This window comes from Elaeis guineensis, chromosome 1 (assembly GCF_000442705.2).
Source record: "Elaeis guineensis isolate ETL-2024a chromosome 1, EG11, whole genome shotgun sequence".
NCBI classification, from domain to species: Eukaryota; Viridiplantae; Streptophyta; class Magnoliopsida; order Arecales; family Arecaceae; genus Elaeis; species Elaeis guineensis.
Window position 1 is genome coordinate 108,409,073 of NC_025993.2, and position 144,179 is coordinate 108,553,251.

At 38.6% G+C, this 144,179-nt stretch overlaps 8 protein-coding genes, 1 long non-coding RNA gene and 1 other non-coding gene across 13 annotated transcripts in view; 7 read left to right on the plus strand and 3 right to left on the minus strand.

The window, feature by feature from the left end:
* The first annotated feature begins 11,461 nt into the window (after positions 1–11,461).
* On the plus strand, positions 11,462–11,567 carry LOC140855141 (small nucleolar RNA R71). The gene has a single exon (XR_012138172.1). It is a non-coding gene; the product is annotated as a small nucleolar RNA R71 (small nucleolar RNA).
* Positions 11,568–30,525: 18,958 nt separating this feature from the next.
* LOC105038460 (citrate-binding protein-like) lies at positions 30,526–31,321 on the minus strand. Its single transcript, XM_010914268.2, has 2 exons — positions 31,052–31,321; positions 30,526–30,909 (listed from the first exon to the last, which is right to left on the minus strand). Exons 1-2 carry the CDS (start codon positions 31,319–31,321, stop codon positions 30,526–30,528), a joined length of 654 nt encoding a protein of 217 aa, XP_010912570.2.
* Positions 31,322–43,641: 12,320 nt separating this feature from the next.
* Positions 43,642–52,673, plus strand: LOC105038412 (transmembrane 9 superfamily member 1). Its single transcript, XM_010914220.4, has 12 exons — positions 43,642–43,892; positions 48,842–49,034; positions 49,170–49,274; positions 49,446–49,463; positions 49,565–49,653; positions 49,746–49,898; positions 50,108–50,242; positions 50,408–50,574; positions 50,939–51,033; positions 51,164–51,537; positions 51,864–52,137; positions 52,234–52,673. Exons 1-12 carry the CDS (start codon positions 43,800–43,802, stop codon positions 52,299–52,301), a joined length of 1,764 nt encoding a protein of 587 aa, XP_010912522.1. The 5' UTR covers positions 43,642–43,799; the 3' UTR covers positions 52,302–52,673.
* Positions 52,674–54,321: 1,648 nt separating this feature from the next.
* Positions 54,322–60,673, minus strand: LOC105038413 (uncharacterized). The gene is made up of 11 exons (XM_010914223.4): positions 60,378–60,673; positions 60,258–60,296; positions 59,164–59,255; positions 58,428–58,677; positions 58,116–58,235; positions 57,934–58,009; positions 56,902–57,110; positions 56,605–56,713; positions 56,217–56,309; positions 55,261–55,421; positions 54,322–55,010 (listed from the first exon to the last, which is right to left on the minus strand). The coding sequence occupies exons 1-11, from the start codon at positions 60,522–60,524 to the stop codon at positions 54,453–54,455; spliced, it is 1,854 nt and encodes a 617-aa protein (XP_010912525.1). The 5' UTR covers positions 60,525–60,673; the 3' UTR covers positions 54,322–54,452.
* Positions 60,674–67,951: 7,278 nt separating this feature from the next.
* LOC105038414 (patellin-3) lies at positions 67,952–70,600 on the plus strand. The gene is made up of 4 exons (XM_010914224.4): positions 67,952–69,169; positions 69,543–69,667; positions 69,767–69,908; positions 70,037–70,600. Exons 1-4 carry the CDS (start codon positions 68,021–68,023, stop codon positions 70,295–70,297), a joined length of 1,677 nt encoding a protein of 558 aa, XP_010912526.1. The 5' UTR covers positions 67,952–68,020; the 3' UTR covers positions 70,298–70,600.
* A 6,060-nt stretch (positions 70,601–76,660) lies between these two features.
* LOC105038415 (uncharacterized) lies at positions 76,661–78,309 on the plus strand. The gene is made up of 2 exons (XM_010914225.3): positions 76,661–77,757; positions 77,848–78,309. Exons 1-2 carry the CDS (start codon positions 76,747–76,749, stop codon positions 78,160–78,162), a joined length of 1,326 nt encoding a protein of 441 aa, XP_010912527.1. The 5' UTR covers positions 76,661–76,746; the 3' UTR covers positions 78,163–78,309.
* Positions 78,310–80,603: 2,294 nt separating this feature from the next.
* LOC105038416 (nifU-like protein 2, chloroplastic) lies at positions 80,604–87,278 on the plus strand. Its single transcript, XM_010914226.4, has 4 exons — positions 80,604–80,989; positions 81,079–81,172; positions 84,948–85,258; positions 86,844–87,278. Exons 1-4 carry the CDS (start codon positions 80,849–80,851, stop codon positions 87,030–87,032), a joined length of 735 nt encoding a protein of 244 aa, XP_010912528.1. The 5' UTR covers positions 80,604–80,848; the 3' UTR covers positions 87,033–87,278.
* A 1,208-nt stretch (positions 87,279–88,486) lies between these two features.
* LOC105038417 (uncharacterized) lies at positions 88,487–93,582 on the plus strand. 4 transcript variants are annotated; one of them, XM_010914229.4, is made up of 3 exons: positions 88,487–88,673; positions 92,674–92,828; positions 93,075–93,582. In XM_010914229.4, exons 2-3 carry the CDS (start codon positions 92,681–92,683, stop codon positions 93,329–93,331), a joined length of 405 nt encoding a protein of 134 aa, XP_010912531.1. In that variant the 5' UTR covers positions 88,487–88,673; positions 92,674–92,680; the 3' UTR covers positions 93,332–93,582. The 4 variants fall into 4 exon arrangements, with proteins under 4 accessions (XP_010912531.1, XP_010912529.1, XP_010912530.1 ...); XM_010914227.3 differs by having other exon boundaries at positions 88,532–88,764; XM_010914228.3 differs by having other exon boundaries at positions 88,532–88,764; positions 92,677–92,828.
* Positions 93,583–97,017: 3,435 nt separating this feature from the next.
* On the minus strand, positions 97,018–97,693 carry LOC105038418 (uncharacterized). Its single transcript, XR_830727.4, has 2 exons — positions 97,322–97,693; positions 97,018–97,238 (listed from the first exon to the last, which is right to left on the minus strand). It is a non-coding gene; the product is annotated as an uncharacterized lncRNA (long non-coding RNA).
* Positions 97,694–139,140: 41,447 nt separating this feature from the next.
* LOC105038419 (serine hydroxymethyltransferase 7) overlaps positions 139,141–144,179 on the plus strand; it is a 7,991-nt gene continuing 2,952 nt past the window's right edge. The window contains exons 1-2 of the mRNA XM_010914231.4: positions 139,141–140,423; positions 142,159–142,573. Coding sequence (XP_010912533.1) covers positions 139,377–140,423; positions 142,159–142,573 — 1,462 coding nt within the window. The 5' untranslated portion in view covers positions 139,141–139,376. The remainder of the gene's footprint in view (positions 140,424–142,158; positions 142,574–144,179) is intronic.

The window sequence follows — 144,179 nt, forward strand, 5'->3', positions numbered from 1 at the left end:
TTTTTGTTTCACTAACACAATGCATATTGCTGTTATTTATTATAATTTAATTATTTTATATACTATTTTGTATATTTTTATTTATTATAATTAAATATAAAAAGTATTTTTATTTTAGAGAAAACTCTATTGAATTTTTTGATGAAAAAATTTTAATGCAGAGTTACTCTTTTTTGATAAATTAAAAATCCATCTTCAAATGTATATTTAGAGATGGTAGTTAAATTGTATTAAGCCGTAGATTTTTGTTCAAGAATCGATCTTCATCGAGATCGACTCTTGGATGTCCTGTATTCGGACTTTTTAGAAAAGTAATAATCTTATTGTTGTTAATAGTTGATATTTTATTTCATTATGTGGTATTCAGTAGTTATCTATCCACTATTCTCTCGGTATATGGTGGATAGGGTGCGTAGGCATCATATTCACATCATATACTTGGAGAACCATGAAGAGATGCTACCGAAATTTTCATAATAATGAGATAAAATAATGAGGTCCGGCTCCCGTAGGAGTCCGGGCAGAGTCTTCCTGCAACCAGAGTTGGGGATGAGGTCCGGCTCCCGTAGGAGTCCGGATAGAGTCTACCTGCAATTGGAGTCGTGGACGGAGTCCGGCTCCCGTAGGAGTCCGGACGAAGTCTGCCTGCAGCCGGAGTCGGGGATGAGGTTCGGCTCTCGTAGGAGTCCGGGCAGAGTCTTCCTGCAACCAAAGTTGGGGACGAGGTCCGGCTCCCGTAGGAGTCAGGGCAAAGTCTTCCTGCAATCAGAGTTGGGAACGAGGTCCGGCTCCCGTAGGAGTCCGGACAGAGTCTACCTGCAATTGGTGTTGGGGGCGAAGTCCGGCTCCCGTAGGAGTCCGGACGAAGTCTACCTGCAATTGGAGTCGTGGGCAGAGTCTGGCTCCCGTAGGAGTCCAGACGAAGTCTGCCTGCAACCGGAGTCGGGGACGAGGTCCGGCTCCCGTAGGAGTCCGGGCAGAGTCTTCCTGCAACCAGAGTTGGGGATGAGGTTCGGCTCCCGTAGGAGTCCGGGCAGAGTCTACCTGTAATTGGAGTTGGGGGCAAAGTCCAGCTCCCATAGGAGTTCGGACGAAGTCTACCTGCAATTGGAGTCATGGGTGGAGTCCGGCTCCCGTAGGAGTCCGGACGAAGTCTGCCTGCAGCCGGAGTCGGAGACGAGGTCCAGCTCCCGTAGGAGTCCGGGCAGAGTCTTCCTGCAACCAGAGTTGGGGACGAGGTCCGGCTCCCGTAGGAGTCCGGGCAGAGTCTTCCTGCAACCAGAGTTGGGGATGAGGTCCGGCTCCCGTAGGAGTCCGGACGAAGTCTAGAAGATGGTCGATCATCATGGAAATTTGGGTGGAGTCCATCCGTCATGAAAAATTCGATCGACGCTGGTGGGGGCTTATCCGTCAGCAAAACTTGGGAGTGTTGCGGGGGCTCGGCCGCCCGGGAGGTTTGAAGAGACGTCGTCGGAGGTTGGAAGTCGGTTGGATCCCCAGAGGGTCACTCCTGTCACGAACTTCGGCTGGGGGATATTTTATACCCAACACCAGTCTCCCTACTTTCGAGTTTGAATTTTGAATGAAGGAAGTACAGAGAAATTTTTGCAGCTGAAGTTGTCCCCTTGAATCCTGTGCACGATCGCCCCTAGATATTTAGGCATTAAATGCGTGCGTGCTGGAGTCTTTTCGAATCGGGGCGATTCGAAAGGACCTTTCGGAATTCTCGCTGGTACGTTGGCCCAGGTACGGTGCAGTAATGGCTCTGTCAGCTGTCAGCCGCTTTTAGTCGCCTGCCGTGGTGAGTGGGACACATGGCGAGCGTGGGTCGGCCTGGGGGGATTCGCGATCATTATGGCGTCGGATCCCAGGGTCTATTTAAACCCGCCCTTCTACCTTTAGAGGCCCTATTCCGTCTGAAAGTTCTATCGGTGTCCACCTTTTCTTCGAGAGCCCTGACCCTCCTTGGCGTCTTCCTTGGCCCTAGGCGTCCTTCGAGTCATCCCTGTCCTCGCCCCTCTGCATCCTTCAGAGCGATCTAGGTTAGTCCCGGAACCTTCATTTTTTTTCTTGCCATTTAGGGACCTTTTCTTCTCCATTTTCTTCTGTCGCATTCCTCTGGTTTGGTCTCCCGCAATCCCTCGTCCCTTGTCCCGCCTGATTTCTCCGGGATCTTTAGGGTCTTCGCTTGAAATGTCTTCCGGCACTTCCGCCTCTAGTGGTTCCAGGAGTTCGTCCGCGTCAGCCCCCCAGAACCCCCACACTGTAGTCGAACCCACATCTGGGGCTGGGCCTCATCCGATTTTTGCGCCGAATGTCATTCCCTGTTCTCTGACTCCGGATGAACTCCTACTGATAAGGGTTCAGTATGGAGTTCCTCCGAAGTACGATCTGAAGCTTCCTGGTCCCGCTGACCGGGCTAGCACCCCTCCTCCTGGCCGCTTCTGCCTGTATCAGGAGGCCTTCCGTGCCGGACTCTGGCTTCCACTTCTGCCTTTTGTTGTCGCCCTCTTCCGTTTCTTAGATATTTCTTTAGCTTCAGTGGCGTCAAATTCCTTTAGATTTTTTATAGGGTTTCTCTCCCTTTGCCACGTAGTCGAAGTTCAGCCATCCCTCTCTTTGTTTAGGCATTTCTACACTTTCAACCGTCATCCCTCGACAAAGGACTGGTGGTATTTCTCCCCCCAGTTTGGCAAGAAGGGGTTGCTGAAAGGTGCTCCCTCTTCAATCCACAACTGAAAGGGGAAGTACCTCTTCGTCCACTGCCCGACTTTGAGGCTGGGCTTGCCCCCTTGGGGCTCTCTGAGGGACTCTGTCCGTCGGGCTCCCAGCCTGGGGGAGGACAACCTTCAAGCCGCCCGGAAGCTTCTTGGCTATTCCACTCCTTCCCTTCCCAACCTTCTGAAGGAGCAGCTTTTGTTCAACATCGGCTTGAGTCCCCAAGATCCTGCGTGTATTCCATCTTTTCTTTCCTCTTCTTTTCTCCCGTCCTTCTTCTTTTTCTCTTCTTTTCTTCTCTTTTTTTTTTTTTTTGCGTGTCACTTCTTCCTTTTTCACCCCATCACCGATTTTTGATTGATTTTTTTTTTTTGGAATGGACGCCGAAGCAGCATGGATGCTCGCCAGGTGCCTCAAGGCCCACAAAAGAAAAGGCGCCGCGGCCTCCGGATCAGCAAAGAAGGCCAGAACAGAGGAGACGAGCTCGGCCGCGCCTGCCCAAGCAGCTCCCACGGTCGAGGTTCCCTCGAACGCTGAACCCCCGGCTCCCCAGGCCTCTTCAAGGAGTCCCCTCACTGAGGCTCCTATTTCGGGGGTCCGTCCCGCGGAGGCGCCCGGGGTCGAGAGGGGGAGGAGAAGGAAGTCGGTGGCCCGCAGGATAAGTGGCTGTCGGGTCGCCATCGAAGAATCCCACGGTTCTGAAGAAGAGCCAGAGAATCCCTTCAATGATAGGGACTTGATCAAGCGGTTGATCGACGGCTGCATTCTGTCCGAAGTCATCGAGAGGATTGATCGCACCGATCCTGAGCAGCAGGTTTGAGACTCCCTAGGGTCCTTTCTCGAGGTAAACAAATCTTCATTTAATTGGCTTTTCGACCCTTGTTCTGATCCCCTAGCCGCCCTTGCAGATTGGGCACCAGCTCCTTGCCAATATCGAGGCGACGAACCGGGCGAGGAGGGATGCCATCCAAGCGGAGGAGCATCGCCGGGCCGAAGTCGCTCACCTCAAAGAAAGGGCAGCCGAAGTAGTTACCCTCCAAGAGGCCTTGGAAAAAGAAAAGCAGGCCCGGGAGGAAGAGAAGCAGACCTCGGAGGAGACGGTGAGGAAGGCAGAGGCCGAGGTCGTAAATTTGGTGGAGTAGATCCCGATCCTGGTCTCGGAGGCCAAGGTTCTTACGGTGGAGGAGTTCAAGGCCTCTGCGGAGATGAGGGACCTGAACGTCAGGTTCGGCCAAGAAGCATTCATCAAGGGATTCGAGCTCTGCCGGGAGAAGGTGGCCAGAAAATTTCTCGAGCTTGATCTCAGCTTCTTGGGCGAGGAGTCTGAAGATGAGGCTGGTCCCCCTCCTGCTGCTATTGCTGCCGCAGCCCCCCTTTCAGGGACATCGAGCTCCCCAGCTCCTACTGCAGAGGTCTGAGACCTCCGACTTTGTATTTTTCTTTTACTATAATTTTTCATTTCCTTTTTTTCTTTAAGAAATATTCAATCAATAAAGTTGGGTTTCTCCTTGTGGACGGCTTTTCCACTCTTCTCCACTCTTCCTTCCTCCTCCTTTTTGTTTTTCTTTCTGCAATGAGACGCGTCTTGATGCTTTTATCTCCCGATGGCAGTGTCCTGCCGAAGCGCTTCCCCTGCCCCAGGGTATTTCGCTGAAGTCCACGATCCAGCGCCTGAAGAAGGAAGTTCTTCATTTGACGAAAAGGTCGAAGAAGATGGAAGGCGAGCTTCACAGATTGAGGGAGGGTTACTCTGAAGCCACCGCGGAGGCCATCCGCTTCCGAAACCTCCACGTGAAGGGGATCATGGAGTACAGTCGGAGAAAATCGAACTTCGAGAAGGAGCTCGAGGAACACAGGAAGTGCGCCAGCAATCGATCTTGGGCTCAAGCTGCCAAGATCAGTTCTCTCAGAGTGGAGCTGTCGGCTGCACAGGAGAGGATCGGTCAGTAGGAAGGAAGCTCATCCTGACTTTTGACTCGGGCCGACAGCGATCGAAAATGGTCGAAGAAGGTCTCCGACCTTCAGCGGCAGCTCCAGGATGCCGAGGCGAGCCATGACGCACACCGAGTCGGCTGGCGCAGGCAGGTGGACGAATACAAGGGGAGGCTCAGGATGGCGACCGACGAGGTTGCCCGCCTTCAAAGGCAGCTAGCTGAGGGGGCCCAGTCTGCTTCCGCTCGAGATTCTGACGAACTCCAATCCCTGAGAAGGACCGTAGAAGAACTATCTGTCGCTTTTGAGGAGGGGAGGATCGAGCTGCAGCAATTGAAGATCCAGCTGATGTACGAGCAGCGGGCGGTCAAGGACGCGGAGGCAGAATCCGAGGTCCTGAGAAAGAGGCATCGAGAGGTGGAGAATGAAAGACTGCGACTTCATCGAATGTTCCAGGACATGCTGCTGAAAAAGAGAGAGCTAGAAGAAGAAGTTGAAAATCTGAGGCAGTCCTTGATAAGGAGTGAAGCCGATAATTCGAGGTCGGAAGGAGCAGAGCTTCCCTAGGACTCTTTTTGCCTTCCGTCTTTCCATGTATATATTTTTTCTTTTGTTGTTTTGTTTTGTTCTTGTTGTTTTGCTTTTCTTCCTTTGGCCTTCTGGGCTTTGTAGTGTATATTTCGTGAATGAAATGAAAAGGAGATTTTGTGTTACCTCGTCCACGCATTGTATTAAATTGTCGTCCGTCGAACTTTTTTTGCCTTTTGACTTTTTCAACGTCGACATAGTTTGGAGGTGCCCAGTCGTTATCGTGTTGTTTTACTTTTCTTATCGCTTTTCATTCTTTTTCTTTTTTTCTCTTTTTTGAGTGAGGGTCCTCCCCTTGCTTTTTGCAGGGTCGCGTAGAAGTGTGGAGGTGCCATTGAGGAGATTTTTTCCTTTATCCGATCTTGTTGGTCGATCGGGTTTTTATCATTGTCCGGATGAGATTCTCTTTCTGTTCTTGACGTAGTCGATCTCAGCTCAGGTTAGGACGAGGTTCTCCTCCTGTTCCCAACGGAGCTGTGGGGGCACATAAAGGCCGTTGCAAGGGCCTCTCCTCCCATCCGATCTAAAAGAATCGGGCCTTTGACTTTGCTCATGTCAGGATGAGGTTCTCCTCCTGTTCCCAACATGGCTGTGGGGGCACATAAGGGCGTTGTAAGGCCTCTCCCCCCATCTGGTCTAAAAGAATCGGGCCTTTGACTTTGCTCATGTCAGGACAAGGTTCTCCTCCTATTCTCAACATGACTGTGGGGGCACATAATGGCATTGTAAGGCCTCTCCCCCCATCCGGTCTAAAAGAATCGGGCCTTTCACTTTGCTCATGTCAGAACGAGGTTCTCCTCCTGTTCCCAACATGACTGTGGGGGCACATAAGGACATTGTAAGGCCTCTCCCCCCATCCGGTCTAAAAGAATCGGGCCTTTGACTTTGCTCATGTCAGGACGAGGTTCTCCTCCTGTTCCCAACATGGCTGTGGGAGCACATAAGGGCGTTGTAAGGCCTCTCCCCCCATCCGGTCTAAAAGAATCGGACCTTTGACTTTGCTCATGTTAGGACGAGTTTCTCCTCCTGTTCCTAACATGGCCATGGAGGCACCTAAGGGCCGTTATATGGGCCTTTCCCCCGATCCGATCTTAAAATAATCGGACTTTCATTTTGCTCATGTTAGGACGAGGTTCTCCTCCCGTTCCTAATATGGCCATGGGGGCACCTAAGGGCCGTTATATAGGTCTCTCCCTCAATTCGATCTTAAAATAATTGGACTTTCATTTTGCTCATGTTAGGATGAGGTTCTCCTCCTGTTCCTAACATGACCTTGTTTTGATTGTTTGAAGGGGTTATCCCCAGTCGTAACAAGTCCATGCCAAAAGGGAAAGACATGCAAAGTCGAAAGGAATTTTGATTCAAAGCAAAGTCGTTAGTAATACATTTACAGGTTTTGCAAATCCCATGGTCGTGGAAGGTCTGCTCCTCCTTGAGGTCCTCCGGTGACGGAGTTGATGATCCCGATTGGAGGCCGATCTCCGGGTTGCTCTTCCCTCCTTGGCGGTTCAGGTTGCGGCAGGGCCCTTGGCCGATCCTCTCTGCCCTCAGGTCGGCATCGAATGAACCTGTCGAGCCGACCTCGTCTGTTGAGCTCCTCGATCTCATCTCGAAGCTGAATGCACCCTTTTGTATCGTGGTCGTGGTCACGATGGTAGAGGCAGAACTTGTTGGGGTTGCACTTCCCGGAGTGCGTGCGTATCCTCTCTGGCCTTGGGAGCTGCTCTCTGACCTCCATCAGCACCTGGGTTTTCGATGCGTTGAGGGGGGCATAGTTGCGAAATCTTCCTGGAGGAGAATCCCGCCGAGCCCGGCGATCCGGGCTTCCCAGCCTGCATGCTCGAGGAGGAGTCTGGGCGCGCTTGTGCCCGGGAGGAGTTCAAGAACGTGGCCGAGCTTCTCTTGGCCCTTTTTCGACTGCGGGCTTACTCGAGTCTCCCGTCTGCCGCTCTCTCGCGGTTTTCTAGTCCTTCATTTTGAAGGCTTCTTTCGCTCGGGCGTACTGATGCGTAGTCGTTGATAGCACTAAAAATAACTCTACTCACTACGTAGGTAGGATGAGTCGAGATCGTATCCTCAGGGACCTTGGGCTAAGTTGAGATTGCAAGATAAAAGAAAGAAACGTTGTTTTTGATTTAGAAAATAAATTATCTTAAAATTAAGATAATTAGAAAATAAAGAACTTGGGAGTTTTGAATCACTTTGCACTAGCAGAGTTGTATCTCTTTTTTTTTTTTTAATTAAATAGATGCGATTAATCTTAGAAAAAATATCTATCTTTCCTCGGCACGCTCCGTACCCGTAGATCACGACGCGTCTCCGAAAAGTATTGGGTAAATAACTCTTCTTTCCTCGGCACGCCCCGTATCCATAGATCACGGCGCGTCTCCGGAAAGTAAAAGCTATTCCTAATATTAATCTAACAAGAAAGCATAAATAAAAATATATAAATGAGAGCAATTAAAGAACTCATGACAATTTAAATAAAAAATATAATCTTTATTGCATATAAAGAAATACAGGAAAGTTTAGAACAATAAACCATTTTTGTGTCGTTACAAAATTTCTTCTCCACTCTCGAGACTGCTAGCCTAGCTGCTCATGAAGTAGTCCCTTTCTATTCCTCTATGCAAGGCTCTAGAAGAATTTCTAGGCTCTCCCTCCAATGAGAGTACAAAAGTCTTTTTATAGGTGTTAGGAGGGAGGAGTTTTACATGATTTTTCGATGTGGGACTAAAAAAAATATAAATCTTTCAAAATATTTCTAAATATTATTTTTTTCTTTATTTTGAACTCGTCTGTCGTGCGCCCACACCCGCGCGATGCTGCACCCGTGCCCGCGCGTCCACACGTCCACGCCGCGTCCCGCGTGTTCACGCGCGCCCACGAGCTCATGCTGCCCACATTCACGCGCGCCCAAGGAAATTTAACATGAACCAATCTTTTCACATACCAAAAAGAAACTTTTGTTTCTTTACAATGACATTTATATCCTTTTGGATTCCTTGCATAGTATCTTCATTTTCTATAATACCGGATGCGTCTTTCTTTTATTTTAATTTTATTTTAAGTCCAAATTTTTTCAAACTTGAGTCTTTTTTATCTATGAATCGGACTCTTTGTATCGACGATCATCTTTCCTGTAAAACATAAAAAGAAGCATAAAATTCTTAATAAATAAAATAAATTAAATATGATTTTCTGCTTTAAATGACTTAAATTAAGTGTTTATCACACCCACCAACTTGAATTTTACTCGTCCTCGAGTAAAATAGATATATCAGCATTGTGTACCGACTCGGTTTTGAATCAAAAATTAAGTTAGTCATCCCAAAAGGTAGATGATACTTGGTCAGACCATTAAAGAGATATTTCATTGGATTATCAATTTGACCCAATTAGTGGTTGAGTATTAACTAAAGAAATTTCAGAGCTTTTCTTTCACCAACTCCCCACTTTACTCTTTAAATCCTCTAACTTAATGGGAAAGAGGTTTATTATCTTCTTGCAATTTAGTCTCCTTAATATATATATTATTATTATTATTACTTTTTTTTTTATTATATAACATTGCCTACCTTTTTACGCGAACCACAACGCTTACTTAGGCGAAAGGGCCCGGTTACTCAGTAGGAAATCAATATATTTTTTTTTTTAAGGAGAATTTTTTTTTTTTTTTTTGCATACCTCGATCTTTCCACCCAATTTCTCATGAAGCAGATTCTTTATTGAGATCAGTAAGAAGAGGGTTTGTAGAATCACTCCTAAAATTTGATCTAGTTTAAACCCTATCATTCATTGGGTTTTCTTAATAATTTATTCCTCAGTATCTCTAAAATTATCTTGACCGTTAATCATTCATTTATTAGGATGCCTAATAAAATTTGAATCCACAAAACTAATTATTTCTGACCATACTCGAGGATTTGATTAATTTCCTCCCCCTCCAACTTAATCTACATTGTCCTCAATGAAGTAAGAAAGCAAAGAAAATAAAAGGAGAGAGTGCACCTGGGATAATTTTGCTTCGGAAGTTGAAAATAGCTTCATTGATTAATAGGCTCTTGTTCTAAATTCCTGCAGCTACGGTAAAGTAAAAAAAATATGAAATCATTGGGTTGCCTCCCAACAAGCGCTAAGTTTTATGTCTTCAGCCAGACGTCAAGTTTATTAACAGACTCTTCCATACAGAGTGGTCCTTTATTCTTTAAAAAAAATGATGATCAGTTAAAACAAGATAGAAGAAATTTGGGTTGCCTCCCAAAAAGTGCTAAGTTTTACGTCTTCAGCCAGACGTCATATGCAATAAAACCAACAAAAGATGGGCAATGGCTCATACTTGATTGTCCATGGAGGAGTGATTTTATCATGTGGTGTATCCAATAATATGTTAACTTCTTTCATATATCCCTTAAAGTCATAGACTCCAAAGTGAGCCAAGCAAGTATCTAAGGGGTCTGGTGCTAGAATTATGGGTGTTGCATCTTCTATAATATCTTCTAGTGTATCTACTTCGAAGCAACTATCCATTGATGGTCCTTGGGAAGCACCAAACACATTCAGTCTTAGTTTCTTATTCCCAAACGATACGTCCATGACTCCTGTCCTACAATTAATGCATGCATTTGCCGTAGCTAGGAAGGGTCATCCTAAGATAATGAGAATTTGTCTGGGGTAGCCACTTAATTCCATATCGAGAACCAAAAAATCAACTAGAAAGTAAAACTCATCTACCTTGACCAAGACATCCTCAAGTATTCCACGTGGTTCCTTAATTGATCTGTCGGCTAACTGCAGTGTGACTGATGTGGGTTTCAGTTCTCCAAATCCAAAAAGTTCATACACCGAACTAGGTAAAAGATTCACACTTGCCCCTAAATCCAGAAGAGCTTTTTCAATGTGATAATCTCCTATAACACAGAAAATGATGGGGGCTCCTGGGTCCTTAAGCTTCGGAGGAGTGGCATGCTGGAAGACAGAACTAGCCTGTTCAGTGAGACGTATTTTCTTTGGGATTTGTGATCTAGATTTACGTTTTTGGATGCACAAATCCTTCAAAAATTTGGCATAAGCAGGGACCTGTTTGATTGCGTCTAGAAGGGAAAGATTAATTTGGACTTGCTTAAACAATTTCAACATCTCATCAAGTTTTCCTCCCTTCTTATCTGCAGGAATAGAGACTTTCAGGGCATCCGAAAATGGGGCTTTAGGCAAGTAAGATGTCTCCGGTGCAGTTGGTTCCTTCTCTATTTTCAGGTCCTCCTTGTTCTTGGATGATTTGGATTCGGTTAGAGGTTTAGGGTCGGTCTCATTGGTTTTACTAGTGTGTTCAATGACCTTCCCACTTCTCAGAGTCATGATTGATTTGGCATGTTCAGAAAAAGCTTCTGGGGTATTATAACTCTCAATCACAAATTGTCCTCTTGGGTTGCTCTCGGGTTGGCTAGATAATTTTTCTTCTTCCCTCCTACTGAATGCAGTCGCTAGTTGACCTATTTGGGTCTCTAGCTTAGCAATGGATTGTGTGTGGGAGTTAAGGATCTGAGTGTTGACTTCTAATCATTCTAGTGCTTTCAGAACTTTTTCCTCAAAAGCTGAGCTGTGACCAGTAGTAGATGATTGAGGAGTATTTTGAAATTGATGGTATGATCCATGCCTATATGTTGGATCCTGATATTGAGGTCGAGGTGTGGCAGGACCAACCACTGGTTGTGGTCTCCAAAAAAAATTTGGATGGTTTCTCCAGTCGGGATTATAATTGTTCGAATATGGATCGTTTCCTGGTCTGCGAGCTTGTTGGACTTGAGCTTGCTGAACCTGCTCGTGCACAAACTCAGAAAATTGAGGTGCGGCTGGGCATTCATTAACAAAATGGTTCGGACTTGCACACAATGCACAAACTTCTTGGATTGGATTAGGTGGAATCGGAGATTGTCCAGTATTTAGAAGACGATCTAATTTTTGGGACAGTTCATCTACCTTTTGATGGATATCTATGGCATTTCCTACTTCATATATTCCACCTCTTTTTGGGTTTAACATGGGTTTATCTCTAATAGAGGCAGACATATGATGTAATGAATTTTCACTTAAAATTTCAAACAGTTGCCATGCCTCATCCTCACTTTTCAGCATGAATGTCCCACCGCATGATGCATCGACCATTTGTCGATGTCTTTCAAAGAGCCCATCATAAAAATATTAGATTAACTGCCACTTGGGTATAGCATGGTGGGGACATTTTCTAATAAGGTCTTTTAATCTCTCCCATGTTTCATGAAACATTTCTCCATCTAATTGGGAAAAACTAGTTATGGCTTTCCTTATTTGATTAGTTTTTCCTATGAAAAAATATTTCTTGAGAAACTCTCCTTGCAGCTGGTCCCAGGTTGATATAGTCATAGAATCCAAAGTATGTAGCCAGTATTTGGCTTTGTCCTTAAGTGAAAAAGGGAATAATTTCAACCTAAGAGCATCATCGGAGAAGTTGTGAATTTTGACAGTTGAGCATATTTCAAGAAATTCTTCAAGATGTTTATAAGGGTCCTCATTACTAAGTCCATAAAATGAAGGTAACATTTGGATTATACTGGACTTAATTCCATATTGAGTGGCCTCCACAGGGGGCACTTGAATACAAGGAGAGTAGGTATATGTGGAAGGAGTAAAGTACTCCTTCAATTGCTTGGGTGGATCATTCTCCTGATTTCGGTCCATGTTTTTACGTCTGTTGGCTCTAAAGGTTCTTTCTATTTCTGGATCAAAAGGTTGGATTTCTGGTCGTAACGATCTACGGCCAAGCATACACCTTACAATTATACTGTAGAGCACACACAGAAATTTTTTTTTTTTTATAATATATATTTTTATAATAAAGTGAGAAAAGAATGAAGAAAATCTAAAGAGAAGAACCTAAGAATCTTAAATCTATGAAAAGGGAGAAATTAATTAATGTTTAGATGTTAATTGCAATCAACTTAAACAATCATAGACTCTCTATCCTAAGGTTAACTTAGATCTAGACAGCTCCTAACTTTCAAGACCGCCTTTGAGCACTCCAAGCTCAAGACTGACTAACTGACTCGGTCAGGTAAGCGTAAGATGTGGGAGGTTCCCTGCTCGTTGCTTTCTTTAGACACCAACTGAGTTGGCCAGGTCAGTCAACGGAACCAATTGAAAACCACTTTCTTTAACCACTTGCCTTAGACACCGAGCAATTAACCAATCCGCACTCGGTTCAACTCTAGAGCTTTCTTATCCTATTGAGCTCAAAATTCCTAGGGCTGACGTCTAGTTGATTTTAAATTAAGGTCTAGGTTATGCAAATGCAAGGGAGTGATTTGTGGGCCAAGGAAGGGTGATCAAATCTCCACCTTATCTGGTTAATGGGTTATTGCCCTTAAGATTAATTATGGAGATGCAATGCAAAGAAACAAGGTGTCCAATCAAGTTAGAAATTTTTATATTTGAGGTTACGCTGTTTTAGTTAAGTGTTATGAAATGTCAGTGGCTTCTTTTTTTTTTTAGTTTATAGTTTTATCTTTTTATATATTTTTTATTTTTATTTTTATTTTTTTTATTTTTTTTTATTTTTTAAGAAAATAAATTTAAGTGATTAAGTCTAAAAAATAATAAATCACTAGGCTATAAAAAGTAGCAAATTATTCTAAGCAGAAAAATTTCTAAGATTAAAAAGTAATAAATTATTTATGCAAGGTAATTATGTAATTATGCAAATAAGATTATCTAGCTAGAAAGCACTGAAAAAAAAATTAGAGCGAGAAATAGAAACTGAAAAGCATTTTTTTTTTTTAAAAAAAATTTCAATTTTTTTTTAATTCAACCATACCAAGATCTCCGGCAACGGCGCCAAAATTTGATGCGTAGTCGTTGATAGCACCAAAAATAACTCTATTCACTACGTAGGTAGGATGAGTCGAGATCGTATCCTCAGAGACCTTGGGCTAAGTTGAGATTGCAAGATAAAAGAAAAAAACATTGTTTTTGATTTAGAAAATAAATTATCTTAAAATTAAGATAATTAGAAAATAAAGAACTTGGGAGTTTTGAATCACTTTGCACTAGCAGAGTTGTATCTCTTTTTTTTTTTTAATTAAATGGATGCGATTAATCTTAGAAAAAATACCTATCTTTCCTCGGCACGCTCCGTACCCGTAGATCACGGTGCGTCTCTGAAAAGTATTGGGTAAATAACTCTTCTTTCCTCGGCACGCTCCGTATCCGTAGATCACGGCGCGTCTCCGGAAAGTAAAAGCTATTCCTAATATTAATCTAACAAGAAAGCATAAATAAAAACATATAAATGAGAGCAATTAAAGAACTCATGATAATTTAAATAAAAAATATAATCTTTATTGCATATAAAGAAATACAGGAAAGTTTAGAACAATAAACCATTTCTGTGTCATTACAAAATTTCTTCTCTACTCCCGAGACTGCTAGCCTAGCTGCTCATGAAGTAGTCCCTTTCTATTCCTCTATGCAAGGCTCTAGAAGAATTTCTAGGCTCCCCCTCCAATGAGAGTACAAAAGTCTTTTTATAGGTGTTATGAGGGAGGAGTTTTACATGATTTTTTGATGTGGGACTAAAAAAAATATAAATCTTCCAAAATATTTCTAAATATTATTTTTTCCTTATTTTGAACTCGTCTGCCGTGCGTCCACACCCGCGCGATGCTGCACCCGTGCCCGCATCAGCGCCCGTCCCCGCGTCCACGCCGCGTCCCGCGTCCACACGTCCACGCCGCATCCCGCGTCCACACGTCCACACGCATCTCGCGTGTTCACGCGCGCCCACGAGCTCATGCTGCCCACATTCACGCGTGCCCAGGGAAATTTAATGTGAACCAATCTTTTCACATACCAAAAAGAAACTTTTGTTTCTTTACAATGGCATTTATATCCTTTTGGATTCCTTGCATAGTATCTTCATTTTCTATAATACCAGATGCGTCTTTCTTTTATTTTAAGTCCAAATTTTTTTAAACTTGAGTCTTTTTGATCTATGAATCGGACTCTTTGTATCGACGATCATCTTTCCTGTAAAACATAAAAAGAAGCATAAAATTCTTAATAAATAAAATAAATTAAATATGATTTTTTGCTTTAAATGACTTAAATTAAGTGTTTATCACGTACCCTTCGGCCCGAGCCAACAGGTCTGCAAAATCTCTGGGGTACTTCTTTTTCAGGGAGAATAAAAGGTCATTCTTCTGAAGGCCGCCTTTCAGAGCGGCCATCGCTACCGACTGGTCCAAGTTTCGGACCTCCAGCGCGGCGACATTGAAGCGGTTGATGTAGGCCCGAATGGACTCCCCCTCCCTCTGCTTGATGTTGATGAGGGACTCTGAACCCTTCCGGGGGCGCCAGCTGCTGACAAAATGAGCCACAAATTGATGGCTCATCTGATCGAAGAAAAAGATGGTACCCAGCTTCAGCACCGAGTACCAGTTTCTCGTCGCTCCCTTCAAAGTGGATGGGAAGGCTCGGCATAGAATGGCGTCGGGTGCGCCATGAAGCAGCATCATTATCCGGAAGGCCTCCAGGTGGTCAACCGGGTCCGAAGTCCCGTCGTAGCTTTTGAATTGAGGGAGCTTGAAGTTTGACGGGATCGGTTCCTGCATGATCATTTGAGAAAAGGGAGGGTCAGTACAAATATTCTCACCATAAGCGGGGGGAGCGTGGCGGAGTTCCTCGATCCACCGGTTCATCTCCTGAAGCCTCCGGTCCAGAAAATCCTCTCGACTACGGGTCTCGAGGGTCTTCTGGCAGGATGGAGGTAGAGATCTTCCGGGGGTGGAATCATGGTCTGATTGGGGGCTTTCCACCCTTGGATTCGTCTTTCCGGGAAAGACTGGGCGGCTGGCCTAAGTGGCCCATCCCATTGCTGGATTTTGGAGTTCTGGCAACGCTCTTTCCGGTCGCACTGATGCCTGCGGCTGCTGCTGCTGTTGCATGGCCTGCACAGCTTCAGTGAGGCCTCTGACCTGCTGCACCAGTAGGTCGAATTGCTCCATGCCAACCGCCATTGCCGGAGGAGGGGGTAGAGGCTGGGAGACTGGAGGTGAGGCCGGAGCCTGAGATCTGGCCGCGGAGGCTATGGATCGCCATGTGGATGCTTTGCGGGGAGACATCGGGCGAAGACCTAGTGGGGGAAGGAGGAGTGGATGTCGGAGAAAATGATCAGAGGCGGTCCCGTTGAGCGCTCCTTTAAGAACAAGGGTACTGCGAAGACACAGGCTCCTTCCTCTAGCGCCAATCCTGTTAGTACAAAAATCCGCCTGCGTCGGAGAAGCTGGAGTCGAGGGAGTCACGATCGCCGTCGGGACCTGCAAAAGAAGTCTAAACTGGAGTTGGGGTTGCTCCGGCAAGACTCTCCGACACTCAAGTCAGTTCTCTGCCTCAACAAGAATGGAGTGCTCGAACGAAAATTTTAGTAGAGTTTTGGGATAGAAAGTAGAGCTTAGAGAATAATGTATCTGGGGTTCTCCTTTTATAGGCGGAGGGAGTAACAGACTGATAGCGATGTTTGTAACCGTCTGGCAGTGGACTGTCCATGGTCAGGAAGAGTTTGTTGCAAAGAGTAGTGGAGTGGAATCGTGGCTATCACCAGGACATGCCACGTGGAGTCTGTCGTGGGGAGTAGAGCGGCGTCCGTTGTCGCGACTTACCAGAGAATGGAGGAATCGTGCGGTATCCGTCCCAGGAAGTGGAGCAAGATCGTGGTCATTATTGTGGTCTGTCAGGAAGTGATGGAGCCGCGCGAAATCCATCGCAGGAAGTGGAGCAGAGTCGTGGCCGTTACTGCGGTCTGTCAGGGAGTGATGGAGCCGTGCGGAATCTGTCGCAGGAAGTGGAGCAGAGTCGTGGCCGTTACTGCGGCCCGCCAGAGAGTGATGGAGCCGCACGGGATCCGTCACAAAAAATAGAGCAGAGTCGTGGCCGTTGCTGTGGCCTGCTAGAGGGTCCAGGCCTGTCGGTCGAAGTCCGGTTGGAGTACGATCTCCGTAGAAATGTCGTGGCCTACTAGAGGGTCCAGGCCTGTCGGTCGAAGTCTGGCTGGAGTGTCCGACGGAGAGAGGTGGCTAGTTATCCATCTAAGAGGAGCTCGGAGTCTGGCTCTCGTAGGAGTCCGGACGAAGTCTTCCTTCAGTCGAAGTCGGGGATGAGGTCCGGCTCCCGTGGGAGTCCGGACGGAGTCTTCCCGCAGCTGGAGTCGGAGTTGAGATCTAGCTCCCGTAGGAGCCCGAGCGAAGTCTACCTGCAATCAAAGTCAGGGGCGAAGTCCGGCTCCCTTAGGAGTCCGGACGAAGTTTACCAGCAGTTGAGGCCGAGGACGGAGCCCGGCTCCCGTAGGAGTCCGGGCGACGCCTTCCAGCAGTTGAGGTCGGGAACGAAGTCCGGATGGAGTCTTCCTGCGGTGGGAGTCGGAGACGAGATCTGGCTCCCGTAGGAGTCCGGGCGAAGTCTACTTACAATTAAAGTTGGGGGCGAAGTCCGGCTCCCGTAGGAGTCCGGACGAAATCTACCTGCAATTGGAGTCGTGGATGGAGTCCGGCTCCCGTAAGAGTCCGGACGAAGTCAGCCTGCAGCCAGAGTCGGGGATGAGGTCCGGCTCCCGTAGGAGTCCGGGCAGAGTCTTCCTGTAACCAGAGTTGGGGATGAGGTCCGGCTCCCGTAGGAGTCCGGGCAGAGTCTACCTGCAATTGGAGTCGTGGGCAGAGTCCGGCTCTCGTAGGAGTCCGGACGAAGTCTGCCTGCAGCCGGAGTCGGGGATGAGGTCCGGCACCCATAGGAGTTTGGGCAGAGTCTTCCTGCAACCAAAGTTGGGGACAAAGTCCAGCTCCCGTAGGAGTCAGGGCAGAGTCTTCCTGCAACTAGAGTTGGGGACGAGGTCTGGCTCCCGTAGGAGTCCGGACAGAGTCTACCTGCAATTGGTGTTGGGGGCGAAGTCCGGCTCCCGTAGGAGTCCGGACGAAGTCTACCTGCAATTGGAGTCGTGGGCGGAGTCCGACTCCCATAGGAGTCCAGACGAAGTCTGCCTGCAGCCGGAGTCGGGGATGAGGTCCGGCTCCCGTAGGAGTCCGGGCAGAGTCTTCCTGCAACCAGAGTTGGGGACGAGGTCCGGCTCCCATAGGAGTCCGGGCAAAGTCTACCTGCAATTGGAGTCGTGGGCGGAGTCCGGCTCCCGTAGGAGTCTGGACGAAGTCTGCCTGCAACCGGAGTCGGGGACGAGGTCTGGCTCCCGTAGGAGTCCGGGCAGTCTTCCTGCAACCAGAGTTGGGGACGAGGTCCGGCTCCCGTAGGAGTCAGGGCAGAGTCTTCCTGCAACCAGAGTTGGGGATGAGGTCCGGCTCCCGTAGGAGTCCGGACAGAGTCTACCTGCAATTGGTGTTGGGGGCGAAGTCTGACTCCCGTAGGAGTCCGGACGAAGTCTACCTGCAATTGGAGTTGTGGGCGGAGTCCGGCTCCCGTAGGAGTCCGAACGAAGTCTGCCTGCAGCCGGAGTTGGGGACGAGGTTCGGCTCCCGTAGGAGTCCGTGCAGAGTCTTCCTACAACCAGAGTTGGGGATGAGGTCCGGCTCCCGTAGGAGTCCGGGCAGAGTCTACCTGCAATTGGAGTTGGGGGCGAAGTCCGGCTCCTATAGGAGTCCGGACGAAGTCTACCTGCAATTGGAGTCGTGGGCGGAGTCCGACTCCCGTAGGAGTCTGGACGAAGTCTGGCTGCAGCCGGAGTCGGGGATGAGGTCCGACTCCCGTAGGAGTCCGGGCAGAGTCTTCCTGCAACCAGAGTTGGGGACGAGGTCCGGCTCCCGTAGGAGTCCGGGCAGAGTCTTCCTGCAACCAGAGTTGGGGACGAGGTCTGGTTCCCGTAGGAGTCCGGACGAAGTCTAGAAGATGGTCGATCATCATGAAAATTTGGGTGGAGTCCGTCCGTCACGAAGAATCCGGTCGATGCTGGTGGGGGCTTATCCGTCAGCAAAACTTGGGAGTGTTGCAGAGGCTCGGCCGCCCGGGAGGTTTGAAGAGATGTCGTCGGAGATCGGAAGTCGGTTGATCCCCGGAGGGTCACTCCTGTCACGAAGGTATATTTTTACATTCTAAATAATTATGAAGAAATTAAAAATATTATTGAGTAAGTACCATCTTAGCATATTGTTTCATGTTCTAAGTAATTTTTTCATATCGATGTATAATTAAAAATCATAACTTGTTGCAGTGAGCACAAGAGTATACTATGTAGAGAGAATAATACGGATGCTGATGATCGACATAAGAGAAAATTTGCAAAATGATTTGATGATCTTGTAAGTTGCATTAGTAATATATTATTTATTTAATTATAAATAATATTATTTGAATTAATATAATTTTTTATATTATGGTGTAGATGAAACATAAATATTTCAATAAAGAAGTGGGTGTGATCGATGAGTTGTACAATTTAGCATGTGGTCCCAATCGAAGAGTTAATCACTACGCATCCTGTATCATTGGAGGAATGAGATTTCACACAAGAGAGCTTGAGATGCAACGACAAACCCAGAATAGTAGGATTGCTACAATAAGATATAAAGGAGAAGAAGAGATTGAATATTATGGTGTACTGGTAGATATCATAGAACTGAAGTATGGGTCCAGTAATTTTATATTCTTATTTCAGTGTGAATGATGGGATATTAATAATAAAAAGATCAGTATTCATATCGATTCATACTTTATCAGTGTAAATTTTGCAAAAATATGGTACCAGAATGAGCCATATATATTAGCAACTCAAGTGAAATAAGTAATATATTTGAAGGATCTAAAGTATCAAGGTAATTGGCATGTTGTATAAAAAATAATACCTAGAGGCGTATATGACATACCAACCCAATTAGAGATGGATGAAAATTTAGATTTACATGAAAAAAAAGCTTTTCAGCAAGAAGAACAAACATTAGCCAAGCTTTTTGTTGATGAAGAACTTGTAACGGCATCTTTGAATAGGGCTAATCTGCCATCCAACAAAGTTGAAGCTGATTTTGTATTTAATCTTGATGAGTCGGAGGGCGACGATCAGCTCATAAATGATGATGAGATAGAAGACGATACATATATCGATTATTGTAATTCGGAGGAGGATCTACACATTGAGGAAGATATGAATATTGATGAGTAGATCTATATTCTTCGTTCAATCTTCTCTTGCAATAATGGTATGTGATATAATTATATTCATTAGAATATAATTTATTTATTATTATTATTATTCAATATTATATTCATTTATATGTCAAAAATTACAGACATGGCATCAGGAGACAGATGACGACGTTTGCATTCACAGTCTACCCCAGAGGTTGAGGCACCTTCACCGATCTTTATTACCGCACCGGCTCCATTGCCAGAGGGTCCTGCACTGGCAGGTCCCAGTAAGGCAGGTCCCAATGAAGTGGATCCCAGTGAGACGGATCCGAATGGTATTATTATACTTTTTATATAATAAAATTTGATTCTTTTATTTGGATAGCTATCATATTAATGATTTATTTATTGTTGTTTCAGATTAGTCTTCATCGATAGTGAGATGAGGGTGAGGTCCATCGAAGAACTTCGCTCTAGAATGTTGGAGATACAAGCACCCGAGATAGCATCTTTATATTGAGATACCATCCAATTACACCAGGCCCATTAGGGGATGGTGCGAGACGTGGCAGACTGAGCTGGGCATCATATGCCGCAGCTATGCCCCTATGACACTTTTCGATTGGCGTCACGTTCTACCGACTCAGAGAAAAATTTTTTACACTAACTTACAAATAAAATAAATTATATTATGAATATTTAATTTGCATAGTATTTTTTTAATATTTGTTATCGATAGGGTGTATTCGATATCATTGATTTTGAGGAGGATCGCGTGCGTCGAGCTGTGGACACTCATTTATCGTTGTATTTTAAGAATTATCACCATCACATGTATCAGCATTGGTACCATATGGTGTAGGATCATGGGGAGGAGGCAGCGTGGCAGCAGCCCTATGACAGCATCACTATGGATGATTGGACTGTCATATACCGACATTACGAGCATCCGGCATATCAGGTTACACATCCAAACTTCTTCTTTTTTTAGAGTTTAATGATTGAATCATTTATTCTTAAATTAAATTTATTATCTACTAATTTGACTGGTAACTGTACAGAGAAGATGTGTTCAGAATATCGCGAATCGGACGAGACAGACCGTACCGCATTATGGGGATTCGAGATCGTTCGCTCGTCACATAGAGCACATAGTAGGTAATTTTTAATTTTTAATTAATATATAATTATCTAGTTATTTAAAATTTTTTAATTAATTATTTTTAAATTACAGAGAGATGCTGAGAGTAGCGAGCTTCTTGATAGGATCGATATCTACCAGTGGACCCATTAGCGATGGTCAGAGGAGTGCACGACAGGGAGCCAAGAGCTCTTTGTAAGTTTTTTCAATTATTTTTTCATTTACAATCTGATTTTTATTACAAAATTAAAAATTTATAACTTTAATTTTCAGGATCGTATGACAGACATGAGATTCCAGCCTACCCCTAAGGGCTCGACCGTACCCATAGATGATAAGATTTGTGATCAGGTGCTTGGTATGAGACCCTATTATATTAAGGGTCTAGGGTATGGGATCACTGCTCCCTTATCCTCACGCTCATCTAAGACCGACATCCATTCTACCTGCGAGGCTCGACTGATAGAGGCACAGAGGCAGGCTGCCGAGGATCGATAGCGGGCTGAGCAGCAAGCTCAAAGGTTGGTTGTATGCATCGACGAGTATTAGCAGCTCCAGATTTAGATGATGGAGCAGATGGTGCAGATGGAGCAGACGATACAGCTGATAAGGCAGCAACAAATCGGTCCGAGCTCTTTCGAACGTTCTCCTTCCCCAGCTCGTTCTCCAGATGCCGACACTTGACGACTTCTTTATGTAGTTTTTTATTTTTATTTCAAACTTCTTGTAATTTTAATATAATATAATAAAATAATAAATTTATTTATGAATTTATTGTATAATTTTTTTATTTTAATTTTAATTTTTTAATTTATAAAAAATATTGTAAATATAAATTAAAAATATATATTCATAAATTATTTTTAAAAAAATATATGTTTAAATTATTAGCAAAGAAATTATTTCTGACGAAATATTGGTCACCAAAAATATTTTAGTACGATAATTTAATTTTTTAATAAATATAAAATTATTAAAATTTTATATAAAATTAATAGTGTCGAAAATTTATTCATCGCAAATAATTATTAGCGATAAAAATTTTCGTCAGAAATTATTGTATTTACGATGTAAATTTTACGTCACTAATATTATTTAAATTTAATTTTTAAAAAATTTATTATTAAATTAATAACGATGAAAAATTTTTTATCAAAAAAAAGTGATAATCAACGTAAACCAAATATATAAAACCATCTACACATTGTGAGTGTGATAAAAGCATTGCATGGAGCATCTTAATGGTTGCCGTTTGATCCTTTCATTGTTTACAAAGTGAGAAGTACTCTGCTTATAAAATAATAGAAATGATAATGTAATTGATAGTATTGTAATCTCTGAACAGTGTTTTTGTCAAACAACACTCGAGGAAATGGCCCCTTAACAAATACGTTAAGAAAAATTATTTATAAGTTTCTGAATAGATGGTTTATAAACTAGGCCTCCTTAGATTTCGATGGTTGTAGAGTCGCCAAATCTCAAGGACCAAAGCAAAGCATGATGATTGATGATGTAGTGTAGCGAAAGTCATGTTAGGATTTGCAGAGGGAAGTAGCTGAAAACAGTTCCTGATTTTAAGAATGGTAGTCACCATAGAAGGTTGAGAAAAAGCAGAGGAAAAGTGAATGATGAAGAGCAACGAACTCTAATTGATTTTTTTTTATTTCAATTAAAATTAATTATAAACTTATTAATAGATTTCTACATTTGATTACTTTATACGTTCCAAATTTCACATAATGATGACAAACAGCTTCAATTTTTATGTGAAAAAAGTGGAGAAAAAAATATTTTTATCTCCCTAAATGAAAGTAATTATTAGTCCAAAATTCTAAGCTAAAAAGTTCCACATTAAAACTGCATCATTGCAAGTTTAAGGTTTGATTCCTAAGCAAGTGTCAGGGAGATATTGCAAAAGTTTTGCAATTTTTAAATGAAAAATTTAGGAAAAAAATATTTTAAGTTCCTAACTAGATGCATGCTTATTTGGTTATTTATGATTCATAAATCACAAAATGTGTATGAAGCTGGTAGCAGTTGTTGTAACGATCTTTAATTGGCATGTTTCTGTAACTTTTCTTCAAATTTATTAGTTCATCGCAGGATAAGGGCTTAGGAAAATAGATGCCTGAGCTGTGATATATTAGCACTTGATATAATTTTGAACTAATTGACTCTGCTTCACAATACTTAATTAACATACACCACATCTCTGGAACCAAAAGTCTATTACAGGTACTTGTTCACTCAAGTTTCTTAGGGACTCTAATATAAACTCCATTTGATTGCATCCAGTTACTAGGATCAATTTGAACTCTCTGTTATGGGAACTATTTCACTCATTTTTTTTCAGAACTCTTATACCCCTCCAGCTTGAATTAGTATTTTCTCTCTCTAGAATTGGACTTTCTCTCTCTACTTTCTCTCTCTAAAATTCTCTCTCTAGATTATTTCTCTCTCCTAAGATTTTTAATTTTGAGAAGAATGATGATGAATTTAAATGATTCTCGTAATGGATTTTTGATCTGTGATTGTCGGACGATACACCGACATCCATTTTGATCAGATCAGGTATTTTTAGATTTTATTTCTCATGATCTTATTGAATTATCCACATGATAATTTTAGCATGATTTGATCTGATCGATCAGAATTTGTTGAATCATATTGTCTGAAGAATTCAAGATGAGTTTTCTCTCTCTAAAATTTTCTCTCTCTAGAATTTTCTCTCTCTAAAATATTCTCTCTCTTGATTGATTCTCTCTCTAAAAAAAGGTTAGTGAATGAAGAAATTTCTTTTAATAAGTCTGATCTGATTCTAATGAAGAACCCTGATTCATGATTGTCAGACAGCGTACTGGCACCCACCTTGATCAGACCATGAATCTTTAGATTTGATCATCCATGATCCCGATCTAGTCATGACTTGATTTGATCATGTTGATTTCACCAATCAAGATATTGGATCAATCGTAATGTTGGATTGTGTCACCTGATCAATTCGAATTATACCTCATGAATTCTCTCTCCTCTGATTGTCTCTCTCTACTTGATTTTATGAAATCGATGAAGAAATCTCGGTCCTATCACTTCGAATCCGATTTGATCTGATAGTCAAACTTTGGATCATTTAGGTCCTAATTAGATTTTGATTAGATAAAATTAGATGATCGGACCCAATCTAAACCGTTGAAATATGGTATTCGTATTCTTTCTAATTATTGAAATTGATTCTGTATAGGATTGTGGATGTTTGATCATGAAATATTGCGATATGATCTACGAACAGAATTTTTTGAAAGAAAATTTATAGAATTATGTGGATTTATTGGAGTGCGTTCGAGGTAAGTAATGTTTCATTTTTTCTAGATTTATCGGTAAATTATAATGTTTTCTTCTGACATGATTTGTGAAACGATGCATGAATTGGATGAATGGTATTTTGTTATGAAAATATCTTATTTGAAATGTTATGATGAAGCATGATTGAATATATTGATTTCATGATGCATTATATTGATTGATTTCGATACTACATGATTATATATTTTATTATCGAAATTAGAATATGAAACATGATTTATGAAGAATTATGATATAAGAAACAATAAGAATTGACAACCTGACTATGTAAAGGACCCTGCCAATGAGGGCATATACATTGGCAATTGATTGTCCTGAGGGTTTATGTCGCCAGCGAGACCAGCGACATGTCGCCAGAGAGACCAGCGACAAACCGCCAGCGAGACCAGCGGTTCCAAAGGACATGGCTGCCAGATGATTCGCAGCCTACCGCAAGCAGATACACGGTATTATGACCCTGCCACAAGGAAAATGTGGTCATAGCTCATGGTTGACGAAAAGAAATTGAAGAACAAAAGAAATTGAAATCTTGAAAGAAACTTGAAATTTTGAAAAAGAAATGAATTTGGCATGAATTATATTGCATAATTGAAATTGATTTCGAATTGATGAACTCTATATGCTTATTTTCTATAAATAATTATTTACTTATATGCCTGATGAAATCTGTTGAAAAGTGATCGTTGCTTACTGGGCTGTCTAGCTCATTACCTCTTATTTTACTATTTTTATAGATGTTGAGGAATTAAGATGATACAAGATATGAATAGAAGAGTGATCAGAAGCAGAATCTTCATACTTTTATTTTAGGTTGAAAGGCTTATTGAATTTGATGCAAAGCCTTTGAATCATTGTTGAATTTATTGAGATATTAAAGAAAAAATTTAGGTCGTTATATTTTAGATTTAAATTGTTGACTAATTATTCCGCTGTTGTTTTAGGATAGTATGATAAGATGCCTTGCATGCTTATAGGAAGAGTTTTCTATGAGTATGCGGCGGTTGCCATGACCCTCGATTCAAAATCTCGGGTCGGGGGCGTGACAATTAAAGTGGTATCAGAGCATAAGTGGATGAATTATAAAATATAGAATCAGATATAGAATGGGTGTAAGTGGATAGACACCAGGGATATTATAGTGTAGATCTTTGATGATTGTAGTGGGAGAAATATTTATAAATTTTGATTAAACATTGAGATTATGTATAAAAAGATCGCAAGAGATTATAACATATGGAGTTTGAAATATGATGGATGATCTATTGATCATGATATGATTAGTTAGATCTTGATCGAAAGTAATCACAAAAGGATTGATATAAAAATTGTATTGTGCATTATGGTTATTAATTTGATCATTGGTTATTCAAGTGAATCGTAAGTTCAAATTCGATGTGAGAATAATATTATGATATTACTTCTAGTTGAGAGATTGACTATTATTGGCAAGATAAAGATTTGATAATAAAATATTATTCCAGAATGGGCTAAGAAAAATTTTTTATGATGCTTGATTGGAATATTTATCGAAATTGAATTTGGTATGTGGATTATATATAAAGTGGCATATTATGATGAATACATATTTGAGGATATTGTAAAGAAACCTATGTCTTATTGATGAAATTGATTTTGAGATTATAGGATATTCATCATACTGGAAGCTTTAATCATCATCCTTAGATCTAAATAATGGATCTTATTATGTCTCTTAGAGACTACATGATGTGTATGAAATTTTAATTTAAAGACTTCATATCTAAGTTGATCAAGAGATTTTCTGATATTATTGTTGAGGTTGTTAATAAAAAATTGATATATTCAGATTAAGATAAAAGATCTGATTTATATTTATCTCAGATTAAGAGATCCATGTGAATTTATAATTTAAAAATTTTGGATTTAGGAATTGATATGGAGTTCCTTTGCTTTTGTTAATGAGGTCCCTATTTGAATCTACTATTAAATAGAGATTTGATTTTTTTGAAGCCTGTATGATTGTTATGAAAGGATATTTGATAGATATTGAAGATTCTGATGATAGAAATTTAAAAAAAAAAATATTAATGATTTGAAATTCATATATATTCAGATTATGTCCAAATTTGGTGGAGCATCGAAGGATTTTCTCGTTGATTTGACTTATAAAGATTTTTGGTTTGAAAATTATCGAATTGAATTGATACGAGAATTGAGATTTAATTCATATTGATTATAGTAAATCTATATGATGGTTTAAATATGATATTGGACTCAAGGGTTAATCAAGATTATTGTACACCAGTAAAGATATGAATGAGAATCGAAAGTTAATCTTTGATTTCAATTGAAATTTAAAATTTTAGGATAAAGAAATAATTTGATCCAATTTTTTTTTGGTGAACCTAAGAAATTTTGATTATTAGATCAGAGTGCGCAGCGGAAGCATGGTAATCTGGACTACTTTGAGTAAGTCAGGAATGTTGACCCTTTGAGTTAAAGAATTATGATAGATGATATGGTTTGATACAAGAAATTTATTGATATTAGAAAGAATAATATTTTAAAATTTTAAATTATTTTAGATATCCTAATGTGACTTTTTAAAAGTAGTGCTTCCATCTACTATGCTACAAAAATAATTAGCATCCTAATTCTAGGATGAGTGGACCTTTGATTTTAGATTTAGAATATTTAGAGATAAATTTTTTCTATCCTAGAATTAAATTTTATAATTTTTTAATTACTAGGAAGAACTCGAGATTGTTTATCGAATGATGATTTCGATCTTAGAATATTATGCTCAAATATTTATCTTCAGGGTATAATAAAATTTGAAGTTAGAACTCTTTTGATCATTATTATTTCTCAGACTAAATAAAAAAAATTGAGGTTATCTATTGATATTGATGATTGTTCTACAAAAGATGAATTGGAGTTATTTATAATTTGATAATGAATCGATTAATTAAGAGTTGTTAATGTTTAGATAAAGAAAATTGATATACTTACTTAGAATAGAGACATTGATTTTGATTATAAGAAAAATATAGTTTTGATTTAGATCAATTTTTGAGTTATTGATTTTTATTATGGAATGACTTAATGATAAAATTTACTTCAAGAATTAGAATATTTAAGAGTTTGAGGGTTTGAGTAAAAAAATTTCGATGACTAGAAATAGTGATATTGATTCAATCAACAATGGTGATATTGATCTTTATGAAATAACTTAATGATGAAGTTGTATCGAGAATTTAAAATATCAAAAGTTCGAGAATGAGATGATAAATCTTCAACTTTTGAAAGTACGAATAAGAGAAAATATTTTTGAATTTTGATTGATTGGGATGTCATCATATGATTCATAGAAGTATGTTTTCCTATCTTATGATGGGTTAAAATTAAGAGTGGTTAATATTTTAAAATAAATAAATAAATGAATGAATGATGATGAATGAAGTTCTTATGCAAGAATAGAGACATTGATCATTTTCTATTCACAAGAGATAGATTTGATTTTAATTTGAGTCATGAGGTATTGAACATAATTTATTTTTACAGGAAATAAGATCATAATTTCGAAATCTTGAAATATTGAAAATCTTTGAGATGTTGATCTTGATAAATAAGAAAATGAATGGTTCCGTATCAGATCGATATTAATGTATTGACTTTTTCCTTATGAAATGATTTAAGAATAAATTTATATCAAGAATTAGAATATTAAAATATTTATGGATGAGATTCAAGTAAGAAACTATGAAGACTCAAGCAAGAAAAATTTCGAGGACGAAATTTCTTTTAGAGGGGAAGAATGTGATATCCCAGCCAAAACCCAAACGAACAAAAAAAAAAAAATAGAAAAACAGGGGAGAAGACTCCCTCTTCGGGAGTCTTCTTCCTCCGTTCACCGGCTCCTAATCGGAGTCGGAAACAAGTTTCCACCGGCTCTATTTAAGGAGGAGAACCCTCCTCTCTCCTCTCATCGAGAAATCCCGAGGCAAAACGGCGGCAATCGCCGGAAATTTCTTCACGGAGACCCGTTCTTGTGCCATCCAATTTCTCGCCGGAAAAGCCTCGCCGGCAATGGAGGTAAGCCTCCTCCCCTTCATCTCTCCTCCCCCTTCCTTCCCATGCCGATGTGCACGCTCGCCGGCGACCGGAGTCGCCGGATTTTATTGCAGTAGAATCTTCTTTTTGCCATTTTTCCGTTGCCGGTGGTCACCGTCGACCACCGGTTTGGCCGCCCCTTGCCGTCGGAACGTCTCCTCTCCTGCCGATGGTCGTCCCACGCCGGCTGCACCGCCGGCCGGCCACCCAACAAGGGGACCTCACGGTCCCCTGTTTCAGCCCAAAACAAGCCCACGGGAGAAGAAGAAAAGAAGAAGAAGAAGAAGGAAAAGAAAAAGAAAAAGAAAAGAAGAAGGAAAAGAAAAGAAAAAGAAAAGAAAAAGAAGAAAAAGAAAAGGAAAAAAAAAGAAAGAAGAAAAATAATATGATAATAATATAATAATAATAAATAGGATTTTCTCTCCTCTCTCTTCCGTGAAGAAAAAGAAAAAAAAAGAGAAAGAAAGAAAAGAAGAAAGAGAAAAATAAAATTAATTAATAAATAATGAGATAAATAATAAAATATGAGAAAGAGAGTTTCTCTCTTTTCCTTCTCTCTCTTCAGCTTGAATTAGTATTTTCTCTCTCTAGAATTGGACTTTCTCTCTCTACTTTCTCTCTCTAAAATTCTCTCTCTAGATTATTTCTCTCTCCTAAGATTTTTAATTTTGAGAAGAATGATGATGAATTTAAATGATTCTCGTAATAGATTTTTGATCTGTGATCGTCGGACGATACACCGACATCCACTTTGATTAGATCAGGTATTTTTAGATTTTATTTCTCATGATCTTATTGAATTATCCACATGATAATTTTAGCATGATTTGATCTGATCGATCAGAATTTGTTGAATCATATTGTCTGAAGAATTCAAGATGAGTTTTCTCTCTCTAAAATTTTCTCTCTCTAGAATTTTCTCTCTCTAAAATATTCTCTCTCTTGATTGATTCTCTCTCTAAAAAAAGGTTAGTGAATGAAGAAATTTCTTTTAATAAGTCTGATCTGATTCTAATGAAGAACCCTGATCCATGATTGTCAGACAGCGTACTGGCACCCACCTTGATCAGACCATGAATCTTTAGATTTGATCATCCATGATCCCGATCTAGTCATGACTTGATTTGATCATGTTGATTTCACCAATCAAGATATTGGATCAATCGTAATGTTGGATTGTGTCACCTGATCAATTCGAATTATACCTCATGAATTCTCTCTCCTCTGATTGTCTCTCTCTACTTGATTTTATGAAATCGATGAAGAAATCTCGGTCCTATCACTTCGAATCCGATTTGATCTGATAGTCAAACTTTGGATCATTTAGGTCCTAATTAGATTTTGATTAGATAAAATTAGATGATCGGACCCAATCTAAACCGTTGAAATATGGTATTCGTATTCTTTCTAATTATTGAAATTGATTCTGTATAGGATTGTGGATGTTTGATCATGAAATATTGCGATATGATCTACGAACAGAATTTTTTGGAAGAAAATTTATAGAATTATGTGGATTTATTGGAGTGCATTCGAGGTAAGTAATGTTTCACTTTTTCTAGATTTATCGGCAAATTATAATATTTTCTTCTGACATGATTTGTGAAACGATGCATGAATTGGATGAATGGTATTTTGTTATGAAAATATCTTATTTGAAATGTTATGATGAAGCATGATTGAATATATTGATTTTATGATGCATTATATTGATTGATTTCGATACTACATGATTATATGTTTTATTATCGAAATTAGAATATGAAACATGATTTATGAAGAATTATGATATAAGAAACAATAAGAATTGACAACCCGACTATATAAAGGACCCTGCCAATGGGGGCATATACATTGGCAATTGATTGTCCTGAGGGTTTATGTCGCCAGCGAGACCAGCGACATGTCGCCAGAGAGACCAGCGACAAACCGCCAGCGAGACCAGCAGTTCCAAAGGACATGGCTGCCAGATGATTCGCAGCCTACCGCAAGCAGATACGCGGTATTATGACCCTGCCACAGGAAAAATGTGGTCATAGCTCATGGTTGACGAAAAGAAATTGAAGAACAAAAGAAATTGAAATCTTGAAAGAAACTTGAAATTTCGAAAAAGAAATGAATTTGGCATGAATTATATTGCATAATTGAAATTGATTTCGAATTGATGAACTCTATATGCTTATTTTCTATAAATGATTATTTACTTATATGCCTGATGAAATCTGTTGAGAAGTGATCGTTGCTTACTGGGCTGTCTAGCTCATTACCTCTTATTTTACTGTTTTTACAGATGTTGAAGAATTAAGATGATACAAGATATGAATAGAAGAGTGATCAGAAGCAGAATCTTCATACTTTTATTTTAGGTTGAAAGGCTTATTGAATTTGATACAAAGCCTTTGAATCGTTGTTGAATTTATTGAGATATTAAAGAAAAAATTTAGGTCGTTATATTTTAGATTTAAATTGTTGACTAATTATTCCGCTGTTGTTTTAGGATAGTATGATAAGATGCCTTGCATGCTTATGGGAAGAGTTTTCTATGAGTATGCGGCGGTTGCCATGACCCTCGATTCAAAATCTCGGATCGGGGGCGTGACAGTCTGGGTATAAACTCCAGACTTGAAATCAAATGTGCTGTGCCCATTGCCTTCCACCTCCAGCTTCTGAACACCATCGATGAAGACCGTTAGCTTATTAGCATCCACATCATGTATCACATTTACCCTCATCCATCTATTGTAGATGTTGGACTCCACCAATTTCTGTGAGTAGAATTTAAGCTGATCATCATAGACTTTCAGCATCAATACAGTAGCTGGACCATCTAATCGGTGTATCTGCATGATCGATGTGCCGGTGGTGCCATTTGGAACAAAACCATATCCTTCAAATTGCCACACCCCAGATGAGTAGTCATAGCCCTGCAACAAAGTTGGAGAAATGATAGAAGAGACACTTTAAGAACTACTGATGACTTTAGGTGACACTTAATATAATGCAGGCTCCTGATCTTATTTCTTAGTTAATTGGTTCATTTGTTGTGAGACAGCATTCAACCATTACCCGAATTCGAATCTCGGTTCGAGGCTTGGTAGTGCTATCAGCTCGAAGCGGCTTGTCGGTCGAACATACCCACATCCTATGAACTCCATTGTTATAGCCGTAACGGTCATCTAGAGGGATATTGTATGGCTTCTGGATCTCAAAATTATGTTCTGTTAGTTGAACAGCAGTGAAACCATCAGTGGGATCAGCGTCGCAGAAGAGATGACCATCCATAAGAAGGCACAAGGACGCCAGGAATGCCAAAAGAAACCAAAAGGATGTGGCCATTCTAAACACTTCCTAGAGGGTTGAATAGACTCTGGTGCAAAGGTTAGGAAAGAGTGACGAGGACTCTGTGGTGCAAAGGTTAGCAGGGAGTGAGGGGAATATATAAGAGAGATTTTGAAGGGATAATAGTTGTCTATTGGATGCCGCATCGTTTGGATTACGCTTTGTAAGTGCCTAGTAGTCAACAAACAGGGCTTGCACGAAGTTGAATTATTCTTTGCAGACAGGCTTGAGGCTTCCCTACTTGTGGGGCAGAAGGTTCCCTTCTCATACATATTATAAGATAATAAGACACAGGCTTTTTTTAAATAACGTAAACTAGCCGGTAGCCTGTTCGGTTACAAGGAAATGGAAGGGAAGCGGATGAAGTGACCGTAACTCAATTGGAGTTTTATTGGCCTTCTTTGTCCCTTTCTCTAATCTAATTTTAAATTCATAAAGAGCATGTAAACAAATGGAGGATAAGAAAAGAGCAAAGAAAAGGAGGAAAACAAAAAAAAGGCAAGTAGTGCATGGACATTGTATTTTAGTTTCACTATTTTTAATTCAAAGTTCCATGGTTAAGAGTTGGGTATCATTTTTCGATGTAATGTCAGACAAACTTATGGCTATTTAAATTAAGAAGGAAATTTTATTTTAAAGAATTTGCTTTATGGTACCCTTTTCAACTTTAATGAACCATAATGCCCCTGCTTTCACAGTAACTTATAAGCCCATTTTAACATGTTTGTTTACTTGTACCATAAATGCATCCATTACTAACATGCATCCACTAATTGTCTTATAGAAGCACCCGTTATAAAAAATATTTAAATCTAATAGAGGTCCAATGAATTGCAAAACAGATTGTTTCTATTAAAAAATTTAAAGAAAATGTTTTTTTTTTTTGCAAAATTCCTAACTAAGACAGTAGTTAGTGGTAGCCCCTACTCTTTCTCGTTTGGATACTCCGTAGGTTTGTGTTCCAGTTGCTGGAAGGCAAAAGCCACCTTAACTTTCTCTGTCCTTAACGCAAAAAAAAAAAAAAAAAAAAAAAAAGACTTTCTATGCCCATTGCAACCATTGAACTATTATTATAGTAGGGAACAATAATGAAACCCCTAGAGAAATTAATTTCAATACAGCAGCAAAGAGGAAGGGCCGGATAACGAACAAGTCTGCACGTGATAGCCAATTCTTTGAAGTTGATGGAACACGCCTTTGCATATCACTGTATCCTTTAGCTTCAATTATTTTCACATTGCATGAAGAAGCCACCCTCGCGAGAAGCTATTCCAAAATCACAACCATTATCTCCTCAACAAAGTGGCTTCCATGCTCTTAGTCCAATCATGGATCATAAATATCATCAACTATGACCTGTGACCTACAGTACATGAATGCACCACTGTAGACTCTCAGCATTAGAGTTGTAGCCGTCCGATTCGCTCCGAAAACTTGATGCACATACTGGATGTCCCACTTGGGATATAAGCATGCCTTTCAAAGTGCCAGACTCCCGAAGAGTGGTCATAACCTTTGAATAGAAAAATCATCAAGAATATAATCAGATTAGCAGAAGTTTTAGGTATATCAGCTCCATCTGAAATGCTCTTGCATTACACCAGTGCAAACAACATTTTTGCCGCACAACAAAATGTAATAGCCTAAAATGTGGGCCAAGACGGGCTTGTTATTGGAAGTTCATTGACTTATAATTGATTTGTCAGTTGGTTTTATTGAATATTTTTAAAATAATAAAAGATAAAATATTTTTATTTCAAAAAATTAGGAATAAATTCTTAATTTTATTTTCAAATTACAAGCAGGTCTCTGTTTGAGTTTTGTGTAAAAGTAGTTTCCCATATCAAACATAAATTAAAAGCAACTCTTCATTTTTAGTTGAAATGATCTTTATATCCTTATATCCTTATACAATAAAGTAGTATTCATTTACAATAAAGCAATATTGTTTATAATAAGATAGTACTATTTTATAATAAAATTGTACAATTTTATAAAAAAATAATACTATTTTATAATATTCTTACATTACAATAAGATAGTACTGTTTTATAATAAAACAGTACTGTATTATAAAATCGTAGTATTGTTTTAGTATTGTTTTATATCTGCAGAAATAATTTGATCATTTTATGTTATTTGGAGAGTTAATTTTAAATTATATTTCAAATAAAAAATATTTTTTATTTAAAATTTAAATAAAAAATTATTTTTAAATATAAATTTAAATAAAATATTTTTATTAATTTATTTTTTTTATTTTATATCCCGAGCAGCCAAACATTATAGTTGTTGGTTGGCTGGCATCTTTCCCAAAAGGGTGTAGGCCATAACCCAACTCTATCAAATCAACTTTATTATATTGTAAAAGCTTATCGCATATTCTCTTTGCGTACTTGATTGATTGGGGGAGAGCACTGTGGCTCATTAGGGAGTCGGGCTCGTTGGTTGACAGGACCTAGGTGGATACCGTTGATGAAGCTGTATTGCTAGCTTACAGGCAAGTTCCATGGTTTCTGGATATTAAAGTTGGAGGTGTTGACAGGGAGGGAAATGAAACCCTTTGTTGGGTCAGCTGGGCATGCCGCGAGGCCCACAACTGGTACTAAATGAGCTAAGTATGAACTCATCTCATCTCTTATCTTCTGCAAGCACAAAAGAGAAAAAGAGCCCAGCTTAGAAACAGGCAATCCTCATCCCTTCACTTGATATAGACAAAAGGATTAAGCTCTTATGTTGTAACGCATAACCTTTGCTTAGATTTTAAAATGGAGTAGTCGGAACACTGGTTCTCTGATTATAATTCTGATCTATGTGATGATTAGCTTGATTTCTATTGAAAGTCGTAACCATAAATCCACAGGTTATACTAGTTGCTTAACATTCTGGTTCCTATCTCTTAGCATTATAAGAGCTTTCAAGGTTAACATCTGGAGCATCTTTTTATACTTACTGATTCATATACAATTCTGTAAAATGATTTGTTTTAGTGATTAGTAAAAATTGCTTGAGTGAGTTGAATGATTGTAATGAGAATTTGAAGAAAAGATTGTTTGCCAACCTATGGCATTACAAATATTCAATTGGAGAAATAGGATGACTCATACAACTAGGCACTATTAGGCAGTCCGATGTAATGCAATGGCCGGCAGCATAAATGCTATAAGCTAATTAGAGGCAAGAAGTGATCATTTGGCACGGGCAATTTAACTATTGTAAGTTCAGTTAACATTTAACTAAGGTTTTCAATCATGGGATGGGGCTATTTTGATTTTTTCATGAAAGATGATACACCACCGTTCCGTCTAATTTAGATACTTGGGATAGCGAATACCTCAAAACATTTCAATTGGGATGCTAGAATGATGGTAGGATGGTTCCATCCAAATACAAAAGACGGTACCTCATTATGATATCCTATAGGACATTCAACCGAAAATTGAATCCTTGCATTTAACAACATGAACACTTTCTCAAGATATATAATTTATTTACATCTGTAATCTATAAACCTGTGACCACAATAGGAATCCCTGTATCATCCTAATACTGTTGGCTGGTGATCCGTATGGGACCAAGCTCAATGAAAACGAGCGATGGAAGAAAAAATTCGAGAAAATTCTTCTTCCACTATTCATTCTATTTTTCTTCTTTACAACTCTCATATTTAAAACCAAAAACTCCTTCCTAATCAGGATTTTTGGCCTATACAGATAAAGCTTATCCTGATTGGGATTACTTTTGACTAAACAGAGACATACCCACATCCGACGCATTTATCGAAACAGATAAAACAGAACATAATAGAACATGTGTTGCAAATGTGGTTCTCTCTCACAAATCCTTTTTGGCTCAAAACTCAGGATGGTGGCAGTTTTCTCTTCTCGGCGTCCTACGAAGTCATCCGACAGCATCCGACTCCTGAGTCCGGGCATTCTGGACTTGCTTTGACTCCTCACCTTGTGGCCTACTTAGCACTGGCCAAATAGGCTTCTTGGCTCCTGGCTGAGTAGGCTACTCGGATCCAGACCGAGTATTCTGGCTGAGTGGAAGTCCGGTCTTGGATCCTTCTTCTTAGATCTCGGTTTCTTAGCTTGAATCTCCTTTTGGATCATATCCGACGGGAGAAAATTGATATCTTCTGGCCTACTTGGCTCATGACTGAGTAGGGTACTCGGCTCCTTGCTGAGTAGACTACTCGGTTCCCAGTCGAGTAGCATTGTCTCCGATCATGGCTCTCCTTTTTATAGAAGAATCAGCTCCTGCTGGATTCTAAAACTGAAGATTAGAAAACTCGACTTGACCAGTTTTCCTATTGAACCACTTTGCTGTGCTGGGTCGCTGGCCCTTTCGTCCAATTCGGAAGGCTTCACACTGTCCTCGACGCGTCTTAGTAATCTTCCTCTCCAAGATGGTATCTTCTGCCAGTGTCATCTTCTGGTCAATAATTAGGTCGCCCACTGATGGTAAGACTTCTTCTGGCTCGTCATCCAACATCGACGGTTCGAAAGGCTTCAAGTTATTAATATTAATGACAAGTAGATCTCCATATAAGCTAGTAGTTCTAACTGAAAAACATTATCACCAATCTTCTGAATAATCTTGAAGAGACTATATCGGATAGGCTTCAGCTTCCTCCCGACTCTCTTCTGTCATTTTTTTTCGAGGTGTAACCATACCAAGTCACTCTCTTGAAAATTCGTTTCTACTCAGTGTCGGTCATACCGCTCTTTGTACTTCTGTTGGGCTCTCTGTAGCTGTTGCTCCACCTATGCACTTGCTGAATTTCTTCTAAGAAGTGTTGGACTTTTGCAATGGCTCCTTCCTCCTTAGTCGTCTGTGGTGTAATGCACACCGAAAACTCCAAGTTGAACGGACTTTGTCGTAAGTAGCCCAAGCACACCTCGAAAGCAGAGAATTGTGCACTGTCCTGTTGAATGCAAACTGCAGATAAGGCAAACTCTCATCCTAAGTCTTGGGATGCTGAGTATTGTATCCATGAAATAGATGGACCATAGTATGATTGATGACTTCTGTCTGACCATTGGTTTGGGGATGATAAGGAGCACTCCGCTGCAAATGTATATCCATCATGAACCATAAAGCTCTCTAAAAAGTGATCAGGAATCGACTATCACAATCAGAAACAATTAAGCTCGGAAGTCCAAAGTAAGTCCAGACATTTCTGAAGTACAATCGTGCCGCCTCCTCTCCCATGATCGTCTTTTTACATGAAATTAGTACCACCATCTTCAAAAAATGGTCGACTACCACGAATAGGTAGTCGTGCCCCTGCCACATCCTTGGGAGTCCCCCTAAAAAGTCCATGGAAATACTTTTCCAAGGTCGGTTTGGAACCAGCAAGGGTTTGTACAGTCCCAATTTTCAATTGTTTGGCTCGGAACAGCTGCACAACATGCAGCCTCTCACAAACTAGGCCACATCTTGCTGCATCCCAAGCTAGTAGACATAGTGATGAAGATTCATCACTATTTTGTTGACTCCGAAGTGGCCTACTACCTTTGAAGTATGCAATTCCCGCATCCACTTCACCTAATCTGCTGCTTTTGGCACACACAGTTGTGCACCTTTGTAGAGGAGTCCACCTCGCAAGGCAAACTCCATGGATCTTCTTGCCTCGTCATCCTCCAAAACTCTTCAAAACTCCAAATCCAACTTGTATATGTCGGTGTACTCCTCGTGCAACACCGATTGAATCTGCATAAAAACTGATAAACACAAGGAGGCAACAGGAGGTCGAGATAACATATCTGCAAGCTTATTTTGCATCTCCTTTTTGTACTTGATGACGATGTTGGATTGTTGAAGGTACATCATCTATTTCATATGTCGGACTTGCTGCAGCTTGGTTTGCATTTGGAGATACTGAAGCGATCGGTGGTCAGTGTGCACCACCATCTCCTTTTCGAGAAGGTAACATCGCCAATGCTTCATTGTCTGATATAAGGCTAGAAGCTCTTTATCGTACGTCAGATAATTAAGCTGAGCATCTTGAAATATCTCAGAGTGATATGCCATGGGCCAACCGTCTTGAAGTAAGACAACTCTCATAGCGTAACCCGACGCGTCTGTTTCGAGCTCAAATGGCCACTACAGATTTGGCAAGGCTAGAACTGATGCCTCGCTGATCTTCCTCTTCAAAAGATGAAAGGCATCCTCGCATTTCTTCATCCACTCAAACTTATTATTTACCTTCATCAAAGCATGAAGAGGAGAAGCCAAAATAGAAAAATTCTGAATAAACTTTTAGAGATATTGGCATGCTCCTACAAAGTTTCTTACTTCAATGACGAACCAAGGAGTTGGCCACTCTCGAATTGCTCTTACCTTGTCGGGGTCAATGCGGAGTTCACCATTTCCTACCATAAAGCTGAGATACACCAGAGAAGATCGTCCAAACTCGCACTTCTTACAGTTCAATTGAAGTCGGTGGTGCTTCAACACCTCCAAAACTTTCTGGACTTGCCTCATGTGCCCTCTCAGAAAGTTGAGAAGATCAGAATATCATCAAAATGTATGAGGATGAAGTCATCGAGGAAAGGTCATAGCACATTATTCATCAGCTGCATAAATATGGCTGGGGCATTGCATAATCCGAACAGCATTACAAGCTATTCGTAAAGACCTTACCGTGTTTTGAAAGCGATCTTCCAAGTATCCTCTTCTCGAATCCGAACTTGGTGGTAGCCCGACTTCAAATCCAGCTTGGTAAAAATCTTTGCATATTTAAGTTGGTCAAGAAGGTCATCGATGTGGGGAAGCGGATAGCGGTTTTTAATAGTAATTTTGTTAAGTGAGCGATAGTCGATGCACATCCATCATCCTCCGTCTTTCTTCGGCACTAACACCACTGGTGAACTGCAAGGGGAGCTACTTGGTTTGATGACATTGTTCTTGAATAGCTCGATCACTTGCTACTTGATCTCCTCGTTCTCAGTTATAGAGTTTCTATACATGCCAATGTTAGGCAGTGGCGCATCTGAAATGAGTTGGATCTCATACTCCACTGCCCTTCTTGGTGGTAGTTCCTGGGCCTCTTCAAAAAGCTCAGGTTATTTATCGAGGAGATGGGACATCCTGTCCTCCTCTTCTCTGCAAGTTGTAGTTAGAACAGAAATACTTTCGGTAGTCCGAGCTACTGGACGGATCATGAGCAGCATAAATTTCTGACAAGCATTCACCAACCATTTCATCTAGCCAGCGATCACCAAATCTGCTAGTTGGTGTGTTCGTTCCCGATTGATGATAAACTTCTTTCCATCCTTGGTGAGCTCATACTCTTGTGCTCGTCGGTGGAAATGAGCATCCCATTCATATAAGAATGGACTATCGAGTATTACCTAATAGATTTCCAAGTGTACCACCTCGCACACCACTTCATCGATATACCGACTAGTGATAGCAAAATGAAGTTTGCATTGTCGATCGACCACCTGACCGACATCCTTCGTGATCCACCCCAACGGATAGGGGCATGGGTGTGGCGTCGTCTCCAAGCCCAGCCTCTATACAAGGCTTGTCGAGATCAAATTCTTTTGGCTGCCCATGTCAATGACAGTGCCGAAGACCTCGTTCTTGATCTAGATGTTGAAGGTAAAGAGCTCCTCGGCAGCATCCTCTTTGGTCAATAAACTTGGGCCTGTATCCTTCGGCCTGACCATTAGAGATAGGGTTGGGTCCATTTTCATGATTAGTTTGAGCCGTTCGCCTTCACCTGTCAACACAGCCATTATCGTGCATTTGGCCTTATCCTTCTCCCTTAGCCTTTTCGCCAACAGTTTCGAATGAAGCTTCTAGCACTTGTTCTTTGTGTGATCTATATTTTTACAATGATCGCAATATAGGTTACTTTTTTCGAGGAAGAGGAAGAGTTATCTTCGCCCTTTTTCTTGCCACGTTTTTGATGCAACTTGGAGAGTCCCTTGATCAATCCTCCTGCATCTCCCTGACTCACAGGCTTATTCTTCAATACGATGGCCATGGCCATTGTACTGACGCTAGAGATGTTCGTCATCTTATACAGAAAAAGCTCTATCTGAATTTGCCAATGTAGTCTTGCAACATACTTTATGAAGACATTTTCATTATTGAAGAAAATACCCATCGCCACCGTCAGGCACCGAAATTCAATGGTGTACTCCTGCACCGACTGGTTCTATCCTTGCCTCAAGTTGTGCCAGCATGTTCACCGATTTTGAGAGTACCCCATAAGGTAAAAATCTTGATGTAGAAGATGTTTGAACGCACTCCACCCAATCTCTGCATCGCGGTTGGAATGGAGGTATGTATTCCACCATACTAAGGCATGGTTGGTTAGCTTTAATCATGCGAAAGCCACCCGATTTTTACTATCATACCCACATAGGGTAAAATAGGTCTCTAGCTGGTTGATCCAGACATCCAGCTTTACGGCATTTACTGCACCATCGAAGAAAAGGATGTCAATCTTCGCCTCAACCTTAAATGGCAATGGCTTCTTGCCTACTACTCCTATAGGGTCGATGTCGAAGTCCTTCCTCGACATGCTCACATGGTCCCATAGAAATCCTTTTGTGGGGGTCACGCATACCTCCTCATCTTCCATGGCTACTCCTAGCCCCATCGGTGGAGAAGGCAGCCGCTGCTGGTTTTTCTTAATACTTTCCACTCGAGCCAGTATGGCTGTCATCAGATCTCCCATTTTCTTGATCTGCTCGGCCCACTCATTTGTCGAACTGGTCTCCTCCTAAGTACTCATCTTTGGCTGTAGTGGTCGGCGGTGTCTCATCAAGATGGAAAAAGACTCGCTGGTTACTTGATATGTGGACCTCGTATTTACCATATGCGGCCTAAGACCTTGCTCTTATACCAAAAGCTTGATCTGTGTGGGATCAAGCTCAATGAAAACAAGCGACGGAAGAAAAAACATGAAAAAATTCTTCTTTCACTATTCATTCTGCTTTTCTTCTTCACGACTCTCGTATTTAAAACCAAAGAGTCCTCTCTAATCAGGATTCCTGGCCTACATAGATAAAGCATATCTCAATTGGAATTATTTTTGACTAAACAAAGACATGTCCACATTCGATGCGTTTATCGGAACAGATAAAATGGAACATAATAGAACACGCGTTACAGACGCGGTTCTCTCTCACGAATCCTTCTTGACTCAAAACTCAGGATTGTGGCAGTTTTCTCTTCTCGACGTCCTACGAAGTCGTCCGACAGCGTCCGACTCCTGAGTTCATATATTTTAGGCTTGCTTGACTCCTCACCTTGTAGCCTACTCGGCATTGGCCGAATAGACTTCTCAGCTCCAAGCGGAGTAGGCTACTTGAATCCAGGCTAAGTAGAATATTCTGGCTGAGTGGAAGTCCGGTCTTGGATCTTTCTTCTTGGATCTCGATTTTTCGGCTTGAATCTTCTCTTTCTTCTTGGATCTCGATTTTTCAGCTTGAATCTTCTCTCGGATCATACCCGGTTGGGAAAAATGGACATCTTCTGGTCTGCTTGGCTCATGACCGAGTAGGGTAGTCGGTTTTTTGCAGATTAGACTATTCGGTTCCTAGCCGAGTAGGATTGTCCCTGATCAGCTGGCAGCAGAGACTCTTGGTATCATAGAAACCCAAGGGTTAACTTAATCACACTCCGTTTATTATGTCCTCATCTGCGGTACCATTGTAATGCTGTATATGCTGCAACTTAATTGGTACCTCCTCATCTTCCATCTGTTGGTATGTCTTGACTCTTACGCTCCACGATCAGAGTCTCCCACTCTTAATTGGTATCTTTTTGTTCTCCCGACCTTCTTTTTACGAGTCCTGGCAAAATAAAATCATATGAAGAAGTTGGTCATTGAGGGTATGAATGCAAAAGAGATAGCTGTAATAAGAGCTGATATGATTACCAAAAAAAAAAGAGTTGATATGAAGTTCAAATATGGTATCATGACCTGATGCTCTGAAAGCAATATCTTCAAAATCTAAATCGCGTAGGACACTGTCATCCAAAATTTGAAGAGGATGAACTTGTATAGCAAAAGAAACTCCCGATGATTTGAGTCTTTAATGCTAGAATTAATGCAGCATAATTTTGTTGTTTCAATCAAAAAGGCTTTTTTTTTTGTTAACTTGATTCGCATGCCAAATGAGTAAATTTTCGTTGCAACGGGTCAGCATCATAACAACCATCAGCAGTCAAAAATGAGTGAAATACAGAATCGATAAAATATAAAAATTTTCATTAATTTGTTATAAGTTTGATATGGTTGCAACAAATATTTTTTCAATGCAAAATTGTCATTACTTTGAAGTTGTTTTGAATCCAACTCATTAGGCCATTTGGGAAGACCTGAACCAGGGCTATCACCTGCAAACCCAAACCTAACCTGGATCATATTCCGACCAATAGGCTTCTGGGTCAGGCATGGGTGCAAAGATAGGCCTCTGAAATTTTGTTGTGTCTAGATACGGTCTACAAAAAGAATCTCCATCCTGGGCATAAAGTGTGTTTGTGTGCAAAGCAAAAGGAGTTTTACCCTTATATTCCTTTTCTGGTCAGAGAATTTATTAATCATATCTTGATGCTAAGTTATGAAAGGATGGTTGTGATGAGAAAAAAAGGATTGAGCTTCCTGAATGGTACCTACTTGAGACTTGGATTGGCTCCTTTTTCAACTTGATTATACATAGTCCAAGTTATCTGATTTGATATCGATGCTATTTGCACCCGATCCAAGAAAGATGGAGATCCTCTACCATGCATGCGATGCACCGCATGGTACGGTGTATCACATGCATCATCCATCGCATGATGAATGGTACATGTGGCCGTATGCGGCACACATAGCACAGCACACCGCGCATTTGGGTGTGTGCACTGTGCATCATATGTATGTACTGTCCACAGCAGAGGATCCACGTGCATCTAAAAATGAATAGGCTATTATTAAAAGTATATACTAATAAAGGCATGACCTGATCTGGTAGCATCCCTAATTGAAATTCACATAAATTGGTTAAAAAATTGTTTAAGCTCATTTTTGCTCGTGCAAAACCTTGGTAGGTTAACTTGAAAACTAACTAATTCTAAATTTCTCAAAGCATACACTTTCATTTGTTTATATTGGCTTGAATTATAAGTTATTAGAGTTGCATGTTTATTTTATATTAAAATTTGGTTGGATTAGGTTAAGAGCCCCATTATTAATTTGGATTAGATCACATTGTTAGAGCCTTCTCCTGAAGTTCGACCTAGATTATGGATATACAAACATTTCTTACCCAAAGCTACATAAGTGAGGTATTCATTGGCCCCCAAGTTTAACTTTATCCATGTTACATCTCTATTATCAGTCAGCCTTGATGTGCATATTTCTTAGATCTAAGAGTATTTATCTCATCATGATCATCTAAGTAAAATCACCCAAATCTCTCGATCATGAGTGGATTGGTAGCGGTCCATATCAATCCAACGCACACGAAAAAGAAGAAATTTATTTCATGATATAAAAGATAACAAGGTCGGGAAATTCAAGAAAGATTTTTTGTGGTGTTGCCAGATTGGCCAAGTTAGAAAAACCTTTCAGCTGCACCGCAGGTTTATGGGGTCCCCAAGATCCGCAAGGAGGACACATCGTTAATCTCAATAACTCCTTTTAATCACAAAAAAAAAAAAAATAGTAATTCCCATATCTTACATGTCATTGAATAATCAAAGACCTGTTGGGCCTCATGTTCTCCTCTAAAATATAATTTCCTATCAACACAATTTTTTCTTCTCATTCTTCTTCATTGTTTTTAGTTCTTTATATCTCTTTTAACAACTTAAGATATCATACAAAAAGATTAATTAAAAAATATAATTTAAAATTTTCAACCTTATATAAATATTCAAAATATTTTTTATAAATTATTATTATAAAACTAAATATATATTTATATAAATTCTCACATTTTTATTTGACGGATCCACAATAATATATAACATACCAAAAAAACCAACCTGCATGCAGCACAAGCAAACACGTCTATTATAGTCCAGCCTGGCTCAGCTCGATCCAGCTCATCTGAACGCGGTCTAGCCAACATCTCATGACCTCAATCTTGTTCCAATAAAGTGCATCATGTATAATGTTAGCGAAGGACCGGAAAAAGCTCATTTTGTACCTAAATCATAAATACAAAAAAAGCAAAAAAAGATGCAAATTAAATCCCAGTGAGAAGCTGCGAAGTACGCTACAAACCAAAACCCCCGTCCAATGGTTGTTTAATAATTAATAACACTACTACGAAACGAAAGGCGAAGGCCGCGTCCGTGCCAAATCTGAAGGAAAAGGGCTCGCTCCGTGTTCTCCCCTCCCCTCTCTCTCTCTCTTACCCCGAGACACGATCGAGGGAGCGGCGGAAAGGATTAAGGAAAAAGCCCGGAAAGAAAGGCACCCCCAAGCTCCGGGCTCTCAGATCCGGCCGCGGCGATGCGCTCCGACGCCCGATCTCAGCCTCCCCTCCTTCCCATCCTTCTCCTCCTCCTCGTCGCCGGCGCCGCCGCCTCCGAGTCCGATCACAAGGTACTCTCCCTCCTCCCCAGCCCTAGTTCTTCGATTAGAAACCGATTTCTAGCGAGATCTTGTAGGGGGACCCACGGATCGTCTTCCACTGTTGGCCTTTCTTTCTCTTTATCTGCTCGGATCGTTGGATTCGTGTTCGAATCTGCAGAGTTTTGAAAGTGGTTCGGGGAACAAATTTGATTCCTGGGTCCGACGGGATGTGAATTCTCGGTTAGGGTATCATTCTTTTCTATGGGGGTTAGATCTGAACCAAACTCTCTAATTTGTTGCTGCGCTGAGAAAGATTTGCCGGTTGTTCTATTCATCCATCACAGGCAATCAAAATTCCATCTTTTTGATCATCGTGGCTTGTGAAGGTCCATTTTGTTGGGTGTTGGTAGGAGTAAGGAGTAATTGCTGGCGTATAGCAACATGCTACGGTTTTTATAATTTCCTCTTTTTGTACATTTATCTAATTGAGGTATTGAAGTGTGACAGGATCATGGAATCATAACTCAACAGCAGTGGTGGGTTTGTTTCTGAGCCAGATATTCTGGGACTGGTGGATTATTTGTTTATTTCTTTCATAGGTTAGTTAAAATACAGTTTCATGAAGGAATAGAACAGGACGTAATGCCTTGGACTGGGTGGCTTTGGCTCTCCCACCATGTGTATATCATGACCTAAATCCCCGCATGACACCTCATGGAAGGTTTTTGTGATTGCAAGAAGGCAAAACGAGCAGATAAGGGAAGGAGGAGTATATAAGTTGTAGCAGTATAAGAACAAGGAGTCTGGGATGTGCCCTCTTTATTTGCTTGTCAATCAAATTAGCCTTTCCGATCGATCATTCTTGATGGGTATGGCCAGTGTGCCCTAGTATTGTTAAATCACTGCCTACGTGCCTAGGCGATCTGCCTAGGTTCATGCAGAGCTTAGACCACCTAGTTGGTCGCTGACTAGGCACTCTTATATTAAAATTTGTGTGTTTTGTATTTTCTCACTTCATTTTGGCTGTTGTGACTGAAACAAACTAACACAGCCTAAGATATGTTGTCACTTTGCTCATTACTCCCTTGTCTCTCCCAACCTCACCTCTATTGACAAGTGAGTAACCCACCGGCTGTTGTTTCCCTATCCACCCATGTACCACCAGTTGGAGGCTCTTGTTGAGTCCTCCAATAGCCATTCAACCACCGGTAGGGGTGTAACTGAGCCAAGCTCGATCGAGCTTGGATCTTATCAAGCTTGTTTTGAAATTAATTTCGAGGTTGAACTCCAAGATCAAGCTTGATTTGTTTACCATTATTTCGAGCTTAATTCAAGCTGAACATAAGCTTGCTTGATTAGCTTGATAAATCTAAAACAAGCTAGAATCAACTCTAGATTAGGATGTGTAGATCATGATCCATAAAGTAAATTTCAATTTATATGCCCTATCAACTATTTACCATGCTAGTTTAACTAATATTGTTCATTTTTATGCCAACTTGATAATAGTTTAAAGACTGCCAAAATACATGAATTTTGGTTTTTGTTTTCTTGTAGTGTAAATCATTTTTGAATGGTTGGGATCATTAGTTTAGAATTGTTAATTTCTTTCTTAAAGAGTTAATGTAAGTTGTGTAATCCAACTCATAGATAATATAACTTAAATCTATTTGAGCCTTGTTGAGCCAATCTTGATTGAGCTAGATCAATTTTTGGCTCAATTTGAAGTTAATTCGAGCCTTTTTTGGTTCAAGCTTGGTTTGTTTAATTTCAAATCAAGTTGATTCAAGCTTTCTTGAGCCAAGCGCTAGCCGAACTCAAGCTATTCACTTCATTTGGCACACCTCCACTAGCAGCTCAGCATAGTCTGCCTATAGTCATTTTACTTCCTAAAGGCTCCAAAAGTTTTCTTTCCTCTATTTTTTCATACTTTTTACTGTCTCTTCTCTTCCCATGTTATTCTTTTTATTCTTCCCATTTTTATTAGAAGGAGCCTGCCTTTTTCTTCTTTTCTTATTCCTTTTTTCTCCTTTTCATCCCTATTTTTGTCTACTTGGTTTTTCTCCATTTTTTCTATTTGTTCTCTGTGTACTTCCCATTGGATTCTTCTTCTTCTTCTTCTTCTTCTTCTTCTTTTTGAATGCAATGTGGGATTTCAATTACATTTTATGAGCTTGTGATTTTCATTAGCCTTTTCATATATGTACTTTTCAGGTTAACTTTTAAACATTTGCTTTTGTTATCGCTTGTCATGCTTATATAAATATAACCTGGTTTGGCTACTAAATCATACCATGGTTTTGATTAATATTAACTCTTATTAATGGTGTATTTGGTTATTTAAGTGTACAATTTGAAAAGAAAAGTTAATCTTATTATCTTTAGGCCTTTTATGTATCGTTTTGCCCTTTTGAAGGATGCATTGCCAAATTTACTAGAAAATCCACCTACATGCCTAGGCAATTGCTAGACAATAGGGGTCCCTACCGACTAGAGACTGCCTAGCCACCTTAATTAACTTGGTTTTGGTTCTTTTAACATTCGGTTGAGTAGAAAAGAGAAGTGAGGGAGTGTAGATGTGATTACCCATTAGCTTTTGCAGGATCTATCAAATGAAATAATTGATATGAAATTGAAACCCCAGATCCATGAGCCAGTTGGAGGCCTGCTTAAAATTCTGTTTAAAGATTTTGTAACATGATATCTTTGTCCCAAACAGGCTTCTAGGCTAAATGGTCTTCCATACCGGTGGGTACCGGTGTGTACTGACCATATTGTACCATATCAATGCTGAATCGGTACATGGTGGGAAGGTGTATTGAATGTGGGTATGCCAAACCGGCCTCCATACTAGGTGTACCAGCATAGTAGCAGAATGATGCCGGTATAGGATCCTGAGATAGTGAATCTTTTGTCAAATTACATGTGACATTGGAATGTAATTCTTAAACATAATCTTGAAACTAATAAACTCCTTTCAAAGACTCAAATCTGAGCAATAAGCAATCAGTTTTGAACAAACTAGATTCCTACATGCAGTGCAAGTGCGCATGTTTTTTTTCTTTTTTCATGGCAGGGGTTGGGTCTTGCAGTGAACTTTTTTCTTTTTATTGAATGAGAGGAGCATGTAGAAAACGAAGGGACGAAATGGGTGAGGAGTGTATGAGTATCTAATTTTTTCTAGGAACTTTGAAGCAGTTGGGCTTCACACGTTAAGGCTGGTCGCATTAACATGGGCACAAGGATTTCCATTGTGCATTCGTGGATATCAAAAGAATCCTGCACAAACTGATCCAGAAAGGGGAAAAAGCCAAACATGACCAGATAATTACTTTGATAATAATTAGTTTCCCAAGCTTCCATCAGGTAATAACAAGAAATTAACTAATGTTTGTGATGCAATTTGGAATTGATCTGGCAAAATTTGTATCAAGGGATGCAGTGTTTCATCTCATATATTTGGAGCAGGATGGAGTTTGATCAAAGATCAAATTGTTCCATCGGGGAGAGAGTTAAATTAGGAAGCACATTATTCATTTTAAAAAATCAAAATGTTTCACCTGGAGTTAGAGTGGCAAATAAGTAAAATCATAGGTCATAGATGCATTATTTGTCTGTATTAGCATGTGAAGCAACTTTTGCTTTGATCAGTGTTAGGGGCATTCAAGCCAAAGAAAATGTGGAATTGTTTTTAACCACATAGGTAGGTTAGTTGCTTAATGTTGTAAAAGTCATCTATTTTTGAGTTCCTTTTTTTTAGTTGTTCTTAGTAATTTTTGTAACTGGCAAATTGCTTACAAGTCATGTAAATCAAAGAACAAGAGTCTGCTGTATTTCTAAATCATCTAAATTGATTTTCTAAAAAATTCTTGTAATAATGGAGGTGATTATTTGAAATTAAGAGCCATAGCCTATAGGTTGATGATCCTGTCCATCAATGTTATATGTTATTACTCATGTATGTTATGACCAGGTACATTTTTCTTTTTTGGTGAAAAATGACCAAGGACATTAATTTACATTGTTTTGATGACTTATTAGTGTTTAAGGTAGTGCGTCATTGTTTCAATCCCTTTTAGTGGTTTAGAATAAGCTGAAGTGCCAGAGCATGATATTTCTTGCACATGTTGTCTTTAAATCATTGTACTTGCTTTTATGGCATATTTAGTTATTCCAATTCATTTTAGTCGAACAGAAACTTTTCTTGTTAAATATCTCGTATGCATTTTCCCTTAGTGCATTTATCCTTCTCTACTGCCCCCACCTCCTTACCATTTCTTAACAAATTGGACTAAAGTTTATGTAATAGATAATTAGTTATATAGAATATAAATAACCATATCTTGCTAGCTTAAGATTTGAGATCAAACTCAACTAATGACAATATGATCTTATGAGCAACTTGAGCTAGCTTGATTCATTAACGCACCATGGAGCTCTCAAATAGGGAGCATATTAGAAGAGAATGGAAGATATTTGGATTAGGGGGGAAGATGTAGTTAAACAGAGGGGGGCAAAATAGCCTTCTGTTAATTAATCAATGTCTCGCTACTTTGTTGCAAAGGGTGATAGAAATTATGTTGTATTTGCACACTTAAATTAACTGCATGGTTTGATACGCAGCTAGCCAGTTGGCAGGAGTTTATATTCTATATTTGTGGAAATTCCTTATGTAAGATGATTTAATTTTATGTATATCTTTTGGAAAGATTATTTCCTTTAGCTTGGCCTTCTCTTTCTATTGTGGAGATTGGTCAATGGGTATCATGTTCATGACCTAATTTTGAGATCAAAATTGTCTTTATCTGTTCTTATTATTTCTGCTTTGTCTAATAGCATAATAACTTGCCAATCCTTTTTCAATTGACAAAAGTGTGATATGCAACTTCATTTGTAAGAGAACACTTTCTGGGAAAAAAAAAGTTTTTTTATTTTTTAGTTGGCTTTCACCAAGGATTTTATCACGGTCTCATATGCAGTACAAAGCAGATGACCCTGTCACACTTTGGGTGAACAAGGTTGGCCCCTATAATAATCCGCAGGAGACCTACAATTATTACAGCCTTCCATTTTGCCAGCCATCTGAAAACCCTGCACACAAGTGGGGTGGACTTGGGGAAGTTCTGGGTGGAAATGAACTGATAGACAGCCAAATTGAGATGAAGTTTCAAAGTATGCACTCTTTCTTTATATATTCTTCCTTGTCTTTCCTGGATTATTGAACGGGAATTTAGTCTGGGCCATGGTTATTGGAATGCATCATTTTTTATTGCCTGGTATAATAATTTGAAAATTGGTTTTTTCAAGGAAATGTTGAGAAGGGCTCTATTTGTGCACTTGAGCTTGATGCTGCAAAGGTGAAGCATTTCACAGATGCAATAGTTAACTCATATTGGTTAGAATTCTTCATCGGTATGTTTTTAACTGTATGCAAATTTCTTCTTTCTTCATCTTTTTTTTTCAATCCTGCAGAATTGCCATATATGTCCATTTGCTCTTTGACACTTTTTCATATTCTTGTGGTTGGCATGCTGACCCTTTTCTTTTTCTTTTTCCCTCATCCTTGCTGGGGCACAATGACAGATGATTTGCCTTTATGGGGTATGCATATGTCACTTCTTTGTGCCTTCTGTTTGGATTCTTCATATTTGGTGAGATTGCTCACCTTTATAATTACACTAATTACATGTACTTGTTATCAGGCTTTGTTGGGGAGACGGACAAAAATAATGAAAATAAACATTTTCTTTTCACACACAAGAGTATTGTTATTAGATACAACAACAGTCAGGTAGGTGGTTTATAAAAGGTTTATGAATCTGTACAATTACTCATTTCTGGACCACTTAGGATACTGGTCTGGTCTATTTCTTTTTCCTACAGATAATTCATGTCAATCTCACTCAAGAAAGTCCTAAACTTTTGGAAGCTGGGAAGACATTAGACATGACATATTCAGTAAAATGGTCACCGACAGATGTAACATTTGCACGTCGTTTTGATGTGTACTTGGATTACCCTTTTTTTGAGCACCAGGTAAGGCTTTTTTAAATCAGGCTGTCAAGTTCCATCTCAACTTACCTTAAGAGCATGCTTTAAGCTCTGCTATCTAGCAAAATTTGAAAAGATATACCTGTGAACTTTATGGCATTGCTGACATGTCCCATTGACAGTTTTTAATGGAAATTATTGAAAATCTCTGCCCTGTAAAAGGATTGCTTCTGACTTTGAAATACCTTCTGCAGATTCATTGGTTCTCCATTTTCAACTCTTTTATGATGGTTATTTTCCTCACTGGCCTGGTGTCCATGATATTGATGCGAACTCTCAGAAATGATTATGCAAAATATGCTCGTGAAGATGACGACCTGGAGACTCTGGTGATTACTTGCAGCCCTTTTAGTGTCTATATATCAGATATATGTAGAGCTTACCATATATCTTGAGTTATTTTTTAATTGCCAGTTCTACCAATATGGCAGCATGTAAATGAGTTCCTATTTTGTCAGCCCATTTGTGTGTTCATGTAGTTGCATTTTTGTCAGGAAAGAGATGTGAGTGAAGAATCTGGATGGAAGCTTGTTCATGGAGATGTCTTTCGGCCTCCTCAGAGTTTGGTTCTTCTTTCTGCCCTTGTTGGTACTGGTGCCCAGCTGGCAATGCTCGTTCTTCTGGTAATTGTGTTGGCAATCATTGGAATGCTGTACATTGGGTATGTATGAGATCAGCTTGATACTACCAGATGGAATTATTTATTTCATTTTTTTTTTTAATTTGGGAAGATAATGCTGGAAATGAAGGAAGCAGTGCAATATTACAACTAAACAGGCATGACAGAAAGAATGCTTATATACTATACAAGCATAAAATTCTTTTACGTGTTCATTCGATTTTTCCATTATTACAAACTAAAAAGCTCATTTTGTTTTCTCAGAAAAAGCTCATCATCCTCTGAATACCTCTTGTCTGATTGTGATTATCTGCTATCAGTGACTCTATTCTGTCTATTTAATCTTTTCTAATTGGACAATAATTGCCTTTTCTACTTATTCTTCACAATTTCATCCATGGGCCAGGCGAGGAGCTATCGTCACAACTTTCATTGTGTGTTATGCTCTCACATCATTCATTTCAGGCTATGTTAGTGGTGGACTTTACTCGCGGAATGGTGGTATGTTTTTTTCTCAAATTGGTTGTGTTTCTTTTTCTGACTCTAATATGTAGTTCTTAAAACTTCAAGAAGCTAATTTTTCACATTTTAGGACAGCTCGTAACTGAATGCATGTTTCGTATGTTGACAGGTAAAAACTGGATAAAGTCAATGATTCTTTCAGCCTCACTGTTTCCTTTTATGTGCTTTGGGATTGGCTTCCTACTAAACACAATTGCTATATTCTATGGATCACTAGCAGCTATACCATTTGGGACAATGGTGGTTGTGTTCATTCTTTGGGCTTTCATCTCCTTCCCTCTGGCACTTTTAGGTACTGTTGTGGGTAGGAACTGGAGTGGCTCCCCAAATAATCCATGCCGTGTGAAGACCATTCCTCGTCCTATTCCGGAGAAGAAATGGTATCTTACACCTTCCGTTGTCTCACTCATGGGGGGCTTGCTTCCTTTTGGCAGCATTTTCATTGAGATGTATTTTGTCTTCACGTCCTTCTGGAACTACAAGGTAGACTATAAAAGTTATCAGGGTTGCTCTTTAGTCTGTGTCCTCTCTTATACTAAATAATTGTCATGATTTTTTTTTTATAGGCATTATGTTTTGTTTTTGTCAGTTTCACTGTTCATTTATGAATAAAGTTTGCAATAGTCCTTATCCTCTGAAATTCCGGCCTTTTCTTATTTTAGTCAATCATATTGGCATTGATGATTATTCTGTTAGTTTTGTTCAGCTTTTGATTTGGCCATTTAAATTCTGTGCTTTGTTTTAGTGCATTTGCAGAAAAGGATATTACGAATCTGATCGACTTAATATTTGCTTATTTTACTTTGCAGGTGTACTATGTTTATGGCTTTATGTTGCTAGTATTCCTGATCCTCATAATTGTCACAGTATGTGTGACCATTGTGGGAACATACTTCTTACTAAATGCCGAAAACTATCACTGGCAGTGGACTTCTTTCTTTTCTGCAGCTTCAACTGCTGTCTATGTGTACCTTTATTCTATATATTACTATAATGTGAAGACCAAGATGTCAGGCTTTTTCCAGACTAGCTTCTATTTTGGCTACACTCTAATGTTTTGTCTCGGTCTAGGAATACTTTGTGGTGAGCTTTTGCCTTTATGATCTTTGCAAGAAGTGGTTCCTCAATTTTTTCCCCTTTTTGACCATTGAACTAATGACATCCCTTTGAAAAATTCAGGTGCTGTGGGATATCTTGGATCTACATTATTTGTTAGAAGAATTTACAGAAACATCAAGTGTGATTAGCCAGTGGCAAATCCCAAAGGTTGACCATATGCCAGCTATGCTTTGTTGAGACAACATCATTTGGGGGTAAAAGGTGGATCGCTTACGGAATATAATGACGCCTCGTGAAACTGCAAGGGCGGCCCATGCATTCTTCGTTTACTTTTTCTCCAGTTTTTCCCTTCCAATCTCTGGACTTGGATGGCTTTGCTTTTTTCCGCATGCTGTAGGCAATAGCCTCCATATACTTATTTCGTACAGGAGTAGTTTTAATTTACTGGAAAGCACCCCTTTTTTATTTCTTGTCTGGTGTTACGTTGGACCCAAAGCAGGGTCATCCTCTGCTAACGGACAGACAAATACTAGTTTTCTTTCCTCTCTTTATCCCTATAATCTCCTCTGTCATCTAATCAATATTTCTGTTGCTGCTTGTCAAAAAAAATTAGAACCGTTCAGTTCATTTGTAGTACGGAAGTTGCTTTTGTCACCATGTCATATATGGTTTTATTGATTTCTCTTGATATCTGTAGTCAATTCGAATGAAATTGGTAGCTAGAGTTTCTTGGATTTTCCATCAAATAGAGGTTGTTTGGATAATTTAGGGCAACAAGTATCAGTTGCTTAGGGGCACGTGTACGATGGTCGTTAAGGGAATGCGGAGTATTTGTCTGCCTTGTAGCAAAGGGTAAAAGAATTCTGCCCTCTTGACATGCTTGTGTACTGATCATAATGAAGCATGAATTTGATGGTTTTGTTTTGAAGTTTTAATGTGTAAAAGCTCAGTATTGGCATATTGCGTTCTTATAGAATTTGTCAATCTGTGGTTCTTTTAATACGTTCAATCCATGCATTTTAGGATTGAGCTCTGGAGAGGAAGGTAGCAACCAGCCGAACTAACAGCTGTTGGTTCGAATGGAGCTGTAGAGATGCTAAATCTTGTTGGATCCTTGTTGGAGAAGTTTGGAAGGATGCACGCAAATTTTCCTGCACGAATTTTGCAATTTTAGGACAGAGTGATTTTGTGAGCTTTCTGAATTATGCTAGCACTACCTTTTTATTCTGCACCAGCACTTCTCTTTTTCTTCTGTTACCTCTTTTATCTTCCGCTTTCCATAGTTTAATTTCCCAAGAGGTTTGAGCGCAAGGACTTCAATATTGATGTGCATGATAGAAAGCACTAGCGTGGCTCAATTTAGCGAGCAAAAATTAACCTGGGGCTTGAAACTCAATTTGGTGCACAAAGGGGATGCAAAGAAGCTCAGCAGCTTATGGGTTGCTCAAGCGCATCTCAGGTTATTACTGCACTCAATTTGACTCAGAGGTTCACAAACCTAATTATATATATAATGATATTTTATTTTATCTTAATTAATGATTAAGGCTCAAATTCAAGTTCAAACTGGAATTTCAATATGACTTAATTGATATTTGAGTGGAGTTCGAATTTGAATACCAAGTGTTGATTAATCTCCCATCTCAATTACAATCCTAATGCATAATGACCGAACCATAACCATTACTCAATCACGTATGTCCCGGAACCTTGATATCAGCTTTATGAACGGGTCTTGGAAACAACTCTAATAGAAATACACACGCATGCCATGACTAGAAAAAAAGTTGGAAAACTTGATGTATTATAAATTATTATATATTTATTGCATATAAAGGTGAAACGGAATCAGATATGAATATATGAATATTATTTAGCTGAAAAAATTTACATCTATATCTATTTTAAATAGACATGGATACAATTCGAATACTGAAAATATAAATATGATTAGAGATATAAATTGAATAATTAAATTTCATAATCGTAAAATTTAAAATATTACTAAATTGATGATAAATCAAATTAATAACATATTTATATGATTATATATATATTTTAAAAATTAATATATACTACATAAAATTGTATAAAATTATAAATAAATTTTAATATTTGAATATAGATCTAATATTTGTTTGTCTATATTCATATCGAATATATCCATTTTTCTTTGATAGGTATAAATACGGATATGAATATTAATCGGATCATCAAATTTCTATCCATATTCGAATTAATTTGAATATGAAAACGAATCCGGACGGATATTATCCATACCACTTCCACACCTAATTGCATCAGTGGAAAAATACAAAAACACAATTACAGTTTCTTTGTCAGGATGACAACATCCTAGATGAAAGCAATATTAGCAGACCTACGGTTGTTAGAAAGCTGACAATCATCCCACCCAGCAAAATCCAATCCATGGTAGATAATTTAGCACTCATTCTTCTTGTCTCCCGGTTCTCCGGGAATTTATTTGCATTCACATCATTCATCCTCATCGACCCTTGTTGCCTTCTCTTCTTCAGCAGCACAGACTGAACTGAACTAATAAAATTTCTTCCTACTTGAATTCTTGTGGTTGAGCTGTTTATAACAATGGCAACAGGAGATTCATCAGGACCACAATCGCTGATCTGCTGCCCCATATCCTGCACGGCACATTGGCAGGGCTCTGGCTCCTTGTCGCATGAACCAGGACAAGGAAAAGCTTCCAAGGTAATGTTCCCTTGGTATGTATTTTCTTTTACCTGAGCTGAAGGAGTCTCAATCACTTCACCAAAAACGGACCACCTTCCCACAGATGTAATCTTTACATCTGTTGAGGTACCTAGCATACCCTCTGGAGCAATTATAAGCACCTGGATATATCCCTTAGTATGGCCAACCTGCAGTAAGAGGAGAAAATCCAGGTAAAAGGGCAAGTTAAAACTGCATCAGAGGTCTCAAATGATGAAAAAGTAAACTTCAAGGACTGTTGATTTTTAGACCCTCTAAGTAGCCTTTTCTGTTAATGAGGGGGCACTCTGGGTGTTGATTTTTGGTTTGCCTAACTTTACATTGAATAAACTCAAAAATAAAGGAACAGAAACACAAAATGACATACATTAGAAAGAAGGAACAGGATAACTTCCTTACCAAATGAATTCCATCAGTGGCAATTTCAGTAATCCAAATCCTCTCAACTCGACCTTCCATTCCTTTGTAGGGGGAAAAAGATTCAAATACATTAGTCAATTCACGACTACGCTTCTTCACTACAACGCTTGGAACTTTCTTCATCCTTGCAGCAGGAGTCCCTTGAACAGCAAGATTAAACAGTTGTGTCATGTTTGTGAACACATAACAAGAACCAAATGCAACCATCAGCAGTTTGGGTTTAGAATTGAAAGTAAAAAATAGCACATTAATTAGTTTGGCTGAAGGCTCCCTTAAGCTAGGCCTCTATTACAACAGCCTCATGAGCACAACCACAAACACTGTTGCCAGATAACAAACATCGTGCCATTTCGAGATTGCAAAGTCTTCGTTTGTTGCATGAAACAAGTTGGCATGACAAAGAAAAACCTGGTAGCAAGGATCTTCAACTTCACAGTGTGGGGATGAGAGTGGGTAGGCAATACTCATTTAGGGAATGGAAGTGCACAACAGGCATACTTGTGTTTAGTACCATGCTGTAGCACGTATCCATTTATCCAGGGCCTAATTTTATGAGTTAGTATGCCAGAAAAAATAAATTTTAATAGCCAATGATACATGGAGTTGCAAACAAAAAGCAGCAAAACGTGTCGTCGTAATTGAATTGAGGTTGATTTGGCTAGAATATTGCAGGAATAGAAGATTTTCCATTTACAAGGAAATTTGCTCTGGTGCAGGTAGGAATACGAGTTTTGGTGTTGCATGCTCAAGAAAGTGTTTCAACTACTAAAGTCGGAAAAATAAGCTCTGGTAAGTGATAATGATGCTTCCGAACATTATCAATTTTCTACTATTAAAATCCTATTGTATACGCTGATATAGAAAAATAATGCTACAACACTGATCAATGACAGAACTGTTATTTGAAGCGTTAATAAGAAAACAAGGAAACATACCAGGTCTAGGATAAAATTGAGAAATATGAACTTGAGGGAATTGGTACTCCTTTATCAGACTGACAGTTTGTGCAAAATCTTCATCAGTTTCACCTAGAAAACACAGGGGATGAGACTTTATGTGCCATTCCTTCATCATCTTCATATGCTATTAACTATACAAGACCATCTAGATTTTGCTCAGAGCAGATACTCTCACGAGCATTATTTGAATGATTTTAAGGCACATCTTTAATGTTTAAGAGAAAAAATTCAAGTTCAAAATAACAATGTATTTTGCAGTTCAGCAGAGAAAAATACATGCAGCCAATAGTGGAAGCTTAATGGTCAGTATAAAAGATTCATTAGAAGCAGCAGGAGGATACATAAAGTACAGTTTGCTCATTACCAGGGAATCCACATATAATATCAGTGGCAATTTGCATCCCAGGTACAAGTTCGATTAGAGTGTCCACCACTGTTCTAAACTCGCTCACTGTGTACTCACGATTCATTGCCTGACATAATGCCAGCACACACTTGTCAGGTCTATATTTGACTAAAATCAGGCTCCTCAATAACTTGTTATACTGCTTCAGTAATTAAAATGCAGGAAACAAGGAGGACTTGTTTACATTTACACATGACCATTGATTGGAAGGTTATGAGCAACAATAGTATAAAAAATCTATATATCAAAACTTACAGCCAGGACAGAGTCGCTCCCAGACTGCACAGGTACATGCAGAAATGAGTACACACAAGGGTGGCGCAATACATTCGCTATCTCTTTCAAATGTTCCAGTATAAAAGGAGGATTAGTCATGCCAATGCGAAGCATGGTGCTTCTATCAGGAGGAAGTTCCGCAACAATGGAATTTAGTAAAACTGGAAGATTCATTCCAATATCCCGACCTGCAATAATTTTGAGAGTTTCAGCCATAAGCAAGTTATTCCTATAACAAAAACAACAACAACAACAACAATATATGGAAGAAGAAGAATTGTAATTGTTAATATTTTAATTCACAAATTTATAAGCATGGTTAGGGGGCACAGAGAGAGAACTTATCAAGGACAATTAAAAACAAAGAGTACCTGGAGAATAAAACTCTGCCCCTTTTTTATAAAATCAACTATGATTGGCAAAAAAGGCGCTCTCTCTAAGTTGAATAAATATTCAAAAACACGAACTTTTCTTTAGATGATGGAAACCTTGCTTTGGGCTACAATCTGGATAGCTGCTACAGGCCACTAAAGAAATGTGATACAATACTGATTCCAAGCACAGGTTCTTATAGCTAGCATTCCACAAATAAGAGATGGTATAATTCAGATTCAGCACAGTAGCCAGAGATATATTTGACAGCATACTTTTAAGTTTTAGCTGAACCTGCAGAACTGGAACTAAAACTTTTGGGTTTTGCTGGCACCAATCTAAGACAGAGGCTAATTCTGGAGTTTCAAGCTAACCTGACTTGTCCGGCCAAATTTAGAAGAAAAGTTAATTTTTGTATCAAATTTATTCATTCTTGAGAATGAATTTCATGACAATGTAATTGACTTTTATTAGATTGTCATCACACAGCAACATGTGAATATTTTACTTTTTAAGATAGCATAATTCCTTTATCTTTTTTTGACTTTTATTACTTTTTTAGCTGAAACAGCTTGGGTTAAGATCCTTGGTACCTTGGCAGAAATACATAATCAATAAAAAAGCACATGATCAGCTTACCATAAGCACCGGTATCTTCACTGCTCAACCATATCTCTTTAACTCCTTCAGATACAACCATTTTTACGCGCTCAACCTGCACCAGTGATGGGTATGAAATGATATTCCAGATTTACTCAAAAGAAAAAAAAAGGTATTCCAGATTTCAAATAGATAACCATGGATCAGGGCAACAAACTTACAAGGCTATTCACTGTATAGCTCCCTAGATGACCACGGGCATGCTTTGTCTTGCAATAAGTGCAAGCACCTAGACAACCAACATTAATCGGAAGTATCTCAATAAATCTGTTCTTCCTAACCTGTTCAAAAACACAAAGTAAAAAGAGAAAACCATATGGGACCAAAAAATGGAATTATAAGAAAACAAAAAAGCCCAAGATGTGTTAGGACATCAAAGGGTGAAACTGCATTGCAGCAAGATTGGCAAAGCCAAGTTTATTCTGCAAATGGTTTTGAATTAAAATGTTGTAGGTGTAATTTGTAATGTGTACCTTAGGAAGGTCTAATGCAGGCAATGTTTTCCGGCTTAATAGGCGGACTTCATGCCCTTTCAGTGTCTCCTCTACTACTTCAACAACACGATCTATCTGCTGCACCCCGATTACACTGACCCCTTCAAGTTCCTTCAGATCTCTACTTCCCTGAGGTACACATCCTGCCACCACAAGTGGCTTCTTTGCGCTTTGACATTTTGATATGAGAGTTGTCATGGCAGATTGACTAGGAGACTTCACTGTGCATCTGTACCAGAATATAATTGAAGCATTTGAAACATAAAGATTTGTAAATTCAATGATGCATTTATGCGTGCATATCCAATCCCACAGGGAAAGGAGAAGGATAAAAAGAAAAGAAAAAAAGAAGAAAATGGTGCAGTCGTATGTTATGGTCTATGATGGGTGCTGCAACGGTATAAATGGCAGATGCAACATGGATCAGGTGTCAACCTAGAATTTCAAGATGAATTTGCCTAATAGGGCAGCAAAACTGTGAAGAGCTTTCAACTTAGGCATCACCAATTTTAGGAAATATAAGACAACCTAATACTTGAACAGCAAATGTTGATCCATGATATGGGAATACCATTCAAATTTGCATATGGAGAAGTAAAATCCTGTGAACTATCTGAAAGAATAATAGAAAGTAAGGCACTTCCTTGCGAATGGAAAATGGATTAAAAAAAAGAAAAAAGCATAATGAAATGGAAAAACAAGAAGGGAGCAGTACGTATTTATTAGCCATAAGTCTGCCTCCTCAGGTTCATCAGTCACTGCATACCCAAATGCCGAGAGCTGACCAGCCATGTATTCACTGTCGCTCTGTGGAGCAAATATGCAAGATGATAAGCAATTTAAATCTCAGATCAAATTTTATTTTATATTTGTTGTACAATGAACATTGTTTTATTCAGCTTAAGGTACTTCCAATGCCCAGTCAATAGATCCAAAGAAAACAATCATGATGATTGAATCTCATGCATGATAGATAAAAACTTTTCTTATTGCCCCCAATCAGACTTGCATGAATGGAAGGTAAATACAGTGAATTGACAGAAAAAAGAAATTTCGTAGGAAAAAGAAGTAAGTTGAATATGAAAATCAGATGTGTCTTATGGAAGAGAAGGAAATGTACACGAAGGATACGAAGCAGAATGTGTAGAGCAATATATCAGAACTGTTGTGAAACCAAACTACTTGAGTTCAAAAGGAGGAAAGCAAGGAAGATTAAGGACGGATAGAGATGAAATTGAGGATTCACTCCAAAAACTTATGCACGCTGTCAATACATAAATTCATCAAAATACAGTTTAAATTTCTCAGCTTTCAGTGACAAAAAAGATGCATGGCTTCTTCCAGACTGTCAGATATTAATTGTCTATAGTGCGCAACATGATTTTCATCAATGCCCTTGCATCTTTCTTCAATAACTTAAACTTTCAGCAAGTAATTAACAGGTTATGGAAAGTATGAATGTGATATCGAGTCCAACTGCCAGTTTAAGAATTTACACTTTCAGTCTCATGCATTGTGTGCCTCTTTTCACTATTGAATATAAGACCACTGCTTAAGTTATCTCAAATCATTCATTCTCTGCTCTTGCTGCCCAACCATATACAAAGAATTACTTCTACCACTGATAACTATGATCGGAAATTAACCAAACACTTCAAAAGCACTTAATCAGCGTAGAACCAAATCCACATTTTACCTACTAACCTATTCGGTTTCACAATTATCCTACCCAAATCTAAGAGAAGAACAACATGTAAAGGAGAAAAACAAAAAAAAGAAATCTCTATGGATAGATTAAGAATGGCTTGCCTGGTTATGAGAGCATCCGAAGGTCTTCATATATATAGTCTGCATAAAGATCAAAGAGATGCATCAACACAAAGGGGGAGGGAGGGAGGGAGGGAGGGAGAGAGAGAGAGAGAGAGAGACCTGCGTCCCCGGGATCTGAGGGTTGGATAGGGGGTCGCGGGTAAGGCGAGCCCTGGGCTTCTTTTTGGGCTTCATGCCGACCGCGGTGAGGGGGAGGCGGAGCCCCGGTGGAGCTCCGGTGGCCACCACGTCTTCGATGTCTTCCATGCCGGCGATGCCTCTTCTTCGTTGCGGTCCTAAGGCGGCGCTCCGACCGTTGAGGCAGAGATCGCAGCAGCGGCGGCGGCAGCGGCGGCGGTGTTACGAGTTATAGTACTCGTACTAGGGATCCCGGCACGTGCGCTGATTAGTGTTCGAGGGAACCCTCCGCCAACGTGCACCATGGTGGCTTAGTTTTTAAGATGAGCTAATTCGCGGAAAGGATTAAATGGGCCGTGAGTTTTCTAGGCTTGGCTCCGTGATCCACTTCAATGTCCATTTGGGCCAACGCAAGTTTCCAAGATTCCAAAATTTCTCCCTGCAGAACCATGCAGTAGGTGCCCTTGATTTGCGTTTGGGTTTATTCTGCGCAATTCTTCCTTTCTTGATGAATCATGAATCGAAGAAGAGGGGAAAAAATATAAGTTTAATGATGAAATAGTACAGATTCATCTTGATGGATGATAATACATGAAAATATTTTAGAGGAGTTAAGTAAAAGGTAAAGAGATTATAAGATATCAAGGAATTATTGGACTCGTTCTTCTTGTATAATTTCCATAACATTCGTATTTGCTTTTCATTTAGATTTAATCAATTTTGAGCTATAATTTTGAAATCATTTGCAATATGCTTGAGTTTTAGCAATAATTAGCATATAACCAATATGTATGGAGCATGGGTTTTCTCCTTTTCCAATTATTGTCGAAATGCAGTATAATAATATAAAAGGGTATAACAAACAAAATGCTGCGATAACTAAATTTTTGGCCTCTATTAAATAATGAACTTTAATGATGGCTATACAAAAGCTCCTAATATCGATAATGATGTCTATGTATCAAATAAAGAACCCTATACAAGATGAATCTTTGTGCAGAAACTCCTATAATTATTAACGTTCCTACGTGATGGATAAAGTCCAACCTTTTTCTCCAAGGAGGAACTCCAGTCATTAGTGCCAGCATGCGCATGGTAGAATGGAGAACATAGAGGTTCATGTTTTTGATGCAACATAGAGGTTTATGTTGTTTGGCCTACAAAGAGAGGATTAGAAAAAGTTTCCCAATAGTAGAGAAGTACAAAGAGAAGAAAACTCCAATTACAAAAACCCTCAAATCTCACAAGTTCTCATAAACTCCTAAAACAAAGACATAATTTCCAAAGCCTTGGGACAAATCAAACATGGGTGTACGGACAGCTCAAAAAATTTGGGTTGGAAGCTGGCGGGTATGACATATCAAACATCTAAACAGTCCTTAATAGTATCCGAAACAAGGATCCAAGAAGTGACGTTTTATTAATGTATCTATGCCATCTCTAATTATTGGGGAAGTGTCCATGCACAATTGTTTTTGACAAACTTGAGCAAGCAAACTTTTGCCTGACTTTGTTTGCAGTTGATGGAGAGCAGAATCTCCAATGGCTAAAATTCAAAAGCGGATGCTCTGTGGTACCCGTGATGCACTGCAGTGCATTCCGCACACTGTCTATTACATAATAGATTATTGCATATGACTACGCACAGCGTACACAGTACAATGCACAATCTCATGCAACTGTTCATCATGCAATAGATAGTGAGCACTATGCACCACATCATGAAGTGCATTGTAGAGGATCCGTGCTCAAAATTCTATTATTATTGGTGGTATAAGCAGACAAATATGAAGATACACAGATGTGTGGAGAATATGGACAGTGTTAAGAGCTTTTGTGTTGGATTCCAGTAATTCCAACATTGCAACAGTTGGGATTCGCTTTATGACCATTTTGTCACCACCACCGTTACCATCCACCCTAATTAAAGCCCACATATTAATCATTGTGCTTGATCTTTACAGCCATAGATCATTCATATAAATCTTTTCTTAATTTTTTGAAAAGGAATCATTTATATAATATTAAACATGTCCTACATGTTGCATGAAATCAAGGAGATGTCACCCCACAGGCAAGGCATGATAATTCCTTCAAAAGACCGTGCCAGGCTCCGGCTTATTAAAAATGGTATGATTGAGGCATTGCCTCATTGATTCGCAAATGTTTTTTTTTTTTTTTGTTTTTTAGAGAACTTAAAGGGATATACACCTGGTTGAAAATTTAAGTGAAGGTGATATGGAACCAAGGTCTTTTATATCAATAAAAGAGATTTCACTAACTCCAATAAACTAGTTGTAACTCCTCAAAAATAAACAACACTTGACAAATCTTTTGAGCCTTCGATAATCTCATCAGAATGCTTCAGTTTCAAAAAGAATAATTTTGATGAAGTCAAAGCAAATTAAGTATTATAATAACTTTCCTATGCTATCACAAATTGTAGTGTAGGCAAATGATTGGCTGAGCTCCTGTCTTAAGAGATGAGCTGGTAAGAGCCGGCAGTGGTTGTGCTTGAAGAAAGACGCAAATTGTCCGACATGAAATCAAGAAAGAAAGTACTCTACACCGAAAGAGTTCTGGAGTTTGTCCAGCAAGATGTCCTCTGATGCCTAAGTAAACTAAAGATTTTAAGAAAACAATGAAGATATGAGAAAATAAAGAAGAACAAGAGCAGTAATAAGGGCGCATGAGAAAGCATACATGGAGATTCCCCAAGCGTTACTTATAGGGTTGGTGCCTGTTGGCGAGTGAGACAAACATACGTCTCAACTACTCGGTGACCATTTTACCTAAAAAAAAAAAAAAAAAAGGAAAACTACTCGGGGAGCACCCACAAGTGTGAATGTCGTGAGGCTTAACTTTCACAATCATAGACCGTGCTGCAATTATTGCCTATTGGAGAAGTTCCTAATTACTTTATAGCACCATAGTCGGCAAGCTGCTACTGATCACTCCAAATAACATCAGCAAAAATTACATTTGAGGCATACCAACAATCATCTTAATCCTTTTGTTGTCTATCAAAATTCTTCATCTAAATGTATATGATCATGAATGCAGAATATTATGGGGTGTTAGATTAGGGGAGTTAAGAGTCTAAAATTGGAACGAGAATGGATGACTCTTATTTCAATCATTTAATTAGAAGAAGTCCTATTCTAATTCTGATTTCAGAGAGGAATGAAAATGGTCCTCCAATTTATCTAAAATTCAATTCCTACTCTTCCTTAAGGATTCAAAGTTTTATTTCAATTTCGATTCCGATCATGAACCAAATGCTTTAAAAGATTTGACCACTTCAATTCCAATTTCCTTCCACTTCGATTTCGATTTCAATTATAAACCAAACACTCCCTATCCCCTATTAGTATGGTTACGACTTCTCTTGCATGCATGTAATAAAATCTCCCATTAGTATTATTATGCGACTCCTCTTGCACAAATGTAATAAAATCTCCCAACCATATGATGGGAGGGAATTTGTTTTATTGATTGTAAGAGGGGATTTGTCACTCATGAAATTAGGTTGATTGCTAACTTGCCATACCAGCTTTAGCAGGATTTAAAAAAAAAAAAAAAATCATGTGAATGAAACAAGCTCCCTCAAGCATTTTCCCGAACTTTATGCAAGCGATCCGGGCCATGTTTCCACCAAAAAAAAACAAAAACAAAAAGGGACTATCTAATTCTTACCAAAAAAATAAAAGACTATCTAACGGTCGGAAATCGCCGCCCGTCGCTGGATGACAGGTCACAAGGGTCCCACCCCAACGTCCGCCACGCCACGATTCCACGAAGCCATAGGAAACGGTTTGTTTCCCGGACGTTACCATACCGCCTTTCTTCACGCCCTTCTTGGCTCCGACGGTGTCCACGGCGGAGAGGACCGTTTAAACCATTAAACATAAAAAAAAAAACGAGACATCATTGTTTGACCTTACTTCTGCCTTTGTGAATGATGGCGGATGCCATTTGAAAAAAAAAAAAAAAAAACCTATGAATCTTTTTATAAAAGGATGGTACAAGCTTCAATCATAATAATAAACGTTGATATAGCTTGCCACGTAAGCAATGATAAAACTGTCCTGAAAAAAAATTATGGTTTTATTTTTGTAAATTAGAAATTGCATCCTCCAATAACAAATTTGAAAAATTTACGCATCTATCTTTGAAAAAAAAAAAAAAAAACTCTCCCTTTCACCTATCTCTATCGAGATAATTGATAATTTTAGTAGTGCACACCGACATCCGATTCTCATCTATTCCGTAAATTGGATCGTGCAAGAAGATCAAAAATAAAATAAAAAAATCTTAGTGCTGAGGGGTTATCTGACAGCAGGTTTTTTAATATCTAAATCAGTTCTTTATAAAATTAAAAAAAAGAGATGTAAATTTTTAAGAAAAAATTACATTTTATTTTTGTAAATTAAAAATCACATCCTCCAATAAGAAATCTGAAAAACTTAGGTACCTGTTTCTGAAAACTAAAAAAAAATCTTCCTCTTTTCTTAACCTCTACCAAGATAATTGATAAGTTTAGTACGATTGCATGGGTTGGTAGTCCAGTTCGACACAGTTTGCACCCTTGGGAAGCTGCCTGAGGCTGGCCATGCCAGCAAAAGTACCAGGAAAAGTGGCATGAAAGGAGAGAAAAAGAGCAGCATGTGGGAAAGGACAATGTAATTGGCATAACGGTTAAGTAAAGTTGGACCGTCACAAGAAAAACTGCCTCCAGAGCTCCGGTCTGGGTGCCAGCTATCCCGCATGCGGTGCAAAGATTGGTGAGCGTATCTCCTTTCCGTCCTCCGGCCTTTTATGTACGGTTATATTGGTTTGGAGAAAAATTCAAAATTCGTTTCAATTAAATTAATTTTTAAAATTAAAATCAAAATTAAACCTATAATTTTTTTTACAAATGATCCAAAAAAAATTAATTCTATTTGATTCAATTTATTGGATTTATGTCTAATAAATTGGATTAAATAAACTAGATTAAATTTAAGTATAAAAATTTCATATTGTACATGTTTAATAAAGTGGTCTAAATAGATTAGACAAAATCTAAATATAAATTTTTTTTATATATTTTAAATATATATCAGGCCAGTTCTTTTTGGTTTGAATCTTAAAATTAAAATCAAAATTAATTTTTTTTAAATAAATTAATAAAAAATATTCAATTTAGTTTAAATTTAAAAGTAGTTATCCATTTAAGTCTCAAGTAAAACATCATTCTCATTTGAAACATATCTTAAAAGCAGCTATCAAAATGAAATGAAATGACTCAATTGCTCTTAGAGTTATAAAATAATACTACACTATTATAAAATAATACTATACTATTATAAAGTAATACTACACTATTATAAAGTTATACTATATTATTATAAAGTAATACTGCATTGTTATAAAGTAATACTACACTATGATAATATAATATTATTTTATTATAAAAAAATATTGTATTAATATAATATAATAAAATAATACTATATTATTATAAAAAATACTACACCAATATAATGTAATACTGTCTTATTGTAAAGAAATATTGAATTAATAAAATAAAATAATACTATATTATTATAGACGAATACTACAGTAATATAATGTAATACTATCTTATTGTAAAGAAATACTACACTATGATAATATAATATTATAATTTTTTAAAGAATATAAAGATATAAAAATAATTTTAATTAAAAATAAATATTTATTTTAGTTTGTATTTGAAATAAATAATTATTTTTTTATAAAATTTATCAAAAAATTTATTTTTATTTTGAAAATAAAATTAAAAATTTATTTTTATTTTTCATTCAGATTCTATAAGAACCGATTAATAATAAAAGTTGAGTACAATAATAGCTTTAACATCACATGAAAATTAAAGGAGAATAAGGACAAGATCTTCTTGTATCGCCATGGGGTGCATAAGATGTCACTTTTTCTTTCACATATTTACAAAAGCTGGTCTCTTTTATGAAACGGCCTCTTTCTTTTGGCTAATAATGACAAAGGCATTCAATTGCCAAATCTTCGTGGAGGATATCTTTGTACGAATTGCAGCTGATATATGTCACTAGTAAAACTAATATTTCTTACGAGATTATATCCATGTGTCTTATATTTGGAAACATGAATAGATGGCGTTTTGCAGCACAAGCGGCACCAAGAGCAGATTAAGCTTATATACAAAATAAAAACTTCGGCAAGTAAAACCGTAGGCCTATATCTCTTTCATTAGAAGAATTTTCGATGTTCGATGGTTTTGTTAATAATTTATCGATAATTACAAGAGCTAACCTAGTTACCTATTTCAATTTTTTAATAAAATAATAAAAATATCTATATAAAACTTCAGGATGTACTGTTTGCAAAAACTACTCATTCTTCTCCGCAGTCCGCACTATTAGCTAACGGCAAAAACAACGAGATAGACACAACTTGATCTTCAATAGATGTGAATGAAGTTATTACACAAAAGCTTCATTGGTTAAAGTCATTTAATATAATTATATACAACTACAACTTATGTAAGAAAAAAAATAAAATGATGCTCTTAAATCTCAATTATTTCATATAATTATATACAACTACAACTTATGTAAGCAAAAAAATAAAATGTTCCTCTCAAATCTCAACACAAATTCAGATATATAAGATCATATAGTGATTCACAAGTAGGATCGACAAAATATGATTTGATCTGTCAATTTGATTCGTATTTGATTCATCATAAATATATTTGGATTTAGGCTAAATGAATTTGGATCATAAATAGATCAATCAATTTAACTCGTTTAATATTTAGGTCGGATTTGGATTTTAGATATCTGATCCATTTAATCCGTTTAATATCCAGATCGATTTGAGTCAGATAAACTATTTAACCAATTTAATCTATTTAAAACCTGTTTAACTTATTTCTGATCCATTTAACATGATTTGTTTAATCTATTTAAAATCTGTTTAAAACCTACTTAACCTATTTCTGATCCATTTAACTCGATCTGTTTAACTTATTTAACTCATTTAACTTAATTTAACTTATTTAATAAATAGATTAAATGGATCGAATCGGATTATTTGTTTAATAAATAGGTTGGATTTAGATTTAAATTTTTGATCTGTTTAATAAACAGATTAAATTTAAGTTGTTGATTTTCTAACTCAGATCCACGTTGATCCGATCCGATCTAATTACCACTCCTATTCACAAGCTATCTTGTAAAGTAGATTGCTACTTCTATCATAGACCCTTTTGTTAGCAATCTCCGTGCCCTAAAATTTTTGATAATAAAACCTTGCTCTAAGCTCTTTTGTTGATTTAATATTTAATTAATCGAATTGATAATCACTAAGGGCTAAGCTACCTACCATTGCCGCAATTTTAAATTTCTTTTGAAATTCACAAGAAAAGGGCAAAAACGGTGGGTTCCTCCACCAATAGGTCCCGCCTGAGCGGTCCAAAGCTGGCCAAGGCCAACAGGCCCTGACGGTCTCTCTCTCCTCCCTCCCTGGCTCTATAAATCTCCCACGCTCCCCCCAAAAGCCAATATGCTATAACCCTATCTCTTCTTTCCTTCTCTCCCTTCGCTTTTCTCCAACTCCCAGCAATGGCCGAGGAGACCCAGAGCAAGGCATCCGAGGCGGCCCAGGTCGTCGTCGCCGAGGCGGTGGCGGCGGCGGAAGAGGAGGTGGTGAAGGAACCGGCGCCTGCGACGGCCCCCGAGGCAGAGGAAGACCCCAATAAGACGGCTTTGCCTGCCGAGACGGCGGCTGAGGACGAGAAGAAGCCTGCTGCAGAGGAGGCTCCGGCCTCCAACGACGCCGTCCAATCCGTCTCCTCCAAGGAGGAGAGCAACCACGTCGCCAACGTCGATGACCCCGAGAAGAGGGCCCTTGACGAGCTCAAGCAGCTCGTCCAAGCGGCCCTCGCCAACCACGAGTTTTCCCCTCCACCGCCGCCCCCGCCAGCGGTGGAGCCGCCAGCGAAGTCTGAGGAGGAGTCCAAGCCGGAAGAACCTTCTGTTCCGGCGCAGGCTGAAGAGGAACCAACCCCACTGGCCGACGTTCCTCCGCCGACGGCGGAGGAGAAGGCCGTCGTGGTGGAGGATGACGGCGCCAAGACAGTAGAAGCCATTGAAGAGACCGTCGTCCCTGTCACCGCCCCGCCAGCCTCCGAGGAGGCGCCTCCAGCGGCGCCGGAGGAGGAGAAGACCCCTGCTCCTCCGGCATCCGCTGCGGCGGCGTCGCCGCCGGCGAAGGAGGTGCTCATCTGGGGAATCCCGCTCCTCGGCGACGAGAGAAGCGACACCATCCTCCTCAAATTCCTCCAAGCCCGGGATTTCAAGGTGAAAGAAGCCATGGCAATGCTGAAGAACGCTGTGATTTGGAGGAAGGAGTTCGGGATCGAGGCCCTCCTCGAGGAGGACCTCGGCATCCCGGAGATGGAGAAGGTGGTGTTCATGCACGGCGCCGACAAAGAGGGACACCCGGTATGCTACAACGTCTACGGGGAGTTCCAGAACAAGGAGCTATACGCCATGGCCTTCGCCGACGAGGAGAAGAGGCAGAGGTTCCTCCGGTGGAGGATCCAGTACCTCGAGAAAGGCATCCGCCAACTGCTCGACTTCAGTCCTGGTGGAGTCTCCACCATGGTTCAGGTCACTGATCTCAAGAACTCAATCGGTCCAATGAAGCGCGAGCTTCGCCAAGCCCTCACCCTGCTCCAAGATAATTACCCTGAGTTTGCTGCCAAGCAGGTATGTTTGAATCAACAATTCTCTGTCCCATTCAATATCATTTTGCGTTTTATGACTTGCCTTTGCGATATCACTTGAGTTGTGCTTGAAGTGGAAAAAGAAAGTTTTGATTTTTCTTTTTACTATTGCTTTGTTTTGCATTGGATTAGATCAAGTTGGAATTTCTGATTAAAATCAACTAATATCATGTTTGATCCCAATCTTCTTCTTTTTTTTTTTTTTGCTATTGGTGAATAATAATTTAATAAACTAGAGCTTTGAATCAAGGCAATCTTGTGTCCTTTGTTCTTTAAAGAATTTTGGTTTCAGAAAGCTTGGATCTTTATTATGTGATTCCTATGTATTAATAACATTGTTGGGCCCTGTTTGCTAGATATTCATCAATGTTCCATGGTGGTATTTGGCTTTCAATCGGATGATCAGCCCGTTCTTCACCCAAAGGAGCAAGAGCAAGTTTGTTTTTGCTGGGCCATCCAAAACAGCTGAGACCCTTTTCAAGTCAGTGGAGATCGCTCAAGCTTCTTCTATGTTTTCAAGTCATTTGAGGCAATTAATTTGAGTAATTTGTTTTCATATGCTCTTGTTTAATTTGTACAGATACATCGCTCCTGAGCAAGTCCCAGTTCAGTATGGAGGTCTGAGCAAGGAGAAAGACCCCGATTTCACCTCTGCCGATGCAGTTGCTGAGATCACCATTAAGCCCTCGGCAAAGCAAGTCATAGAGATACCAGTTACTGAGGTGGGGGAGCTTGTTACTTTCACTAGTTCAACAAATGTTTTCCTTTCTATACTACTAACTAAGATGTCATGCCTTTAGCAATTTGGTTTCAGAAAATGATCTTTGGACTGAAATGCCACTCCTTGCAGAAATGCCTTCTTGTTTGGGAGCTCCGAGTCCTGGGATGGGATGTGATCTATGGCGCGGAGTTTGTGCCGAGTTCGGAGGATGGATACACTATAATTGTGCAGAAGGCTAGGAAATTGGTTGCCACTGATGAACCTGTGGAGAAGAACAGCTTCAAGATCGGCGAGGCAGGCAAGGTGGTTCTTACAGTGGATAACACCTCTTCTAAAAAGAAGAAGCTCCTCTACAGATACAAGATTAAGTGCTATACTGAATCCATTTGAGGAGCTGCCTGAGGAAGGGATATGAGAATTAGAAAGTGATTTCTGAACAATGGCATTTTCCAGTGGATAAATGCAGACTTGAAATGGTGTTATGTGGGAAGATGGTTATTTCCCCAGTGTTTTTGCATCTTGTTTTCATTTTTGAGTTTATTTTGTTTAATGTAAGTGCATTGGTGGTGTTAATTTTTGGGGAGACTTGGTGTCAATTTGAGTTATTTACTTTGTAATTTATCTGTGTACATTTGCTCTCTCTGGATTTACTCTTGTTATATGATTGCTTTGCTAGGAACCTTGGCCATGGAATCATCCATCTATTTCTTCTCTCATTTCTGGATCCTTTTTCTTTGTTGATGGGCTTTTTGCCTAATCTTTCTGGCAAAAATCCTTCTTGTTTGTCTCTGTTTTCTTTATTCTTTCTCTGTATGAACTGTTGCATCTATCACCTAGCTGTCTTTAGAGATATATTAGCTTTTCCTAATTTGTTCCATCGTAAGGTCTGCCACCTCATGGAAGCCAACTTCCATAAGTCTCTCCATAGATTTGCCAATTCCAGCTCATGAGATTGGAGGAACTCAGCAAAGTTAACAAGCCATCCGACACTTAATTATTATATCGGTACTCCTTTTGTTCTCTGGTTGCATGAAAATAAATATTACCTGCCAAAGGGAATGGAGATGGAAGGATGTAATCTATGATCTACGGGGACAAGGAAAGGGACAAGAGTAATGATGCAGGACTCTGACCTCTCTGTGCTGTAGAAGAATCCTATGTTTGCTGTTGCAGGATTCGCATGTGAGCAATGGTAGGCATTAACAGAGGGATGGGCTTCCCTTTCTCTCCAGAAAACAACAGTCAGCTCCTTGTTTTAAGGCGTGACCAAGGGTTCCTCGGTGCAGTAAATAGAAAAAGGGTACCCCATCCAAGAATGTTTAAAGTATTGACTCCGGGCATGAGCCCTTCTCCACTCATATAGCTTTGGTTGTTGGATTCCTTACTCTTATTTTATTGTGTTTGCAAGCTTATCAAGAGGCTCTCTCTCTTCCTCTTCTTCAACTGCTGCTGCTTCTACAAATAGGTAAATGTGTACCATGAAACATAGGATAAACCTTCCCTTGATATCCTTGTCCCTCCCAGTCTTAATGAAAGGCAGGATTGATCCACTGGCTGCTGATACTATCAGGGGTACATGACAGGACTATTTTGATTTGGCTCTAGGTAGGTCAGCCCCACCTTGTTGAACGTGATCAGCAATAGTTTTAGCCAATTCTGAGTGTTGTTAGCAAGTCAGGTGATCCAGCTCTGCAATGGGTCCATACCTTGGTTGGTTGGAAGCTGGATGAGCCATAAATTAATAGCTGAACTAGCTGGTCTTTGGGTCACTTCCTAGCTTGAGCTTTTTCTTTTTCCTTTTCTTTTTCTCCTAAACACTAAGATTGAGCTTTGAAGCAATTGCTTTTGGGCACAAGACTCTTTTTATTGGAGTCATAACTAAAGGAACAAACCAGCTTGTCTTTATAGAGGACAGGCATATATTTTGGCCGGGCAGGTTGGATAAGAACTTCCCCACCATTTGTGTTGGTGATAAGGCATGAGTCGTTGTCACATTCTTCTCATTTTCTCCCACTCCAAACCTCTTGTTTTGGTCCAAAAGTAATGAACAACCACCCCTAAAAATCATAAGGAGAGGCCCCACTTTGATTAAAAATCCTTATGCTATACATATTTCAAATGATTCATTTCATCTTCAACACCTATTTGGGTTTCATTTTTCTGCTACCCAACTGGCAGCCAGATTTGTTAGAATTTTAGAACATGTTGTGTGGTCCTCCCATTCCTCCATGGAGGGCACTTTCTCTGTCCCCAAGATACGTATGCACCTTTTATGGACTCGGGCCAATTGCCATCCAGGCCAGCTCCTCTTCTTTTACATAAAAAAGGCCATTTAAACAATTGCTAGGGAAACAGGTGATACCACTTGATGTTTGACCAGTCAAGTTGGTCACTGAGCACAATCATATGTGGTTCTTTGCACGCCCATGTGCATGATATCTTTTGAATCTAAGCTTCACTCTCTCTCACCAAGATCCAAATCCATGCAACCGAATTTAAGATATAATAGAACTACCAGGAGGTTGACTGCCCCATGCTCTAGTTTTTCGATTACCATTACCTCTTTAAAATTGTGATGTCGTCATCTTTTCAATTTTATTCTCAAAATTTATTGATTATTTGGCAACTAAGATGAGGTATAGTTGTCTTTATGTCCACTAATTTACGATACTATTTGGAAAACTGAAGAATAACTTGATTAGATTGTGGGTGAAAAATTCTATGATGATTCGAGACAGCAATTCCTAGTAAATAGAATGTTGTCCTGGATCGAGCATGAATAAAATAACAAACAACTTTCATTGACAACGATGACAGAACAGGGAGCAGCTTCTCTTTTTTTTTTTTTTTAAATAAAAGAGATAAAGGAGGGAGATCCACATGTACCATAATCATCTGAATCACAACATTAGGAAATCATCATCCAAGATTTAAACCTAGAACCTCTAGTTATCAAGCAAAAGGGCGTGGCCACCGAGATAAGTGCCACTTCATCAAGCACATGATCTTTCACCTCTAAATATGTTTAGGCACTAAACTTTTAAGAGTACCTTGTTAGTTTGCCACCTTTCTTCATTCTCATAAATTGCCTCCGACCATGGTCATATAATTCAAAAATAATGAGGCAGCTGAATATATGCACCAAGCGTGCTAGACTAACCAAAAAGCAAGGTGGCCCAGTCGAGATTTGGCAGCATGGCTACAGTAAATGACCTTGGCATTCATAGACACATAAATCCCTACTACATGTCCATATTATGATATTATCTACTTGCATGTGTTCCTCTTTATTTTGACAGGAATTCCTCCACAAGAAAATGTCCCCACTGGATCTCCTTCAAGATCAACTCCAGCGGGAGGAAGGCAGACAAATGTCTCATGGGGACAAAACAAGTCCTTATCATTGTAGGAAAGGGAAAGGAATAGACTGTTGGTTTAGGGGTTGAGGCATGTGGCTGTGTCCCAGGCCTTCTTAGGCCTGGTCAAGGGTGGGTTCCTGCGGGGAATGCGGCTACTTTGCTCCCCTTAAAGAGGTGAGTTGGTGTAGGACACGAGCTCGTGCTTGTGGGGTATCCCTCCCCCACTATTCGCTGGCTGCATTATTTCACTGGCGTTGATACACTCCAGCCAGGGTATTCAAATTCTTATTGGAGGGAATAGTATTTTTTCTGCCTGTCGAATTTATGTTATAACGCGTAAAAGTTTATATCCAATTCCAAATTCCACTGCCATCTGTTAGATTCCAAATCAGATCCGGGATACGTACTTAATTCGTTTGTCACTATGTTTAATCCCAATCTGATGATTCAATAATTTTGAGTACTTATTTTTTGTCAAGCTTGACATCTTGAATTTTACTTACTCTATGGTTGGACTTGAGTCAATTTCAGCCATGCTTGGCTTTGCCAAATCATACCTGACCCAACTGGAGCTTTTCGAGTAAAATCTCCCCCATGGATCTCCTTGTCCAATCGGCAAATTGAAATATGTGGGTTTTGAATCCTTTTAGCTGGAGTTCACCTTTTAAAACTAAATCCACTAAAATTGTTGGGGAAATTAAGACCATGAGATCTGTAATTGTTCAACCCTCGTAATAGGTGTCCAATGCTTATCTATTGCAGCTCTTGGACAGGGTAGAATCTGAAAAATTATTGATTAGAACGATTCTACTATATATATCTTTGACTATCTAATAATAAATCAGAACATCATCTATTCGTGAAAAAAACTGTATGGTTATTCAAGCTTTATTGAAAATTTAAAATACAAAAAATTTCATTGTTAACTATAATCGGTCAATTGATAATTTTTATTGTTTTGAATGAAAAAAGATCTACTTTTTTGGATGGTGTGCTAGCTTGTTATTGGATAGTACAAGATATATATACGATAGAACTATTTTAACCAATAATTTCTTATGGAATCCTGGGTAAACTGAAGATCGAATTCAAGCATTTGGAAGACTCAGTTGATTGAGGGCTTATTAGAATTTTCCAATAGAATTGGGTTGAAAATATTGCAAAATTCATAGGTTAAGCCACCTATTTAAGTATGGTTCAATTAATCAAAAATCTCCCTGTCCAAATTCAAATTCTAGGGAAAGAAAAAAAAAAAATCTATATTGATCTCTTCTTTTCCTGCCATCTAAAAATTGGGATATGGGCAAATCTTTAGAAGATGAAGATTAGATAGACCAACAGATTCGATTTCTATAGAATTTTCAATCTAATTCTATAGAAATATCCAAACAGATTCTCAAAAGAAATACTATCCGGTGGGACAAATGTTGTTTAATCCTGTGCAAAGATTAGAAATCTGTAATCTTTCGAAATTTAATAGAGCGGACTCCTTGTTTCTAATGCAGATTGCATCACCAAATGGCCACGTTTTTATATATACATACATGGAAAAGAAAAAGAAAAATCATCCCTCCATGCACACCATGTAGTCATACGATACGAATAGATTAAATGAAAGAAAGGATTCGATGCCAGCCGTATCGTCCAATGACCGCCGGACTTAGGCAGGAGAGTGCGATTCACAAGCAAGCTAAGAGTCTTTTCGTCTTATTTGTTTCTCGTCTTGTTTGGCATAAATTACGCTCTGTGGAAACGCCCACCCTCACAGAGTGAGCTACATGGACCTTTGCTTTGGCTGTATCGTCTAGTGTTTTGTTGCTTTGTAACACATGCAGTGCATGTTTGGTGCAAGAATAAAGTGCTGAATCTTAGGTCTTGGTTTCTGCGCTGATAGCTGCTCTTTTTGTGATATTTACCTTGGAATCTTTTAGAGAGAATATTATCTCGGAAAGTTGTTGCTTTCAAAGCGTGAATTCTCCAGCTTAGACTTGATGGCATGATAGAATTGTTAAGGTCTGGCAAATTAGAGGGTCAAAACTTGGTGTGAGGACAACCTAAGTAGACATTGGATTTCAAAGGTCTTAGGCATGCTAAAAAGATCTTCATATACCTATAATTGATATAATATGCCGCTTCATCAAATTTCAATGCTTTGGGTCAAAAACTAGTGGAAAGTTATATGTAGTAAGTTGGTGACCATATTATTTTGATTTTAGTTATTTCAATCATAACAGGAGCAGTTTGATCGGTTAGAATGAGGTCTTGTAATCTATTTTAATAGCCAGCAGAAGGGTTATAAGCATATTGTTTAGAAATTTAAAAAAATATTGAATTGTTGAGTTCCATATTCATGGTGATCTCCACATTTTCTCTCTTCTTCTTCTTAACTTCCTTCTTATTCTTCTTCTATCTTAATATTTTTATCCTCATAAAAGATTTCCATTTTTATCATCACCGCTTTCTACCTGTGTTCACAAGTAATAAACCTATATAACCTAATTTGATAACATAAATATTGCGCGCGCTTGTGTTACCATAACTACTATGTGCATTTGTGTAAGATAGCTGAGAGGTATTGGACCAAGGCTAAATTTAAACTCATTTGCTATCTAACATCATAAATACCGAAACATAAGCAAATTTGCTTGCTGGTGTAGATCAAAAGTTTTTGCAAGATGGAGATTCTCGAGATCATGCATTAGCAGAGGTAGAAATATTTTTAGTCCTCGTACAATATTTTATTCAATTGAACAACTGTTAATGATTTATGAAATAAGGAGATTTTCTTTACCATCAGATTGGAAATAATATTGTGATGAGAGGGTGGTAGCTCCATGACTAATGAAAACAACCAAAAGACTTTCCACAGAAGTACAAATGTTTCAATGAACTGCTTGGTGGCTGCAGAGATGTGTACACGAAGAAGAGTGAGTATTACACATACACCAGTATGCATGGAATACCATTATCATAAGCTCATGTTTCTACACGTACCACATTCACTGCTAAAAAAAAAAGACACAAAAATTAGAAGTTATTTGTACTAGTTGTGGGATACGTATCAACATGAAGTTCTATGCAGGCACATTTTAGCTTGCCAACAACAATTTCCTCTCCCAATTCCTTCCTGGGCCCAGTTTTAAAATGGGCAGGCCTGATTCCAGCCTCTAAAGCCCATTATATTTGCCTGCTGGAGACTATAGCGGCCCATCCGGCCTACCTGGCCCATCTCCACCCTTGTTCCGAACTTTTCGTCACACCGCTCTCCGGTTCCACAGTCCGATATTGGACACGTCCAAACGATACGTGGCAGTATGTGGACACGTGCTACCACCTCCATCCAGCCAACTGGCCACGTGTGCACCGTGCATCGCTCTATCAAAGCCAAGCCAAGAACTGAAAGTCTGAAACCGCAATAGACGTGCTAGCTTCTACTTTGTTCGTTGTTTGTTCCTTGACCACCCAATCCTAGACGCAGAGATGATGAACCTCCTCGCGTTGGGCCTCCTCATCTCCTCCCTCGCCGCCGCCGGCGTATGGTCACCTCCGCCGGAGCCACCCAAGCCCCGCCACCCCGACAATCTCGTCCGAGAAGGCCACCGCCTCATCGTCGTCGAGTACGAACGCCAAGTCCCCTCCGACCACTCCCCGCGTCCCGAAACCACCCATCACCTCATTGAAGAAGCCAAGGAGAAGTTCCAAGAGGCTGCCTCCCATCTCCCCAACGTTGGCCAGGGCATCTCCACTCCCACCACCCAATCCCAACCAGAATCCCAATCCCCTTCTACGAAGGATAAGATATGCGATGCCTACGGCGCATGCAAGGATAAGCTATCCAACCTGGTAGGCAAGAGCAAGGATAAGGTCGCCGAAAAGGCTTTCCAGCTTGAGGACACCGCAAAGGACACCACCAAAAAGGTCATGGACAAGAGCAAGGACATCACCACCGACAAGGCCTTGGAACTCAAGGAGACTGCGAAGGACACCGCCAAGAAAACAGTGGACTCGTACAAGGAAGCTGGGCAGGATATGGCGAGCAATATATCAAGCATTGCCGAGAAGGTGGTAAACGAGACCGAGGCGGCGGCTAGCGAGCTGCGGCGGAACCTCACCGATATAATTCGGCGAGCTCGGGACGTGGCCTATGATGCGACTGTGTACGTCGGGGCGCCGGAGACGGCGAGCACGGTGGCAGCGGTCGCACAGCTGCTTGGATTTGCTACAGCGTACGGGACGTGCGTGTGGGTGACCTTCGTGTCGAGCCACGTACTCGCCACGGCGTTGCCGAGGCAGCAGTTTGGGCTTGTGCAGAGCAAGTTGTATCCGGTGTACTTCCGGGTGGTGGCTTACGGCGTCGGAGTTGCATGGCTTGCACACTTCTTAGGGCAGGACGGGCGGGCGGTGGCGGAGCGGTTGCAGGGCTACAATTTGCTTGGGTCCTTTGTGCTGGTCTTGGTCAACATGCTCTTCCTGGAGCCTAAAGCCACTAAGGTTGGCTATTGTATAGTACTAGAGGATTATTCTCTATTGTCTAAGTTATTATAGTTTGTAATTGTTTGGTTGGTTCAAATTGCTTCGTAGGTTATGTTTGAAAGGATGAAGGTGGAGAAGGAAGAAGGAAGGGGAAGGGAAATGGCGGACGTGCTCGTCGAGCCGGCATCGACGACGACGACGGCAACCACGACCACTGCTGCTACCACGCCGACGAGCACGGCGTTTGGGGTGGCGAGGAGTACGGTGGCGGTGGACCAGGAGGTGGTGAAGGGTAGAATGGCGAAGCTGAATGAGAGGCTGAAGGTGCTCAACAACTACTCATCCTTCATCAATGTTTTGTCTCTCATGGGTCTAACCTGGCACCTGGTGCACCTGGCCCATCGGGTGCGAACTAGTTGTTAAAGGCCGGGGCATGCTTTAGTTGTGGGTGGGTTGCGTGGTTTGCCTTGTGATGGTGGAATGTTGTGTTGTCTGCTCTTGTTGGAATTTAATACTGGCTTTGTTACACGTTGCAAATTAATTAACATGTATCTTAGCTTAGTGTGGTTACACTCTCTCTCTCTCTCTCTCTCTCTCTCTCTCTCTTTTTTGATAAAACGGATATATTACATTAAATAAAATGTGAGTAAATATATTTTTAAAAATCAAAAAATAAAATATTTAAAAATTGCATAGATAAATTAGTAGTAAAATTTCATAATATCGATCCATGAAAGAGGTCATCCAATTAGTAGTACTATTAGCCTTTCGAAACGTATGCAAAAATTTCAATAATAGATATAAAGTGCAACATTCTCCAACAATCTTATAAATCTTGTAATAATGTAGGCTGTCTATTATTATTAAATTATAGATTAGAAAGTTATTTAACAACTGTCATAAAATCAACTTTTAAATTTATGGAGCGTGTAAATTGTAGATAGCATCTAACAAATTTTTTCATATAGCATGGAATTCTATCATAGGCCCTGTAATAATTGAAAATTTGAACACCTCCAACTGCAATAAAAACTTCAAATATACTTTATATAACGAAGTTAGAATCATTAATACTGTGTCCACTATACATACTAGCATCAAAATTAATATTAAGAAAATATGGGGTGATGGCTCCTAAGAAAAAAAAAAAATTAATTTGAGAGATGCAAAAACTCGAAAAAAAAAAGAGTTACAGATTTTTTTTATTATCAAAAATTTTATAGTGATAGCCAGCTGATGAAACTCGTTAATTTGGACCGAAACTTTTAAAAGAATCAATATAGCACTTAGCTTTATATTTTGAAATATATCAAAATTTTTTGCCAATTAAATATTATATGAATATAACAGTACAAAATAACTTTTGCTCTTTGGATGGTTGATTAACAATTCTCTTTAATAATTTACACAAACTCCTCAATCAATAAGATTGAATTGATAGATATATACTGCAACGAGGCACATCTCCCTATAAGAGAAGTAATATGATGTTGAAGTAAAATATGAGATACAGATTCCTCATTTTTAATTTCCATTCCTTCTCAAACGAATATATTAGTTTCACAATGGATAAATTAATTTTGACTTATGTAAATATTACATCAGTGTATCAAAATATATTGTTAATTTAGGTTTCATGATCAGAACGGTCAACAGGAGCTTTGTCAAAGTATAAAGGTAAGTTTTGGTATTTTTGGCCCAATCAGCATATTCATTGTAAGCAAAATATACACAGAAAGAGCTGATACTGTACCAGAAAAGAATTTTAAAAAAAAAGTTTGATGTTACAGTCCCTTTATAAATTGCGGAAGTCAAGAGGAAAGAGAATATGGTCAACCAGATTGAAATTTCCCAGCTAAAAAGTAGTTATGATCATCTTAAAATAATAATATATATTATATTAAAATAATAATAATATATATTATATTAAAAATATTAAATATATATTAAAATATCAAAATATATATATATATATATTAAATTAAATTCAAATTTATTGTAATCTAATTGTATTAGAATTAATATGTTATTATCAATTATTTAATTATAACTATCATATTGTTATATAATATCTTATATAATAATTATATATTTAAAAAATATTTTTTTGTTATTATTTAGTGGTTTATTGGGAATAAGATTGTCATATTTATTAAAAAAAATTGTATGGGATATGAAAAAGTTCAATTCCCATTGATTAGAAATCGTAGTTTTTTTTTTCCTTTTTAAAGATACAACGAATATTTTATATAATTTTTTCATATATGTAAATCTCTATTAAATATATCATTATGTCATTTTTTTTTATGATCAACTAAATTTACAAAAAATTGTCCTTTTTCCGAGCAAGGATCTCAATATTGGCAAATTTGTTTTTCCTTCCATGCTTTTCTACGACATGATGCTGGTTTGGTCCTACTTTTGCATCACGTGTTTCGGTTAATATTTCTATGGAACTCGTTGTATACTGTTTTTGTTTCTGGGTATGTTCTGCCAGGTTTGTCTTCGTTTTTTGGTTCTAGCACCATGGCCCGCTCGTTCTCCTGTGTTTTCTGGGCCTGATATGACGTATGTTTGTTTTGGTGGGCCTCCAATTATGTCAGAGCCCATATACTTGGTTTTGTATGCATGTCTTATATCTTTCGTAATATGGTTCTCTTTTCGAAAAAAAATAAAACCTTAAATATGTTAAAATTATTTTTTGAAGTATCACGTATTTTTTAAAAAATTATTTTTGTTAAAAATTAGATTAAAAAAAAGAGCAGCAATGTCCAGCAGAAAGCGAAGCACGAAAGAGAGCAGTCTCGCGAAATCTCGGCTCACTTCGTGCCATACGTTTTTCTTTTCTTTTCTTTTCTTTTTTTAATGATCAGGTAACGTTCCAAACCAGCTGGGCTCCCAGGAGGCTAGGAATTAGAGAAGGGAACCGCCTAGAATATGGGATAGTGGCTCTATAACCTACATATTTTCTGGCCGATAGGGTTGGACGGCGATTTCGAGTCCCTCCTGGGTATCGTGGTTGTAGCGTGCCGAATAACTCGTCCAACCCTGCCTCCTTCCCTGGAGAGATACCTGACGGCAAGGAAGATCGAGAAATCGAGAGCTTCTAATGATGCAATCGGTGGCGTTAAATCCTTGTCCTTCTTGCTGCCGGTCTCAGCGGCCCCCAGAAGCAGCCTCCTCCTCCTCCTCCTCCTATAACTCTGCTCCTCCCTGTGGCTTCTTTGCCCTCCGACCTCTCTCCTTCAAGGTCTCTCTCTCGCCCCCTTGATTCCTAGGAGAATTTCTAGTAATCTCTTTAACCTAATTTTGTTTCGTATTTTGTTCTATAACTCGCAGGATTCGGGCTTCAGGGGAATCAGGATTTGTAGACTCGGGACTTCTTCACCACGTTCCGCTCTTCGGAGGGTTTCCAGATCCAGAACGTGGCACGGTGAGCCTTTTACTTCAGTTCATGTCTGGTCTTTAGATTGTTGGACTTTATTCATTTTATAAACTAGGGCGTTGGGGGGCTTCTTCTCTGTTTCTAATCTTACAAGAAACACTGTAGTCCTCTATCAGGATTCAATTTTTGCAAGATAGATTAATTTATGGATTGTTTTTGATTTGGATATATTGCCTTTTTATTGCATCGGAAACATACTGTTTGTCAGGAGATGTGGAAGGGAGGATGTCTAATTCTCTCGATTGGGTGGCAGACGATTTTGCTAGTTCCATAATTCTGGTTTCTGTGCTTGTCTTTCATAACCGGCTAGTAGCTACTAGTAATACATGCTGTCGGAGAATCAATTTAAAGTTGGAGTTACAACTTACAATGGATTGCTTTTAAGTAGAACGCTCTTAGAGGTTAATTACATAAATCATATGATGTGGAACAGCGAGTGGATTATGTAAAACTAATAGTTTAGAAGTATGGTGTGATGCTTTATTTATTTATTTTCTTTTTTTAATATCCATTTGGGTTGGACAGAAAGACATGTGTCTAACACGAAGAAGTAGCGATAATAGATAAGAATCTACTCAACCGGTGGTCTTGATTATGGGCAAGATGGCACATGTCCATAGTGTCCAATCATTGCATGCGTATAAAACCTAATTGCACTCTCCATATCTTCAAATGGTAGTAGTTTGGGTTTTACTATTTGGATTGACATGGTGGACAAAGCAAAAGATGGATGCACCAAAAAATGAGCATAGGTGTTGTGGTGGATAAGTGTAAGTAGAAAAACATGGAGTTGGAATCAATTCATTGAAGTAGACTTACAAGCTGTGTCATCATAGTATTAAGTGATGAAGAGTCCTATGAAATGGTACCTTCACTTCATGTCCATTTTGTTCTTGAGAAATTTTTGGAGTAGATATTGGATTTGTTCTATTTGATTCATTCCCTTTGTTAAGATAGGTCTCCAACCTAATTAGTGAGGGCAAGGAGTGTGGATTCTCTATGCCTATTTTCCTATTACTTTCTATGATTTGCAACTCTTATTGGTCCATGTCAAAGCCACGTTTCTTTGTCAGGCCCCACCAGCCTCCTATCTAATGCTTGCATATAGGATCCTTTCCCCCATGAAGAAAATTGAAAAAAGTAAAAAAGAAACAAGGAGGACAAGGAGGGTGAGAGCACGACATGGACTTGAGGGTGGCTCCTTCCACGTCCACCTCTTTGATCACCGTTCATCCTCCACTGCCACCATCCAACTATCGGCACCGAGTAGTCGGAAATGTGGGAGCTTTTGAGGTGGCAGAGGTAGGCATCAGCGTGGTTGAGGGCAGCTCCAGTAGCAAAGGATCTTCATTGATGCATGTAGTGATGGGTTGGACAAGGCCATGGGTGGCCACATGGATGAAGATGGAGTTAGTGAAGTCAAAGGTGGAGGCCTTGATGAGGGAATTGGGGAGGACATGGTAGGAGAAGGCATCAAGGTAGAGGGCATGGAAGCATATGTGGTCGGGAAGCTAGAGGGTAAGATTGGGTTTGCCAACAATGTCATAGCTGGTGATGTGGGACTCATGGAGGCGGAAGATGGAAGACGGAAGACGACGAGGCATTGTAGGTGGTGCAAGGGTCGCAATGGTAGGGTTGGTGGCTGGACTAGACAAAGAAGCGAAGGCAAAGGCAGAGCCACAGAAGTGTGGGGTGAAGGGCATGGAGATGGTTAGTTGGTGGTAGTGGCAAAGTGTATGGAGAATGAGACTTGGCGAGCGGAGGCGGAGGTGGGAGAGGGTGGCATTGAGGGAGGGATTGTTAGGGGCACTGAGGTAGAACTGATCTCTCATAGAGGTGAAGATCTAGGAGGGATCGTAGCTAGGCTTGGGGTTATGGTTCAAGTCTAGCAAGGGGGCGAAGGGAAGAGGGGTGGCTGAGGTGAAGGGGAGGAGAGGGACAGATCTAAATCTAAATCTTCTAAAAAGGTGATTCAAGGAGGAGAGCAGGCATGGTTGCTAGTGGCCTACGTCTCCTTGTCGAAGACCTCACTGAACCATCCTCACTGGATACTGCTCAAAGCACCTATAGGCTTCATGATCTTGGGTAAGGCAACCTGAGACTTTGATAGAGATTGAGAGGGAGCCAGAGGAGGATGATCGTTGATCGAGAGGTAGCTGTCGCCTTGTCTCATTTCTTTTTTATTTAATTTTTTTCTCAGTTTTAACAGGAGAAAGATCCCATTTGCTAGCGTTAGATAGGAGGCTGGTGGGGCCAACAAAAAAACATGGCTTTGATGTGGACCAATGGGAGTCGCGTAGCATAGAAAGTAATAGAGAAATGGACAGAAAGAATCCAAACTCAAGGGTGAGCATCTTTCTTGAAGATCCTCTAGACATAGGACTAAATGACAAGCTAGGGTATATAACAATGGGACAAAGAAATGCTGCTTATAGTTATGGTTAAGAAAGAACCAAGATCTCTTGGTGTTATGAGCAGTGGTTGGACAAAGCTAGGAGTGTAAGGTTTCTGAAGTAGTTACTAGCCTTAAGCACCTAAATAATTGTTGTTCCACTCCTCTGAGATGCAGTAATGATTCATTGAAACCAAAGTGAGAAAAGAGGAGAAGAAAGTACTGTTTTAAGGAGCAGGCACTTGAATTGCCTGGTTGGTAGTCCCTTGACCACCCTACCTGAGGCCCAACTATGTATGGGCCAATGGTCTGGCAGGTACGTGAGCAGCTCATTTAGGTCTAGGTAGTGTAGAAGGGTCTTGGATGATATGTTTTGGGCTAGATTGGGGCATTAGGTGTGTTGGCCAAACAAATTATAACCCCCATGTCTTTCTCATAAGTATCCAAACATCTTAGCTACAGACTGTAAATTCGATTGATTTCTTTTTACTGTTTTTTTTTTTTTTTAAGATATTGTGTCATTGGGTAGATTTGCTTGTTGCAGTAATTTAAGTTATGGGCTTTTTTTATTAATAAATATTATTGGATAATATTATTGATTTTTTTGATGTAACTAGTTAGCATGTCCTTGTTACACTTACTAGGTCTTCAAATGGATATATAAGAAATTTCTTTATTTACCCTTTTTTTTCTTTAGCTCCTTTAGTTTATTTCTGATTTTCTATTTATTTTTCTATATATCTGTCTTTCACTAGGCAATATGCAGTCCCATGGCTGCCAAACGTGGTGCAACCACCTTTAAAATACTGTAAGAAAGTTTCCCCACCTCATCAAGAGCATGAAAAAAGGTGTGTTGTCAACAGAAAGAAAAATAAGTGAATTTATACGGTGATAAATAAGAATTCAAGTCATCTACTGCAGAACGACACTCTCTATAGTTCTATCCAACATGAAAGAGCTGAACTCTCACCCTGTGTATGTCAAGGAAAGAGAGACGGGAGAGTTGGGACCATGGTTTTTCAGGGTCAAGTGGATATTGTATTCAGATTCCTAGAGTGGAATTCAAAAAATGAACCTAATATGTTTGATTTTCTGGCAAAATCCAATTTTCCTATCTTTAACGAGGTATGCTAAGAAGCATGCTTTGAAGAGACTTGAAACCCTTAAAACTGTTATTGATTTTGTATGGAACTGAAACTGAACCCAAGTTTTCAAGCAAGCACCTTCCAATTAGCAAACAACTCAACTTTCAGCATGGGCGACAAAGGATGCTTGTGGCAATGTTTTCACAAGGCTGTTATAATATATACTGGGTTTTTTTTTTCCCTGAATAAAGTTTTGATATCATTCTTCTTTTTTTCTTTGCTGCAGCGGTCAAAGCTATTGCTACTCCTGATCCAGTAGTGGAATTACCACTAACTGCGGAAAATGTTGAGTCAGTTTTAGATGAAGTGCGGCCATATCTTATTGCAGATGGAGGAAATGTGGCACTACATGAGATTGATGAAAATGTTGTAAGATTGAAATTACAAGGAGCATGTGGGTCATGTCCGAGTTCTGTAATGACAATGAAGATGGGCATCGAGCAGCGGTTGATAGAGAAAATTCCAGAAATAGTTGCAGTTGAACCCATCACTGATGAGGAAACAGGGCTTGAGCTGAATGCTGAAAACATCGAGAAGGTAACATTTACATGTTAGCAATTCTTTCTTTACAATTATGTTTCTTTGAAATAATTACTGCCTTCCATAATTTGCTTTTCATTTTCTTTCAATGTATACTTGTGGTGTACTGGTGTTGTGAGAGTCTCTTTTTCGCTGGCTGACTGATGGCTGGGGAATTGCTGTACTTTTGTCTTCTTAGTTCTATCCCTTCTTTTTGTTTGTGGTGGGGCCCACCATTATCGCTGAGGGAAGTGGCAAGTGCTTTCACTGATGTCTGGTATCTCTTTTTGTTTCTTGTAGATTCAAAATTAAGAGATGGGTTAGGTATAACTCACTAGGTGTGAATAGAGTCTAGATATGCAATACCAATTGTATGAGGTAGTCATGATTTATATTGCCATCCAATTTCCATTATTTGCAGTACATACTTCTTAAATTGGGTTAATTGAAACATGCTGCAGATCTTGAAGAAGGATCTATTTTCAAAGTGTCAATAATACTAATCCTGACATAAAATGCACAAAAAAAAAAAAGACTTCAAAATTCTGAATTAGTTACTTGTTAACAAATAATAATTCCCATGCAAAATTTTTCGGCCACTTTTAACTGCACTGAGCTGGTGTGGCCGTACACTCATGTTGACACGTGGCCTCCACCCCATATGAGTCCTACATGTTAGGGAGATGGTGTGGGTCTGGCTTTTGTCATAAGTGGTTGAATCAAGCGTTTTCCTCAATTCCCGTGACCAGCCATGTCAATATATAGGATTCAAGTTTTACATTATAAATCAAACCTATAAAAAAGAGAGAAGTTTTAGGAATCATATTCAGGACAAGATCTTCAGACATACATTTGCTATGTAGTATGAAGTACCAGTGCAAATTAATTTGATGCATAGGCATGGTGTTTTTGGCATTCATACAGAAAATGAATTCTTATTTGTCAGGTAGCCTCTACTCAGAAATTTACAGGACATGGTCTTCAGACATACCGTGCCCTGTTAATGAACCAAAAATATCCAATAAAGTTCATCAAAAAAATGTGTCCAGCAAAAGTTTATAACAAAAGTACCTTGGCCACAAAAATATTTGAGCCTTCACCCTTGGAAAAAATAAAAAAATAAAAAAAGGGGCTGAATGTCAGGATGTGCTTGTTAACATCAACATAATATATTTACATCAAATAAGTTTTGATTACAAGATTTTTGTTAGACCCAGATAATCACTCTATTCCTACGCATGGCAGGACACTTATATTTCAAATTCTTACACAGCATAGATTCTCATGCCATATCAATTTGATTTTCCTTATTGTCTTGCACATGCATTAACTTTCAATTTTTTTTCCTGTCCTCGCTCTGATAAAATGTAATTATTATCTATATCATTAGTTATATTAATGCTTAACAAAAGGTAAATAATCTTCACCTGCATCAAAATCCCTAGGGGTATTTACAGACTCTATCTGCACAATTTTGTGCACTTCACCGCCTTTTAAGTCCTCAGAGCCTACGTGGCGTAGGCACATTGCTCCTTTATTATTCGTGAATCAATTAATGATGTGGAAGCTAAAATTTTGATGCTCATCTTTTGCCCCATATCAGGTACTTGATGAGATCAGGCCATACCTCAGCGGAACTGGTGGTGGTGAGCTTGAGCTCGTAGGCATTGAGAAGCCAATTGTGAAAATTCGACTTTCGGGCCCAGCTGCTGGGGTCATGACTGTTCGAGTGGCACTGACACAGAAGCTTCGAGAAAAGATTCCTGCCATAGCAGCAGTTCAACTGCTATGATACCCAAGAAAGGATCCCTGCAAATGCGGCAGTTCAGCTCCTAAATCCGAGCAAAGATCCTTACTGTTGCGGCAGACAGCTCTTAGAGTACCTGGCAGAGAGAACACTTTGTTACATATTATCTCTTAACCTCGTGTTAAACATTTGTACAGATAATAATTTTGCCTAGTACAAAAATTATGTTTAGCATAATGCATATATTATCTGCTATTCATTTGGAAATAAAATGGTACCTGAGTTGTTGCATTCCATTATCCAATGGAGCATGGTCTGTGGTAGACAAATTGCAGTGATATAAATGTCAAGTGGCTATGAATAATCTTAGGCTTTATTGAATCAACCTATTGTTTGCACGATTGGTGGCTGAGAACGGTCATGCCATAAATTTATTAAATACCGATCCATCTTATCTTTTGTGGATATCTTTTTAATCTATGAAACTTTTTTGTCAATTAGTTTTTGTTAATTGCTGAGCAAATTGATGAGTGGATGACAAAGCTTCTGCAAGTTGGACTAAAGTTCAGCCAATACGGATAAAGATATTATTTTTATTAATGAGTGAAGCCACTTGCTGAAGCCATTCACGAAGTGCAATGAAACCATTAATTCGAGCCCAAGCTGGAAAAAAAAAAAAACAAAAAAAGAGGGAAATAACAGGGAGAATAAAGATTTGGATACCATTTTTTTGCTAATTTTTTTATGAATAAATATCATAAAAAAATTTATCAATTTATTTATATTTTTATATTTTTTAAGATGGATAAGTTATCTTTTATGGATAGTATTTATCTATGAAATAGAGAAAAATTTTACTCATCTAGAAGATGGATAAATTATTTTTCAATCAGTTATTAAAATAAATATTTTATTTTTAAAATATTTTATTTTTATTTTTAATATCTTCATCATTTAATATCCAATAATTTAGTTATTTACTTTTTTTCAAATCTAAAAAGTACAAAGGATATTGTAGAAAATATGGATAAATTTTAAAAAATTATTTAATAAAATAATAATGAAAAAATATGGATAATATATTTCGAAGCTACCTTCTCATATATATATATATATATATATATATATATATATATATATATATATATATATATATATGAATAAATTATTTTTTATCTAAATATTATTTAAAAAATATTTATCTAAAAAATATAAATATTTAGTTAAATTTTTTATCCATAGAAGAATGGATCTAAAGGCCACCATATATATATATATATATATATATATATATATATATATATATATATATATATATATATATATATGAATAAATTATTTTTTATCTAAATATTATTTAAAAAATATTTATCTAAAAAATATAAATATTTAGTTAAATTTTTTATCCATAGAAGAATGGATCTAAAGGCCACCATGGTTTGGAAAATGGGTTCGAACGCGCCGGTTTGATAAAACCCGAAAACCTACCAGGTTCGCACGAACCGAACGGTTTTGGTTGTACAAGAATACCCATCGAATCAGGGGGCCGAGAATTGGGGCTTTCTCTCGATCTCTCCTATCTCGGCGATTCCACGGTCCAGGTTCCGGGGAACCAAGCTTCTTCCTCGACGCTCCACCGTCCGCCGCACCTCCATTCCCGGCGGCGCCTGCCGGCCAGCGAACGCGGTACGATTCTTTCTATTTATACATCCGTCTTTTCACTGTGAGTTCGTCCACCGCACCTCCATCCAGCGGCGTCTGCCGGCCACCGAACCCGGTGCGGTTCTTTCTTTCTCTACATCCGTCTTTCACTTTGAGTAATCGATGATTAGAAGTTCGCAAGAAACTAATCGATGAAAAATTTAACTGGATTTGTGAAATAATTGATGACTTGCATTAACGCTCTATTGTCGTATAATTTCTTGCTTCTTGCTCGTTTAGGGAAAGGGACTTCTCAAGAAAAATGAGGAACCCTGTAGTTTGATGTCGATTAGTACGGATTTCCAACCCAATTAAGAACAAGGTATGAGAATAGTGAAGAGCAAGTGATTATTTTAGAAAGGGGCCACTTGCCAGAGAGGCGCACTAGAGAGATATCCGATGGATGGAACAAGAACTAGTGATGAAAATGATCAATATCTGAATTTTGGGTGCAAGATTGGCCAGGATTTTGGCTATGTTATTGTGCATGTTCAAACAGTGTGACATTGTGAATTTGGGGTCCATGAATGGAATTTTGATCAGTTGTATTGGCTGATGCGTCTGCCATATCTTTTGTAAGATAAATGGAATTGCATACTGGTTTCAGTTGTTCAGAAAAAGAGAATAGGATAATAAGATTGGCGTAGGAGATGATCAAGTTGAAGAAACAACTCAGCAAGTAACATGATGTAGTAATATGATGGAGCGGCGTGCATGTAATGGAAAGAGTTTTGAATGGACCTTGTTTTGGCGTTAACTGGTAAAAAAACAATAATGAAAATACATGATTGATTGAGTCAATGATGTACTTTGATGGTGCCCATAAGTTATTCACGAGAGAAGGCAACATCTAGATTGAAGAAATAGCAAGAGTGTTTAAAGACTTTCACTTTGAGTTGATGGTAGAAATAACATTACTTTATATATGTTTTAGTAAAAATTAAGATGCAATGTGTGCTTGGAATTGGGATATGGAGGGGATTACAAGACTATCATGTTGGTGAAATAGGATATGCTATTAATGGTGTGCATTAGAGAAGGTGACATTGGGTGAATCCTTGGTCGGTTACTGACCTTAAAAGACATAGTAAGTCCAAGGAACTCATGGTTGGAGGGATATTAGGATGGATTTAGAAAGAGCTCAAAAGGGGTAGAGCTGATTGGATATTAGAAGGGCCCAAGGATTGCATGATCTTGATGAGTGTCAGTGATACTTGGTCACTTGAGAGGTAATGTAGGAGGAACGGCCCTATTAAAGAAAGAGGCTCATAAAAATGTTGCATGAACAACTAGGGAAGCAGAGGATAGAAGGAAGAGGTACGTGGGATCAAATGAAGCTGGAGTAGAGAGGACTCAACAGTCTCAGTTAGTGACATCCACCTGTGATATGTCACATACATATTAATTGTCACTCTCAAAAAGAAGATGATGACGTTGACATTCTTTCGAGTCTGAAGTCACCAAGTAGTGGGATGTTGAAGCTATAGCATGAGAGAGAACATGTGTAGGAGTTAAAAAGGGGAAAAATGTGCTTCCATCAAGAGCAAAAATAGTATTTCCATCCCAACAAAAATAAAGAAAACCTCTATGGTCTACACTAGAAAACCATGGTATAAGCAAAGAATTCCAGTACACTTCAAGTAGATTGTGTTATTAGGATGAGGGACCTGTTCAGTGAGAGATATGAGTAACAATAGGGGGAAAGATTAGGAGAGGATTTTCTAATGTAAAGGTTAGGGGCCTGAGAGTGCGATTACATAACAACGGTTTTGACAATCAGAAATGCAAACATGTGCTGGGGAAAGAAAGGGTTTGTTTTTGGGATAAATATGCATTGATATAGTGGCATTGGTATACATGTGTCACATATGCTGGTCACTTATCAATTGTTTGTTGTTTAGATATATCCTTGTCGCTTGTATTGGGTAGAAATGAAAATAAGACCTTCGTCAAAATTGATTGTCTAGATATAACACGGCGTTATTATTTTATCAAACTAAAAATCCATTGTATCTAATAATGGAAGATTGATGAAGAGATAGTTAGCAGAATTAGTATTAGGTAGGTAAATTAGAGAAGTGATTTTTGGGATGTTACATTACTGACCTATTCCTTATTAATTTTAGGAAAAACATTCTATAAAAGCTGCCAATAAGATTTGCATGGTTATATAGTTTGGGATCTTGGGCAATAAAGAAGGTCCGAGCAAACAAGATGAATGTGGTAGACTTGAGGATTTTGTGATGAATGTGTAGTAAATATAAGTAAGAGCAAGGAATGACTATTAGATCGCAAAGCTGAAGGTAGATAGATGGGACAAGAATTGATGTTTATTGTTTATGTATGCTAGGCAATGTTTACTTATAAATAAGAATGATCCTATTCTTTAGTAGCGTGAAACTTGTACCTTAGGTTGTTGCACTTGCTTCTTTATAGGAACCTTCTCCTGCACCAACTTCTTAAGCACTTGTCTATTATAATTTCTTAGAGAGTCATTTCCCCATTCCACAACCAAACTCTTACTCTAGGACTTGAGTTTTCTTCTTGCTTGATAGAGCTTTCCTTCTTCTTAGCCATCAAGGGTAATTATAAATAGTAACTACAATTCTTTATAATCATCTTAGAATGTTTTGCTGGAAACCATCCCTCTCAAGGAACTTATGTTGATCAAATCATCAGTAGAGACTTGGAGACCACTTTAATTTTATAAAATGTTGTCAAAGGTGGTACCACTTAAGTGCCTGTTGCTTTCAAGGGTTCTAAGTAACTTAGCTACTCTGACACTATGGTTAGGACCTGGTTGCATGGTTGGGTGCTCAAGGGCCTCCTACTACTTGGGCTACTTATTTGATTGTGGCCTGTTACTTAAAGGTTGTCCTGCAATATTGTGTATGTCATACAAAATAATGATAGATATTCCCTCCTTTTGCCACATCTGCATGCATAGGAATAGACTACAAACAAAGATACACAAGAGTGCAGAATTAGAAGTTGGTAGTCTACATGAAATTATTTGTAAGAATTGACTCTTCTGTAGTGAATACAGCCATTTTAATAATTTAAGAGTATTTTAGAGCGAGAGGGAGGGAGGGGGCGGGCCTTGGTGTAATGGTTAGATTGCTCCATCATGACTTGGTTGTCATAGGTTTGAAACACAAATACTTCTTTTCCACACTTAGCATAAGGTTGCATACATTTGACCCTTCCTAGACGTCACAGCAGCAGGAGTCTTATGCATTGGTGCACATTTATATGAATATTTTAGAGAGAGAATCAAGAGAATTAGATAAAATTAAATAAGCTAAGAAGTATGTTCATTCAAACAAACACTTAACCAGTTTATGAGATCTAACCTTCCATCACATACCCCTTCACTATTGAATCCATAATGTGAAGTTGTGCACCTACCATTCATTAGATATTCTTTTCCCTATTTGAATATTCGATAGACCAACGGGATGTCTTTGTAAGAATTCACTTTTCTTTAGTTAATGCATCCTTTTAATAATTTATGAATTTTTTAGAGAGAGAAGCAAGAAAGTAAATAAGCTAAGAAGTATGTCTATTCATCGGGACACCTAACCATTTTATGAGAGCATAACCTTCCATCACATACTCCTTCCCCATTGAATCCATCATGTGAACCTACCATTCATTAGATATTCTTTACCCTTCTTGTAGAAATGATGATATTCTTTTGCATATGTTTTATGTTCTTGTAAACAAGTAATTGTTGGAGTTTCTAATTACGCTTTCTGGAAACTGTGGAAGCTCTTCTCGTTGGAAGTCAACATGGAAGCTCAATAGGAGATAGGTTAAGTAAAGATATATAAAAATAAGAAGAATATGAATCTTGATGGTTGGAATCTCTTTTTCATTTGTCATGTCATTCCTATAGTTTTATTTCATGTTATGTACTTTGCATTCTATTATATTCACAGCATAGTATTATCTATTAGGTTGAATTTCTTGTTCTTCCTTTTAGTAGGTAAATGTCTGCATATGAGAATGTTGTCAGTGGGAAGCTTAAGCTGAAAGGAAAAGCATTAGATGTCAAGACAGGTGGGATAAAGAAGAAAAAGAAGCACAAGCATGATCAAGACCGCGAGTCCCAAATTGAGAAACATGAGCCTCCAGCAGGTTGGCTATTACTATTTTGTACATATTAGAATCTCTTTAAGGGAACTAATATGACATTTTCTTTTCTTCATAGTTTATCAAAGGCAAAATGACAACAATGGATTTGCAAATCAAAATCAAATATGGATGGATTTCCACTGTTTTACACTCCATGAGGCCAATTGCTGCTGATTTGCTGTACTTCTACTGCCTAATGTCTTTGCTAAATGACCTGGCAACATTTTCCCCATGTTTGTGACTTTTCAGGTGGAAGTTCAGGAGTATCAACTGATCCTACCGAAGACATGACGGAAGCTGACAAGCTCGGGGATGGACATACACCTGCTTATGATGATCACCTTACACCAGCCGAGAGACGGTATATAGAACAGAGGGAGAAAATCAACATGCATAAGCGGGCAAAGACTGCAAACAAATCACATCGTGACCGGATTCAGGGATTCAATGAGTATCTGGCAAATCTCAGTGAGCATTATGACATTCCTAAAGTTGGTCCTGGTTAGCTTAATGATGCAATATTGAAAGCAAACTGGTCCAACTTCAGAATTGTGGTTTGCATTGTATGCGGTATTGTTTTGTTATGTTGAAACCTTTCAATAGTCCCCATTTATGTTGGGAACGCAGACTACCAATCTAGGATGTCAGTTGTAGTGCTTGATGATCACTGCACACATTTTTAATGGCCTGTACTAACTCTGATTGGGATGGATTTTCTTTTGCAAATCATTCTAAAATTTGTTTTCAAACTTTACAATATGGTTTTTGATCATTTATCATCTGTACATTATTACCTCATCAGTAACAGGTCGAATTTCTGCTTGGAACTATGGAATGTAGGTGGTGCTAATTATCTGGCCATCGACACTTGCTATCGGTGCACCAGCATTTGTTTAGAAGTAATCAAGTGGAAATAAGTTTGAGATGCTACTTAGGCTCGGAAAAAAAGGAGTACATTGGACCTTGGGACTGCTTTTTAACTAAAGAATCGGTGCACTTTACTGTCTTATGAAGTTTGTTTTGTCCTAATCGTGAACTGGAACTCAGGTGTTCTTAGTAGTAGTTCATTTGATGGTGGCCATTTTTTTCATGGCAGCTGTGCAAGCTGAACTCTGATCCGCACATTTGGAGCAGCTTGACTTCTGGATGGCAAAGGGGATGTATGTGAGGTTTTGCTTTGGAGGTTCTTCCACCCCTAGATCTCGTTCATATGTACAGCCGAAAACTGATGCAACAGTTTGGTCATTAGAATGCTTTATATATATTCCTTTGACCCTGTTCAAGAGCCGTTGAAGGCTAATGTGATATTTTGGTGATTAAAATGCTTCATTTATCATCTCTTAATATACACCGTTGACTACCAAAATTTTCAGTTTAATCCTTAATTGAAGGCAAGCAAGATCAGAAGGAACTTTAAACTACTTACACTGCAATTGCAGGAGTGAAATGTCAGGGTAGGGGCACACTCTAAGAGTTCACATCATGAAATACGGTACCATCCATATCGTATCCTATTAATTTCATACTGATACATCATATCAAAATATACCGATATTATATTATCATATCATATCAAATTATGTATCGATATTAAACAGAATTTTATCCATACGAGATCAGATACCGGTACGGTGAATCTTGATTCACATTATAATAGTGGATGGATGTCTCTGTTCACAATAGACTGAAATTTTAATATTACTAATCAACCTTATTATGGTGTTAAGAAAAAAAAAATGATGAAACAAGAATTTTTCAGTTGAAATTAGGAAAGCTTCTTTTTCACAAATAATAATCTCTGGACTCTTAACTATGTTTCATCGAGCAGTAGAGCTTATCCTCCGGATGAGTAACCAAACTCATCAACAAGCCAGCCCCCAGCTACCCTGTATCCAACAAGCCATTGCTGGATCTCAAGCTCCAGCTAGCTCTGAGAGAAAAAAAAGATGCTGTTCAGATCCTGGTGTTAGGTGGTGAAAGATTGATCATTCACAAAAATTGTGCCAAGGCTTTTTACATCAACATTTTCAGCTGCCAGTGAGGCTTGAAAGTAAAGGAATATGCATAAAATTTACAATATATTATGAACATTCTATGCTAAAAGTTGCACTTACAATCCTAGTGCTTTGCATAATCTTCTTAAACCATTGCAACTTTATTCTCAACTATGATTCTGAAGTTCTTGCACTGATATGATGGAAACAAATCCCTCATGTCAGTTGCTAAACATCACCTTTACTCGTTCTTCTCCCTGCATTAGAAGAAGATTCCTGCATATACTTCTGTTACAAAACCAAATAGCATTCTGTATTTACTTCTGTTACAAAACCAAATAGTATTCTGCTCTTCAGCAATCCTCCATCTCCCAGCTTAATCCTCTTCACCCATCCTCCTCTTCTTTTGTTCCACCATCTAAAAAACCAATCAAGCGATGATGGACATCAAGTTCAGGATACACCTAGGAAAGAATAAACTGAAGTGCCTGGCTGTTTTAGTTCCCACCATTGGGGTATTACAGCAAGAGCAGATATGATGTTCCTGAGATATTGACGGGAATGCAATGACACATGGTGACAGGCCACTACAACACAAAGCTAATGAAATCTTTGCAGAAATGCAGTAAAGATTGTAGTCTCACTGATGAATGGTTGCTCAGCTGACCCTACCGCAACTTTTACATCTCCATTGTGCAAGCTGCATGTAACTGCCCCAAAATTGAGCCGCAGAATAAATACTTTGCATCAAGGTGTAATTAACCAAAAAAAAGGGTGGTTCATTTGTTTTATCAGAAGTTATTCGAATTTCAGTATGTCTGCATCAAGTAGGAATCTTCTAATATTTGCCATGATGTTTTGAAAAGACAGTTGATCATCATACTACAATGCCCACTTTTATTTAATTTTCATCCATCATTTTAATGACATAATATTCAAACCTTCAATTACAGAATATATGAATTAATCATGTTAAATGTCAATGCCTTATGAATTGCTTAATTCTAAAAACACAGAATATATTGTTAGTGCAATAGTGCCTGATGGCAGTTGTTGATATCTATCAATGATGTTGTTCAAATTTGCCACTGACGACCGCTGCAAAAGCTAATATCTACACCAGGCCAAACATGCATTTCACATTAGCCTTCTGGATTCCATGTGGAAAACCCAGGATAGGGATGTTTGGTCAGAACTACTTTTTCAATTTTTGCTTACAACAACAATAATCACTATTTGCATTCCTCACATAATTTAGACATCTGAATCACGTATGAATGGTAGCATATATTGGGCCCGTAGAAACAAAATCAACCATGATTGACAGCCATTTCCAGGACTAAACAGTGTCACCATAATGTCAACAAGAACCACTTAAGGTCATTAAAAGAAACAATAGAAATCCCAGTATGCTGATGGCCCTCCCCTTTGTCCTATACCTCCACCCACCAACATTTCTTCAATTGCAAGAATTACATGCCACTGATCATGCTTGTGATACTCTTTAGCCTTTTACTAGAGCAATTCCACCTAACAAAGAGTGACAAACTCTCTTTCCCTTCTGTTCCTGCCTGACACAATGCTGTTCCTTACAAGTATTGATTGGTCACAAACAGTCAAGAAGAAGAGACTGAATGAAAATTCATTCATATATACCAAACCTAGTTTAACCTAAACTTTTAACCAGGAACAGAGAAAGAAGAGAAGTTCATCTATGTTACCCACAATGCTTTGGGTCTCTATCAGCATTATGCAACGGATCCGTCTACTCTTTACCAGAAAATTCATGAGAATAACATTTCAATACATCAATAACACTTAGAGATAAAGAATTCAATTTTTTTCAATAAAAAATCTTGCTAGCCTAGGTTGCAACCATGCTTTCAGTACCTGGCAACGTATAGAACACTGTGGGCAAGTCCAAAAGGGTAAAAAGATGTGGAGAGAATAAGATTTATATCAACAATGTTAGAATGATTCAGAAATAGAATAAATCAAATGAGTCATAACTCCATCACATTATTAAACCATAGTTACATGCAAAAGAAAGAGAAAGAAATGAAGTCTAAATCTGAACATTCTCTCCGGCATTACCACACGGATTACATTTCCATCAAGAGCTTCATTATGCAATAAGCTGACTGCATAAGCCAATGGAAATAGGAAAAATTGCATAACAGCAACAAGAAAAAAAAAAAAAGACAAATGGGCAAAATCATTTATCCAACACAAGAGATGCCATGCCAACCACATCATGATCTGTTTATTTACCGATCATCATCTCGCAAAAAATTTCATCTTGCAACAAATTTAGAAGTTAAAAGCAGAAAAACAATACAAATATTCTCAACAGTTTCACTCAAACAAACAGGTTTTGCTCGGGATCAAATCACGCGCCGCGCTTCCAAGACTAAATGATCTGAAACTATTCGAACGTTAGAGAGAGAAAAGGAAGGGGAAGGGGGGGGGGGGGGGGGGGGGGTTAAAAGAAGCCATTATCACCTCGGAAAAAGATGGAATTCTTGTGGTTAGGAGGTGGTGAAGGAGAATAGAGAAAACGCGGGCAAGATCTTGAGGAGGAAGTAGCAAAGGAAACAGAAGAAGACGAGGAGGAAGAGGTAGTCCACCATCACGAACAAGGTGGTCGACCCGTGCCTCCGCTTCGCCTCCTTCCTCCTACCCTTCACCTCCTCCTCCTTCTTCCCCTCCATCTAAAAGCCCCTTTCCTTTGGCTCTTCTCTCCTCTCTCTTCTCTCTCTTCGCAGGTGGTGATAGATCTGGAGTCTGGCGATCCGAGAATTCTCTATGCTGCTTTCTTCGGCGGATGGGCCTTCTGCGCGTGAGGGGAGAGAGAGAGGGAGAGAGAGAGAGAGAGACAGAGAGATTGGGCCTTCGCGCAACAAAATCAAGCCCATACTAGTACAGAACCGACAAATAAACGGTTTCTTCTTTTTTTTCTTTTAGATGAGAGACCCAAGGAATTAAAATTAAAAAATATATATAGAAACATGAAATTAAAATCATTTATTTATTTGTTCGTGAATTATTTGTGAGTGAGGATGGAGGCAAGCATGTTGACCATCTGCATCATAGCTCACAATATTTCTGCGATTAAGAGTGATGGTTTATTTTGCCTCGTACATGATCTAATCCCAATAGAATAGATTTCAAATCTAATTTAAATATATATAATTTTTTATTTTTTTAAGATAAAAAAATGATCTGAACATAAAAAAATTATAAATTTTTTCGACCTTATCTGTCCAATCAATTTCATCAAACTCGACATGCTCCATCTACCTCACTTCATCCAAGGTAAATATTGGTAATACCCTACTCAGTCATACCTTATCTGTTGCCATCCCTGAGCAGGTTCCAAAAAAAAAGGTACAATTGATTAAATATTATTGAGATAATTAGATCTGCTCCGTTCGATTCACGATCGGCCTCCTGACTATATATCGGTATTTGGTGATGAACCATTAAAACCAAACCATCGAATGAGTTCTGTTTCAACTACAATATCTAGAACACTCATCATCCGACTTCCTATTGACGCCATTGATATGGACATCCGACTATCACTGGGTACACCGACAGATAGTCGGTAATTTTCAATCGACTTTTCTGATGATTTCAAGTCAACCATAACGACTCGATCGATATAATCGATGGTCAGTCGATATATCAAAGTCATAAGTCGATGGTCAGTCGCCATATTACAAGGATTGATATACAATTAGTACGTCCATATCACCAACACACAGTCAGTATATCAGAAATCGCCAACGCAAAGAGTGCGTAACGGCTATTTACCATAATTATTGGTGGGTATTAATTGTATACCCTACGATCACATAATATCGGAATAAGCGAGACCCCATGTGCCTAATCATCACAGATAGTTCCACTTAGATTGCCTATATAAAGGAGAGGTAAGAGAACAGTGAGAGTAAGAAACCTTTGAGCTAATATTCTGTCGAAATCTACTTTCAACTATCCTGTTCACCACTCTTCATTGACTTAAGCATCGAAGGGTCCTCGCCGGATACAACTTCAGTTAGTGTGGATTTGTTTTGCAGGTCGCTCATTGCCGGACTTAGGCATATTTGGAGATCGGCCATAACAGATTGGCACACCAGGTAGGGGGGCGAGAATAAATCCAGTCATGGTAAAGACAAGAGTACAAAACAACTCCACTGATTCCATCAGGCAATCTTTCCATCAGAAAGATCTGCCATCTCTACCTCCAATGACAGAGCCCAGTTCTTTATATCTGGTTGTTACAAGGGACGCACAATAACTCGCTGTTTCATTGCAGTAGATGAAAATACTGACGGAGGCAGTACACAGCCTCCGGTAACAATAAATACAACAGTAACAGCAGCAACTGGTAGTGGAAGAGCCGACGGTGCATACAGTGCCATTCAGGTACAGTCACCGCATCTCTTGATGATCTCCTTCTCCATCTCTGAAACGACGATTGGCTCAACATTTCCATCATATCAAGCCACCATCTTCACGACACTCCCACCGTGCTGCTCGACAATAGCGATGGTCCCCTTCCCTCTTTTACCACCATAGGGACAAAAAGGGGAAGAGGCCATACACGCCCTCAACTCCTCATCCAGTTTTTTGGGGGATTCTATCCCTGCATTCTTCTAACAGTGATGGCTTGACGACTATGAACATAAGTTCAAAAAAATTGATCGCCGACTCGTCCAATTTCAGATGGATGGTCGAGGGTCCTCCAATGATCTTGGCATCCACACTGCTCCACTTTTCTCCCAACACATCTTAGATGAACCGATTTCGATTCGATTCGATTCAAGATGCCACAGATGGAGCCTTATGACAGCTTCACTGATCTTGTAGATCACTTAGAAAGCTATAAGGCTCTCATGATGATTCAGGGAGCAACCGATGCCTTCTTATACCTTAGCTTTTCGGTTACAATTCGGAAAGCTGCTCGAGCCTGATATTCTAGACTCCAGCCAGAAAGCATCCACTTCTTCGAGCAGCTGGAGCAATCATTCATGGCTCACTTCAGCACCAATAGGAGAATACCACAAATATCCGACAGTCTCTTCTCCATCAAGCAGAACGAAAGAGAGACTTTGAGAAGCTTCGCGGTGCATTTCAACATCGCTACACTTGAGGTCCAAGACCTCAATGAAGATATGACTATCTCGACTATGAAGAGAGGTTTGAGAGGATCCAGATTTATATATTCCCCAGATAAGATCCTCTCTCGGATATATGCTGAACTTCTTAAGCGCACGTATAAATTATACGTATGGATGAAGGTGCTACTGATCGATGCCAATCAGAAGGAAAAGGTCAGAAGAAAAAAAAATAAAAGAGTAGAACTCCGACCGAACCAAGTCGACATCACATAGCAAAGGAGCTTCACCATGCTGACGGAGTTCGAAGTCGAATAATTACGGTAATAGATATGACTCCTGCACTCATCTCTCTGCTCCTCGTGCACAGATCTTAATGGAGATTGAGGAAGAAGAGTATCTTCGCCACCCCTCAATAAAAGCACCATCGAGGAGCTACGACAAAAAAAAATACTGTCGATTCTATTATGATCATAGTTACGATACTGAATAGTGTATTCAATTCAGAGATGAAATAAAAATTTTGATTCGACGAGACTACCTCGAAAAATTTTGATGCGATCACCCGACTCAACCTCCTACCGACCGACAACTTCAGCTTCAACCTAAGGAAACGAACAACAATCGACCAACGACGGGAGTCATTAACATGATTTCTGGATGATCGAGAGACTAGGAGGCAACTTCTGAAGAAGAGTCATCTAAAAAGCAATAATATAATAATGTAATCTCTTTTTCGGATGATGAAGTTCAAAGAATATAAACTTCTTATGATGATGCTGTCGTCATCTCGACAACTACAGTAAATTATGATGTAAAAAAATTTATAGATAATGAAAGCTCTACAGACGTATTATTCTACTCTGCTTTCTCCCAAATGCAACTACCGACTGAACGACTCAGAAGAGTCTCTATACCTTTAATTGGCTTCACTGGAGATGCAGTCAGTGTGGAGAAAAAAATTACTCTCCCTCTAACCGCAGGAATCGAACTATGATAAAGCACCATTCTCTTAACGTTCATAATTATCTGAGTTCCTTCAGCTTACAACGCCATACTCAGATAATTAGGACTCAATGCATTGAGAGTGGTTATTTTGACTTACCATCTTCTTGTCCGATTTCCAACAAAGAGTGAAGTTGGGGAGATGTGAGGGGATCAACAACTAGCCTGACACTGCTTCATGATTTCAGTCAAAGGCAGCAAGCTTGAAGACCCTTTGTTGGTTGATAAACTAGACCAGAGAGAAAATGAAGAAAGAAAAAAGCTGATTGAACAACTGATTTTGATCCTATTGAGAGAGGATGGCCCAGCTAAAACTATTCAAATCGAATCACAGCTACCTGAGTCGGAGCGAAAGCAACTGATAGAACTATTAAGAGCTAATACCGATATTTTTGCTTGATCGGCAGCAGACATGCTACAAATTCTTTCAAAAATAATAACTCATCGGTTGAATGTCGATCTAAAAGCTAAATTGGTGAGATAAAAGAAAAGACCTTTTACACCAGAGAGATAGAAGGTCATTGATGAAGAAATGGACAAGCTTCTTGCGGTGGGCTTCATAAAAAAAGTCAACTATCTAGATTGGCTAGTCAACATCATGATGGAGAGGAAAGCCAATGAAAAGTGGAGGATTTGCATCGATTATACCAATTTGAATGAAGCATGTCCGAAGGACAGCTTTCCTCTACTGAAGATCGATCAGTTAGTCGATGTAACATCAGGATATAGACTCCTGAGCTTCATGAATATTTTCTCGAGATACAATCAAATCCAAATGGTGCCTGAAGATGAAGAGAATACAGCCTTCACAACTGATAAAGATATCTACTGCTACAAAGTGATGCCATTCGGTTTAAAAAATATCGGTGCAACCTACTAACATTTAGTCAATAAAGTTTCAAGCAATAAATTAGATGGAATATGAAAGTCTACGTTGATGATATGCTGGTGAAAAGCACGGAGATCCACATCATGTTCGAAACTTAAAGGAAGCCTTCAACATACTTCGACGAAATCGAATGAAATTGAATCCAACTAAGTGTGCATTTGAGGTGACTGTCGAAAAATTTTTCGAATTTCTCATATCACAACAAGAAATCAAGGCTAACTAGAAAAAGATAAAGATCATTATCGACATGAAGCATCCTAGCTCCAAAAAGGAGATACAGCAACTAAATGGAAGGATTGCCGTGCTTAGCTGATTCATTTCGAAGTCGGCAGAAAGATGTCTACCTTTCTTTAAGACCTTATGAAAATGATGGACTTCTCATGATTGGATGAATACCGACAATCCTTCGAAGATCTGAAAATGTATTTAATATCTCCCCCAGTACTCACAAAACCAAAGGAGGGAGAAATGCTGTCTCTTAGCAACTTCTTCGGAAGTAGTAGTTCGGTTCTTATCCGAGAGGATAAAAATTGAATTCAACAACCAATCTACTACACCAGTAAGGTATTCCATAATACCGAGATAAGATATTTGAGGGTGAAAGAAGATGATCTATGCTTTGATTATATCAGCTCAATGACTTCGATCGTACTTTCAAGCATAATAGTCATTTTGACAGACCAGCCTTTGAAGATGATCTTATATTGATCAGATACTTCTGATCGAATGACAAAGTGGACGATCAAACTCAATGAATTTGACATACAATATCATCCATGACCATCAATGAAGGCTTAAATCTTGACCGATTGTATCACCGAGTGTACTGTATCCAGTGATAGACTGATTATAAATATGATGACAAGTTGGAGCAGGTTGAGAATCTAAAAGCCGAACCTGAATCGATATGGGTGCTACATGTTGATGGAGTGTCAATGCTCAAGAGAGCGAGGTCAGTCTCATCTCATCAACTTTGAAGGGATTGTGACTGAATACGCTCTTCAGTTTAACTTCAAAACATCCAATAATCAAGCCGAATATGAAACCTTACTAGTCAGTTTGAAGATTATGAGAGAGCTTGGTGTAAACAACTTGAAGGTTTTCACCAACCACAACTGATCACCGGATAGGTCAAGGGAGAATTTGAAGCTCGAGACCCGACCATGATGAAGTACCTTCAGAAGGTGAGGGATCTCATTCAAACCTTCAAATATTCCAAGATATCTCACATTCCAAGAAATGAAAATGCACATGTCGATGTACTATCTCGACTGGTGACTTCTTCCAATCTACTTGATCGAACGTTCGTCAAATATCTCGAACAATCGAGTATCGATAAGGTTAATGAAGTGCATCAAATAAATGATAAACCAAGCTGGATGAATCTGATCATTCAATACTTAACCGATGGCATCCTTTCAGGAGATTCATTGGAAGCCAAACGACTAAGGTGGACGGCTTCTCAATATGTGTTGATGAATGGGCAACTGTACAAAAGATTGTTCTCTTTTCCACTGCTTAAATATCTGAGACCTACCAAGCCGACTATGATCTTTGAGAAGTCTACAAAAAAATTTATGAAAATCACTTGAGGGATAAATCACTAGCCTATAAAATTCTATGACAGGGGTACTACTAGCCCACCATGAGGAAAGATGCGGCTGAGCTTGTCGAAGATGTGAAGCATGTCAAAAGTATGCCAATATACAGCATCAACTGATAAGTCAATTGACATCAATCATTGCACCATGGCCATTCGCACAGTGGAGAATCAACATACTTAGTTCCTTCCTTCTGACGATCGATCAAAAAAATTTTTTAATCATTACAGTGGACTATTTCACCAAGTGGATGGAAGCAGAACCTCTGGCACAAAACATCGAAGAAAAGATGAAATATTTCATTCAGAAATCTATCATATGTAGATTTGAATTGCCACATACCATCATCATCGATAATGATTGACAATTTGATAATAAAAAATTTAGAGAGTTCTGTGTGAAACTTTATATTACGCACAAACTCACCTTTATTAGCCATCTACAATTTAACGGTGAAGCAGAAGTGACAAATCAAACAATCCTACATGATCTCAAGACTCGACTGAATGAAGCCAAAAACTTATGGGTAGAAGAGCTATACCCTATCTTAGGGGCCTATCGAACAACTCCCGCATTATGATAGGAGAGTCACTATTCAATCTTGCATATGGAACAGAAGCAGTGATCCCATTGGAGATTGGATTGCCATCAATGTGGATCAAGCAGTATGCAGAGCCAAGCAACTCCGATTGTCGAAGAGCCGACTTGGACTTATTTCTGCAAGTTCGGCAGCAAGCTCAAATAAGAATGACTGCATATCGACAAAAAGTGGCCCGATATTATAATGCAAGGGTCAAACCAAAGGTCTTCTGTCCTAGAGACTTGGTCCTGAAAAAGCAGAAGTTTTAAAATTCTTGAATTAAGAAAGACTATCTTCAAACTGGAAAGGACCTTACAGGGTGATCGAGATACTTCATCCAGGTGCATACCGACTAGAGACCCTCGATGGAACGACTGTTCTTCGGATGTGGAATGCAAACAAACTTCGAATGTACTATTGATGAAGTTGTTCACATGAACAACATATTTAAAATAATATGATCGATTTTCAACAAATTTTTGACTAGATATATGATATCTGACTGATGACTAATCGATCAATATACATATCGATCCAATTCTGATCGGATGACTGTACATACCGACTCTGGTCGGTCGACTCTACATATTGACATTGGATGGACAACTATGTATGTCGACTCAACTGTAGGTGCATGAAATGATTTGCTGACTCAACTATAATTGAGCGAAATAATAAGCCGACTCGACTCTGATTGAGTGAAAAATATACCGACTCGACTTCGATCAATCGAAGGATATTCGATTAGTCTCCGTATATCAAATAGTTAAAAAAATTCATACCTAAAGTTTAGTTGGCTGATATCTGACTAATAGGCAAATTCTACGACTTCAATTATCGATTGTTAGTCAGCATATCGATTGATAGTCGGCTATCGATTGATATTCGTTTACATTAGTAATGATTATCTATAGCAAATGACACATTCAAGATAGAAAAATTTACTTTCATTCATTTATCAACAAAGAATTACAAAATCAGACTAAGGTTTGATTACAAAAAAAAATCAGACTACAGTTTGATAACAAAAATAAAAATCTATGACATCTACACCGACTGCTGGTCGGTCTCCTCAGCTGCTGCACTGACCACCACCATAGCTATGATCTTTTGGCCTTCAATAGTAGCCGGCTCTACTTCGATAGATGCGGGTATGGCTTCTTCAATCGGAGCAACTGCTTCATCGGTCGGTTCTACTTCTATCACCCTATTTTCGAGGGTCAGGATAGTAATGCTGCTTAGATCCAGATCCGGATAAAGATTCCTGACAGCATCTTTATCATCTTCATATCCGATCCAGTAAGCTGCATTGCTGCCCTCGAGGATTTCATTCTTGAACTCTTCGGACTTCTTATAGTCATCACATTCCCTCCAGAGCTGACTGATCATGTGCTTTTTTCTCTTAATTTACTCTTCTTAAGATGTGGCCGGCTGCTGAGCCGACTCTAACTCGGCTTTAGCCGACTCCAACTTAGTTTTCATACAGAAGATCTCCTCCTGATATTTTTCCTCTCATTCTGTTGTTGCTTGAAAATGTTTGACGGTAGTGACTTTGTTGACATTTGCGACTGCAACCTTATCGACCCATGATCGACAGAGGTTCGCGATCACCCTGTATCCTCTCTCTAGTGCCGACATGTCATGCATCAGCTGAAAAGAAGAAGAGAAGAGTTTAAAAAAAAAGCAAGCATAAGAAAGGCAGATGGAGGATGGAGTACCAACTTATGCTGAGGATAGTCAGGTAATATAATGAGAAAATGTCGGACAAGATCTGACTCTTTTGATTCTCCCTGTCAGTCGAGAGAAGTGCAGCCTCCAAAAGTCGCTTAACCAACTTTGGGTTCGCCAAAGCCAACTCACTAGCAGAAATCCGAATGTCGAAGAGCTCCATAAAGTTCGTTAGAGCCCCATCATCAATCAAAACTTTTGGTGCCTTCCCACATTCTTGTGTGGACGACTGATCTATAGGAACCGCCATCCATTCGAGTATAGGTGGCACTCGAGATACAGCAGGCTCTATGTTGACCGACTCTAGTTCGGGCATGGGTGGCGTCCGAGATACCGTCGGCCCTCTATTGGCTGGCTCTGGATCGGCAACCACGACAACGTCATCATCGCTTGGTTGCCTAATCGATGAGTGAACTTCGACTGGTGGTAGAGCCATTGAAGCGGACAATGCACCAACCACTTCAGCGATAGCTTCAGGGACGACCACCGATGGTGTGTTGGGCCGAACTTTTTTTGGGGCATGAGAGGGACCCATACTGGCAGCGGGCCTCTTCTTGGTGGTGAATCATTGGATCTCTTCTACCGAAGGTCGCATAGCTACAAGTAAAAGATAACAATGACTTAGTTACAAATTTGAAGTCAGATAAAAAATAAAAATGAAAGATCAACTATGCTATACCTACAGTAAGTGCCGAACTAAGTCTGACGTCATAAAGAGCCGACTCCATCAATAGCTCTCGTTGCTGAGGGACTTCTATGTCCTTTAGTTGGAGGAAGTCTTTTCTGTCAGCGACTTGAACTTGACTGTTCTCTCATCCTCAGATTTCCCCAGGTGGAAGGAAAGCCCCAATGCAAAGATGAAGAAACAAAGAAGAATTGGGTCTTCCAATCATGGATGGAAGAAAGAAGATCGATAATGAAGGGCAGACCCTTCCTTGGGCTGAAGAACCACCAGCCCTCAGCCTTAGGGTGAGGACGAAGGATGAAGAAGGGTCGAAAAAGAAAAATCCGAAGAATGGTCTGAAGCATATGACACAATAAGGCAAAACTAATAAGAAGCCGAATAGAATTCAATGCAAGTTAGGCTGGACAGAGTTGGTAATAGTCCAAAACATTCCGAACAAAGTCTGAAATCAGAAAATGAAGGTCAGCCCTAAAGTTCTCTACATAGAAAGCAACTTGATCCGAAGGAGAAAAAATCATCCGATTATTCAAACAAAGAGCATGCAGCCGAAACTACTTCGAAATGTGGTACTGCTCCCAGAGGTCGATGACTGGAGATTCAGCCAAAGAGGAAGCCTCTACTGTTAGATCCGAAAGAGAATCGCCAATCGAACTAGCCGGTCGACTATCTCGAGAGGGTTCAGGACTAGGTCTATCCTCATCTACCCTAACTTTATCCTTACCCTTCCTACTACTACTTGCCATTGATAATGGCAGAAAAGAAGAGGCGGCGGAAAAGTGGAAGAAAGGAAGAAGGCCTAACTTGAAAAGTAAAGAAGGAGCTGGAGATCATGAAGACACAAGGAAGAAGACAATGGTTTCCTGGAGCTCTCAACATCTACTGGAATCCTCCAATGGAACCTTCAATACGACACCCACAGGAGGCTCTCTCAAATTCTCAGTCGTAGCAGAGAATTCAGTCAGAGGAGGAAGGCAACCCTTATATATAATCCGTTAATGGTTGAGATATGTTCATTCAAATCAAGATTATTTCAAATTCTGATGCATGGCAATATCTAAACCGACTGTCAGTCGGACCTTTCGACGCTCCTACTGTCAGATTGAGATGCGTGGGCACAATCCGCATGAATTGACAGAAGCCAACAACCATCAGACATGTGGTAGCTCTCGACCGACTGAAATCAAATTAAATCAAATCATTCTACCATATGATCGACTGCAACATTAAATAACTCTCTTCGAATCGACATCCCAATGATGATAGCACAACCATCGAAATGACAAAATGACTGGAGATCTTTCAGCTTTTGAGGAGATCATTAATACCTGCAGCCAAAATGATCGTATAATCAAGGCTTGAAATGATACATGGTGACTTCTTGTTGCCCAGCTATGCAACCCAAGAGGGAGGGTGAATTGAATTTTTAAAATTTTAAAGTTAATTTAGAACCACAAGGATTAAGTAATAATAAGCAAGTTATATGTAGTAAGTGATTTCAGCAAAGTGTAGAAATGAGATGTAAGAATGCAAAAAAATAAAAAAATTTAGATATAGAGTAAATAAGCACATCACAAATAATCAAGATTTATAGTGGTTCGGTGCCAACTTTGCACCTACATCCACTCCTCAAGCTCCTACTTGAAAATTTAAATTCACTAAAACGTATTCAACAAGAATATAACGTCGATACCTCTGACTCTAGCTATCCCAAGCTAGAACACTTATTTTTCAGATACAAGCCAACCCAATACAATTCGATTCAAGATTCGAATCAACCTATCCAAATTTTGAAATCCTTCCAAAACTAAAGATCAAGACAAAAATAGAGTATAAGAGCTAATGACAAAGAAATATAAGTTTAGCTTCTTTAATGAGCAAATAAAACTTTAAGTACATTTTACACAATAAGAAGGAAGCTTTTCTGATTTTCTTCAAGGTTGTTGAAGACTTGAATGAGCTCTTGAGGGGTTGGTGAACTTGAAATGAAAGCTTCTTTGACATGAAGAGGGCTTTTTGCTTAAGGCTGAAATAAATGCTTGAATCTCTTGTATTTTTTCTTCTTTTAAGTGCCTTTATATCTTGAATAGATGCTAGAGAGAAATCTGGACAGATTTAGAGCCATTGAAGAGCTTTAAATGAGCATTAAATATGGTCAAAATGAGCTGAAAAACTAACCGTTACGAAGATTTTTCGTCAAAGAGATCGACTCATAGGGTCGTCCCCTGCACAGAGGTCGATCTCTGCGGTACAGAACAGAAAGTGACTGTTCTATATCTTTAGCTTGCTCAGACAACAGAGGTCGACCCTGGGGTCGATTTCTATATCGGGTCGATCCAAGGCACAGGGGTCAACCCTAGAGTCGTCCCCTTTGGGGTGCCAGTCAAAAATAACGTGCCGTTCAACCTCTTTTGACAGGAGTCGACCTAGGGGTCGATCTTTTTCTTTAAACTTGATTTTCTCTTAAAATATACATCCAAAAAATATGAAATTATCTTCAATAGATCACAAATCTTCTATTCTTGCTCTTGAGGCTTTCGAATCAGAACTTGATAAAATTATGATTTTGCCTCTGAAATACAATAAATTTTTTTTCAAGTCAAAATCATTAGTAATCTTCTCAAATATTTTATAATCATCAAAATCAATTCATAGAGCAACAATCTCTCCTTTTTTAATGATGATAAAATACTTGAGCAAAAATAAAATATAACATATATAAAGTATTGATTAAGAATTTCAAGTTTATGAAGATGCATCACTTAAACATTATAGTCAATTATTTGAATAAAATACATCATGAGTAGTTTGAACATCATGAGTAGTTGAAAATTGCTTATAAGATTATTTTTTTTGATAAATTTACTTATTGTCCGATTTTATTTCTCTACTCCTCCTTTTTGACAACATCAAATAAGATCTTAAGGAATTTTTAAAGAAAAATAAAAAAGACTCCGCCTTGCTATAGCAATCATAAAGGACATTTCAATTTGCTCATATAGAAGATATTGCCATTTACAACTATCCATGAGTCAATCAGCCAACAAATACAAAGATCATAAGTTAGATCCTAGACATAAAAGACTAACTATGCTAGATCTAATAAATATCATAGCTAGAGGTGTCAGAATCAGAAGAGTCAGAGATATGATGAGGAGAATCAGGATCAAAGCCACGGGCACATCCTCGACCACATCTGCCTCGACCATGGGTAGAAATACCGGCACGAGCAGAAGGGCGAGAAGGTTATGGAGCCTGGGAAGATATGGACTGTGCTAGGAAAACAAGTCTGATGGTGTCCAATTATTCCAAAGCTCTCGACATGGACTGCATCAGGGTACCCATCTGAGTAGAGATAGTCTCATTGGAGTCCCTGATCTCTCTCTTCAAAAAATCAAAGCCACTCTCCAAAATACCTCGAAGCTTAGCCACCTCTGCAGACAGGTTGGAGACCTCTGTGATGTTCTCTTGCGGCTGGAGATGGACTAAGGCTAATACCTGCCTCTGCAAATCTAAAACTCTGCTCGTCAGTCTCAGAATACATCCTTCAAGCTCCTCAAGTCATGAGGACTGAGTTGTAAGCATCTGAAAGATAGTAGAGACATGAGGGATCATAGTCTGGTCTGAAACAGCCTGAGATATCATCCTTTAAGTAAAATCTGAGGTGGCAAACTACTGGGATAAGATATAAGCAACTTGCTGAAAAATCAACTGAATCTGATTGTCTGCAAGTCTGATCACTGAAAGATCTACTTTGCTCCCTGACTGTGGTACAGAAGCATCCCTCCTCATTGACTCTGAGGGACAAGCCTCGTGATCAGACACGAACTGAATATCAGAAGATGCTCTGTGATCACAAGGAGGTGAAGACGGTCCCTCCTCCTCTGCTCTCTCCTTAACACCCGTCGTCCAACTGCCATCAGTCATTGAAAAATCCATACGGTGTAATGTGTGGCAGTTGATGGTATCAGACTGTGATAATTTGGTGACTGTCTCCCTCTCAAAATAGACTCCGAACCTCTTAAAGACCAAGGTGAGTGCCATACCATAAGGCAGATGAGCCTTAGACCTATTTAGGGTCTCTCTCATGGCCTCAATCATCAGAGTAGGAAGGTTTAAGGGGATCTCGATGATCACATGGTACATGATGCATATATCCCTACTAGATAAGAGGTCATGCCTGCCACTTCTAGAGACAAAAAGTTTGATCACTATATGATGCAAAAGTCTCATCTTTACTGAAAGTATCCTTGCTTCTAATTTATTTAAATTTTCAGTAAATACTCTCCCTAAAATAATACTTAGTCCCTCTTCTTTAATTGGGAGCTCCATATGAGTATAACCTTCACAAGACAAATGCAAGATTTGTCCCTAATACAATGGATCAAGAATAATGTTAACACCTTTCACTAAAGACTTTACTGTTCCATTGTAGTAACTTAAATTTAAATAGAATTCTCTGACCAAATCAACATAAGTATTTTTCTTCAATAGACAGTAAAACTCTCATTCTTGACTTTTAATTTTTGATCCAATTGAGAACTTCTCTTTTTCAAAAAACTTAAAATCTATGTTCTTCCTGGATTTTATTTTTTAATTGGAGAGTGGTACCTTACTTGGACTAAGTGGGGACTGTGAAGAAGTTAGAGTAGGATCTGGAACTGAGGTTGGAGCAGGAGAGGGCTCGGCTGCCATTTTTTTTCTGCGCACATCTTCCTCTAACCCACGAGCAGACTTTTTTCTCTGCGGTAGCTTCATTTTGGGAGCCCTTTCAGATAAGAGAGACTTGCAAACAGCTTAGAAGACCTAATGAGAGGTAGAGTGAAAAAAATTTTAGAGAAAAAATAAAGATTTTGGAGAGATAGACTGTCGGTTTGGAGAAGAGTGTTTGAAACTAGGGTGAGCTTGATCCGCCCAAATGAAGAAGAAAAAGAAGAGAGATTTAGTTCCTAAAAGGAAAATTTGAAGGAAAAACCCGATGGGAAAAAAGATTTTAAGAGAATTTTTGTAGTTGAGAGAGTGGAGAGAGAGGAGATTTTTGTTCGATGGAAAGAGGAAGATGAAAGGCAAAGGGTCAGCCTCTTAACTAACGGAGATTTTTTAATAAAATAGAGCGTCCGATAGGTTTTAATAAAAATTATAAATTTATCCTAGGATCGACCCTGAGGGTCGACTCATGGCTAGGAAGATTCAAAAAAAATGATGAAAAAATTTCAAAAAAATTTGAAACTTAAGGGAAGGGTGTCTGTTTAAGAGATCGATCATATGAAGGATAATTTTGAGCTTTTAAGAAAGAGGAGATGAGAATTGAGCTTAAAATTTGGTTCAATGAATTTTTGACAAAAAGAACTTGAAATCAGAAAGATACTCAAGCTGATGGATCAAAGATTCCTAGTTCTCTCCTAATTTTATAAAATCTATCTTCACTTAAGGCCTTGATAAAGATGTCAGCCAATCATTTTTCAGTACATATATAATCAAGAATTATATCATTATTTTGGACATATTCTCTTATGAAATAATATCTAATTTTAATATGCTTTGGTCTAGAGTGCTGAATTAAATTTTTAGTTAGATTAATAGCACTAGTGTTATCATATCTTATGGGAGTTTCATTGAGTTTGATATCAAAATCCTCAAGTTGTTGCTTAATCCACAAGATTTGAGCACAGCAACTTTCGGCTGTAATGTATTTAGCCTCGATCGTAGACAGTGCCACTGAATTTTACTTCTTACTAAATTAAGAGATTAAGTTAACTCCTAAAAATTGATAAATTTCACTAATACTTTTTTTATCTAATCTACATCCAGTAAAATCAGTATCTGAATATCCTATTAAGTCAATTGATGAGTCCTTAGAATATCATAATCCTATAGTTTGTGTACCTTTTAAATATTTAAAAAAAATTTTAACTGTATTTAAATGTGATTCTTTTGGATTTGATTGAAAGCATGCACATAGACAAATACTAAACATAATATTTGATCTACTAGCAGTTAAATACAATAAAGAACCAATCATGCCTCTATAAAATTTTGAGTCTACATTTTTACCTCCTTCATCCTTGTCAAACTTACATGATGGGCTCATGGAAGTACCAATTACTTTGGAGCCCTCCATTTCAAATCTCTTAAGTAGTTCTCTTATTTACTTGCTTTGGGTGATGGAGATCCTTTCCTTTGTTTGTTTGATTTGGAGTTTGAGGAAGAATGTAAGTTCTTCCATCATGCTCATCTCGAACTCTCCCTGCATGCACTTAGTAAAATCTTGACAAAGAATTTCATTAGCAGACTCAAATATAATGTCATCAACGTATATTTGTATAACTAAGATATCATCATGATTTCTTTTAATGAAAAGGGTTGTATTTATATTTTTTTTTGAAAAATTATTATTAAGCAAGAATTTATTTAACTTTTCATATCCAGTCCTAGGTGCTTATTTTAAACTATATAATACTTTATTTAATTTGAAAATATGATTAGAAAAAGTATAATTTTCAAAATCAGAGGGTTGTTCTACATATACTTCTTCAGCAATATAATCATTTAGAAAAGCACTTTTGACATCCATTTGGAATAACTTAAAATTCATAAAGCATGCATATGCAAGTAAAAGCCTAATTGCTTCTAATCTAGCAACAGGTACAAAGGTCTCATCAAAATTAATTCTCTCTTCTTGATTATAACCCTTTATAACCAATCTTGCTTTATTCTTAATTACATTTCTATGTTCATCCAATTTATTCTTATATACCCATTTTGTGCCAATTATTAGATAATTTTTAGGTCTTGATACTAAAGTCCATACATTATTTATTTCGAATTGATTAAGTTTCTCTTGCATTGTATTTATCCAATTATAATCTTTTTTCAGCTTCATCTATGATTTTAAGTTCAAAATAAGAAACAAATATAAAATAATTGTATGCATCTCTAAGTGAAGAATGAGTTCTTACTCCATGTGTAGGATCATCAATGATTAATTTTTTGGGGTGATTGTGATCTTACCTCTATTCTTTGGGTAAATCATTTGTACCTTGAGGTTGTTCTTATTATTCTTCATCTTCATCCTTTTGTTTATTTTCATGTTCTTCTTCATTTTGGATTGTTGAGTCTTTTAGGGTGAGCTCTTTAATCCCTTCTATAAGAGGATCTGCATCATCAATACCTTCACTTTTTTTTGAAGGAAGATCATTAGTCTCATAAAAAATAACATGTATTGACTCCTCTACTATTAAAGTTCTTTTGTTAAAAACTCTAAAAACTTTGCTAGAAGAGGAGTAACCAAGAAAAATAGCTTCATCGGATTGCATCAAATTTTTCTAATCTCTCTTTATCATTGTTCAAAATAAAACGTTGGCAACCAAAAACATGAAAAAATACAATGTTTGGTTTTCTTCCTTTCCAAAGCTTATACGGTGTTTTCTTTAGAATTAGTCTAATTAAAGCACGGTTTAAAATGTAACATGCCGTATTAATTACTTCCTCTCAAAAGTATCTTGAGAGGTTGCTTTCACATAGTATGGTACGGGCCATTTCTTCAAGAGTTCTATTTTTTTTCTACTATTCTATTTTGTTGGGATGTCCTAGGTGCTGAAAAGTTGTGGTCAATACTTTTTTCATCATAAAATTTTTTAAAATCTTGATTTTCAAATTCGGTTCCATGATCACTTCGAATATTTTAAATTAATTTTTTTTTATTAGTGACTTTTTGATAAAATTTTGAGAACACATGAAAAGTTTCATCCTTATGTGCCAAAAAAAAATTCATGTAAAATAAAAAAAATCATTAATAATTACAAAGCCATATCATTTTTTACCTAAACTAGTAGTTCTAGTGGGTTCAAATAAATTTATGTGCAATAATTTTAATGGCCTAGAAGTTGAAATAATATTTTTAGATTTGAATGAGACTTTTGTTTATTTATCTAGTTGGCATACATCACAAATTCTATCCTTTTTAAAATTCAATTTAGGTAAATCGGTAACTAATTTTTTTTAATAAGTTTTGAAAATAAATGTATGTTAATATGTGCATGTCTACGGTGCCAAAGCCAACTAGTCTCATTAATTTTGGCATTCAAGGCTACTAGGCATTACATATTTATCTTGAAAAGATCATTCAAATCTACCATATAAATATTATCATATCTATACCCAGCAAATTTAATGCCTTTATCATTGGGACTAGTTACTATGCATAATGAAGATTCAAAAATAACTTTGTACTTTTTATCACAGAATTGACTAATGTTTAATAAACTATGTTTCAAACCATCTACTAATAAAATATTTTTAATATATTTGGAGGGAGTGATACTAATGTTACCTATACCGATGATCTTTTTTTGATATTGTCTTCAAAGGTGACCATCCCTCCATCTTTTGCATCAAGTGTGATAAATTGAGATTCATTACCAGTCATGTGTCTTGAGCACCCACTATCAAGATACTATTTTCGATTTATTTCTTGGGATGCAAGACACATCTATATACAAAAATCAAGTTTTAACTTTAGGTATCCAAGTTTTTTTGGATCTTTTTTGGTTAGTCACAATTATTCCTTTTGGAATCCATATTTTCTTCACATTAGAATTTTCAGATTTGTTAGAGAAATATATATAAGATTTATGTCCTACTTTACCATATTTAAAGCAAGTAATATTTAAAAACTTGTTGCTTGATGAGTTCACAAAGATGTTTTTCAAAAATTTTTATTTCTTTAAAGGGTTGTAGCCAAGACCAGCTTTATCATAAACGATCTTTTGATTATTAAGTATCATTTGAAGTTTATTTGAACTTAGAGTGAACTTTTCTATCATAGGTTTTAACTTAGTAATTTTATTTTTCAAGTTCAGATTTTTTTGTGTCAAGATCAATTTTTTATTTGAAATAATCTCATTTTTTTGTAGTAAAGATTGATTCTTTGATTTCAATTCTTTGTTCTTTACTCCTAACTTCTTTAGATCATCAACTAGATCATAAAATACTTCTTGAAGTTCTTTAAAAGTAAAGTTATTAGGAGTTTCAGTGTTTACTTCATTTTCATGTGCCATAAGACACAAGTTGGTTTGTTCATATGAATCTTCTTCTTCGGAGCTTGACTCATCACTATCACTCCATGTAGCCACCATAGCCTTTTTCTTATACTTCTTGGGGCCTTTCTTAAGTTATGGATATTCGGATCTAAAGTGCCCCGACTTCTTACATTCATAACAAATAAGGGGCTCCTTATCCTTCTCTTTGCTATACTCTCCTTTTGTAGGTAGCCTCTTTCTCATCTCTTATTTTTTTCTTCAAAAATCTTTTAAATTTTCTAGTGATAAGGACTATTTCTTCATCTTGCTCTTCATTTTCTGTTTCATCGAATTCCTCATCGAGTTGAGCAGTGGATTTGAGGGTGATTGTCCTCTTCTTCTTGACATCTTCTTCTTGATATTGTTTCATGTTTAGCTCATGTGTCATTAGCGATCCTAGAAGCTCCTCCAAGGATAAAATATTCAGATCTTTGGCTTCTTGGATTGCGGTCACTTTAGCCTTCCAAGTCTTTGATAAAGATCTAAGAATCTTTCTCACAAGATCGCTGTTAGAATAAGACTTATCAAAATTTTTTAGACCATTAATAATATCTGAAAAATGAGTAAATATTTTAGTTATTGATTCATCATACTCCATTTTAAAGAGTTTATATTTGTGCACAAGCATGTTAATTTTTGATTCTTTAACTTGATTAGTACCTTCATGTGTTACTTCTAACATATCCCATATTCTTTTAGTCGACATGCATGTTGAATGTGATTAAATTTATTAGCATCTAAAGTATAATATAAAATATTTATGACTTTAGCATTGAGTTGAGTCATTTTCTTGTCAATTTTATTCTATTCTCTTTCAGATTTGATTGATTCTACACCATCAATTATCTTAGTGGGTGTGTGTGGTCCATTAACTATGATACTCCACATATCATAGTCAAATGCTTGAATAAAAATTTTTATCTGAGCTTTTCAATAAGTGTAGTTTGATCTATTGAAAAGTGGAGGTCGATTTGTGGACTATCTCTTGGCTAGTGAAGCACCAACTTGAGTTGTCATAGATCTTTAGCTCCTTGATGGTTAAATCAAAGTAGGACTAGAGCACCGAGCTTTGATACCACTTATTGCCCAACTATGCAATCCAAGAGGGGGGATAAATTAGATTTTTAAAATTTTAAAGTTAATTTAGAACCACAAGGATTAAGTAATAATAAGCAAGTTATATGTAGTAAGTGATTTAAGCAAAGTGTAGAAATGAGATGCAAGAATATAAGAAAATAAAAAAAATTTGATAGAGAGCAAGTAAGCACACCACAAACAATCAAGATTTATAGTGGTTCGGTGCCAACCTTGTACCTACATTCACTCTCTAAGCTCTTACTTGAGAATTTAAATTCACTAAAACGTATTCAACAAGAATACAACGTCGGTACCTCCGACTCTAGCTATCTCAAGTTAGAACATTTATTTTTTGGGCACAAACCAATCCAATACAATCCAATTCAAAGTTCGGATCAACCTATCCAAGTTTTGACATCTTTCTAAAACCAAAGATTAAGAGAGAAACAGAGTATAAGAGTTAATGACAAAAAAATATAAGTTTAGCTCCTTTAATGAGCAAATAAAACTTTAAGTACACTTTACACAACAAGAAGAAAGTTTTTCTGATTTTTTTCAAAGTTGTTGAAGACTTGAATGAGCTCTTGAGGGGTTGGTGAACTTGAAATGAAAATTTCTTTTGTTTGAAAAAGGCTTTTTGCTTAAGGCTAAAATGAATGCTTAAATCTCTTATGTTTTTCCCTCCTTTAAGTGCCTTTATATCTTCAATAGATGCTAGAGAGAAATTTAGACAGATTTAGAACCGTTGGAGAGCTTTAAATGAGCATTAAATATGATCAAAATGAGCTGATAAACTAATCGTTACAGAGATATTTCATCACAGGGGTCGACTCATAGGATCGTCCCCTGCATAGGGGTCGACCCCAGCGGTGCAGAACAGAAAGTAATTGTTCTGTATCTTTGGCTTGCTCAGACAACAGAGGTCGACCCTGAGATCGTCTCCTGGCACAGAGATCGATCCTAAGATCATCTTCTTTGGGTGTGTCAGCCAAAAATAGCATGCCGTTCAGTTCCTTTTGACAGGGATCGACTCAATGATCGACTCTTTTCTTTAAACTTGATTTTCTCTCAAAATATACATCCAAAAAATATAAAATTACCTCTAATAGATCATAAATCTTTTGTTCTTACTCTTGAGACTTTTGAATCAGAACTTGATAAAATTATGATTTTATTCCTAAAATATAATAAATCTTTTTTCAAGCCAAAATCATTAGTAACCCCCTCAAATATTTTGTAATCATCAAAATCAATTCATGGAGCAACACTTCTTTCATCCAACATGTCAAGCCATGTGTTAAGCCACCTTAGACTTGGGAGTGAAAGGCAATTATTTGGACAACCGAACTTGCTCCCCCCGATTCACGATCGGCCTTCCGATTATGTGTTGATATTTAGTGATGAACCATCAAAATCAAACCACCAAATGAGTTCTATTTCAAATACAATATCTACAAGACTCATCGTCTGACTTTCTATTAACACCATGGATACAGACATCCGACTATCAGTCGGTACACTCATATACAGTCGATAATTCTCAATCGACTTTTCTGATGATTTCAAATCAACCATAACAATTCGATCGACATAATCGATGGACAATTGGTATATTAGAATCATAAATCGATGGTCAGTCGATATATTACAAGCACTGACATACAATCGATATGCCCACATCATCAATATACAGTCGGTATATCAGAAACCACCAGTGTAAAGAGCGCTTAATGGCTACTTATCGTGATTATTGATGGGCATTAACTATTCACCCTATGATCACATAATATCAGGATAAGCGAGACCCCACGTGCCTAACCATCACAGACAGTTACATTTAGATTGCCTATATAAAGGGGAGGTAAGGGAATAGTGAGGGTAAGACACTTTTGGATTAATATTCTGTTGAAATCTACTTTCAACTATCCTATTCACTACTCTCTGCTGACTTAGGCATTGGAAGATCTCCATCGGACACAACTCCGATCAGTATGAACTTATTTTGCAGGTTGCTCGTCGCTGGACTCAGGCATACTAGGAGACTGGCCGCAACAAATATCATTCCTTGCTAATTGATATTTCTATTGGCATAGATGTTGTGAAAATCTGTAGGACTTTATCAAACTAAATCATGTTGTTTGGATATTTCTTTTATGTGTGTTTGGTAGTTAAAAATAAGGTTAGAATGTTTGCTAAAATAATGTTAGAAAAAATATCACATAGATGTGTGTTGGTGTACTTGCAAAGCGATGAAATATATATACACGAAAATGTGAATCTACTTTTTGAAAGTACTTTTATGGAGAATATGGCTGGAGGGGAATTAAATGGAGCTTTGGGACAAAATAGTTAGAATATTCTGAAACTAGAGTATTTTTGTAAAACTTTCTGTTGGGATAGATCCTCGTCGCCTAGCCGACTACTCTCCTCCTCGCCTCCCTACCAACTAAGTATATGATGACTTTTTCTCTTCCTCATCTCTGTATCGACTAGACTATTATGATTTGAGCCAACCTAGATCGATGGGATCTGACAAAGTCGGCATTTGATCGACTTGATCTGACATATAATCAATGACTGCCTGACGATGATTTGACGTATAGTCAGTATTCGATCGACTATTTTTTTGGTGTTATGCCGACTATTTAGATCCTATAGATTTGGGATCAAACAACGGTTATCTAGCATGAATATTAACCATCTAAAAATATGGAGTGCAATAGTCACCCACGAGCGGCCCATTACTCGACCTTAATAGCAGTTAATAAGATAACCGCCCATTAAATACCATAACTCCCACGTTTCGAACATTGGGAGATGAGAGTTACACAGTAATAACTTTCCTCATGCTATATAAAATGGTAAGTTATGGGGGACCTAGTAAGCTTTCTAATTATAAGCTCTTGGGCTCTCGCTTTTGGCTCTCGACTGTTCTTTTTCTCTGACTAACTTAAGCATCGAAAGATTTTTCGTCGGACAACTTTCGGCAGGAGAACTTGTTTTATAGATTTTCTGCCGTGCACCACTCAGGTGCTACAACTCGACTCACAACCAACCATCTTACCCTAAATTGGCAGTAACAGTTTGGTGCACCAGATAGGGGAAGATAAATATTCTTTCATAAGAATCATAATGACCAAGACAAGAGCACATAATGCTTTCATCAATTCCACTCGACACTCATCACACCGTGATGTGCTTTCGGTGGCCCTTGCGGAGCCCGATGCCTCACGATCGGTGGTCATCGTAGATTAATAATAATTTGCTGTCCTAATGCAGCAAGTGAAGATATTGATGGAGGTTGTTTATAGTCTCCAGCAAACTACAGAGCAATAGCAACAGCAGCTGCAACGACGGTTGATGGAACTGGCACCTCGGGATGTGCTAACCAGGCATAGCCATTGGCCTCATTCTCCATCTTGCCACTCGACTTGACATTCTCATCGGACGAGCCTTCAACCCACCAGGCACTCACCTCGCCCTGATTCTCGACATGCTCTACATGCCAACTTTGGAGATCGTTAGTCTCCTTCCCTCGACGAGTCTTGCAAAAGGGGAAGAGACCACGATCTTTGTCAAATTCTTTTGGGGAAGGCTCTACCCGAGGATATTTCCAGCATCATGACGAATCTCAAAGATGGTTGGATGAATACGATCGTAAACTGAGGGTACTTGATCATCGGTTGGATCAGCTCCAAATAAATAATTTAGATTTTACCGATAAATTCAGCATCAACACTCATCCGCCCTTCTCCTGATAAATTTTGGACATGCTAATTCCAAGTTAGTTCAAGATGCTGTAGATTAAGCCGTACGATGGCTCTACCGACCCACTTGACCACCTTGAGAGCTACAAGGCTCTCATGCTTCTCCAAGAGACGACCGATGCCTTCCTCTGTGTTGCCTTTTCAATTAGTCTCTGAAAAACTGCTCCAACCTAGTACTTCAGACTCTAATCGAAGAGTATCCATTCATTCGAGTAGTTTAAACAATTTTTTGTGATGTAATTCAGCACCAGTAGAAGGATGCTACAAATCTCTGACAATTTTTTTCATCAGACAACAAGATGAAGAATCTCTATGGAAGTTTGTGGCACATTTCAACGCCACCACCTTGGAGGTCAGAGATCTCGATGAATCGATGGCCATCACAGCCATGAAGAGGAGGTTGTGAAGCTCCAAGTTCGCCTATTTTTTGGACAAAATGCTTCTCCGATCCTACACCGAGCTCTTCGAGCATGCACAAAAATACACATCGAGGAGGGTGTAACTAACTAGCGCCAATCCAAAGACAAAGATCAGAAGAAAATGAAGAAAGGTGGAACCTCCATGAAACCCATTAGAACCCGTGCTGAGGGAGAGGCTCCATCTCCTCAATCAAGTCCGAAGTTAAAGAACTTCGACAGCAGGTATGACTCTTACACCTCTCTTACTACTCCTTGGGCATAGATTCTTATGGAGATAGAAAGAGAGAGTTATCTTTGACGACCCTAGTTGATGAAGTCACGGCCAGCATCTCGCAACAGAAAGCGCTACTATTGATTCTATCGTGACCACGGTCATGATACTGAACAGTACATCTAGTTGAAGGACAAGATAGAAGCTCTGATTAGATAGAGATATCTCAGAAAGTACCTGCAGGACCAACTTGTGTAGCAACTTGTTGATCCTCAATCACAGTCGCATCTCGAGGAAGAAATGCCCAACCGACGGTGGATGTGTCAACATGATCTCGACAGGATTGAGACTACGAGGGAACAATAACTCAGAAAGCTCTTCAAAACGTCAGCAGAGAAATGATGACATCATTTTTTCAAGAGAGATCTATAACGAGTCCAAATTTCTCATAATGATACTGTTATTTTTTCTATGACAATAGCTAACTATAATGTAAAATGATATTTTGTTGATAATGAAAGCTTTACTGATGTATTATTCTACGATATTTTTTTCTGAATGCATCTTTCTACTAACCAACTAAAATCAGTCAACATACCTTTAATCAGATTTACTGGCAACTCAGTCAAAATAGAAGGAGAGATAGAACTCCCTATCACTGTCGGACAACAACCTCGATAATCGACTGTACGACTTAACTTTCTCATAGTTCGGATACCTTCAGCTTACAATGTAATATTGGGATGGCCAGGACTAAATGCGCTTCAAGCAATTATTTCAACACATCACTTGCTCATACGCTTTTCAACGAGCAATGGGATTGGTGAAATGAGAGAAGATCAACAGTTGGTCTGATAATATTACTTAATTGTGATCAAAGAAAAAAAACCAATTGAAGTTCTTCCTATCAACGGATTGGACCAGAAAGAAGAATAAAGTTGGAGAGAACTCGTAAAGTAACTCATTTCAGTGCCCCTCAATGGCGAAGACCTGACTAAGACCATCCAAGTCGGATCTTCGTTGGATGACGATCCACTAAAAAAACTTGTCACCTTTCTGAGGGAGAATGCTAATATTTTCACCTTGTCTATCTCAGATATGTCGGGTATCCCCTCTGATGTAATTGTCCACTAACTAAATATCGATGTCAAACACAAGTCCATAAGATAAAAGAAAAGAAGTTTTGTTTTTGAGTGACAGAAGGCCATCGATGAAGAAGTCGATAAATTACTGGCAACCGACTTCATTCTTGAGGCAACCTACCCTGATTGGCTTACGAAAGTTGTGATGGTCAAAAAAGCTAATGACAAATGGAGAATATGCATCGACTACATCGATTTGAATAAAGTTTATTCGAAAGATAGCTTTTCACTTTCTCAAATTGATCAACTGGTTGATGCTACTTCAGGCCATCAGCTGTTGAGTTTTATGGATGCCTTCTTCAGATACAACCAAATTTGGATGGCATCCGAGGACAAAGAGAAGATGGTGTTTATTACCGACAAAGGTCTGTACTACTACAAAGTCATACCTTTTGATCTTAAAAATATTGGGGCTACATATCAAAGGCTGGTCAATAAATTCTTCAAGAATCAAATTGGTCGTAACATAGAGGTCTACATCGATGACATGCTTGTAAAGAGCAATGAAGCTTCTCTCCATATTAATGATCTAGCGGAAGCTTTCGATGCCTTAAGAAGATATCAAATGAAGCTGAATCCGACTAAGTGCGCCTTCGGGATCATTTTGAAAAAAATTATCGATTTTATGGTGATAAGATGAGGCATCGAGGCCAACCCTGAGAAGATTAAAGCTGTTCTCGACATAAAGCCTCCAACTTCTCGGCAGGATATTCAGAAGCTAGCAGGACATGTTGCGTCCCTCAGCTAATTTATTTCTATGTCTGCAGAATGATGCCTCCTCTTCTTCAAAATTCTTAGACAGATGAAAGACTTCACTTGGATAGAAGAATGTCAGAAAACTTTCGACAACTTGAAGTAATATCTAAGTTCTTCTCCACTCTTGATAAAGCCAAATATAGGCGAGGAGCTATATATGTATTTGGCTACAACTTCGAAAGCTGTCAGCTCGGTACTAATTCGAGAAGAAAATAAAGTACAAAAATTTATCTACTACATGAATCAAAACTTACACAAGATCGAAATAAGGTATTCTCGAATTGAAAAAATCATCTTCACAATTATCATGACTATTCGACAACTGCACCTCTACTTTCAAATCCATTCGATAAAAATCTTGATCGATCTTTCTTTGAGAATTCTACTCTAACAGCTAAACACTTCGAAGAGAATGGCCAAATGGGTGGTCAAACTTAGTGAGTTCGATCTTTCTTATCTCCCTTGATCTTCGATGAAGGCTTAGATATTTACCGACTTTGTTGATGAGTGCACGCCAACTGACGATAGCCAAATTGGAGATCAATCCCAAGAAGAGACTTCGGAGCCAGTATGAATTCTACATGTGGATAGTGCTTCAAATACCTAAGGATGTGTTAGAAAACAGGGTAGGATACATGCATAGATTTTAAAAATCTTTTGAATAGCAACAAAAAAGAACTGGATTAAATCCCTTAACCCCCACATGCATTAGATCATATCTAATCCTATCCGAGCCCAGGAATAAAGACATGCATATTATCTAAAAATAAAAATAAAGATGAGATCAAAACTCAGTACCTTTGCATGGATTGAAATACATCGCTACTAATGATCTTAGATCCGAAGATCTTTAAGCCGCACACCCTCACTCCAGTGTCCCTACACTGTAGATTTGAGACTCATCTACCCATAAAGAAGGTAAACCGTGCATCGATCTCGAATAGATTGATCACTATCTTCGGAGATGATTTTTTGATCGGGAGCATTTAAAAACTAACCACTAATAAATATATATCTTAAATTTTCAATACTTTGAAAATATATAAAAATCATCTTTATTAATTTTTAGGATAAATCATGGACATATAAACATGATTGGAATGAAAAAGTTCTTTATTGATAATAAAAATATTACAAGTACAAGATTAAACTCTGAAATTACAAAATATGTCAATCAATAATTAACTTCTAAGACACAAATTTAGCAAACTCCCACTTGATTTAAAGCTAATTGGCTATATACCTAAGACCCATCTTCTCAAAGTGAGCTTTGATCTTCTGCTAGCTGAGAGACTTGGTCAGCAGGTCCGTCACATTTAGTGCGGAGTCAACTCTCGGCACCTCGATAAATTTTTTCTCGAGATATTTGCGTATGATGTGAAATTGCCGCTCTATATGTTTGAACTTTTGGTGAGATCTGGGCTCCTTAGCGAGGGCTATGGCACCATTGTTGTCGCAGTGCAGTGCAATGGCATCTGATGGCATCACATCCAGCTCTGTAACGAACTTCTTGAACCAAAAAGCTTTCTTAGTAGCTTCAGAGGCAGCGATGTACTCGGCTTCCATGATCGAATCTATAATGATCAACTACTTGAAACTCTTTCAGCTAATCGTACCATCATTACACAAAAAGATACACTCTGATGTAGACTTTCTATCATTGATATCAGTCATGAAGTCTGAATCAGTGTATCCCTCAATTTTTAACTCCGATCCTCCATCAAAGATCAATAACAAATCCTTAGTCCTTCTCAAGTACTTAAGGATATTTTTTACAGCAATCTAGTATTCTTCATCTGGATTCGCTTGATATCTACTCGTGACACTCACGACAAGAGCTATATCAGGTCGTGTATATAACATGACATATATGAGGCTCCCTATTATCGAAGTATAAGGGATCTTGTTCATGTGCTAGATCTCTTCAGATGTGTCCAGACACATCTTCTTGGAGAGATGAATGCCATGTCTAAGGAGTAAAAGTCTCCTCTTGGAGTTTTCCATACTGAACCTCTTCAGCTCCTCTTTTATGTATATTCACTGTGAGAGTCCTATCATTCTCTTAGATCTATCCCTATAGGTCTTTATACCAAGAATGTAGAAAGCTTCTTCTAGATCTTTCATGGTAAATTCTTTTGACAACCATACTTTGATCGATGTCAGTATGAAAATATCATTTTCAATCAGGAGAATATCATCCACGTACAATACAAAAAAATATGACAGCACTCCCACTAACCTTTTTGTACACACAGCTCCTTCTCATTTTTAATAAAATCAAATATTTTGATCACATCATTAAAGCAAGTACTCCAACTTCGAGATACTTGCTTGAGTCCATATATGGACCTTTGCAGCTTGCAGATCTTGTGATCACTATCACTGAATGTGGAACTCAAAGGCTGCTCTATATAGATATGTTCCTCAAGATATTCATTTAGGAAGGCAGTTTTTACATCTATCTATTAAATTTTATAATCATGAAAAGATGCTATTACAAGCAGAGTACGAATGGATTTTAGCATAGCCACGGACAAAAAATTTCATTATAGTCAATGCCTTTGTATTGACTGTAACCTTTCACGACTAGTCTTGCCTTATAGGTCTCTACCTTACCATCTAACCCAATTTTTTTTTATAAATTTATTTACACCGAATAGGTAGATTACCTTCAAGTGGATCTACTAAAGATCAAACCTAGTTGGAATGCATGGAGTCAATTTTTGACTTTATCACTTTCATCCATTTCTATGAGTCAATATCTAACATTGTCTTATCGTAGGTCTTAGAATTATTCTTAATATCCTTATCTCCCATAAAGAACACTTCCTCTAGATCCTCTGTAAGAATACTTAAGTATCTTTCAGGAGGACGGGAGATCTTATTTGATCTACAAGGCCACATCTACTTGCTCACTACTGGGTTTAGGTTCTTAGACTTGATATTTTTTAGAGACTTTCTCTTTGAGCTCAATCTTCCTTCCACTGCCTCCATCTTGGGTAAACTCTTTTTCTAAGTAGATGGCATGATGGCTCACAATCACATTGTGATCCTTAGAAAGATAGAAGTAGTATCCCATAGTTTTCTTAAGATACCCAATGAAGCGAGCCTTAAAGGACCTGGCCTCTAACTTGTCCGCCTGCTGTCGCTTGATATGGACCGGACATCTTCAAATCTTGAGGTACCCAAGAGTTGGCTTTTTACCATACCATAACTCATATGGTGTGATAGGAATGGATTTAGAGTAAACCCGATTTAAAAGATAAATCACAGAAAGTAATGCATGTCTCCAGAGAAAGATATGAAGATTTGTGAAGCTCATCATGGATCGGACTATATCTAATAGAATTCGATTTCTCCTTTCGGATACTCCGTTAAGCTGAAACATCCTTGGAGATGTCCACTATGAGACTATACCATTATCCTTTCATTAAAGTATTTTTCTCCTTGATCTGATCGAAAAATCTTTATAGATTTTTCAATCTATTTTTCTACTTTATGTCTGAAATCTATAAACTTTTTAAAAGCTTCAGACTTATGGTACATCAAATATATAAATCCATACCATAAATAATCATCAGTTAAAGTTATGAAGTAGACATAGCCCCCTAGCTTGTACATCGAATGGACCACACACATCAGTGTGTACCAGGGTTAATATCTCAATGGCCCTTTCCCTTTGTCCTATAAAGAGCAACTTAGCTATTTTTTTTTGAAGACACGATTTACTAACTGGATAAGACTTAGAAGTCAATGGTCCGAAAAGATCATCTTTCTCGAGTTTGTTGAGTCTATCTTCTCCTATATAGCCTAGCCTAAGGTGCCATAGATATTTTTGACTAATCCTATCTCTAAGTCTCTTAGATCCTATGGCATTCACAGTTTGCTTATTAATATTGATACTCACATTCATATGCAAATGATAAAGACCGTCAATCAAAAAAGCACGTGTAACAATTTTATTTTTTAAATAAATCAGACACGTATCTTTATTGAAATAAAAATTATAATTATCCTGTATCAGCACAGATATAAAAATTAAATTTCTACTGGCTACAAATACATAATAGCAATCTTTAAGAATTAAACTAATTTCTAATGATAATCACAGAAGGTTGGTCCTGATGGCTATAGCAACAACCTTTGCTCCATTACCAATTCAGAGAGTGATCTCACCTTCCCTCAGTTCTTTCACTTCTTCAAGACTCTGCATAGAGTGCACAAATGAGCACTTGAACCAGAATCTAGAACCCAACTAAAAGAAGAAAAAATTATTAGATTAGTTTCAATAACGAGCATATCAGATGTACCTTCAAAAGGTCCATCCTTCTTCTTGCTCTTAACAGTCACCAGATAGGCCGGACAATTCTTTCTCCAGTGGCCTTCGACATTGCAACAGAAATATTTTTTTTTATCATTAGTCTTCTTCGAAACCTACTTCTTGAGCTTGGCCTCATTCTTTTGCTTCTTTGCAGACTTTTTTTTCTTCTTGAAAGAAGATTTTTTCTTAGAGAAAGTCTGCTCTACAGTTAGAACTATACCCCTTGAATTTTTTAAGGTGTCCTTAACAGTTACCAACATATTCAGTAATTTGGACAAAGTGCTATTAATTTTATTCGTATAGTAGTTCATGATGAACTGCTCATACGAATTAGGAACAAACTGGAGGATCAAATCCACTTGCAATTCTTTGTCCATGTTCATGCTGAGCTTCTAAAGCTCCTCGATATCCTTGATCATTGTTAAACAATAATCATTGACAGACTGTCCATCACACATTTTCACTCTGAATAGTCTTCGAAAGATCTCAAAGCGAGCTGTCCGACTCTGCTCACCATACAACTCTTGTAGGTGAGTTAGCATCTCTTTGGCAGTCCTCATATCTTCATACTGTCACTGAAGACCATTGGACATGGATGTTAAAATATAACACTTCATCTTGTTATCTTCATCCATCCACTTCTCAAGTATGGCTTGTTGATCAGGAGATGGACGAGCTGGTAACATGGGTGCATCCTGATCAAGGACATAGATAAGTTTTTCAGAATTGAGAATGATTCTCAAAGTTTGGAGTCAGTCTTTATAGTTTGTACTGGTCAACCAATTGATATCGAGGATACAAGCTAAAGGGTTGGAACTCGACATGGTTATCTGTAGAGAGAATAATTTTTAATTAGATATTTATACTTATAAAATATTTGTTCTAAGAATTTTAAAAGCAAACAAAGCTCTCACTATTTTCTCGAATCTCCCACACTCCTCGGGTGGAGAAACGAAAACCTATACGTGATCGTTTTCAAGTAGGTATTGCGGTCTCATTAATCTATACACACCTCATCTAATAGTTATTAGTGAGCATAGATCAATGAGTGGACAACACCTTATCCATTGCTTCACTAAGCAAGATGCAGCAGGTTCGGTCTCTAAGTTCTATGACCTCACCTAATAGTTATTGATATATTTCTTAGTTAAGTCAGACTCATCGTTCACCAGTGGATGTAAAGCCATCATTAGAATTCTCACCTAATAGTTATTGGGTCCAACCCCATCTCTATCCTGAGACATCAAATGTCAATAGAGTGATTGTACCTTCTCAGTGTAATCGAATCACTGTATCTAGCTGAGAATAATCAATGCCAAGAAAGCACTCGCATCTCTACAATGATAGAAGACCTTTAGACTTAATATTTAATGAAGAGATTTTGGTTTACATTTTTTCTAAATCAGTAGATTTGACATCCGACTGATCAAATTCAGGTCAGCACATCTATATGTCTGACCATCTTAGTCGACATGAGTGAACTCGAATCAACAAGTAACCTAGCATGAAACTGAATCTTCCAATATGGTCAAGTAAGTTAAGATGAGTGGGGGCCCCCCATTGCTTTTCTTAGACATCAATCAAATTACTCAGGTTAGATAACGGAACTAATTAAATAACCACCATCTAGATACTTGTCTTAGACACTAAATTGGCCGATTAGAATCGATCAGGTTAACCTATTGAAAGGGGCCCGAACTACTGAGCCAAATTTAGTCTTGAGTCAATCAATTCACTTCAAAATATGAATTGATGCGACCAACTATAATTAAACTCGACTTTGAGTCTCTTTGATCGAATTCTAATCAACCATTGATTAGGTTCAATCAACTGCTCAAAATCAATAACGGATTTTAGCCTGATCTAATCAATTTGATCCTAATTATTGTTTGATCACTAGATCTGATTTGTTCAACCCATATCCATATGCAATAACATAATTTTTAAATTTTAAAAATAATTTTTAGACTATATTTTATTGCATGCATTAGTGACTTATGATCTTGAAATAATTTCAGATCTAAACCTAATGTCATATATCATATATATGTAGTTTTAGATCTAAACTATAAACATATATCATATATACATTAAATTTTAGATCTAAAATTGAAAATATATATATATCAAATATACGTATAATCAGATCTAAAATAATAATTAAAATATTTTAAAAATATTTTTCAAAAAATCGATTCGCATCAAACTAGGACAACCTTTTCAATATTAGAGATAAATCCTATATCAGGACAACCTTATATTAATCCGATGTGAAAATTTAATCATTCTAATTTCAAATCTAAATATAAAATAAGATATATCATATATATCAATTTTCATATCTAAAAAATTGATTTATTCATTTCAAAAATAATTCTCAAAATCGATCAATCTTATGCTAGGATAATCTTTTCAACAATATAGGGGGTAAACCTTATACCAAGACAACCTTATACCAGTACAAGATCAATTTTAAATCATCTAAACTTTTAGATCTAAGATAAAAATTAGATTATATATGCTTTAAAAATTAGTGGATCTGATATCACTGTTAAAAAATTGGATAGGATACATGCATAGATTTTAAAAATCTTTTGAATAGTAGTGAAAAAGAACTAGATTAAATCTCTTAACCCCCACATGCATTAGATCATATCTAATCCTATCCAAGCCTAGAAATAAAGACATGCATATAATCTGAAAATAAAAATAAAGATGAGATCGAATCTCAATACCTTTGCATGAGTTGAAATACACCGCTATTGATGATCTTAGATTCGAAGGTCCTGGAGCCGCACACGTGTCTAGTCTCTAGAGATATCCATCGAGATCAACTTTGAATCCTTCTTCTTGTGATAGATCCTTCTTCTCCAAGTAGTATCTCAGCCTCTTTGAACCTTGATCAATAATTGATCTTGACTGCAACCTCAATCCTTGAGCTACAACTTTTTTCTCCTCGTTCCTTACTGTAGAAGAAATCCTTCTCAACTCAGACGTGTGGATGATGGATGCCCAACCCTTGGGCGTAGGAAAGAGAAGAGGGAGAGAGGATGAGGCATGGAGAGGGAGAGAGATCTGATTTTTTTAATCAATAAAATAATTCTTTCAAATCCTAAGAGACTATCTCTTTATGTAGACCCTATCTTGATTTTAAATCAAGAACCAATCAACCTAAAAAGGCTAGTCCTTATCTCATAAGAATTTTTATTTTTTTAATCTGATTATTTTTTATTAAAATCAGATGTAATTGGTAGGATCTTCACCTCTTTTGACAAGCAAATGGGGCACCCCAGTCAAAATAGGTAGACTGAGTGGGTGCCTCTCATCAAGAGAGGTAGAAAGTTAGGACGCCAACCCTTGGTGCCCCTTTTAGGGTTTTTCATGCAAGAGAGGGGGCATGGCCCCTCTCTCTCTCCTTCCACGCCAAGGCAAGAAGAGAGGGTGGGCCCCTCTCTCTTCCTTGTACCATTCCAAGGGGTTGGTGCCCCTTAGACCTTCCATAAAGGGAGGATGGCGCCATCTCTTTTTTCCATTAGTTTTTCGCTTCAAAAGAAAATATCAAGGGAGAAAAAGAGGAGATTAGATTGCCAACTCATTGACATGATCTAATCCTCTTGGGCTCATAATTAGGCACCCGCTAAACCTAAATAGATTTAGGTTAGATTCAAGTCTATGGACTTGATCCAATCGAAGTCCAAAGAAGAATTGGGTCTAACCATGTGCTAGCAAGATTCTCTTAAATCTAATAGAATTTCAATAAATCCTAACCCAATTAGAACTTCATAAGTCCAATTGATAAATTCAAAATTAAATCTCTTAATGTATAACCTATAGGTTCCATTCTATTTGATAGTGAGATATATTGATCTCCACTACAATATCATCGAAACTCCTTTCGATGGACTGGAATAATTTCAACTCTACTCTTCGAGGGTCATCGATCATCAAGACGATGTTTGATAAGTTTCACAATCCATCAATGACACCAGCAGTATGTAGTGGCAATCCAGTAGAATAAAAATATAAACTTTTAGGTACAGTTATCGTACGATTCAGTCTTTCTATCGTGAGTTCCGACTTGACGGAAGTTATGGAGAACTCGTCAGATCCCATCATTAGTCATATGCTAGATTGGCTCAACTCAAGTTTATTTATAAATCTCGTAAAAAAATTTTTTTAGTATTCACACTTGCTTTGGTCAAAAATCTTCGAAACTCTATCTCATAAATTGCATAGGATTTCTTCTTTTCTATTAAGGTCGATATATTCCATCTAGATGCATCCTACTTCAAACAGTGAACCTAAACCTACTATAACTAACATACACAGCAAAGATCCGAATGGTTAGGGATCAAAAAAATATGCAGTCAAACTCAGTAGCCTCATTACGAATAGTCGATGATACTGCAGGTCAAAGAATCACTCATACCACTGTAGTATCGAGAAGATCACTGATGAGTGAGTAGACATCGAAGTGATTTCTCGTGATTGTCACATTCAGTGCAAGTTATTTTCTAACAACCATCTGCACCCTCACCCCAGTGTCCCTACACTGTAGATCCGAGACTCATCTGTCCATAAGAGAGGTGAATCGTATATCGATCTTGAATAGATTGATCATTGTCCTCTATGACGATCCTTTGATCAGGAGTATTTAAAAATTAATCACTAATAAATGTATGTCTCAAATTCTCAATGCTTTAAGAATATATAAAAATTATCTTTATTAATTTCTACGATAAATCATGGATACATAAACATAATTGGAATGAAAAAATTCTTTATTGATAATAAAAATATTATAAGTTAAAGATTAAATTTTAAAATTACAAAATGTGTCAGCCAACAATTGGCTTCTAAGACACAAATCTAATAGGATGCGGTCCGGGTCTCATTTTAACTAAAATCGATGGGATGGTAACTGAATATGCTCTTCGGTTTGGTTTCAAAACCTCCAATAATCAAGCCGAGTATGAAACATTGATAGCGGGGCTTAAGATAGATAGAGATCTTAGTGTAAAATGCTTAAAAGTATTCACCGACTCTCAATTGATTGCTGAACAATCTCGAAGAGAATATGAGATCCGAGATCCAGTCTTACTTAGGTATCTTCAGAAGCTCAAATCTTTTCAACCAAATTTTGACTATTTTGAGATCTTTCACATCCTCTACTCGGAGAATGTCTGAGCTGATTTTTTATCCCGCCTTGCGACCTCTAGATGAGGTGAGTTGGAAAAAATCTTCATTGAGCACCTCAAGAATCCAAGTATCGACTCCAAAGAAGAAGTGCACTGGATCCAAGCCGGTCATGAATCGAGCTGGATTGACCCATTTGTCAAATTCTTAACTAATGGAACTTTACCGACTGATCCTATTGAGGCATATCGAATGAAGAGATTGGCTCAGTATATGCTGATCGATAATCAACTTTATCGAAGATCAACGTCTCTGCCCTTGCTTAAGTGTCTTCATTTTTCTAAAGCCGACTATGTTCTTCGGGTGGTGCGTGAAAGTATTTGTTATAACAACTTATGAGGCAAATCGTTATCTTACTAAATTTTTCGTTAAGAATATTATTGGCTAATAATACAGAAGGATGCTGCCGACTTAGTGCAGAAGTGTGACCAATGCTAGAGTTTCGCCAACATCCAAAGATTTCCATCAAATCATCTGACGACCATTTCGATGCCATGGCTATTTGACCAATGAAGAGTTGACATACTAGGTCCTTTTCCACTTGCCAGTGGATAAAAAAAATTCATTATTGTAGCCATCAACTATTTTACCAAAAGGATGGAAGCTGAACTACTGATGTAAATAACGAAAAAGAAAACTATTGACTTTCTATAGAAATCTATCATTTTTCGATTTGGTCTATTCTTAATAATCATTACCGCAACGGTCGATAATTCAATAATGTCAAATTTGAAGAGTTCTGTATGCAATATCATATTATCCATAAACTCACTTCGGTTGAACATCCACAATCCAATAGAGAAGCCGATGTAACCAACAAGACAATACTATAAGGTCTGAAAATAAGAATAGATCAAACTAAAAAAAATTAGATCGACGAACTCTATAGTATCCTATGGTCTTACCGAACTACTCGGATTCCAATCAGAGAAACTTCCTTCAAATTGACATTCGGGACAAAAGCCATGATCCTGGTGAAAATTGACCTATCTTCAACTTGGATGGAACACTACGATGAGTTGACCAACTCAGACAAATGACGAGCTAACGTAAACTTACTCGATGAAACTCAGAGGCAAGCTCAACTAAGAATGGCATCCTATCAATAAAGGATAGCCCGGTACCATAATTTTTGGATCAAGCCCAAGATTTTTTGAGTAGGAGATCTTATCCTTAGAAGAGTTAAAGTCTCTAAACCAACTGAGCAAGAAAAACTATCTCCAAATTGGGAGGGCCTCTACAAAATCTCAATAATTCTACGATCAGGAGCATATAAAATCGAGAATTTGGATGGTACAGAAATTCTTCAGACTTGGAATATCGAGAATCTATGGATGTACTACCAATAAGATTACCTTATAAATTAAAGATTTTTTTTTTACAATTCTGTGCCGACTAGTTTAAATATTCGATAATTCATCAAATAACATAATCGTCTGACATCTGACTATATAATTGCATCATTGGCTAGTACCCGATGAAATATTATTCGACTGACAACTGATTAATGGAAAAGCAAAATAAAAGCTAACACTCGATTAGCTTAAGTAGTTAGTCGGCTTTTACCTGATTGATTAAGGATCGAATGGTCTGAAATAAACTAAAGAAACTTTCTCTAACTGATGATATCCTAATTCGACAGGACATTCTATGATTCGACAAAATAATCTACGACTATGGTCTGATTCGATGACTATATTTCGAATTCAACAAAATATTCTATAAAAATTGACTACTTGACTTAGAAATTTTTTTAAGTCTATCTTCTTGATTATGGGTTTGCAACTTTCTATCGATTACTTTACTTAGTCTTACTTAGAAATTTTTTTAAGTCTATCTTTTTGATTATGGGTTTGCAACTTTCTATCGATTACTTTACTTAGTCTTATTGACTATCTTACTTAGTCATTTTATAGAGACAAATGAACAAAAAAAGAAGATATGCAAACATTTACAAGTTGGAATTGAAAACAAAAGAAGATCTTTTATTACCAAAAGGAGTTCGATACATTGCTGAGGAATAAAAGTAGATACATAACAAAAGGCAAAAAAAAAAGATCTAGGAAAATGGAGGACGGTCCTCTTCATCACCAACTTCCTCGTTGCTCCCAGAGCCTTCTTCTCCAGGAGCATTCTTCAGTTGTAGACCGCTCAAGTCCAACTTAGATTATATGCGACTGATGGCCTTCTTGCAGTCTTCAAATCTGAATCGATAAGCAACTGCAGAGCCTTCGACGATCTCATCCTTGTACTCCTAGGTCTTTCGAAACTCGACCAGTGCTCGAGAACCTGCTTCTTGGGCTAGAGTCTCTACAGCCGATAATTTTTCCCTTAGATCCTGGGCATTCTTTTTAGCCTCTTACCTTTTGCCCTTCTCCTCATTAAGGGCGGCTTTTGCTGACTCCATCTTTTTCTGAAAGTCAGCCCTCAACATGTCCGACTCTTCCTTATTCTTTTTCTACTGGGACTCCAAACTGGCGGCCTTGTCCCGGCTAACCACCAACTCAGCTTCCAATAGAGCAATCTTTTCCTAGTACTTCTTCTTCTGCTCCTCGACAGTGTGAAGAAGTTCCTCAATGACTTCGGCCTGAGCATGTGCAGTTTGGGCCTTATCTTCAAGCTGAGTATTGAGCCGTGCAAAGGCGATCAATCCTTCATACAAAATGATCGCGTCGTGTGCCAAATACAAAAAGAAAAAAAATTGTTAAGTCACCTACTCGACAGATATAGCTATTTGGCAAAAGAAAGATGATTCAATGTCGAGAAAGAAAGGCTAAAGACTTATCGACATCAACGACACATAGGAGCCCGAGATGATCTTCATGATTGGGTGGGCTTTTCTTTCTTTCCAGTTGACAGGCAACATCACCATTTTCAACAACTCCTCGATGAGTCGATGATCTTGGAGCACTCTGTCAGTTGCTTTGATGCACATCTCAAGGGTGATGTAGGCCTTCCTGAAAGAATTCGAGGGATCGTAGTCGACAGTGAAGGTGGGGGGCATAGGAGCCTTCCCCCGATTGGTATCTCTCCGACCAACTGCTCGATCGCCATCCAATCATGCTGATAAGTTTAGTTGGGGCTTCGACGATGACAACATCATCATCAACGGGGATGACTACAACGGGGGGCGGTAATGAAGATTGCTCCAACGGAGGTCAGGGTGGAGACGACGGCTGCATGCTCCTTGACATTCGAGGAGAAGATCTTTCTCTCGACTTCTTCGACAGACCTTGAGAAGGTCCATCAGGCTCAGAACTTGGCCTCTTCTTAATAGCATGGTAGATGGACTCAGCCGAGATCCTTATACCTACAAGTCAAAGAAGAAAAGAAGTTAGTCTACAAGTGCAAAAGAGAATCGACGAAAAAGGCTACAAGCATACACAAAAGAAAATCTACTCAAGTAACTGATCAAACTTATTCCGGCATCGTACAATGACTGCTCCTCGAGAAGCTCTCATTATGGAGGAACCTGGACACCAAATAGGAGATCGTATTATCCCGATCTTCTTTCAGGACTACTTTATTTTTATTTGAAAAAAGATTGGGTGTAGTCCAGACCTAATCAAAACCCCAGGGGTGGTTGGCAGCTATATAAAAGAATTTATTGTTTCATCCATAGATAGAAGAAGAAAGCCTGATGATAAACTGACGATGATATCAGAGACTGAAGAACCACCATCCTCATTTCCGATGATGTTTCTTCAATAAAAAAAGAGTGTGAAAGAGGAAAATTCGTGGCTCAAAGTGGAGGAGACGACAAAGGACTACAAAAGAAGACAAAATCTTAATGGAGTTAGGGGTTAGTTGGGTAGAAACTACCTCATACAAATCAAGAACATTTGCAAAGAATGGATGTACAAAAAATCGAAGTCCCAAGCGAAGAAACTCCTCATAGACAGCAATATAGCTGTCTGGAGGATGGACAATCTGACCATCTTTGTTGGACGCCATCAGCCGATATCAACTAAGGATATAGTAGTGATTCCTAAGTCATTCAAGATCGATCTCAGATAACTCGGACCTCTCATAAAGAGGCCCAGAAAGATTCTCGGTAGCTAACTGTTTATCCAACTCTTCCAGATCAGGCAGATCCTATTAAGAAGAAGCATCTTCAGGATCATCCCGAATAACATCCTCAATCTCCCTCCGAACAGTTGGAGTCTGAGAACCTTGGTCTCCCATCATATTTTTGTCTCCAGACTCTCTACCAAATGAAGCCATTCCTAAGACAAAAACCTAAAAAGAGGAAGGCCAAAACCTAAAGAGAGGCGAGAAAAAGCTTAACCTCAGGAAACAACCAACGACGATGAAGGAGGGACTGACGATGATGGAGAAACCGACGAGGGAGAAGGCTGATGACAAAGGAGTCTAAACCACCCCAGGGAGATGGATCCTATACTCTACTAAGGGTAAGAACTCTGAGCTAGAAACAAAAGCTTTGGGAATGGAAGAATACCTGAAGAGAAAACAACCCCTATTTATAGATGCACTCGATGGCCATGATCAACATAAAAAACCATGACCTCCTCAGAGATTTCGACACGTGGTAGTAATATCAATCGACTGTCTTTCCGATTTTTCGACACATCACCTTTGAGATCGCACCAAATAAGCTGGATCCTCATGATAATGAACCGAGCAAATGACCGACTGACACATGGACTACTCGGGCCGCTCAAGGAGTTATCATCCAGTCACCCGATCTTCTGCAATCATTATGGAAGGTCGCTTCGAACGATTTATAGTATTAATTGCTGCATGACCTATAATGCAATAGAGCTGCCGCACGTCTTACGAAAAGATAAAATGATAGCTCGCTCAATGAAATGACAAAATAGTTGGACTTGCATTTCAGGATGACAATAAAAAAAGATCATCGAAAAAAGCAACTCAGATCCTTACAACAATTAACTCCTCCCATCCGATTAAAACTACAAAATCGGACTTAGGAGTTGGAGGACAAGTGTTGGGGTAGATTTTCGTCGTATAGCCGACTACTCTCCTCCTCGCCTCCCTATTTTTTAAGTATCCGATGACTATTTTTCTTGCTCATCTCTGCACCGACTAGGCTGTTATGATTTGAGCCGATTTAGATCAACGAGACCTAACAAAGTTGGCATTTAACCGACTTAGTCTGATATATAATCAATGACTGCCCAACGATGATTCGACATATAGTCGGTATTCAATCGACTATTTCCTCGACGTTATGCCGACTATTTAAATCCTGCAGATCTGGGATTAAACGATGGTTAATTAGCACAAATATTAACTACCTACGAATGTGGAGCGTAATAGTCACCCATGAGCGGCTCATTATTCAGTTTTAATGGCAGTTAATAAGGTAACCGTCCAATAAATACTATAACTCCTACGTTTCGAACATTCAGGGACGAGAGTTACACAGTAATGGCTTTCCTCAAGCTATATCAATCGGTAAGTTATGGGGGACCTGGTAAGCTTTCTAATTATAAACTTTTGGGCTCTCGCATGTTATTTTTTTCCGACTAACTTAAGCATCGGAGGATCCCCCATCAGAAAATTTGACAAGAAAACTTGTTTTGTAGGTTTTTTACCATCTACCACTCAGATGCTACAACTCGACTCACAGTCGACCATCTCATCAGAGATTGATAGTAACATTTTTCTCTCAGCATTTTTTCGGCATGACTATGAATGCTGAATTGCTGACCATTGGCTGTTGTTGGTTTGGCATACCTAATCCCGATTTGCCTGCTTGCCTTCAAGCTTTTTTGGTGTGTCCATCGCTGGCCACAGAATGGAAGGTAGAAAAAAAAATAATATGGGGTTGTCCTCTCATTCGCGATACTTTATCCACCATGACTATCTTATCCACATGTGAATAGGATTGATCTGGCTCTTGACTATGATAAAATCCTATAACGCTACTATTCGGTATATATACAATTAGGAGTGGCAATTGAGTTAGATCAAATTTGAATTAGATCAAAAAATTTTAAATTGAATCTGACTTATTTATTAAATAAATTAACAGATAAATAAAAAATTGAATCTAACTTATTTAATAAATAAATTATAAAAAAATTGACAAAGACTCTGGCCACTTCTACACCTGTTTATCCTCTCTATTATTGTCATGGCTCCCTTGCTGCCATAATCGATCTATATACCATCATCCAAATATTGATCCATTTATAATATAAATTTATTTAAATTAAATTTAAATTTATTTACGATAGATCAAATTGGATGCTAATTTTAGATGTCCTGCCGTTCGGACATATGCATAAAAACTCATATACAGACATCCCTACCGTCCTTTTATGCAACACCCATGATCCAACGCCAAACCATGCCACCAAACATTCTCCAGCTCATTCTACCAAAAAAAAACATTCTCCAGCTCGACCGGATAGATTGGTGCGAAAAATTAAAAACTAATCTCCCGGTGAAATGTCGCAAAGGAGCCGTAATAGGGTCAGACCTCAAAGCATCGTTTTTGACATAACTTCCAAACGAAGAAAGAATTTATTTTAAAAATGAGGGCGGTGAAGTGATCCCTTCGGTGAGAACAAGGTGCATCCACCGTCCACCACCACCCCGAGTCCCGTCCGGGTGCACTGCATTCCCCGCCCTCCGAAGGCCTTCCCGTTACCGTTCAAAAATCCCGGTAGTCGCACCGCCACAAGGTACAGCCTGCCGCCTTTCTCACTTCCCTTCCCCACCTCCGACCTTTTCCCATTTCTAGATTTCGGATTCACGTCTGGGCCTTCTCTCTCTCGGCTCGCTCGCTCGCTGCTCGCTCTACTATTCCTCCGACGGCCGTTAATGGAAGCGCCTCCTCGCCCTTTCTCCTATTTCCGCTACTGCTACTGCCGCTGTTTCCGCGAATTCTGCCGCAGCTGCCGCTGTTTCTGTTGCTGCTACTGCTGCTCTTCCTCCCCCGCCGATTTCTAGGCTAGGGTTAGGGTTTGGCTTCTTGATTTCTCCTCGGCATGGATCTCACACGCCCCCAATCCGACCTCTCGCTAGGGTTCCACCGTCCCCACGCGGCCGCGCCGCCCTCGGCCGATGATTCCGTCGTCCTCCAGATCGAACCCAGCCTGCGAGACCCCTCCGAGACCCCCCGGTCCATCCCCCTACAGCTGCTGGACCAGCAGTCGGGGAATCTCGGCGACGTCTCCTCTGTCGGGGCCAACGATCCCGACGAGTCCGAGGACGAGCAGCCGGAGGAGGAATTCAGTATCCTGGGGTACCCGATGTGCGTCAAGCGGCATCGGAGGGGGGAGTCTTCGTCTTCTTGCTCGTCGACGTCGCTCCACCCCTCAAAGAGGGCTGCCGCGGGGCCGGACCCCGAGTCTCGGCGGGCCGCCGTCCGTGCCTGGGGGAACCAATCTCTCTCCGCCGCGGATCCGGACGTGTTTGACACCATGGAGAAGGAGAGGACGCGGCAGGTCCGGGGAATCGAGCTCATCGCCTCGGAGAATTTCGTGTGCCGCGCCGTGCTCGAGGCTTTGGGCAGCCACCTAACCAACAAGTACTCCGAGGGGCTGCCCGGCGCTCGGTACTACGGTGGGAACCAATATATTGACCAAATTGAGCGGCTTTGCTGCGATCGTGCCCTAGCCGCCTTCGGCCTTGATCCTGAGAGCTGGGGTGTAAACGTCCAGCCATACTCATGTACCTCTGCTAACTTCGCGGTCTACACAGGGCTGTTGCTCCCGAAGGATCGAATCATGGGGTTGGATTCACCTTCGGGTGGGCATGTGAGCCATGGCTACTATACACCCACTGGTAAGAAGATATCGGGGGCCTCGATATTCTTTGAGAGCTTGTCGTATAAGGTGAATCCACACACAGGGTATATTGACTATGATAAGCTTGAGGAGAGGGCGATGGATTACCGTCCGAAAATACTGATCTGTGGAGGGAGTTCTTACCCAAGGGAGTGGGACTATGCTCGGTTTAGGAAGATAGCGGATAAGTGTGGGGCCGTGTTGATGTGTGATATGGCTCAGATTAGTGGGCTTGTGGCAGCCAAGGTGAATAATTTTCTCTGAAAAAAATATTTTCTTCTCATATAATTTTCTGGTCGATTCATTGCTTAGTGTTGTTTAATAGATTAGATGTTAAAGTTATCGAGTTTCACGTTAACAGTATGCACGTCTCTCTCTCTTTGTGTGCGCGCGCGCGCACACATATAGGGTTAATTACCTTTTTTGTCATGAAATATGGATAAGCAGAATCTGTCTCCATATGCATGCTAGTCTTAGATTTGATGGATATTGAGGCTTGTGTTGTGAGTTCTCAAATGTTTGCCTAGATATGCGTGAAGCTTCGAAACATAATCTTAGCTTCAAACCTCTAGGTATAAAGCCTGTATATAGGGAAAAGAGGATTCCATATTACCATATTTTTGTGCTTTCTAATGGAAGTCAGTGAAGACCAGCCAGGGTCCTCTTTTTTTATTTTTTGGATCTGCATGTGTAAGGTTTGCTCGACTTAAAAAACAAGGAATAAACGTACTGTCAATGGAATTGACAGCATTGGCAGTTTAAACATTAAATATCTGCAAGGAAAGGCAGCAATCTAGAGTAAAAAATCGTTAAGGAAGAGCCTAATTTGTCATGAGAGAGGTATTCAATTTAAAGGAGTATAATTTTGTTGAAAAAGTAAAAATTGTTGGGATGAAATGGTCTTTGGCAGTGCTCTAGCTTAATTATGATGGAAGCCTTTTTCGGTATTCCATTGTGATCCAGTGCTAAATGCATGACTTTCAAATGTCTAACATTCATAACTTTGTGAATCATAAGCTTGGATACCGACAGTAACAGTTATAAGTGTAGCAATATAGTTTATCTCGCAAGGGTTATATGGATAATGTTAGTTAGATAAAGTATTAGGTCACAAAAGAGAAACAAAAGCTGGACAGAAAACTCAGGACATGGATATGTAATTTTGAAAATGAAAAGACAAAGTCAAATCAGAATATTAAAACATGCAGTAAAATTTAGCTTGTCAAATCCTCGAAATATTTACATAGCTAGCTTTTTCTACAATTTGCAATAGTCTTTTATAAATTCAGAAAACTGCTTAAATCAAGATAGTTATGGCTGCAGTAAAACCTTGAAGCTATGCACTGTTTTATCCTTGTCGAAGAGGTGAAAAATAAAATGGTAATGCTTGTAGAAATATGACTCACAATGCAATAATTTCGTACCATTAATCTGTTAGCTGGACTTGCAGAAAACAGCATTATCAGTTTGAGCATCTCTTGAATGTGCTGATACTTATTTATCTGTAGTCCTTTCCTATTTACTGATGCTATGAGAAGTGGAATATTGCTGTAGGTTTATATATTTAAGAAACCATTTTGAGAGTTAGGTAAACTTGATGACTGGATTAGGTGGGAACTAACTATCATTCATTCAAGGAACTGGAAAGAATATAATCATTTGTCTTTTACTCCTGTTTTAACCATATATTGCAAGGTAATGGTTGTGAACTTTGATTCCAATTTTTCATCTGCTCACTATAAGAGCTTTTGATCTGTTCATTTTATCTAAAATGAAGTTGTTAATATGCTGCCTGTTATTAATTTTTGAAATGGGTAATTTATTTTTGCATTAGATAATTAAAATTTTTAATTCATTGTTCATACTTTTTTTTTTGGGTAGAGTCGACTTTGCTTAATGTATACCTCATTAGCTTCAATGGTGGAGAAAAAACTGTCAGTTGTTGTGTGTGTATGCCATCATTATTAATTGTGTTTTGCAGGAATGCCTTAGCCCATTTGATTTTTGTGATATTGTTACTTCCACAACTCACAAAAGCCTTCGAGGTCCTAGGGGTGGTATAATCTTTTTCAGAAAAGGAAGAAAGTTGAGCAAGCTGGGACAGCAGGGACTTTCTCTTGGTCAAACAGATGAAGCCGAGCAGTACGATTTCGAAGATAGGATAAATTTTGCTGTTTTCCCATCACTTCAGGGGGGACCCCACAATAACCATATAGCTGCTTTGGCAATAGCTTTAAAGCAAGTGGCTACACCTGAGTATAAAGCATATATTCAACAAGTTAAGAAAAATGCTCAAGCATTAGCTTCTGCTTTGCTGAGAAGAAATTGCAGATTAGTCACTGGGGGTACAGACAATCATTTGCTACTTTGGGATCTAAGAACATTTGGGTTGACAGGTATTTCAATCTCTGGACAGTTTTTCTGCTTTTCTGGCATGGTACTGTTTTCTCGAGCATGTTAGCAGGCCCCTATTAATTCTAAAGGGGCTTTTTGTCCAGAATTTGATATGTTAAATCTTATTTCGAGGAATGACAATGGCATGATTAACCAAGTCTTTAGGTTCTCTGTTAGTAATGGAGGAGAAGCAATGCATTCTTTAAACTGCTAATCACCTTGCAGCTTTTATTGATCTTCAGACCTTTGCCTCTTTATTGTGCCCTCTCACCGTCTGTGTGTTTTCTGTTTTTACGTTCGGCTGGGCATTTTTTTTCTTTACTACTTTTGTTTGGTTTATCACGTATAAGTTGTAAATGCTGAATAATGTTGCAACGATAAATTTTGAGGGTGTTCTCCAGAATGTTACCCCATATGCTAAAGAAGAAAGGGGAGGGTTGGAGGCCATAGGTACTTGATTCTTTTTTGATAAAATTTTTGATGTTGATGGAAATTCTGTTCACCTTCACTTCTTGTTTTAGGGCCTCTAACTAGAAGGTATACACACTTGTTAAGGAAGGGTTGGAGGAATTCCTAAAGTACTGCAACATCTTTGTTGTTGTAACATCTTTCTGACAAGAAAGGGGAGTTGGAGATTCTATATGGGTTAAGGTTTGGAATTGAACCTAGCTCATTCACTAAAGGACTGCATAACAATCATCCTATGGTGCTTTTTAAATGTTCATAATAGCTTTAAGCGGTTAGGGAACACAAAACCTGAACCAGGTTAGCTACTTCCATTAATTCTTGAAATATAGATTCTTAAATATAAATAGTTATTTGATATAATCTAGGGAAAGTGTGAGGATTGTCTGATCATATCAGAAACTATGCATTACAATTATATGGTCGCTAACAACAGTCTTTCTTAAACATTGTTTCATAATTTCTGTGTGATGAGCCGTTCATAGAGAATGTTGTATGCTTCTTTATTTTCAACCATCATGTCTGGAAGGTAGGTATCGGTATTATGCAGTGTAATATGCAATTAGGTGTGTCAGATGCCTTTGGAAGATAAATTGCAGGTGGTAGGTAGTGATTGCCCAAGCCTTACCACCATGGAAGGATTGTTAACATTTAATGGAGCACCAATCAACTGTTGAGATTATGGTGATACAGATAATTGGACCTTAGTACCATAAGAGATCAGGTTTCATGGATGTGAGATTTATCAATATAATTAACAGCACAAATGTGGCACAATAGGATGAGTTCTTATTAGAGGATTGCAGATTAAGGAAGACCAAATTTGGCAATATATTTGTTTCACCAATCAGTATAAAAGTAGAGGTTTGGTGAGATTGCAGAGCAAAATATTAGGATGGGTTTCGAGCTAGTTGAGGTATAGAAAGCGACAAGGTTTTAAAAGTGGTAGTATCTTGGAGCTAAGTGGGGAACCCACACGTCTAAGTTTAGGGAGTCAATGATGACAAAGTTTATAGGTGAAAAAAAGGCAAAAGAGAAAATCTGGCTTGACCCTCCAGATTTAAAGCATCATTCATGAGGACAGAGAGAGGAAAGAACTTATTGGCCTATGGTTATTGTTAACTGGGAGGAAGACCATGTCCA

Bases quoted from the DNA above. Each gene is read 5' to 3' on its own strand.
- LOC105038416 (XM_010914226.4), top strand. From the start codon at position 80,849: ATGATGCAATCGGTGGCGTTAAATCCTTGTCCTTCTTGCTGCCGGTCT. The intron at 81,173-84,947 runs GTGAGCCTTTTA...TCTTTGCTGCAG, and splicing joins CAGATCCAGAACGTGGCACG to CGGTCAAAGCTATTGCTACT. The intron at 85,259-86,843 runs GTAACATTTACA...GCCCCATATCAG, and splicing joins ATGCTGAAAACATCGAGAAG to GTACTTGATGAGATCAGGCC.
- LOC105038417 (XM_010914229.4), top strand. From the start codon at position 92,681: ATGTCTGCATATGAGAATGTTGTCAGTGGGAAGCTTAAGCTGAAAGGA. The intron at 92,829-93,074 runs GTTGGCTATTAC...GTGACTTTTCAG, and splicing joins GAAACATGAGCCTCCAGCAG to GTGGAAGTTCAGGAGTATCA.
- LOC105038413 (XM_010914223.4), bottom strand. From the start codon at position 60,524: ATGGAAGACATCGAAGACGTGGTGGCCACCGGAGCTCCACCGGGGCTC. The intron at 59,256-60,257 runs GCAAGCCATTCT...TTTGCTCCACAG, and splicing joins TCGGATGCTCTCATAACCAG to AGCGACAGTGAATACATGGC. The intron at 58,010-58,115 runs GTAAGTTTGTTG...TCACTGGTGCAG, and splicing joins GCTATACAGTGAATAGCCTT to GTTGAGCGCGTAAAAATGGT.
- LOC105038415 (XM_010914225.3), top strand. From the start codon at position 76,747: ATGATGAACCTCCTCGCGTTGGGCCTCCTCATCTCCTCCCTCGCCGCC. The intron at 77,758-77,847 runs GTTGGCTATTGT...ATTGCTTCGTAG, and splicing joins TGGAGCCTAAAGCCACTAAG to GTTATGTTTGAAAGGATGAA.
- LOC105038412 (XM_010914220.4), top strand. From the start codon at position 43,800: ATGCGCTCCGACGCCCGATCTCAGCCTCCCCTCCTTCCCATCCTTCTC. The intron at 50,575-50,938 runs GTATGTATGAGA...TCCATGGGCCAG, and splicing joins ATTGGAATGCTGTACATTGG to GCGAGGAGCTATCGTCACAA. The intron at 51,538-51,863 runs GTAGACTATAAA...TTTACTTTGCAG, and splicing joins CGTCCTTCTGGAACTACAAG to GTGTACTATGTTTATGGCTT.
- LOC105038460 (XM_010914268.2), bottom strand. From the start codon at position 31,321: ATGGCCACATCCTTTTGGTTTCTTTTGGCATTCCTGGCGTCCTTGTGC. The intron at 30,910-31,051 runs GTAATGGTTGAA...ACTTTGTTGCAG, and splicing joins GAACCGAGATTCGAATTCGG to GGCTATGACTACTCATCTGG.
- LOC105038414 (XM_010914224.4), top strand. From the start codon at position 68,021: ATGGCCGAGGAGACCCAGAGCAAGGCATCCGAGGCGGCCCAGGTCGTC. The intron at 69,170-69,542 runs GTATGTTTGAAT...CCTGTTTGCTAG, and splicing joins CTGAGTTTGCTGCCAAGCAG to ATATTCATCAATGTTCCATG. The intron at 69,909-70,036 runs GTGGGGGAGCTT...CACTCCTTGCAG, and splicing joins TAGAGATACCAGTTACTGAG to AAATGCCTTCTTGTTTGGGA.